This window comes from Puntigrus tetrazona, chromosome 7 (genome assembly GCF_018831695.1).
Source record: "Puntigrus tetrazona isolate hp1 chromosome 7, ASM1883169v1, whole genome shotgun sequence".
NCBI classification, from domain to species: domain Eukaryota; kingdom Metazoa; phylum Chordata; class Actinopteri; order Cypriniformes; family Cyprinidae; genus Puntigrus; species Puntigrus tetrazona.
In genome coordinates, this window is record NC_056705.1 from 22,022,479 (window position 1) to 22,154,837 (window position 132,359).

The following is a 132,359-nucleotide window of genomic DNA, read 5'->3' on the forward strand; positions in this document are numbered from 1 at the left end:
CTCATGCTGAACAATGTAGTAATAAACACATCCAAAGCGCTGTAGAGAAACAACCTGCCCTCCACCTTGACGCCCCAAATATGAATAGCAACTGTGGATCATGCATAACAGATCAGCTCTCAGGTGTATACACAGAAATATTTATATACAGAAATGGGACAAAACATAGCCAAAAATCTACAGATTTACCCAGAATCAGACTTGATGTGGAGAAAGTGCCTCTGCCCTTCATGTGGTACAAATCGAATGCAGGAAACATCCGCAAAGGACCGTAAACCTTGTTTAATCACTTGTATTTCATTTGGAGCTGTAGCAGGAGTAAACTATTAAACAGGTCATGTGACACAGATGAGATAATATCAAAAGTAGTGATCATTACTTACAGTACTGGTTGGCGATCACGTAGGGCACATAGACTAATCCATTTCTGCTTCTCTCCCATTTGCATCCACGAGCTGTGCACGGATCTGCATTCTTGAAGCCTGCTGATACGGCGATGTCTCCAAACGTGATCAAGGGCCCATGCACTTTCTGTCCTGTGTGGTGCAGTAGAATGTATGAAATCCTTATAGCTGTTGACACTGATAATATCAATTTTAAAGAAATTTGCTTTCAATTGCTAAACAGGGGATGTGCCTATAAAATCATAAAAATTTTATTCTGTTACCTGCATGTTTGTTCTTCTCAATTATAATTGACACTGCCATGTCATCTTTCTCAGTTTTGTTATCAGAGACAAAGACAGAGACTAAACAGAAACAGAGACTAAATTCAATAAATTAATAATAAATCATAAATTCAGAATAATATATAAGTTATTACATTTTTCATATCTTACCACTCTTCCCAGAGATCTTTTCAATTAAATCCTGTTTATGGATTTTAAACACAACAAAAAGATTTGAAAACTAAAAAAAAAACAACTAAAGGCTGCTCACAATAGGTAGTTGCTGCTGCTGCTGATGATTAAATTTTTACATTTCAGATCTGTTCTCACCTCAACAGGACGACTCTGTGCAGGAACAGAGCTTAGCAGAAGATAGATCAACACCACCAACAGGTACATGATGAAAGCCTTCTGAGATTCTGGTCTGGATCAAAAAGACCTGGCAGTTATATACTCTTCTCAGAGTCTTAACTTCCTTTTTCTGTGCTGCAATCCAGTTTTCATGAATCCACTGTCAAATTACAACATGGTATTAAAGCAGAGTAATTTTGATCTCTGGGGCTTATTTAGTTGTCCTGATCTCTACCACAACTCAGGACTGTAGAGGTTATCTCTAGGTACTGATCCACCATCTGAGCTGGACACAGACAGGAACAGGGTGACTGCAGTGAACATCTGATCTGGAAACAGAATGGATCTGCTGGAAACAGAAAGAAAAAGACTAATATTTGCATAGATGCCATTCTTCCTATGATGTTACAAGTACATTAAGTATTATGTGAAGTGTTCCTGGTTTCAGTCGATCTAATAATGTAGCCTAACAACCCATTAATGCATCTGAATAATAGAAATGCGTTAGTGTGTTACGCATAAGCAAGGTTAAAGAGTTGGGTTTTTAATCTAGACTTAAACTGACAGAGTGTGTCTGCCTCCTGAACAAAGAGTCCAGAGTTTGGGCATTAAATATGAAAAGCAGTAACAATACTCATCATCAAGATTTTTTATACTGACAATGCATTTCAGGCTTTGAAGATATATAGATCTGAATATCATCGGCATGAGCAGTAAGATACAGTTTCACCAATAGAGAGATACAACCACAGTCAGATGATAATAGCAGGTCGTTTGTAACGAGTTCTAACGAGAACAGTCTCAGTACTATGATCCTGACTGGAAATCATCACAGATACCATTTTTTTTAAGAAGGAACATAATTGTGAGGATACTACTTTTTCTAGTATCTTTGACAGAAAAGGTAGAGCAAAGGTTGGTCTGTATTTAATTGTTCTTTGGGTTCATAAAAGCCAGTTCGAATATTTTGGGGACATATCCTAATGACAAAGATGAATTAATAATAGTCAAAAAAGGTTTTATGACTTCTTGCAGCACCAATTGTAGGAGCTTCGAAAGAATACAGTCTAACATGTTGTTGGTTTGGATGATTTAAGAAATTACAATTCTTTCTCTTCTATATTAGAGAACACTGTAAGAAATGAAAAATTCGCTAAACTTAAAATTTCAAGGCAACTTGCTGCACAGCTTTTTTGAGTTTACTCAACTTTGGACCAAGTTGTTTACTCAACCCAAGTCAGTGAGTTAAGTTACTGATAGAATAAATTTAGAGGTCTGTGTCTAAGGTGTGTTAAAGATGTCTCTTTTCTGATCAGCTAATTATTGTTACGCCAGGCCATCAGAGGAAGCTCTCACCTCTGCTATGTCTTTGATTCTTCTACTTCCTCTCAAGTGACTTCTTGTTTGGCAGCCATATAAGTTGGGCCATGCCAAACAAAAGTCGTGAAGTATTGTTTTGCTGTTGCGCACTCTAAACTCAAGTGGTTTCCCTGTTTTGCCAAGCCGTGTTTCATATTGTTTTGACTTTATTTTGACCTTGGACTGTTGCCTTGTGTTTTTGTGAATGTTTTGTTGCCTGCCCTGACCTTCGCATGGTTACACTTCTGTCTCATCCTTGTACATTATTGTTTACTGGTATTCTGACTTTGCTTGTTTTGACCATGTTGTGTTTATATAAAGCTCGTACTTAGATCTTCAACTCTTGTCTGAGCTCTTTACATCAAAGTACAATACATAACTAACAACAATGATAAAACAACAAAAAATGTAGTCAGCAAATAGCAAAACAATAATCCTATAACAGTAACTGCATAATTAATTCATGCTGCAATGGATGCTGGGAACACATTAAGCCTTAGCATTTTAACAACATGAAATTCTTTGTTCAGACAACTGTGTTTAACTAGTTATGACTACATTTGGGGTAACTTTGTTGGACTGACAATGGTGTTTATGTAGTTTAAAGAAAATAGAATTTGAGACTAAAAAGATTTTGTTAACTGGAAAATGTGCAGTTCTTTTTTCTTTTTTTACAGTGAATGAGTGAAATTGTTCCTCAAGGGATCTGATGCAGTACTGTAGCTGACAGCTACATGGTTATAATTTTATCTCTAATAGTATCTTTCCTGGAAGTGAAGTAGTTGAGTGCTGTTGAGTAATGTCATTGCCTGTTGATGCTTTATTTTTCCTTAATTTAGCCACTTTATTGATTGAAAAACTAGGGTAATATTGATTATATATGCCCTTCTAAAAGACTTTAATTAAGTTATCAGATCAGCAGTTTATAATGCTTTTCTGTAGGACATTGTACTTTCATGCCATGCAATGCAAAATACCCACATTTTTATTCCATCAATATAAGTATGTATTGTGACGGTTTAGAATTGAAAAATCCATGGTCTGTTGCTAAAAGTTAATACTCTATCATGTTGGAAATATGCCCTAAACCAACATAATTGTGTGAAAATGACATTTTATTATTTAAAACTCAAATTAAATTGTGTTAAAACGATTAAAAGGTCTATGAGTTTTACTGCCTTTAGTGTTCATTCAATTTATTCAGAATTCAATCCGGACCCACCCACATTTTGTACTTCAAGGGCACTAATTACATTTCCTACATTGATAAACACATGTTATACCTGTAAATCATTTGTTTAATGTTTTAGATTGTTTTGGAGATTGTCTGAAATTAAAGCAAAATGAAAATTATTATGATGGTTCAGTTTAATGTGTAATGGCAAAATGATATTTCGCTTAAATTGTTTTATTAAGTTAATTTAGAAAAAACATTTTTTAACAATAACAACACACCTCAATTGCTATAGAGCCATTCTTGTCTACGTCCCTGCTCTGGCATCAAAAATGGTCGTCGAACTGTTACAGCTCACTCATGGTGGGTCTAAGATTGGCATGTCAATCATGGAAGCACCCTTCATCCATGTGACATCCAGTGATTGGAATAACAGCGTTACCAACAGCACAATTTTTTCCAGTAATAAGTAATCAAACAAATCGGTCGGCATGTGGAACCCAATCACCCCCCTGGAGCTTGTGGAAACCGTCGAGCTGGTGGATGCAGTCCAACACTGGGAGATTGGGGAGTGAGCGGTCCTGAAGGATCTGCCGGTACCGAGTTGGTCGGGCTGAAGCATTGTTGGCCATAAGTTTAAATCATAGAGAGAAAAGATGTGCAGCCTTGTTGCTGGTGGTGCCTCGCACGAAGACAGAGACCATCCTGGAGTGACACAGTGTTGGAAAGAATTTAACCAGTTACTTACCTTTTACGTCAGCCTGGATGATGAAGTTCTCTCCTCTTCCTGCAGTACTACCTACTGGGCCGGAAGTTCACCTTGGTCACCAACCACACGCCCCTGCAGTGGATGTCCCATGCCAGGAACACCAAATCCAGGGTGACCCGATGGTTCCTCATGCTCCAGGACTTCCACTTTGGTGTGCGTCAATGAACTGGAGCCGTGAATGCCTCTTGCATCTCTCTTGGATCTGGGCATCTTTTAGAGGTCTGTCAGAGCCTGCCTTCATGAGCCTGAGAATTAATGTCTCTTTTTTGTCTTTGACAGTAGCGTGTGACCTATCTGCCAACAAGGAGTACAGCATAAATCCTCTGCTCTGGAGAGGAAGAGAGCACCCACAGCACCAGAGCACCTATTCGAATTGTCACTTATTCATCATGTTGTAAATAAATCCTCTGGGGCATTTATTTTGAGCTCTCCTTGTCGTGTGATTCTTCACCCCATGACAGGATTTAAATTATGCATGCATATTTCTAAACACTATTACAGTGCAATCTCTGTGTGACATATGTAATTGTTATAATATTTGTATAATGTTTGTATTTAAGTAGAAATGGATGATAAATATGCACTTTGTATGGCATCAATTAGCAAGCACTTTTAGTGTTTTGTTTATCATTTTTATTCATATAATTTTGTTCAAAAATTAAAACCAAAAACAATACCCCGATAGCACACATACATCTAGGAGATCTCTATTTGACATTTGCATATTATTTATTTATGCTCATCTGCAAATACATCTCTTGGATGTCTCCTTTTAGATGTCATTGCCATACAGCAATGAATTGCAATGGGGAGTACTGAGGAAACTTACTTTTATAGTGTTAAAGTTACTTTTATAGTGATGTAACTCAGCTACTATCTCTGTTACTATTTGTGAGAAGTAACTAGTAACTATAACTAATTGGTTTGATTTTGAAGTCAGAGGTCAGCCAAGATGCCTGAACTTGATTTTCTCACCTACGCACATACAGCCACTTCCAGAAGTCAGTGGTTTGAGTTAGAATAAAAAAATGTTATTTTTGTTAAAAAAAAACACTGATCTGCTTTAGAAGCCGGAGGCATACAGATTAGTTTTACAACGTATATATACAATTTATGAAGCTTCAAAATAATGGCCACTATCCACCACCATTACCACTCTTGGAAGAACCAGAATACTTTTTTTAAAAAGTCAGACTGTTCATCTGAAAGAAGAAAGTCATATACACCTTGGATGGCTTGTGGATGAGCACAGTATGGGGTAATTTTCATTTTTGGGTGAACTATTAATTTTTAATTTTAATGGCATTTAGATGCATTGACACAGACACTTTAATGATACTTATTTTCATTAACAATGCAAAATTACAACTGCAAAATGTTAGAAACCTTGTATTTTATTTATTTTATTTTTATTTTTTTAAGAAATTGAGAAAAATTACATTACATTTCAAAATAAACTACCAGTAAGTGACATCATGTATCTGTCAATGAATCATTAAGTCATTCATTTCTACATTCCGATTAGATTTTTAACATGTTACGTCCCTTCTGAAATCTCTACATTGGATTCACAAAAGAATTAAATATAAAATCTTATAACTTGTTTAAATGCCAAAAACCACTGTATCTGACAAACTTACTTCACCCCTAAAACATGTAAGGATTTAAATCGTGAAACAAATACCTCCTTCAGATTCCCAAAATGCACTTGAAGACAAGGGGCAGTAGAACCTTTCAAGTGGAATCTCCCAAACCACATTAGAATGGCTTACACTTTATCTATGTTTAAATCCTCAAAACTCATTTGTTTATTTTTTTGCTTTTAACTTAAACTCTGCAGAACACTGGCCCTAGTCTAGGCCTGAGTTTGGATACCCTTACTGTAGTTGGCTGTCAGAGTTTTTAAACTGCAATTTTACCTCACAGCAGACCACAAAACTGGTTTACAAAGAGGAAGCTTTTATGTCTCTGGTTTTCTGTTAACCAGATATTGCGTCATTTAATTAACATTTTCTTCCTAAAGAGGATGTTAAAAAATTTCAAAAGACACCTTGCACAAACTATGAACCAGATGCTCCAAACGCTCAAGCAGAGTATGTTAAAACATTTTCAACTACTGTGAACTAATGCTTGTCTATTGTATATTTTTGTTATAATTATATAAATCATTTTTATATATAGCTAATGAATAAACTGATGTTTAATATCTACTATACTCTCACATTCTTCACACCAGCACAAACTTCAGTTATCTGCCACTATTTAAAAATGGAAATTTTTAAGCACTTGCAGTGCATTTCCACTGGTGTTACAAATACCGGGCAAGAACCACTAAAGATTTAAGGTTAGAAAATCTACTGGAAATTTGATTCTGGAAAGTATGGAATTCCAAAATGCAAAATGTAGGAACCCTGTATATCCAACACGGATGGTCCCGTAACTGCCGCAGTAGAATAAAACTCTGCAATTTAGTTATTTATTCTCAACCACATTCTCAAAACTATTGTTTTCAGTGACAGTTTGTCACGTATTTGGACTCGTTTGTTGCTGTTTTCACCTCCCATGTGCTCCGTGTGACCCACTTTCTGTTCCTATGTTGATTATTTTTACATTCAATTAATGTGTGTCTCATTAATTATGTCATTTACCTTCTGTTTAAAAGCCCAGTTTGTTTCTGTTTAATCGTCCGGTCGTCATCCTAGTAAGTGTGGTTATTTTGCCTGCAGCAGTATTATTTGTTCTTTTGTTAAAGTTTAAAAGTTGTTAAAGTTATTTCCTCGTCGAGTCCTCCTTCTCCCTGCACCACACCGTGACACATTTAAGCCAATACATTTTTTGCTGATGATATTCTTTTGTTTTATGCCTGCAGTAATTATGAGTGAGACATTGCATCATCATTCTTTAAAACAGTGCCTTGAGGAATAAATGTGTATTGGGTTTATTGAGTCAGATATTTAATGACTGTTGTGCTGGAAAATATACTTAATATATATATTATTTATTATTTATTTATATGTATTACACTTGTTTTCTTTCTTGTTTTTATATTGAATAGATTGTGGAATGAGAAAGTTGATGCCTATTTAAAAAAATAATAATTATGGAGAAAGAGGGTCAATTAAGACGAATAAATGAATGACATTCCAGGTCACTTAAAAACTGGAAATTTGCATTTAAGGACTAGGCTAATATAACAAGTTGAATTCATACAACGATTTTTCTACTAAGAAAAAATTACTTTAGGAAAACTAATAAGAAAGTCTAATCAATTATGTCAGTTTGGTAGTAGTCACTTAGTAAACCTCTGTTTACTAAATTTCTAAAGATTTCTCTTACATTTGCTCCATCAAATTTCACCATTTAACAGACCCTCATTTCAAAAGAGGACCTTACACAACCTTTCTGTGTAGAATAAACTAGCCTACTGTAAATGGCTCTGTGGAGATTATCAACCTTACAAACACTGGCACATAAATCATAAGACAGAGGAAGAGAAATGTTATGTATTTCTTTCATTCGGCTGTTTATTAGACATTTTATTCATCTACATGACAAGCTACCTGAAGCTAAATGACAAACTGCCCGAACAGTTGAAATCCTCACTCTAAAATTATGCTAATCGAAAACACCTAAACTGAATCTGTAGTATTGAGTATTGAGTCCTCTTTAACTACAGCCTGGAATACACTGTAAAAAATAGATTTTTGTGTAGTGTATGATGTCTAGCGTTTTAAAAATCTAGCGTTTAAAAAAGTCGTGTAGTGTACTCAAGCCTTAAGAACAGTGAAACCTCTTATCTGTGACATTCTGAGAAAAGAAACATGTCTACAGTAAAAAAAGAAAATAACAAAGAAAGACTGCAAATGCTTATCAAGGTATGAACCTGTGACAATATAATATTCTTTCAAATGAATTAATAGGAAACCGTACTACAGTAGAGCCTGTTAATACGTAGAATATCATTTGAACTCATTTTCTCAGCTTGCCCAATAGACATGCTGCTGTCAGGAATAGGGATGATGGTTGGCTGTTTGTTCTTTGAGAAGGCAAACCTGAAACCACACAAAAATACACACACATTACGTAATCAAACACATTACGGAGGCACAATTGTCACAAACTGTAGTTCTGCCAGTCCATTTTCCCAAATTGTTTTGGTGTATCCAGAGAAGACATATATTTTTGAATAAATTACAAGAAGACTTGCCTTCCGTAGTGCATCACAGAGCTGTAGTCATAAGGAGTTTCCAGGTTGTTAGTCTTGATTTTGTTAAAGTTGTACTCCAACCCTATTACAGTGAATAAAAACAATATTCATTCATATTAAAAAGCATAAACCTTAGTGACCTTTAAAAGCATTTAACAGCAGACGCTTCTCTGCCCTCATTAGGAAGATTTGCAACTATGTAAAGCACAACATGCTTAATAAATGTGTACTAATGAGATTTACCCGGAATTATGTTTTTGGACAGGATTTGGACATGATTGTCACGATCACTGCGGTTTTGTTCATGGTGAAATCCTAATGTGTGAAGCATCTCATGCTGCACTACACTCAGTGAGATGCATCCGGCACGGTCCAGAGACACCGTCTGACCTCCAATGCGACGACCCACAAAAGAGTAGCACCTGAGGATTACACATAATTGAAGGTTCAAACATACAATATAAGAATTCAGTACAGCAGGTTCAGTTGTTCTGGAGAAATATGTATTTATGTGCCTTGCTGGTGCCTCCTTGTATATGAACCAACAAAGCCTTGAGCTACAATGTAACTAGTATTCAAGTTGGCAGTAGCCATCGATTTCCACAGTATGTAAAAACAAAACAAAAGAATACTACATCTATACTATTTAAGTTAATGGGGAATAGCCAATCTTCTTTGGGGTTCAACAAAAAACGCAATTCCTACATGTTTGGAACTTGAGTGAGTAAATTTTAATATTTGGGTCATTAAAAATAAATCCCATAATTAAAACATTTATAGCAAATTTAACCCTAACGCTAGAGTTATAAATGAAATCAGATGTTTTACCCTGTATTGGGCTGTATGTTGATATAGTCCCTCTGTATTGTGTGAGGAGTGAAGCGAATGCAAGTGGATTTCTCAAAAGATCTCAAGCCTTCTAAAATGACATCCTTCTCCTCGGAGGCTGTTGGAAAGTTCAGTTATTAAAAATGGCTTAACGGGTTATGATGTAGTACAGGCTTTTGAATTAGGTAACAGCTTTCACTCACAGTATTTATCAGAGATGACGTAGGGCACAAAGACTTTTCCGTTTTTGCTTCTCTGCCATTTGCACCCATAAGCTGTGCATGGATCTGTGATGAAGCCTGTTGTTACAGCAATGTCTCCGAATACAATCGAGGGCTCATTCATTCTTTGTCCTGTGTGGTATAAAGCACAGTAATTCACTCAAAACATTAAGTCTCATTATGAGCTTGTACATATGTAGAAGTACCCGTCATCTCCATCAAGTCTATTAAATATTGTTACCGTTTATCTTTTTTACTGTTGCTAAAATAAACAAAGTCTTACCTGCATATTTGTTGGCCCTTTCAATTATAGTTGACACTGATATATCGCCTTGCTCAGCGCTCTTTTCTGAGAATCAGTGTTGGATTATTTTTTTGTGTTAAAAAACTGTAAATTATTTTAAATAAACTCAACATGGCCATTAGTTATATCACAGATCATTTCTTACCATTCTCCTCACAGCTCTTTTCCAAGATATCCTGTTTAAACATTTGAACATATGTTTGTTTAAAAACACTGAATAAAAATGAAAAATGTTCACAGTGGGAGGCTGCTATTGATATTATTCTTCATTTCAGATATTGCTGAAATGTCTGTTCTTACCTTAACAGAGCGACTCTGAGCTTGAAAAGTGCTCAGCAGAAAACAGACTGCCACCAACAGGAACATCACGAGAGCTTGCTGAGAAGCTGTTCTGGATTGAACACATATGTATGGGATTTTCATTTTCAAACTGTGCACAGTATGTTTTAATTAAGATACATCTAGAAAATGAATAAATGTATGTACACACGCACTTTAAGTTTGTTGTCTAATCACGTCACTGGTCAATCAAGCCGATAAACTGAAATTACATTAATAATCTCAATAGTTTTCCACTTCATGAAATGGTCCCTTTTTTGTGAGAATGGTGTAAGAAACTACTGTTGAGCTTCATGCTATTGTAGCATGCCCCTATAAATGTGCATAAAGATATTTAATATTTCTGTCATTTAGATAAATAAATAAATCACTTTTGTATTCTGAAATCGAAATCAAAATATTCTCGGATTCGTGCCTGTTCCAAACATGTCTGTAAATCTCACCTCTGTTGAATAAAAAATCAAAAGATAAGACACTCACCTCACACTGGTGTTAATACTCAGAATGAATCCAGCTCCTTGCTCAGTCTCTTAAGTGCTCTCCATTAAAATTTCATTCCACCACCTGTCAAATTATAATTTACAGACAATCTCAGACGATTTATGAAACCACTTAATGATTCAGAGATATACAGATACACAGTTGATGAAACAGCTTAAGGACCAAGCGTATAGCTCATGAGTATTAACTCATTCCGTCTCATGCTGCACCAAAATTATACACAATTTTCAACTTCATAAAGCCTCCACAAAAAAAGCCCCTTGGCCATGAAACTATAAATCACACTTGGGAAAAGAATTTCATGTTTTAAACATAAAATTATGAGTAAAAACATAAAATCATGAAAATACAAGATGTAAATAATAAATTATAAAATACATACTCTGCCATGACTCAAGTAGTATCAGCTCGTTCTGGGTCGAGGTGGGTCATATTCTAGTATTTATGCACTATTTCTTCTTTTCACAGACTTTGGAACAGAACCGCCTCAGGGCAGCCTTATCTGCACCGAGCACATGCAGAGGGGGTACTTTGGGGGCTCGAGCCCCATTCCCTTTTCCTAAAGTAAACAAAAGTGCCCCTTTATCAACAATATTGTTAGATAGTAAAATATAGTTATAAAGTGGTCAATAAAGCAAGATAGATAGATACACTCTCAGAAATAAAGGTACAATAGCTGTCACTGGGGCAGAATGAAGAATGAAGAATGAAGAATGAAGAATGAAGAATGAAGGTCCACAAAGGTCCTATATGTACAAACCTATATGGGACCCAGATAGTGAAAAACACATGAGACCCACATCAATTTTCAGCTCATGCCCACATGGAACCCAGGCTGCCCAGGTATAACCCGTATGGGGCCCAGATGTCAATGTTGGCTTGGACTTTTGTACCTATTAGGTTTAAATATGTACATTTTAAGGACTAATATGTACCTGTAATGTACCAAAATTCATCCTTTAGATACAAACATGCATGTTTTTTGAAAAGGCATCGCCCCAGTGGCAGCTTTTGTAACTTTATTTCTGAGAGTGCACAATATTATGACAATGTGTACAAAACAGAAGTGAATGGCTCAAAACTCAATGAAGTTTAAGTTTGCTTGTATCAGTCAGTCTGAGACATCGTTGCCATTGCGTTGCTTGGTCGTGTGCTCAAAGCGGAGCGGTATAGTCCATTTAATAATATGGCTGAAAACTATGTATCCACTGTGTGTTCATTAATTCTATGTAATGTTAATTCTAAGTTAACCATGTGATTAAACTATTGTTGTTTAAAATAAGCCTAAATTTCAACAGCCTCTTATGAAAAGAAGATCAGGTTCAAGAGCACTCAAAAGACTTGTTTTTTATGATTATGCATACATACTATATATATATATATATATATATATATATATATATATATATATATATATATATATATATATATATATATATATATATATATATAATACACTTCATATGTTCAATACAGTAGTGGTAATGTTGTAAGAGTGCGCCACCTGCAGGAGATTGGAGGAAACGCTCCCAATCAGGTGACCTATGAAGACGCGCTACCTCATCACGTGATGCACCAATGTTGCCATGTCCGCTTTTTATAGGCAACATTGTTCTTTTTTATATCTAAAATAACGTTGGCTTATGAATGCAGACAGTCGTGGTTGGCAATTATTAGCCATTGCCTTTATAATTGTTTCTAGAATAAAATCATTTATTAGGAATTACTTGGCCCATACCAGAAAGCATAACATTTGTCAATTATCCCCACATGCGGTGTGAGATGATTTCTGTTTCTGTTTATTTTTACCCATATGTTTGTGTAATAGATAGAGAGTTTTGTGATTTTAGCTAGCTAGTAATCCAGTTGTACGCTGTTTGTGAAACATTTTGTTTGTAAAATGCTCTAATAATGGAATCAGACAAACGAAATCTGGCAAATATCGGCAGCATAAAACTGAGATCCCCTATTGTTTTGTAAGGGTAATTGGTTGTTTTAGGCTTAGAGTAGTTAGGCGAATTTTATTACGGAGTTTTTAGCGAGATCTGGCAACACTGTTTTGCGCGTATTACCAACGGACCTTCTGTCAAGGAGGGGGACGTTTCGTATCGTCTTGGTAATGGCGGACACATGTGGCCAAGTCCTCTTTGGGTCTGGATTAACAATCCTTTCCCACCCTCTTATGTACATCAAGGTTTTAGTTCAGGTAGGATTTACACAATGCACGCAAAAATGAGAGCAGTAGCAAGTTGACGCCTGCACGCGCGCTGCTGTCGATTACTTTTGATAGCATGTTGATAAACGTTAGCCAGTTCGTTAATGAACAGTAACCTGCTTAATACATAAAGCCGTGTTGTCTTTTGGACACGAGCATCGTTGTGTAAAGTACATTTGTTTACAACAGTAAAGGTATCTGTGCTCATCATTGTGGGGGTAGTTAGCTGTACTAGCAGGGTTGTTGACCGCTGTCTGTCTGGTATGTGTGTTAAGGAATAGTCTAAAAGGTCAGCCTCTTAGGTCTGTCAGGTGTCATTTGTTTGGCAGTTTTTGTGCACTGACAAGTCGTACTGTGCGTTATAATGCATTATGAGCCCACTGAAACAGTGCAGACAGCATTTTTACACCAGTGTCCGCTGTCTTTCAGGGCACTGATAAAGGTTACTGTATATGCATATAAGTGTGTGTGTGTGTGTGTGTGTGTGTGTGTGTGTGTATTAATGTAGGTATGTGTGTATATATAATATAACATAACATTGATTTGTGTAGACATGAAAAGTGAATCAGCTTTACTTCTGTAAGCTAAATGTGGTTTTTACTCAGGATTTTACAGAATTTACCTCTGATGTGTTAACACCCTATAATAATAATATAACGTGTTATTTTGATTGTTTCTTTCTTCCAAGTCAGATATTGTATATAAACAGTTATTATATAAGTGCTCGATTTTTGTTTAGCACCACAATAAACTATATTGTAATTTGTCACGTTCACCTGTTTTTTTTTTTTTGTTGTTGTTGTTGTTGTTTTTTTTGGTGAACTAACACATTTGTATCTTTGCAAATATAGGTTGGACATGAACCTCTTCCTCCTACCTTAGGAAGAAATATGTTTGGTCGACAGGTGTACCAGCTTCCAGGGCTTTTTGCATATGGTAAGATCATCAAGAACCTAATTGTTTTTTTTTTGTGTGTCTGGATTCCATAGCCATTAAAAAATCTACATTTGATATTTAAAATTGTGAAAATTCTGGAAAATGCAGTTCTTAGACTTACATTTGTTTCATTTAGCCAAACACATCGACAAGATCGATGGGAAATCAGGCCTATTTAAAGGTCTCGCCCCGAGGCTTTGTGCTGGGACCATTGGCACCATTGTTCACAGTAGAGTCCTGCAGGTACAATATGAACACTGGGTCCTTCAGAGGTTATTTTGTTTTGTTTTTGTGAATTCTTGTTCTGAAACTCTGGTAGTGTGTGATCCTTAGTTGTCTGGTGTATAATGCCATGTTTTTCCTTTGTAACCATTTGCAATCAGTAAAGTGCATGTAATGTTTTTTTTTTTACTTTTAGATAGACGTTTGTTACCATGTTTTGTGCGAGGTGTTACTAGCTGTATGTTGCAGTGTTCAGACTGTTGCAGTGTGACTTTTGTGTTTATCTGGCTGGGCACTGCAAAGCAGGGGTTATTTATACTCCGTTTTAAATGGCTCTAACCTTTTGTTATAACCCACAGAAATGCCAGGAGGAAAAAATTGAGGTAGGGTATTATTTTAGTGCTTGAATCTATTTATTAAAATTTTATTATTTTTTTTTTTTTTAAAGGGGTCATGTGATGTTACTAAAAAGAACATTATTTTGTGTATTTGGCGTAATGCAATGTGTTTATGTGGTTTAAGTTTTAGTCGATTTGTACAAAGCTATCCAGTGCGCAGTGATTGGCCGAATACCTCAAGCCTTTTGGGTGGAAGTGTTATTCCCCTTATCATAACGCAGAGTCCCGGTGCTGTGACACCAAAACAATAAGGCAGGTTACAAACTAGGCATCTGTGGGGACATAATTACTGATTATCATGAGTAATTAGTACTGTTTTTTTTTTTGTTGTTGTTTTTTACGTGTTGCGTTGCATCACACCTCATAAACATCAAGTCAAGTCAGTTTTATTGTCATTTCTGCTACATGTTTGGACATACAGCGAAGTGAGATGTTGTGTCTCGCAGGACCATGGTGCTACATACTGGTTAACATAAGTAACATACAACAGTTTAAAGAAAACATAACACCATGTCTGCATTTGTGATTGAAGAAACGACATCCAGCACTAACGTTCCCTTCACAAAACAATTGTTTGAATAGTAAGTAGCAGATTATTTTAATAAGAAAACATAACTTACTTTAATTCAGAAGCGCCAGCCAGTTAGAATTGCCCTAAAGCTTCTGTGCACAGCTGGCAGAACCTGCTCCCAGTTTCAGGAAAAAGTCCTCCGTAAATGCGCTGAACACACCCTATTTGTGTTGAACTGCTCTGGAACAGTGTTGTACATGCAACTGAAACAACTGATTTCTAATTGTGTCCTCTCTTGGAAGCACAAAGAAAGTAGTTTCACAATGACACACAGTGTGTCCAGCACATGTTATTTCCAGCAATAGCTCTGCCTTCTTTCTTTGCGTGAACATTTGGGCGGTGTTATGAAAACACGCCCCCCATTTTGTGAGAGCATGTGAGGGGTTTATAAGTCATAACTTTTATAAAGAATATTTCTTTTGTTTTCAGACTTCAGTCTTTGAAAATGAAAATCTTCTTTATGCACCAAGAGCTTGTGACACTTTTAAATCGCTTCAAATTTTAAACGCATCATATGACCCCTTTAAGTTGGAGTGGCATTGCTGCAGTTAGTTACACATGTGAGATGATTATAATAGCAAATATTTAATCTCTTGATCTTTTCAGATGATGGGAAGCAGCCAGAAAGCAGAGGATGGTTCTCTGCAACATGTAATAAATGAGGTGAGACACCTAAAGCAGAAGTTTGGACTAGTTTTCATATCACCCACCATATATGTTTATATAGTCATGAGTCTAATGTGACTGACAGATACATGTAGAAAATATTTACAAACACACTTTAACATTTGCTCCAGTTATTGTTACTGAAATGTAAAATGTTTTGTGCGTTTTTGATGTTTCCTTCCCTTTTAGACCACTAAAGAGATGATTGCACGCTCATGTGCTACTGTTGTCACACACCCGTTTCATGGTAAATACAATTAATACAATAAATAAGTGGTTTTGTGATTTGAGTCTCACTTTTCTTTCAGTCTGTGAATGTCAACTGTTGTTTTTTCCCCATCCCAGTGATCACACTCAGATGCATGGTCCAGTTTATTGGTAGAGAAGCCAAATACAGGTCAGTTTTCTTTTTTGTTGTTTTTCTTCTCTGTTTTGCACATTTAATCTTTTTTTTTTGTTCTTTCCAGTGGTGTCTTTGACTCCATAGTTACCATCTACAGGGAAGAGGGAATCTTGGGGTTTTTTGCGTAAGTGTGAAGTATTTTCATTAACCTTAAATTCATTAAAAATTCTAGTAATTTCTTTGTCTTTACCTTCTGCATTTTTGTGTTTGTCGACCCACAGTGGCCTGATTCCTCGTTTACTGGGTGACGTTCTTTCCCTGTGGATCTGCAACATGCTCGCTCACTTCATAAACACATATGCTATAGACGACTCGGTACGTAAACATACAGACTTGTGTACAAACAACAGAACATCCTGACCCTAAATTTGTACAAAATTAAGTTTTATGTATGCAAGATTCTTGTAATCTTTCAGTAGTTACTAGTTCATTCTTGTATACTGTTTTGCTACAACAACAATTCTACATTTGTGTCAATTATAGTTGCATGTTATGCAGTTAATTGCCCTCTTGTTTGTCTCAGACGAGTCATACAGGAGAGATCAAAAACTGCTCTCAAGCTGTCACTGGGGTAAGTCCTTTTTCTTAAAGAAATATTAATTGATGAATAGTGTCTCAAGCACCCACCTCCAGCCTGTAATTTCTGTTTAAAATAATGCTTTTATACATTTTTATTAAAACATGGTTGCCATGTTTCAGTTATTAAGTTAATTATAAATAATTAGTTAATTATTATTGGTTTATAAAAAACTAAAAGGAGTTGGCTGATGTTTCTAGCTCATATGCTTTCAGATGATATTACAAATGTGCAGGGGTTGGTCAATGAAATTGAAACGCCTGGTTTTAGACCACAATAATTCATTAGTATGGTGTAGGGCCTCCTTTTGCAGCCAATACAGCATCAGTTGGTCTTGAGAATGACAATCCTGCACAGTGGTCAGAGGGATTTTGAGCCATTCTTCTTGCAGAATAGTGTCTAGGTCACTGCGTGATGCTGGTGGAGAAAAACGCTTTCTGATTCGCTCCTCCAAAAAACCCCAAAGTGGCTCAATAATATTTAGAGCTGGTAACTGTGGGCCATGGGAGACGTTCAACTTCACTTTCATGTTCATCAAACCGCTCTGGCACCTGTCTTGCTGTGCGTATTGGTGCGCTATCATCCTGATACATGGCACCACCTTCAGGATACAATGTTTGAAACATTGGGTGCACATGGTCCTCCGGAATGGCTTGGTAGTATTGGGTCTAGGGAATGCCATGATATTGCAGCCCAAACCATCACTGATCCAGTCTGGGTGGTGCACTTCTTTGGGGCTTCTCCACACTGTAACTCTTCCGGATGTGGGAAAGACAGTGAAGGTGAAATCATCAGAGAGCAATACATGTTTCACATTGTCCACAGACCAGGATTTTAACTGCTGGCACCAGAAATCGTCAATGAAATCGACGTTTGGCATTGGCATGAGTGACCAAAGGCTTGGCTAAATTCAAATCAAATTCAAATTCAAATTCAAATTTTATTTGTCACATACACATACATACATGGTACGACATGCAGTGAAATGTTCTTTACAACCGACCAGCATCAAAATAGAAACAAATTTAAATGTATATATAAATATAAAATATAAGAAATATATATAAAAAAGAAGTTAAAAAAGAACTATAGCAGCCCGGCCATGTATATTGAACCTGTGGAGCTCCCGATGGACAGTTTTGGTGGAAACAGGAGAGATGAGGTGCACATTTAATTCTGCAGTGATTTGGGCAGCTGTGGTTTTACGTTTTTTGGATACAATTTGGGGGAAGCACCCGGACATCCCTTTCAGACAGCTTCCTCTTGCATCCACAGTTACTCCTGTTGGATGTGGTTCATCCTTCTTGGTGGTATGCTGACATTACCCTGGATACCGTAGCTCTTGATGCATCACAAAGACTTCGCAAATGCGCAGCAAGATGTGCACCAACAATTTGTCCTCTTTTGAACTCTGATATGTCACACATAATGTTGTTTGCATTGCAATATTTTAAGCAAAACTATGCTATTACTCTGCTAAATTAAACCTTCACACTCTGCTGTGGTGGAATGTGCAGTCAATGAAGATTGGCCACCAGGCTGGTCCAATTTAGCCATGAAAACTTCAACGATGAATTGGCCAGTGTTTCAGTTTTATTGTCCAACCGATGTATGAATATTCTTAAAAATCTGTAGAGAGTAGGATTTTTCAGATGTCTTTCTACATGTCATAATTGTATTAATAAAATAGTAATATAATAGTAATAAAACTGAACAAATAAAAATAAGATAAAAAAAAAAAAAAGACAGCTATTGGTTTAGAAAGTAGCCAGAGAGAGATGTTTTGATTTTAAGTGTTCGTTTCTGACAAGTTCAATGATGGCAATGGCAAATCTATTGTTGTTTTGTTTTACCAAGTTGTGCTATTACACTCATTCTAATGTATTTTCCAATTGTATCTTTTTCATCTTTGCTTAGTTTTTTGCAAGTATGCTGACGTATCCATTTGTATTGGTTTCCAACCTGATGGCAGTAAATAACTGTGGGTAAGGGATGCTATGTGACTCTAGTGGAAACATTTTACATGAAATTGTGCTAAATAGTGAGCCAGTATTTAGATGGTGTGTTTCTAAAGTTTAAAAAAAGAAGCTTAAAATCTTAAACTTCTTCACCCCTTTAAATGATCATGTTCTTTGACTAAAGTTCATTTCTTAATTTTTTTCCTATGTAATTGACATATATTGGCATGTCGTTTTTTAGTGTTCAAGGCTAATAAAGTTATTGTTGTAAGTAATGTTTCTCTTGATCTGACCCAGGCTGGCTGGAGGTCTGCCACCTTATGCTGGCGTTTATCCCAACTGGGTCCACTGCTGGAGTCACCTGAGCCGAGAGGTAAGCAATATTTCTTGATATGCGTTATTGGCTATGGGGATTTGAATTTTGTTAGCGTTTCTTGAATGTCTTAGTTTTTCCACTGTTGAGCTTCTAATGTTAATTGGAATTTGACTAGGCTAATCGAATTAAAGAGCTAATAGAATTAAAGCAGCCCACTATTACAATAATGAGTTTACCTATGTGACTGCCTAGAACGACCTGAAAGCATTTTTATTCTTGTAATCTGGATATGTTTTTGGTAACGCTTTATTTTACTGTTACACCTATTTGCTTATTAGCATGCATGGTACTAGAATATTAACCAATTATTGGTGCTAATTAAGAACACATTAATGCCTTATTTTCTGTGACCTGATTCTACATCCCTAATCCTACCTAATACCTAAGCTTAACAACTACCACACTAACATTAGTAAGCAGCAAATTCAGAATTTGAGGCACATGTAGTTAACAGTTAAGAAGTGTTACCTGTTTTGTTTTTTCTTTTCTGTTGCTCAGTATCAATTTGCTTCTCTTGTCATCCAAACAAGTTATTGTGTTTAAATGGATGAGTGACAGAACATCTTAAGCAACAGAAGAAAAACAATTGTCTGTAACTAAGACCTTTTGTTATTAGGAATAATAAAATTATGATTCCCTCTTCTTCTTGTGTTTCTCAGGGCAACATGAGCAGAGGCAATAGTCTGTTCTTCAGAAAGCTGCCTGCAGGGAAGACGTACGCCATTGAGCAGAAGAGATTTTTTTGAATGGGAAGCTATCTGCATAGTCTAAAATTATAATAATATAACTGAGCTGGCCCACAAAGTTGGACTCCTAATTCTTCGTATGCACTTGTTTAAGATGACAAACTTTTTTTGATAATCAGTCCGCCTCAGCCTCCTGGATTATTACTGTTAATTTTATCAGTACATTGTTTTCAATACATTATGATTTGAGACATAAAGAGCTTTATTTTAATACCCAGGGATTTGTATACATAACCAAGTTAAACAAACCGCAGTATAATTTCAGTGGAGCACACGAGGGCGCTCTAGACCATCTGTGCCTGAGTCCAGTACAGGCCCCTTACATCCCTGTTTTTTGTGCTTGTCAGTAAAACTGTAATAATACACCTGCTGTTGTCTCTACTGGTTCATGCACTGACATCAAATCTCTACCATGTTAGAAGCAGACTGCTTTGTGTGTGTTCGTGTGAGAGGAAGGTTATGAAGCACCTTACACCACTGCATTGTCTGTCTGTCTGATGTCTACCAGATGTGTTTTGCATAACTTTAAGCTTTACCTCCATCCTGGTAATTTTGACCGATGCGAGCCTCTGTGGCTTCATATCAGTGAGGCAGTTAAAACAGTGTATGTTGTGGAGAGCGGTTTTCAGCTGCGTCTCTATCAGAGCTCCGGTCCAGTCAAAATCATTTGAGATTTTTACTTCTAATGACATTCTAATTGACCCAAATAAATGTGAGAATGCTTTTTTTGGTCTTTGTGTTTTAGTCGTCCATCGTCTGCACAACGGACTGGTGCTATACATGAATCGTTTCAGTAACTAGCTGCAATATAGTTTTCCGCTTTCTGTCATTGTCTAGAGATCAAAGTGAATGAAATACAGTTTAAACACAACTGCAAATAGTGTTTGTATTATTTACGTATTGTGCATGCAAGAAAGAAAGGTTATTTATTAAATAGGGATTTATTAATCACTGGATTTTTAAACGGATTTTACCAGTTTTATTTGATGCTATAAAATGTTTTTGAAAAGATAAAAAATATGCATTAAAACTATTAGTGTCAACCAAAGCGAAGTAGTTAGGCTGAATGTTTAGGTATCCTGTTTACAATTATGTAAAATTGTAATGTACGTGTACAGTATTCAGCTTTGTAATATTTAATGCCTTTGATATTACCACATTAAGCATTTATATAGTACAATAGCAGATTTAAAGGCACTCAGTATTTATTTATTTTGTTTGCGATCCTCATTTTATGTCAGTAGACCTAATTTTAAAAAAAATTTACAGTACTGTGCTATTAGATTATGGAAAGGCGGCATCCTCTCCTGCAGCATTTCTAGGAAATTAGGTTAAGTATTTTATATAAAAAGGACTATGATTCAGTGTTGACCTGGACATATATGTTCCAGAATTCAAAGTCGGCTTAAAGAAGAGGACATCTAATGGTATTTTTTACAACAGAATTATCCATTTTTTAGCCCTTAAACGGGTAGAGGAAGGCAAGTCTTCGATTCACAGTGGGCAGTCTACATCACAATATAGTTTATGAAATTCTTGTGCATTTGTGAAATTTTTGATTATGAAAAACTACTTAGAATTGTGTGAGTACCTGCACATGGGAATCCAAAGCTGATGATTCAGCAGTACAAGCAACTGAACATCCTGAAGCTGATGCTGCGCCTACTCAGAAAGACACGGGTTAAAGGGAAAAACTAAATATCTCAAAACAACAGATTTACATTAATGAATTTTAATATAATATAAACACACACTGTCAAGTAATTGGATGATTTGGTTGATGTGTTTTTGTTTTGGGGTTGTTTTACTTTAATTTTGACGCTCCTGTCCAATTGGTGGCGGTAATGCACAGCGAGCAAACACCCAAAAGTCTACAAGACGAAGAAAAAGAGCAGAAACAACATTTTCAAGATGTCGTCGCTGAATGACAGATCAGTTTGGGATGAAGTGGAGGTCTGTTTTATGTTATTATTCCGTGTTTCAATACTGTCTTCCTAAACTAGTAAATACTGTACACGTGTGCAGAAACGTGCACTAGGAGCGCGGGGTTTGAGCGGTCTTTGAGCGCCGGGTTTAGGTCTGATGGCTTTCTCGTGGAAGAGCGTAGCATGACACAGGGAATTTCACGGCGCTTCATTCATTCTCTTTAAGCCTGTGCAGTCACCCAAACGATCATTCGTCGTGGTAGATCACGACAGAACAACTTAAGATATGAATTCAGTATAAAATTACAAACAAAAATCTCAGTGCGTCTTTAGTGAAAGTGTGAATGTGACTTGCTAGGATAACGTTAGCAGGGAAAGCTAATGGTAATCATGGTAACTGAGGTTTTCTGCTGCTCGCATAAGATGTTGTTTGAGTGTAGGAAGCATACAGGATGCCTGACGTTTATGAGGTTAGGGGCTAGAAGACTTGAAAACAGACAACTTGTATTCAAACATGACTGTTATATTTTATAGGATGGCATCGGCGAAGAGGTCCTTAAGATGTCCACTGAAGAGATTGTTCAGAGGACTCGTCTTTTGGACAGTGAGATTAAGGTAGTATCCTCTGTATTTGATGTTTAGTGTGTAGCTGATTACAGTGTCTTCGTGCAGTTCTTTGCCTCATCGTGATGTTTATGATTACAGATCATGAAGAGTGAGGTTCTGCGTGTCACTCATGAGCTGCAAGCCATGAAAGACAAGATCAAGGAAAACACAGAGAAAATCAAAGTGAACAAGACTCTGCCCTACCTCGTCTCCAACGTCATAGAGGTAAAATCTAATACAAAGTGTCAGAGTGGGACACGTGAGGGGTTTTTTATTGTATGCATCTAGTATTTGTACTTATTGTGTGTTTGAATGGAAGCTGCTAGATGTAGATCCTAATGACCAAGAGGAGGATGGAGCCAATATTGATCTGGACTCGCAGAGGAAGGGCAAGTGTGCCGTCATCAAAACCTCCACGCGGCAGGTGAGTCATATATGCAGCAATGTTGTTGTGTGCCCATGAGTTTCCATCATTTCCAATCTTTCCTCAAACATGTGTGTTGTGTTTTGCTTTTTTTATGAAAACTGATTCATGTAACTTTATCTTAATGGTTTTATAATGGTTTAGTGTATAACTTAGTACTATAATTGCAGACCTATTTCTTGCCTGTGATTGGTCTGGTGGATGCTGAGAAACTGAAACCTGGGGATCTTGTGGTAAGTGAGAACTAATTTCCCTTGTCACATTATTTCAGGATATTCACAACCTTAAATAATGTTGTCATTTTCGCTTTGAAATGTGAGTTTGCATCTGCTGCTGTTTACAGGGTGTGAATAAAGACTCTTACCTGATTTTGGAGACTCTCCCCACTGAGTATGACTCTAGAGTTAAGGCCATGGAAGTGGATGAGAGGCCTACAGAGCAGTACAGTGACATCGGCGGCCTTGACAAACAGATTCAAGAGGTACAATGACCATATTGTAGACTGAATGTTAGTTGTTGTTTAGTGTTTTTTTTTCCTTTCCTCTGAGCTCAATGCTTTTATTTTATAGCTGGTGGAGGCAATTGTTCTGCCCATGAACCACAAAGAGAAGTTTGAGAATCTGGGAATCCAACCACCAAAGGGAGTTCTGATGTATGGACCACCAGGCACAGGAAAGACCCTGCTTGCCAGAGCCTGCGCAGCCCAAACCAAGGTGCAGTGTCTCTGAGCGAGCGAGCGAAACATCAGTGTTAGGGCTGCATGATTTGGGGGGGAAGGGGAGTGGGGTTAATTCAAACATTAAACAGTCAAAAACTCATTTACTTCAACTGATTTATAAGCACAAGTTTTGTTTGAAAGCACTCTGAAACATGCAATGCGCATATTGATATGAGGTTTGCTGACACATACTATTACAGTCTTTACAGAATGTTCAGTGCATGACTTTTAATTCAGATCTGCTTTTGTGCTGGTACAAATAACATTTTTAGAAAGTGGCAAAGTAAATTGCTCTTTGATTTATAGTCAGTCCTTTTTGTATTGATGCATTACACTTTATAACAAATTATTCTTTTACTGTCCTTTATCAGGCAACATTTTTGAAGTTGGCTGGGCCTCAGCTGGTGCAGATGTTTATTGGTGATGGTGCCAAACTGGTACGTGACGCATTTGCCCTTGCCAAGGAGAAAGCTCCTTCCATCATCTTCATTGACGAGCTGGACGCTATCGGCACTAAGCGTTTTGACAGTGAGAAGGCCGGAGACAGAGAGGTGCAGAGGACCATGCTGGAGCTGCTCAATCAATTAGATGGCTTCCAGCCCAACATGCAAGTGAAGGTACATACGCAAACATTTATGCTTCTACCATAATCATGGACCTATCAGCCCGGTCAAGTGTTTTATGTTTTGTTTTTTTTCCTCCCACAAGGTGATTGCTGCCACTAACAGGGTGGATATCCTTGACCCGGCTCTGCTGCGTTCAGGTCGTCTGGATCGTAAGATTGAGTTCCCCATGCCCAACGAGGAAGCTCGTGCTCGTATTATGCAGATCCACTCACGCAAGATGAATGTCTGGTATGGAACATTTGTTCTTTTATGTCTCAGCTGGTCTTGGGTGTTGCTCTGTGTTAATGTTTTACTGTTAGGTTGGGCATTTGTTTTTAAATGGTCATTTTGTATTTTTGTGCATCAACTTTCAGAGCTTATTTAATGTTTTAAAATATTGCATGATAGTCATTCATCTATTCTTTCTGGAAAACTGATTCGAATAAATTTGCAAATTTGAATAATTTTCTAACAGAAAAATAACGTTGTTCTCTCCTACCATTTATTTCATGTAATTCTTGAATTTGTGTGCTATAGTCCTGATGTGAACTATGAAGAATTGGCACGCTGTACTGATGACTTCAATGGAGCTCAATGTAAAGCAGTTTGTGTTGAAGCTGTAAGTATGATCATTGCAATTTACCTTTACTACTAGCATCTTTATTCAATCATTCAAATGATTTAATGTAAGCTGTATGATGACAAAGAGTTTTTTTTTTATTTACAAAACATTACAAAACATGAGCATTACATTCTTTAATGCTACATTTAAACACTTGGGTTTCTTTTTAATGGGAATATTCATTGCTCCAAATTGTTAATGCATGTTTTCCTAAATGTATATTGTTCATTTGTGTGATAGGGCATGATTGCTCTGCGCCGTGGGGCCACTGAACTTAACCATGAGGACTATATGGAGGGCATTCTGGAGGTGCAGGCGAAGAAGAAAGCCAATCTGCAGTACTATGCTTAACCCAGTACCCAGTAGAGGACTGTGTGTGTGTGTATGTGTGTATGGGAGAGTGAAAGTGGTCCAACTGCAGAATCGGGATCCATACTGGGATCCATTACTGTTCTGAGTAATTACCTGGTTCTGTTGGAGACAGATCAACCGAAATCAGATCGGACTGCCTCACAGTGATGACTTATGGAATATTTTTCAGTTAACCTTTGTTTCTTTCAGTTCATTAAAACACAAACCTTTTTTCCATTATTTTCTTTGAAGGTGTCAAGTGTTTTCTGCATATGTTCCTGTTTTATTAATATTGATGGGCGAAGTAGTAGTGAATAATACCCCCCCATCTAACATTGCTCATACAGTTAGTCCTGACCTAAATTCAAACCATTGGTTTTGCTAATGCTGCAGTGTCAGACTAATGGAGATCCTCAGAAAGCATAAAAAAGATGTGAGTACTATGCTCACATCTTTTGTACAACCTACATTGTTGTGTTTGAAAAAAGTATTTTTTCCTAATTTTATTTTATAAATGTACATTTATAAATACAAAAATACATCCTGAAAGTCATTGATAGGGCTAAACAGGCTCTTAAAGTTGTTACATGTAAAAAAAAAAAAAAAAAAAATTGCACATGAGGTCTAATATCATATATAATTCAAAAGTTTATAATTCAACAAAATGCCTGCACTGTGCATACAGTCTGAACTGCATCATAGTGCTGGCAGATGCAGCTCTATTTAATCTAGAACTTGAAAGCTCCTCTACATTCTTAAGGCATAATGTCATGGGAAAACCTTCACTGGATCCTGTCTGTTTATCAGTTCCCACAATATGTTGGCATCTTGTTTTCTTGAGGGGGTGAAGTTCATGCTAAATCTCAGGAATGGAAAGCATAATCTGATTCTCACAGTCCTTAAAATTTTTTCCTCAGAAACAGTTAATCTCTGTCAGAGTCTGCCAAACCTCTCTTCATTGCTCTTCTTTACTAACTGTTACTTCATGTGTCCCAGATGGTATTGGTGAACTTTTATTGCGTTCAACCTCCTCTCCTCCTTTCTGACCTCTACATTTGACCCATACGCACACAAGCAGACTGCCACAGTGCTTCCGGAAAGCCGGATCACAGCAAGCGTACAGCAGAGGGTTTAAACAGCTGTTCACGTAGCCCAGACATATGGAGTATGGATGGGCCGCCACCAACCACTGGTCAAAACTGCAGGAAAAGGGAAGAATGCCCAGTTCCACCATAGCGGAGAGTGTCTTATTGGTGTGGAAGGGAAGCCAGCAGAGGAAGAAGGCCAGCACGAGGGTGATGATGATGCGAAGAAGCCTGCGTTGCCGTGTATGATCAGGACGCGGACCTAGCCTGAAGTGCTGGGAAAGAAGTCGACCTAGCCAGCCATAGCAGAGCAGCAGCACTACAAGAGGTAACAGGAAGCCAAGGAGAGTTGATTTTAACCCCAAAGCTGCTGACCACATCAGCTCTGCCTGCTCCGAAGCTGCTGGATCCAGCTCACTTGAGATCAAGCTGGAGTAGTCCATGTCACACAAGCAGGAGGGTGCATGTTCATCCTGTCCGTCGCCCTCATCTCCTGCTTCTAAATCCACCTCCCTGACAGTCCGTAGAAGCAGAGCAGGAAGTGCCAGGATTCCAGCTGCCAGCCACACGCTACCCACAATCCACTTGGCGCGAGTGGTTGACCGCCCCTGCTTCGAGCCATTTCCACGCTTTCGTGTGATGACGCAGTAACGCTCCACGCTGAGCCCAGTCAGAGAAAACACGCTCGCATACATGTTCAGCGCCACAATGTAACTGCTCACCTGACACAGAACATGGCCAAAGGGCCAGTGGTAGTCCAGCGCTGTGTACGCCGCCCACAACGGCAGGGTCAAGACAAAGGCCAGATCAGCCAGTGCTAGACTGGCTATTAAAGACTCTGTTACTGTACGAGAAGATGTAGAGGAGGGACAAGGAGGTGCATCGGTGATCTGGGAAGATTTGGAACCGCTTCCAGTCCTCCTGCGGCCTCTCGCTCGACGATCCAGGTACACCCATAGCACTAAGCCGTTGCCCAGGGAGCCAACGATAAACACCAGGAGGTACACGCTTGGAATCAACACCCAGGTTGCAGACCATTCTCTGTAGTCACATGAGGGAAAGGGAGAGGGTGAAGGGAAGGGCAGAGACCCGGACATCTGAGAGCCACACACTCGCTCTTAGAGCAGAGAGCAAGTGGATGACATGAGCAGGAAAGATAAATGAAGAGTTGCTTTTTAAGGGCTTGAGAGGGGAAAATGGAAATTTCTTCCTGGAAATGATGATGGGAGCACTTGTCTTTTCCCTGGATTCTATATTTGGGAGATTCCCACAACAGTTGGAGGAGTCAGTGACACTTCCTTTCTCCTCTGTGCTCTTCGGTTTCTGTGGGATATCACAGAGAAAAGAAAAATGAAGCTCTGCATCAAAAACAGATGAGAAAGAAATTCTTGTGTAATTTTCTGGTTGTATCATATTCTCAACCCCCCAAATAACCAGCTTATACATTGCCTGGCCAAAAAATAGTCGCACATGCTAATATTTTGCTCGATCGCCTTCAGTTTTGATTATGCTCTGCATTCGTTGTAGCATTGTTTCAACAGTTACTTCTATTAATCTTGAGCCTGATGAATCTTGCCATTGTCATCTTACAATATGGATATGGGATATTTCTTGACATTGTTTAACAAATAAGCTACACAAGACTTTTGACGAACATGTAACATGCCAGAATTAGACGTTTTTTGGGGGGTTTTTTGCCAGTCAGAGTGTTATACTTGAACATAACTAATCCATATCAGTAAATGCATGCAGTTCCAGTAATAATTCTGCAATACAAAATTAATAAAAATAAAATAATTTTGTGTATTAATCTAGTGATGTACATACCACACATATAAGAACAAAAAATAATAAAATCTATCCCACAAAAGACATCCACCATGAACCAAATAATCTCATACCTGATTTACTTGAGGTTGCCTCTGTTTCTGTTAATAAATGTGCCTGTGTTGTCTTCTCTGTGGATAATCTCTCTTAGTTTTTAGTTGATATAAGGTGGACACAAATTAATATGTATCCATAGTTTTCTCTTGATCTCTGTCGATGACTTCTTCTCCAGAATCGAATGCTTCTTTCTGTGTCTTACCTACTGAGAAGCGTCTGCTCTTTAAAGACTATCTTTTCTTTGTGTCCATTGGCTTTTTGTTCTGTCCCCCTCCTCTCTCACAGGACCACCCCATAGCAGTTTTGTGAGATCTCAAACAGTCCCTCTGCTCTTAAACAGACTGAGTAAACTCAGAACACCTCAGGCTTGAAAGAAGCTTTGTACACATGACAATGTCTTATACTGTAGCAAACAGCATACCCCTGGTCAACACTACCTCTACATACACAAGGTTGCATTTGTAAATATAGTTTGTATTTTTTTACAAATAATGGGTTACAAACACTGGGAGATCAGGAATTCAGAGACATTATGTGTGGCCCATTGTTGTACAGACTGTTCTCTGAATAACACTACAGGGTGATTTTGAACGAGGAAGAATTAAACCTGTGCATTTGCATTTCTATATCAACACATGCCTGAAGAGTTTGAAACACTTTTACCTAAACAAAAATCCGAAGCTCTAAAGTAACAACTTATCAATCCGTTTCATGCTGCTAAGTTCAAAGAATACAATCACTATAGAATCTAGACATTTATCTTTTCTTTTTTTTAGACATTAGAAAAGTCTTATTTCTGACTTCTTCCAAAATTGGTCCGGGCAAGAGACTTTGGTATTATTTATCATCACTTTGATATTATCACTTTGGTATCATACATTGGTTCATGTTTTTGGAAAGTCTTAGATTATAATAGCTTATCTTATAAACGTTCAGTCTCACATTGGCTACATTTATGTGATCTACCTCAGTTTAACTATTAAACTGATTGTGTAGGTTGAGCTCAGCTGCATGTCTGAGGTCCTGATTGAGCTATTTGACCAGTCTGAGTCTCGTGCTGTTTAAACACTCCAGAAACTCAGGAATTCCCTATTGTGGGTTTTGTGGGGCTTTGCAAGTTGACGCTTTCAATAAGAATGAAAAAGGGAAAGTCTTTTGTCTTGAATAAAATCCTGACAGAGTCAACAGTACAGCTATTTATGATGCAACGCAATGACAGCAAATATTTAAAAATGCAACCGAGAGACTTGTTTTTCAAATGAATAGTACTGAATGTGTTTAGAATACAATAGTCAGGAGATGATGTAGATGACATTTCCTGTTTGCAACTATTTGAACTAGACTCGACCAATTATGTAATAAAACAAAAAATGAGCCAGTGGGAGTATATATATATATATGTATATATATATATATATATATATATATATATATATATATATATATATATATATATATATATATACATGTGTGTGTATGTGTGTATGTGTGTATGTAGAATATACACCTCACACTAGCCTCTCTTGTTTTCTCTCTTGTTCCCAATTGATCTCAGCTGTACAAATAGTGAGGGTCTATAAAAAGGTTGTTAGGTCATATATATGACATGAGTTAAACACACTCTGTTTCCACAGCACTGGGTCAAACTATAAATTGTACATAAGTACAACGATGTACCATCCCTTTCATCAGTGTCCAATAACTCCAAGCAGGCCATATTTACGCATTTTAGAGCTGTGCATAATTGAGACGTTTAGACTTCCATGCGGTACATGATAAGTTCTTGTTTTAAAATTTCCATACAATATAAATAATTGTGTATGCTAATTTCTTGTACTTACTTCAACCTGCTTTATAATTGCATGCCTTTAAATTCTATATGAATGCGAAAATATAAAGTTATATAAATAAATGTAATATTTGCAATGCCCACCGCTCAAATTCAGATTTTTTTATGTTTGATCATTTTTCACTATGAAAAAGCAACCACCAACCATGATAAAATGAAACATGCCCATAAAAAAACATTGTTAAAAAAATGGACATATATTTGAATTTGCAGTAACACCTATTCTTTCAAAAGAATCAAGTTTGATGAAATCTGAATGTATCAAATTTTTTTGATATATGATACCCAAAACACTATTCATATTTAACATACAGTATCCCTTTTCTTAATCACATTCATCTGCATAATTGCATCTATAGTATAAAATATATAAATATTTATTCATTTATTTAATTTTTTTTATTATCATTCATTATCAGTCTGGGCAGACATTCCAAAAATAAGGAATAAAGCAATAAAAGGAATGGCCAAAAAACATTTATTTGTGTCATATTGACAAAGAACTATTAATTATAATAATTAACTTCCAGAAGAAAAAAAATACTGAAACAAAGCACATAAATAATGGTTATAAATAACAGGGTAACATACTTGTTAGTCATGCCTGTTAAACACCCTAGGCCTATTTTTTTTTTCACTGTGGGTTTTGTCTACTGGTTGAGTACTTTGGTTAACATTAGCTGAAGAGACAACACATTTTGTTTTACAACATAAATCACATACCTCAAATTTTAAACCAGCTCCAGCTGACAGCTATATACGAGGAATCGTTGTAAATATTTAACAGAATTCTCAAACTCTTAATTTGCATAAAAGTGCATGTTCCTTTTATTGGTCACATAAAGGTTCGTAGGTAAAGGTAAGTTTCGCTGGCTATCGTGGTAACAAGAAGCTAATCAGCACACTGAAAAGACTACATGTCTACATATTGCACGCAATGTTTTTCAAGAGATTTTACGTTTTAAAAGAGACATTCGTAAACAAGGCAGTGGAAAAGCAGGCGTAAAGGGTTTTTATGAAAATGTTGATGATACATTAACCCTTTGAAAATGTCAGCATCCCTCGTAACCCACTCAGTCGTGCCCCTTTTCTGGGTAACAGGATTAGCCGCGAAAAAGTACACATAACTTACATAAAGCAGCACCGAATACTATAAATTATATTCAGATGGTTTCCCTTTCACTATTAAGTGCAAAAAATCAAAACATACAAGCTTTAGCTTATAAGCTTTAGCAGTGAGCACACGCAGTTTTAACATACAGCTGAGATTTAAGCTGTGAATGCTTCTTTGACCACTTAAATCAAGATATAGAAGATCTCTGCATTCTCTCTGCATGATACCACTGCCAGCTTTGCAAGGAACAATGCAGAAGCGTTTTAGAGAACACCCCACCAGAAGAGTGCTAGCGAGAGCAGTATTCCCACCACAGAGCGACTGGACACGGACACGGGTGCTGTGTTACACAGGTCACTGGTACAGCAGGAGAACTTGAAGCTGGAAAGTTTGGGAAATTTCTCGCCGATTACGTTGTAGTTACAATCAGAATACTTTATACACTGCCTGTACGTGTCACCGCCTAAAAGAAAAGAAAGATACGTCACGCAAAGTCAAAAGGTCATGGAAATGGTTTGTTAGAATGCAGACGTTTTCTGAGAATGAGTGAGAGCTGCCACCTCTCTCGTAGACGGACACACAGGCATCATCATAGTAGCAGTTCCGAATTTTAGAGCATGTGCCCGTGTAGTCCTTACAACTGTAACATTTGATGGCAGAGCCTTGAAAGACAAAGAGAAAGAGATAGGTTTTATTTATTTATTTAGCAAAAACAGTAATGCAAAATATACAAAAAAACACATCTTATGCATGGTGCAAACATTCTTAAAGACAATACATACCAAGCCCCACCAGAGCCAGAACGAACACCACACACACTCCAACAGAAGCTTTCATAATGCCTTCGGTTTACCAGACTAATCTTGATAAAGAAAGAGAAAGAGTAGTACAACTGAGTACAATTTGAACTTGTCTGAATGCGTCTGCATGTTCATTCAAAGTAGCAGAATCATATCAGACTGGAACCACATGATGATCAGCATTTGATAACAATGTTTTATTTTTTAAATGAACCAACAACTGTAAGAGAAAGAATTGTGGGTCATCTAGGACTAGATAGTTCTGCTAAGATACATTCAGTTTTATTATAGCTTCTACTATTATTACTCCGACCACGACCACAACTGTTATTGTTGTTTGCTTGTCATTTTCATAAAAATACAATATATATTTACAAGGTATATGTCATGACACTTGCAACAATGTGACATTTATAAATATATTAATGAATGAATATATATATATATATATATATATATATATATATATATATATATATATATATATATATATATATATATATATATATATATAATTAACAATAAAACCAAAACAATTAACCTGATGTACCACTCTTAATACACACCAGTGTTTTATTGTTTACCCAATAATTTCATTTAAATGCTAATTTAATGATAACAATAGTACTAATGGTGACAATACTATTTAAAAATAATAATAATAAAATTTAAAATATGTTTGGAGAGATAACCAATTACAAATTAATTTATTTGTCTCTGTTTCCATGACAGCTCGTCTGCCTTTCACTAAATTATGAATTAAGTGATTTTCTTTTCAGAATAGTATTCATAAAACTGAAACTAATGACTACCATAAATCATGTCACATTTTCTCATAACTTTCGACCTTTAGGTTCAACCAAAAAACTAATCAAAACAAAGCATACCTGGAAAAGTCAATATATTTAATGCTTTATAGTTTGCAAGCAAAAATGCAGTCTAAATCATCCTGGCTCACAAGCACAGAATATACTAAGCAGTACAGCAGCTACTTTTCTGTCTAGTCTTTCTAGTCTTACCCCAGTGTGAAGAAAGTATCCAACCACAGACACATCCAAACCAGTCTGAAAACTGGAGAGCTTGAGCCCCTTACGCTTTCCTAAACACGCCCACAACGCTCCTCAATAAATCTGTTGTGCTTGAACACCATTCTGCTGACCTAAAATATTTAAATGAAATATATTATCAGACATTGTGTATTGATGTTAAGACATAAAAATAAGAAATAATGTTGCTATAACAATTCACGATTAAAAGAATTGAATAATCGCATGTAATATACTGTCTTTTAGAGTCGGGGACAGTCATCCTTCAAATGTGCTATTCTGTAGTACCACATTGACAATGTAGCATTGTGGTGTTTGTAACTGTAGAAATCCCTTACTATGCCGTTCTTAGGAATGAACCTGCAGCATTTATTCAGCATCCTGTGGTTGAAAGTTGAATGCTAAAGTTTTCTATTCTTCAGCTTAATCAATATACTAAAAGCAAAAATCCAACAGTTCAACATATGTAATAATGTTTATATCTTTACGTGTATGAACAAGACACTTTACTTTCCTGTCATTCGTCTGTTTTCTTATCAATTGTTTTTAACCCATTCCTGTTGATCAGCACTCCTGACTTTATGCTAACGCACATATGCTCAGTTTGACCTTCTTTAAGATTTTTTCCTTCTTATAAAATGCTGAAGCAGTATAAAATTCATTCTTATGTATATGATGTTTTTTAAAACAACAGTTAATTTGACCACACATCTAGGTCAGGCTTCAGCAAACAGTGGTTTAATGAATGGCCTATTATTAGAAGCGGGTTCACACAAGGATTCATTCAGCTGTAGTACGAGAACAGCTGAAATATGTGAGGCTGTCTGCAACGAACGTACATGATCAAAATCACTCACGTGTAGACAAAAAGGACTATTAAACATACACTGGTGTTCAACAAATTGTGATTTTAAATGATCTGGCATGAAAAGACCACATGTCTGATGTATTGGCCCTAGTGTGGGCACTTCAAAATGGTTTGTCAAAGTACTTAAGATACATTACAGAAAGGTTGCATTTTCTCTCTTTCAGAATAGCTTAAATGAATGAGTAAAGAGATGTGTGCCAAAAAACAAAATGGCTCAACAAAGAAACATCAGTCTGACTAAAACAAGGCCTCTTCAACGTTGCCATGACAACTGCCACTATCAGGGTGGGTTAGGGTTAGGGTTTGGGTTGGAGGGACAGAAATGACTTTAAGTTTTGTGTTGTGAGAACAATAAGTGTTTTCAGAGATATTCCAGAGCATGAGACAATAGCACTGAGACGTGCTTGTGAAAAATAAATCAACGGCCTCTTTGTGCCGAGATGGCAGAGAGCATCCTGAACACAAGAACAATGTAAACAAACAATTTAGTAGTGAAACACGGTAGTGATACACCATTACCTTTTTATTTACTCCAAAAAAAACCTCACACATACAAAAAAAAAAAAAATAATAAAACAAAACAAAACAGAGGAGTTATTAACTAATGAGAGGTTCAATAGGGCTAAACAGAACATAATAGCAAACTGTTGAAAAATCTCACTGCACAGCATTATTTTACAAAGATGATAACATAATTGCAGTCATGAACAAGAAAAATCAAAATCGTACATATCTCTAGGCAAGATTAGCTCACATTCCCATTAGGAAAGGAAAGGGAAGAAAAAAGCTGAGAAATTTTTAAAGTGCCTAGATTTCATTCTGGAAAAAAAAAAAAAAACTGTACAACAAAGACATTTTTTCTGATCATTTACCGCTTGCACTGGATTTAAAGAAAAAAAAAAAAGTGTGGAAATTCACAATAATGCCATAAACGTCTCATAAAATTATCTTATTTTGTTATTCACACCAGTCTGTAACCTCCAGCCCTTAGGATAATCAGAGCTAAAAAGATGCTTTACACTACATCAGTGTGTCCTGGCAGTTTACATCCATCCAGTGTTTCTGAGAACAGGCCAAAAGCACCTCTGAACTAGTAGAGAACTAGAGCAACATGTAACTTAAAAAAAAAAAAAAAGTAGTTCAATGATTGCTTGCACGGGTTAGCTGATGTTTGAGTGAACTGGCTGGTTTGGGTCTATGTGCTTTCCCCTCCTCTTTAAATAAATCAGTTTCACTTCACAAGATCTGGGCCTCAGCCTGTCCCCAAAACCCTAAGTATAGACGACACTAGAACAAACATATATACACACACACACACACAAGCACATACACGCTACACAATACCTGAGGCCTTGTGGAGGAAATTAATGGGATCAATTTATTTCAGCCTTTCTGATACATGTTCAATCTATACATCTATAAATCTATATTATATATATATAAACACACACAGTGATACAGTGTGTGTGTACTTCTCTGCTTATAGTAGTGTCACAATTTCTCCCCATGCTCTTTAATTTTAAGGACTTAAAAGGATAGTTCAAGCAAAATTAACAATTTTATCACCATGTCGTCCCGAACCTGTATGATTGCCTTAATTCTGTTGAAGACGTTTTGAACAATAATTTTTTGGTCCATAGTGGGTTCCAAAACAACAACTGCATTTGTGTTCCACACGAGACAGAAAGACATACAGGTCTGGAACGTCATAAAGGTGAGCACATTTTCAATTTTTGGCTGAACTGTTTCTTTAGGTAAGTGGCAGGTCATTGTGAAACCCAGACAAGAAGAGCCAATCTCACAGAATCTCACACACATTCAATAAACTCCCTCACTCTCAAATCGCAAAACACACTTGCAGACTCAAACGCACGTACAATGATCTCACACGTCCACAGACGTGCACAGACACAGATATGCCACAACCAGACACATGCCCTCAGAAACCGGAGAAAACGTTCAAGAGGTGACAGGCACAAGAGCGCTGTACAATAAACAATGGATGCCTAAAAGCTCTGTTTGTCCTCCTGCTCTCCCGTTTGTGTGAGTGTGTGTGCGTCAGTATCTGTGGGCGGGTGTTGGCCGGGGGCATGTAAAAATGCATCAGACATGCCGAGGGCAGCGTCCTCCTGGGTCAGCCATGTTCATGCCACGCATTTCTCCCTCCTCGTAGTCGTCTGTGTCCGATGAGTTCTCATCATCATAAGGAGCAGACACCTCACTGACTGAGCTCTAACCGAGAGAGACAAACACAGAACGAGGGATTTAAAAATGACAAATGTGCACACATTAGCATCCCGGATATTTGTTTTTTCCTTGGACACAACAGAAAGACATAAATAGCAGCTCACCGAGCGCACCATTGATTCACGGAATGGTGGGCAAACCATGTGGAAGCGTGGGATCGAAACGTCAAACACTTCCTCTTTGTTCTTGAGCCGGTGGAATGTGTAGTGGCCTTCCATGTACTCGGAGGTGGTGGAAAACGTGGTGCAGCTGGCGTACTCGTGAACTTTACCCGGTGTCATCACTGGAAACTCACCTGCATGTACATCATACGCAAAAAAACGATGCAGGGCATTGTCACTTTGATTTATACACATACTGTCAGAGTGTCCCATCTTGATAATTCAGTTGCCAGTGCTAACCGTTCTGATTTACCCTTCTCTTACAGGGATGTGCTCTTACCCACAACACCAGGGCCACGGACCTCCTCCACATTTCCGTTTGCATTTGTGATCTTCCAGTAGCGGCTGTCTAGCTGGCAGGCATTCTCTGGCAGGGCCGACTTTGACATCTCAATCCTGATGCATAAAATGGCACAGCTTATCGTATCATCCCATGTCAAGCCTTAGTACAGATTGTTATAGCAAGTGACAGCAGAAAGCAGCTCGATCATTTTAGTAGGAACTACGTTTAACAAATTAAGCACAGAGATGTAAACGTTTCATTACTGAATGAATCCACATAGAGAACGATCAGTTTAACAAATTACGGAATTATTTAGCCATTTAAACAAATCATTTGAACGAATGACTTAACGATATAACTCATTAAGAAAGTGACTAGCTGGTAACTGGCATCTAAATTTAATTTCTTAGCTAAATATACAATTAATCACATTGCATTGTTTTTGCTATTGTAAAATGTATTCAAGCTACCTCTAAGCTGCATTAAACAGTCTGTGTAATACCATTTCAGATGCAGATTCCTTGCCACTTCTGCAGTGAAAAAATGTAAGTTGTTTACGTGGATTTCATTTGAATGGTAACATTATCTTATAATTCTAACTTTAATATATTGGTTAAATGTAACAGACTGATTAAAAAACACAAGATGCATATATTTAATAAGATTAAAAAAGGTAACAATTGCTCTGAAATCAGATTAAGGGAGCAAATATTGACACAGTTGAAAAATTTAATTTGCCATGGCTGTAAACATTTTAGACATTTCATATTTTCATATTTCATATCAAAAAAAAAAAAAAAAAAAAAAAACATGCCGAAGTAAAAAATACCACAGTGTAACTTTCATCATCATTATCATCATTATCATCATCATCAGCAAAGCTTACTTTTATCAGGCCTAGGAAAGCAGTTATACAAAGCTTAAATATTCAGATGACAAAACCAAATTAAATGTAGTACCTGATTCTGTAGGTGAAGAAAAAGTGTGGTGGATGAACTGAACTGAGCTCTGGCAGGAAGGAGGTAGAGACTGATACTGTGATGTCACCAGTGGTTGCCACACAGCGCTTGTCATGAACATACCTGAACAAACATAAAGGGGATAAAATGTAATTGGGTATTTATAATGTGCTTTTGTAGTTTTAGATGCAAACAGTTACTAAAGCCTTGTTCAGACAGTCAGTCCTATTTATTTTCTCATCCAATTATAATTTGATTTCAGGGTTTGACAGGGTTTGTACACATTGTGTATCACAAATATTCAGATAATCTTTGTGTTTCAGTTGTGCGTTTTCATGTTACTGGCGATCTCTCTATGACAATGACGTTAAAAACAAGCATAACAGCAATACAGATATAATTTTGTATTGTGACAACATATTGCTGTCGCTCTGGATTATATGCATATTATGAGGCAGCAGCAGAAATGTAGTTAGCTGGAATGTGCAGATTTATTACAATAGAAAGTCTCAAAGCTCAAAAGGTGGGTAGACCAACGTGATTTTAAATTTGACATGCACTTTGCAACAATACAGCCTTGTTCTAGAGTTTTTTTTTTGTTTTTTTACAAACATTGTCTAACGTATATAATGTTTTATGTGTTGTGAGAAAGTGACAAGCAAAAAAAGCTGTTAAATGCTCAAACTGAAACATTTCCAGAAAAGCGATTTGAATAGGATTTCAAATCACACATGAAGGGAGCTAGTAGCAGATTTGTTAAAATTGTATTTCACATTATTTTTTGTCTTTCAGATTCGCTATATATAATCAGACACAAATTGGAAATGTACAATCATATCGGATTTTGACTGACTGTCTGAACAAGGCTAAATATAGAAAATAACAACAAATGGACCACCTGAAGATCTGGTCCCGAATGATGGGGTATTCTCCTGTTACAACATTGTCAACATAGGAAGTAAACCACTCTGTAAAGTTAGAACCTGATAAAAAGAAAAGAAGAGAGAAAAAAAGTTCATTATCATTTGAAACAGCTTATTTGAAACTGAACTGCTTAATGCATTGCTTTTGCACTTTGTTACCCGTAATGAACATGTCAATCGCAGAGGGATCTTGTGCCAGTTGATCCTGTGAAGAAAAGACATTAATGAGAGCTAGCAACACACAAAAAGATAAGACCACCTCCTACTGGTCAAAGTGCAACAATGCAAGAACAATCTCTCTTTTATCTAGTGCTGAAGATCCCCTCGTGCACAAGCAGAGTTGTACTTGATGTGGTAAAATGATTGATCACCTGTCAGCTACGACACAAATGAGAGGCCTTTTTAAAAAGGAATTAAATTTAAATGACTGTACTTATTTCCCCCCCGATTGACACACGGTTAACGTTTTTGTTCGAAAATCCAACACTACAATACTTGTACTTTACTGAAGCCATGGTTTAAAGTTAAAAACCATCTAAAAGATAGGTTTGATCATTGCAAACAGTAACAGATGGATTTCTGTGATTGCTGTGATGTTTGTAATCAGCTGATTAAACTTATTCTGACAGCATCCTTCAACTGCACAGCATGCATTAATGAACAAGTGATATAATGTTTAATTTCTCATAATCTGTTTTGATGAGGAAACAAACGTATCTACATCATAGATGACCTGAAACGGAGTAAATGTTGAGCAAACTTTTACATTTTGGGTAAACTATTCCTTTTACATCACCTTTTAGTCTCCAGCTACTATATGGTTTTCATCAGAATTTCACTTTTCATAATTGTTCGCTAAGCTCTACATAAATGCATTTTTCTGCATGTTAGATTGTTTTGGTCTGAGGGTGGCGATCTAACCGGGCACTGATAGAAGATCTCACTGCGTGTTCGCCCCTCTGTGCTCTCCAAGGCCATGTACTGGCTGAGGCCGGTGTGGAAGCAAAATGTGAGCGGAAGACACTGCCTCATTCCCTTCCTCTGCTGAAATCCCCCTGCTGCTGTCTCAATATCCAGCAGGTCCTCTGAGCGATAGTGATTGGACAAAGCCATGCTGCCCATCAGCCTGTGGAGGGGACGTAGTGCAAAGATCAGTTCTGATAATATTAAAAGTCTGTTAACATTTTAACACCATGTCAGCTTCCTTGGTTATTTTCAGGTTTGATTCAGGGTTGCATCTGTTATATCTCTTGGCAGTAGACGCTGTACTTGCATAAAACAAAATGTTCTTACCATGTAACTAAGTTTGGAACAGTTTGTATTGACTTTATACAACGTAATTATAATTTCGAGTACACAGAGATAGGGTACTTAAAATAAAGTGTATCAAGATTGTGTATCTATACTGTGCATCTTATATAGCTGCACCTTAGTTTGATTTAAGCCATTAGTACACAAATACATGTAATACTTTTCTTATTATATTAAAAATGACAGAATATTACACAAGCATAGATATTTAAAATAAAGTGCATCAAGATCGTACTTGTAAGCAGCCGTGTAATAAGCTCATATGTGTAACATTAGCTGTTCATAATTACAAACTCTAATTAAAGGCTGTTTTATAACTTAATTACATGATAAGTACATTTTATTTCATGTAAGTACAATGGCTACTGCTAAGTACCTAATTAAGTAATCACCCTGTATTATGACACACCTGATAAGATTTTTATATCAGAGGCTGACGACGGTAAATTAAATTTGTCCGCTTGTGTACAATTTATGTTGTTCAATCATTTTAAAAATTACCTTAATTTCCCAATCATGTTGTAATAATTGACAAGTAAATTACGAGGGAAAAATAAAGGAAATAAAATGTTCAATCTTCAACACCGTATTCTCAGAAGTCTTACCCAGGGACCACTAGTTTCTGTCCATTGTGTATCCTATAGGAGCAACGGTAGTCATTAGGGAGTTTGCAGCCAATCTGGGCCTCGATGGTGTCTAGCTCCTCCTCTCTCACGCCCTCTTCAAGAAAAAGCAAGCAAAGCATTCACTGGACAACATTCATATTATTAAAAAAACACCCACAGGTTTTTAAAATGTGGTTGAACGACTAACACGGTGAACAGACCTTTAAGTGAAGCTATCATTCGGGGACACTTCTGGTTCAGATAGTTCTTCAGGTCATCCCAGGCTTTCTTGAGAGTACTGTAATAGTCAATGTAACGGCCGAGATCAGCATAATATTCCCGAAACAGCTCCTTCCACGCCAAGCCTCTGTGGGCTTTGTCTGCCCTGAAAACAAACAAACAACATGTCACCAACATCAAATAAAAAAAAATGCAACAGAAAAAAAAAACCATTTGCCATAAATGAAAAGTTCTAAGGGCATGAGCTTACTCTGTAAGGAGCCAGTGCTTCTGACAAAGCCTCTTCCATAGGGGGTTATGGCCTGTCAGCTCATTCAGGCGACGGCTGACAAAACTGCAGCTGAGAAAAGAACAAGCCAGATCAACTACTTCTGATGCTGGAAACATAAGATATTCATGCAGGGCTTCATCTGTTAAATAATAAATATCCGATCATGGCCATATTTAACCTTCAAGTTGGTTTTTGTATAATGTGGTACAAAGTGTAATTGTGATGGACTTAGTATTCTCAAACTATTAAGAAAAAACTTAAAGTTAAAGGGACAGAGGAAAAAAAGTTATTATATTTTGGTTTGCAGTTCAAAGTTAAGTACATTTTAAGTACATTTTACATGGCAAGGAGACCTTGAGTGCAACGGAAGTTACATTGGATTAAAGTATCAACCAAATACATAACTGTAGACCTAATAATGCATCCTTTAAAAAGATGACAGGATGTAGTCTTTACTGGTAGCTGCTTTAAACAGCGAGGGAAACTTAGTAGCAGTGTCAAACAAAATGCCAGCTGAGCAGCGTCACGTGAACATCACTGCCCATTTCTGACACCGAAATATTTATCAAAGCAAAGCTCAATTGATGATTCCCAGAGAACAAACAGTTGCCTTCACCGTGCGACTGCAGCCGAAATAAAGCTTTTGTGTTATGGCTTGTCGCACTACACAGTCAACTTACATGAAGTCATGCACTTCTATCTTCAAACATACGATGCAGGAGATAGTTTAACAGTTAAAACACAGATGCGTCTTTTCACAGTAACCGAAAATGAACAATATCCCAACCTTTTCGTATGTGTCTATCAACAGTACCTGCCTGAGTAACATCTTAAGCTATGCCGTTAGCATTGCCAGCTAACTGTGCAGCGAATATTATTTTTCAAGATAGTTCAAAAAGCAGACACGCGTGTTTATTATCGCAAGGACTGAAAGAATGGCTCGAGCTGAATGTCTACCTTATCAGATCTCGGAAGTCCAGAAATGACAGCACCAGCAGTAAGGGATCAGACGGTAAGTTATCCAGGCTGAGCGCTATGGACGTTGCCATCTTTGTAGCGAATGCAGAACCGAAGCCCCGCCCCTTCACTGAGATGACAAGAGGGCGTGCCCGCACGCTGCTCTGTTATCAAATATTGCGCACATGTCGCTGCACAACGATTATCCGAGGGGAAATGTACGTTGATACGATGGTAACAGTAAGATATTTCGATATTTTGTCTTGCAAATTCACTTAATGGTCCTGGCTCCTGCCTTTTTTTTCTGTATATATATATATTTTTTCTGTAGGCCTACATACTATATATATATATATATATATATATATATATATATATATATATATATATATATATATATACACACACACACACACACACACACACACACATAAACACAAACACATAATATAACAAAACTGGGGAATATTCCTAAGAGGACTAATACATCAGTAATTCGCTAAAACGAATCAGACACTGCTAGCTGCATCTTCAATAGTTATGTTGCTAACTATTGTATTTATGTTGTAGTTTGTAGAAATATTGTAGTTTAACGATTGTTAACACAGCCGAACGTAACTCATTCAGTTCTGGTATTATCATTAAGGAGGAACCGCTCCTTCATAATAACCCACAGAATCCTACATACAGCCGTACAGTGGGGTGGCCTTTCATCGGATGTGGCCGTTATATGAAGACAACTTTGACATTCATTCAGGCAGCTCATCAGTCTGAAATAAGGTGTTTACCTTTTATATCACCTGAAGATGGCGTCACAGGTCCATTTTCTGTCTGTCGTTCTCAAGGTCAAAACCACAGTTCAGCGTTTTTAAAGGAGTTACAAACCTTTAAAATATTACCAAAGCAGTATATATATATATATATATATATATATATATATATATATATATATATATATATATATATATATATATATATATATATATAAAGCTACGTGATCAAATAATCTACAACCATAGTCATTATTAGTCCATCTCTGTTGGCTATACGAAAACTCTAATCTCACTTTCTTTACCTATGCTTTTATTAAAACAAATACCTAGACATCTGTCCAAATCTGTTCTTGTAATAAAATCAGTGAAAAGTAATTTTGTGTTTTAAGTCACAAAATGTGTAGGAAGTGTAAAACAAATAAATGTGTCAGGAAGAAAGTGAGATTATTTTATTTATTTATTTTTTTACCATATGCACTATTGGCACACAAAAAAAGTGAGTGAAGTGTATGACCTAAAAATGACAAAACTTAGTCCCAGATATCAGAAATTTAAATATAATAATAACAACCATACTTCTAAAATCTAACTCTGTGTTTAATGTTGTCTAACTTTTTAGCTAAAACAGCAAGGCATGGTGCTAGTGACACCAAGGTCATGGAGTCCCAGCAAATGCAAGAACCGATAAAGTGCAGCGTAAGTCGCATCGGTTAAAAGCGTCAACCAAATGCGTAAATAAAACAGTCGCTCCTCATAATGACACTCCTGCACTTTGTATCTCATTATTTAAGGAGTCTTTCTATACGGTGAGTGTATATAAGAAGAATCTGTTACAGCACACCCAGTGTGTGAAGGTGAGTTCATGCAGCTCTGACGTAAAGGCTGACGTCCAGCCACTGTGGTGATGAAGGGGGTGGGCTGCAGTCACAGACTCCTCTTTATTGAGGAGGGGTTGCCAGCCATCTAAGCTCCTCCCCTTTGATTACCTCCGTTCTGTCTAGGTCTGTCTCGTTCCTGCTCTCTCTCTCTCTCCCTTTCTCTCTGTCTGCCAGGCTGAGTTGGTTTCAGACAGTGCATCATACACACACACACACACACACACACATACACGTGCCACTCTATGTCTCTAGTAGCTCTCCACTCATCTCCTCTCTCCTCCTCCTCCTCCTCCTCCTCTCTCACCATGGAGTCACATCACTGAAGAGTGGATTGTTCCTGTTTTCTCCTCTTCTCTCCTCTGCACTTCATTCGGTGTGTTTGGGTGTCTGTTTCAAGGTGGGAATGCTGGTGTCTGCGACAGCGCTGTTGGGGGCTACACTGGGCACCGTGTCTGGAGTGTTGACGCTGTGTGGTCTCTCCCTGCTTTGCAAGAGCTGTAAGAAGGGGAAACTTGAAAGAGGGGACGAGACTGACCCGGAGAAAGCCAAACCCAGTATCCTGCATACTCTGACACAGGTAAGACCAATACTCATGCACCGACAACCAGGTTTGGCTTTAAATATAGACAAAGACAAGAGCTTGTAAAAGAACAAACAGAGAACGCAGGCTGGGATATGCAGCGAGCGAAATGTTCTGACTCACCTGAGTGGAAGGATAGAGCGGCACTTACATAACACAGGTTTGCTCACTGAGGCAGAAACACTGTACAAAAAATGTCTTGCCATGCATCTGAAAACTCTTTACTGGATGACATTATTCCTGCTCATAATATAACATTATTATATATATGTTCTGAAAAAGATGTTCTCTATGATTGCATAGCAAATTGTAAATTAAATTTAATGACTACTATAGTTGCCTATATCACCATATTTCATATTCTTGGTATTACCGGTGCAAGGGTTTAGCAAGAGCAGAAAAACCGTGTCATGACAATTTGAATATATTTCAAGCTGGTGGTCTCATTCAAACCTTTTTGTATGATTTGATCTCTTGATATATATATATATATATATATATATATATATATATATATATATATACACACACACATAGATAGACAGATAGACAGATAGATAGTTCACAATAAATCTTACTATATAATTTCTGTCTCTGTGTGGTATAAATATTGATATCAGTCCTGAAAATCAAAAAAGAGTGATCAAAATGAGCCATCTGTGTTTTCCAGTCAGATTAGCTCTCTCACAGTACTCTGATTGCTTCAAAGAACATTGAGTTCAACCAGTAACAGGCAATTTAAGAATGGTGAGGAACAAGTGTGTTATTATTAGAATCTTCTCCAGAGTGCTTTTATAAGAGGTAATTAGTTTAGAAATGATTTATCTGTCTGTGTTTTTTGTGTATGTGCACACATCCTCACACTCTGGTGTTTGGCATCTGCTGAGCTTTCCTTGAAACAGTCTAAAGTCACGACTCACATAGCTGCACACACACACACACACACACACAATTGTTTCCCTCTCATGACTTCTGTTATGTCTTTCTGTTGATCTGTATTGTTTATCTTGAGCTAATGATATTTCCTATCCACTGCCTGTAAATGTAAAGCTTACTGAAACATTTTTGCATTTTAACATTTTATGGGTTTTTTCATGTTTAGTAAGCTGTTTTTCTCACAGGTTCATAGACTGTTGCTAAGAATGGAGGACATCTTTATTAAAAGTAACACAAGATTGACATTTGTGAAAAACTTTTGTGATACTAAATTTAACTCATTAATGAGAATGCAATAATTTAGAGCACAAAAGTGCTCTAAGAAATATGTTTCATTGTTTTTTTTTATATTTTATTATTTTAATGTTTTATAATTTAATACAAATGTATTAATTATTTAAAATGTTATTCACATTTATTTCTATAGGGCTTTACAATACAAATATCATTTTAATGTTGAAAACACCACAGGGGTCATATGTGTTTGAGGGTGTGGGTAGGTTAAATTAAATTGTGCTATTCATTCACACAGAGACACAGAACATACAAACAAATTTAAATAGCTTTTATAGGTTTATTTAATATTCACGGACACTTGTCTATATGTGATTAAGTGCACAGCCATGCTGTGATTTTTCATATTATACAGTAAATTACATTTTTATGACTGGAATCTGTGAAATAAACAATCTCTACAGTCTCACAATCATCCTGTGTAGATTTCGCTCTTAAATATTTTAGCTTTCTTTGATATGCCCACTTAAAATGTAATCTGAGGCAGACTTGAGCACAAACTGATTAAAATTCATTTGCTGATTTTATCTAAAAAGACCACAATGACAGAGCTGTGTCTGTATCTAGAGAATTATGTGATTGTGTGTGCATGTCTGTCAGTATACCTTAAAGTCAATCTCATATTGTATTTTAAAGTAGGCAAGCGCTGTCTCACTGCACCAGTATTTATTATTAATAAAGAGCGGGGGGATGAGAAGTGTATAAGAATATCCTCTCTCGCTTCTTTCTCTGTGCACTATTTCAGCATGATAACTGCCCACCTGAGGGAAATGGAGTGCTCTGGTATTGATTTTTCATTCATGCTTTCCTGTTTTTTTCAGACCTCAATGAAACATACAGCTATAGGAAAGCCCATGTTTCATTTCAAAGTGGTTAAAATTAACGCAGAGTACAGAATATGCCTGTCTGAATATGAAGGAATGAATGGATTTGACTATTTTCTGAGTTTTGGTTCCTCTGGGAATTTATTTATGCTGAGCTAATATTACATCTTCATATTTATTTTGATTGGGCCTAGTCTACTTTTATTGAATATATTATTTGCTAAACTTCTACTGGAATGATATTACCTGGCATAATCAATGTTTTTTAAATATCCCTTTATAATTTCTATGCAGGTTGAAGACCTGACGGTTCGAGTGAAGTAACCTTTTTTTTATTCTCATAACCAATCATCATGTTTATTTTTCTTTTTTCTTTATCTACGTTTTAGTTCAGCGTGCAGAAATGCACAGAACCCATTCAGCCTCAAGCATCTTTGAAGTTTCCTAAAATCTACCGCCCCAAACCTTCTGTCACTTCTCAAGAGGTAGTAAACTACAAAGAACATGGAGCTGCCAACGACACGTCTGCCGCTGAGCTCGACACCTGTAACCAGGCAACCGAACGTGAGGAGGTCTTTTCCCTCCCGCGGCAAGGTAAGGAAATGACAGCTAAAATCTAATGGAATTTAATGGAGGAGGCTGTCTGTGTGTGTGTGTGTGTGTGTGTGTGTGTGTGTGTGTGTGTGTGTGTGTGTGTGTGTGTGTGTGTGTGTGTGTGACCAGCTTTCCTACGCATTCCAGCCAGAGGGTGAGACCCGCTAATTTCAGCCAATCTGAATTCAGGAAAATCTGAGCTGACTAGTGATGGGGCTGAAAAATTCTAATTGTGAACTATCTGTGCAGATGTGCCCCAGAGGTGACTGTCAACTTTTCACAATAATGCAGTGAAACCTGCTACCATAATCATCATGACTGTTAGTTGACATACATTGATCTGACTCACAGTTTGTATCACGTCATGCAAAGGTTACATACAATATAATAATTCATGATCAAGGCCTTCCTTTTTGAACAAGACTTAAAGCTTGTCCACCCACTAGCAGATGTAGAGAAAGAAAGATAAAAAAAATGTAACAGCATCTGTACTGTTTTTCTCAATTTTGTGTTGCGTTGACAGACCAGTAGTGTGATTTCACAGAAAATCTCTTACATAGAAACATTTTAGATGCATTATTGTCTGTTTTTGATGCTATGTGTCCTCAAACAGCAAATAAATGAATCCTAAATTAATTAGTGTTAATGACTGATAATTACTTTTCTCCACCTATTGACATATTGACATAAGCTGAAAAAAAGAAGCAGAAAGAAAATCTTCTACTGTTATTAAAATAGTGTACTGCAATTAAAATAGTATAGTTTTTAGTGTAATAGCAAAATTAGAAAAATGTTTGGTTTTTGTTCGTTATACATAAGTTTGTTTTTTAACGTAACGACCAAGCAGCCTGCAGCAGACAGTGAGCTGATCATAAACTATGATTCATCAGTTTAGCCTTCTCAAATCATCACAACTTATAAAATCTACAGACATGCTAAAACAGTTGAAGCACACTGTAACAATGTTTAAACATGCGCTATAAGAATAAATGTGCGATATGATTGGTTTGTGCAGAGAGTGGATGCTAAACATGGAGCCAGCACAATCACTTTCATTTTATAGCCTTCACTGATAAGGGTAAGAGTAATACATCAGTCGGAGCTGTATAAGGTCTACTTTTATTTATGTGCACTGACAATATCAACAAAATGTGATTTTATAAAATAAAGAAAACGCTTCCTGCTTTCTAGAAGCAACCACAGAACCAAAACTCATAAATATATATACAAGGCACTGAATGTTGGATGTCTAACATATAAAAAAAAGCAGAAGCCTTAACAGGCCTGAACTTAAATGCAGGGCTCTAGTCTGTAATGCTTTTCTGGTTTAAGGAATCCAAAAGATTTTAATGAGAAAGTGTGCCCATAAAAAAATCTTTATTTTGGAGTTGAATCTCACTTTGTCACTTATTAATTTTCTTCATTTAGCTTCCACAGATGAAACGCCCTGCACATCTGAGCAAACCGGTGCCATGACGACAAGTAGCTCCATCCTATATCCCAAATTGCACTTCTCCATCAGCCTGCACAAAGAACATGGAGAACTACACATTAGCATTGTAGAAGGTAATAGTCATTCATCTACTCTGATCCTTCTAGAAAGAATTTAAGCAACTGTACTGCAAATCAGGGCAAAATATAAGAGCAAAAGCCTTAAAGGAACACGCCACTTAAAAAAAAATACATTAGCGTCACACAAAAAAATTGGAAAATTTGTCTATTTTTTTTTAACCAAGAGGAGTGTTCCTTTAACAAACACATCAGATGACAGACACAAGCAATTCTGCACCCAACCCCTAGCTGTGCTCTTGGAGAATTTTTCAGTATGTGCAGAGGTCATCAGAAGGTCACACAACAGGAGCAGATATCTGTAAAAAAGCAGGCTTTGTTTGTGCTTGTAATTCTTTTATGGCTCAGCCAGGTGTGTTGTGTTTGTGGGATAGAGGTGTCACTGTACAGTAGCTTTGCTCGGCTTTCAAGGCTGGAACAGAGGGGGGTTTTGATATTCAAACTCTCTGTGATTAAACCAATGTTTGAGAGAAATAAAAGCCTCTTTCAAGCAGCTTAAAGCCTCTTAATTACAGAATTACCATTTCAATAGTAGCAGCCGTGATTGATACGCATCATTATCGTTAATGAGCGTAAATCTCAAAACCTCTATTCTGTTCATACAAACAGGAAAGGGGGAGAGGATCAGTCATGCTGGCTGAGATGTAGAAAGGAATGAAAAGTGAGGAGTCATAAAAACTGAAAATAAGTGACGTTTGGTGCCTTTGGTGGCTTGGAACAGCTTCATGTGGCCCAGTTTGTCATCCTGCTGCTTGTTATAATATGACTCATATTCTCTTTTTCTTCCACAGCGGAGAATATATCAGTGGAGGCCGGATGTGAGGGATATATATCAGGGTGTGTGAGCGTCTCTGAAGAGCAGAAGCATGCTCACACAGCCGTCCACAAGCTAGCAGGGCATGTGCAGTGGGGAGAGCAGCTGGTGTTCGCTCTCCCTTTGCAGGGCACAGAAGACACAGACAGTCTGGATGGAGAGGTGGCCCTCTCACTTCACTGCTGTGATCGATTCTCCCATAACTCCACTCTGGGCACGATGCGCTTTAAACTGGCTGATATAAGCATGATGTTGGATGCTGATTGCTGGGTTGACTTGCAGCCACCCAAACAGGTGAGGAACATTGAATTAATAGAATAAAAGGCCACGACTGGAGGATTCATTTGCACATTCATCATTATTAATGTCAGCTGAGTGTTACAGCTGGTCATTATCACAAAACTTCATTAGTGTTATATTTAATGATCCTCATTTTGGAGTTTACTGTGTGCTGATAAAAATCTAAATAGGAAATACTGATTTGAGGGAAGTAAACAAAAATATTGTTAAACATAATTTATAGCCTGAAAATAACTCTTATGTGTGTTTAAAATCTTACATTGTTGCATTTAGTATACAGATTTTGGTTATATATGAAATCTCTCAAACTGAATTAAATAAAAAATGTTACCCTTAATAGCGCACAAAATGTTCACACTACAGAATATGCATATGCAGACATTTTATGATTAATTGGTAGGCCTATTTAAAGTTTTATTGCAAAATAGAGAGGCATCACTTGACACTGCAAATGAACCAAACTGCACCCACTGAATGTCATTGGACCAATCAGAATAAAGTGTTCCAGTAATAAATAGGAATTTGACTTAGTTGAATGGGATAATAAAATCACATTGGTATGGACAATGCCTATGAATATACTGGCATATGTAGCTAAATATATCACTGCACTGTTCGTGGGTAAATCATACAGTTTGAACTATATATTTATTGGACTTTAAACAGTGTTCAGCCTGACCAAGACCCCGTGTGCATGAGTATGACCTTTAAATGTGTATTTTCAGGTTAGAGAGGTGGAAAAGTCAGCCAGTGAATCATGCTGGTGTTTTGCGTCAGACTGTTACTGATGCACCCACGCAAACACATTCATTTTTATGTTTTATAGGAGTAATGGTTTCTATTATGTACAAACTGTGTAATTTGTACATTTTCAGAATTTTATATATTGTACATATAATGCTTTAAAAAGATATTCATATTGTGTGTTGCAATGCACTATATCTTTTCATAAAAAATTATTAACAAAATGAAAATGCATTAGAATATTTGAAAGTTTGTTTTAAAGGTGTAGCAGTGCTACATTGTATTATAACTGTAATTACAATTATTAATTAGATAATACAACGCATGCAATGATGCAATATTCAAGCATTGAAACTACTTTTAAACTGCATTATATATAAGTACGTTTATTAATACTAAGTGCAAAATCTTACTATTTTAACATACTGTAAATAGTATCTGTTGCTATTTGCATTCATTCTTAGTCTCCACAAGGTCAAAGTGCACATATTGACCGTTTAGATATTTCTTTTGGTCATCCTCATATGTGCAGGTCATTACTCATAAGAGGTGGTGGGAGAATAGATATAAGACTTTTATTTTAAGAGACTACATCGTATTAGAATAAATCTATCTTTGGGTCCCAAACCATGCTTGTGCACACACATGCAGTCCACCCCCACTGCCGTGTGATCTGTTGATGATGTCATAAACCTCTAGAGCAGGAGATCTTTATCTGCGTCATCACACCTCCCCGAGGAGATCCGGTTCTAACAGACACACACACAGACATGCCAGGAATTACTAACTACCATTGGACTGTAGAGAGGGAGAGAAAAAGAGATGGAAGTAATGCCTGAGCGGGCATAGAGGTATTTGGTGTGTGTGTCTTGCATGGACTGTACGTAATGGTCCAGGCCTGTGATGAAAGGATGACGCAGGTTGAACAGGATTGTATAAGCACCATTAAAAATGTATTATTTGTTCACATACTCTTTATCCTTTGAGTGCCCCTATTTACCATATAATTCATGTTTGATTATTCAGGATAGGGCGTTTTGCTCACAAAGACCTTTAACTCTTTTATTTTCTATGTTCTAATTTTATTCTTGCAACTGAAAATCACTAATGAATAAGACAGAAACGTACGTACTGTAGTATTTAGGCAGATTTATCCGAATGCACCGAATGTGATTTAAATTTACAAGATTTTATCAGTTTGAATATTACAGTGCTAATTTGACTTAATGACAAGAATTGTAATCAAATTAATCATTGCATTTACCCTAAAGCTTTCATTATTGTTCGTTTGAATAATATTTATCAGTAATGTTTGACGTGTGTGACAAATACAATCTAGTCAAAGCTAATTCAAAAGCACCAGATTATATTTCAGTAAATATGTGAAAGAAAATGTCATGTTCTGCTCGTGCAGCCGATTATGGGGTGGACTAAAGGCAGAGGAAGATAAGTATAAGGTCATGATGCTAATGAAATCCCATCATTTAGAGTTTAGTGTGAGGACTGTGCTGACAAAATAACAATTTCAAATCAGCATCTTTTACCCTGAGGGAGGAGCTGGCCACATTCAGTCTGCCTCACAAATTATCAGAATATTTGCATGAAGTGATTCTTTATGCAGTCAAAAGCCAAGCTCATTAATCCTGCAGAAAGATCTTTATGAATATGCAAATTTTAAAAGCCACATTTATGTGAACACAGAGTTAAAAAGCAAAGTACAATTTTTTAGGTCAGTGTTTTTATTAAAATACTTTAACCCAAAGTTCATCTGTTTGCACCCTCCAACAGGAAGTGGCATCATCAGCTGGAGAGCTACTATTGTCACTCAGTTATCTGCCAGCGGCCAATAGACTTGGGGTGGTGGTAATGAAGGCTAGAGGACTTCAGTCCGACAAACTGAAAGACAACATAGGTATTTACCACCAACATTTAAATGTGAATATTAAAACTAATCCCAACACAACTGTTACCATCTGTTTTATTCAGCTGTTATCACCTGTTTTATCTATATTCTGAGATGAAAACCCACTGGAGATTTAGCAGCTCAATGCAATGCATTTAGAAATTAAATTAAATATGTTACCAGTCACGTTTTTTTTTTTCTTATGCACATCCAGGTTGCATTTATTTGATAAATAGTTAGAAATATTATTAAATTTAAAACAGCTGTTTTGTATCTGAATATATTTTAAAATGTAACTTTCAGTAAAGACTGGGGTAATGGCTGCTGAAAATTCAACTTGGGCATCACGGAAATAAATTAAATATTGAAATATAAAGCAGTTAATTTAAAACTGAAATAATAGTTGACAATATTACTGTAAATGCAGCCTGGGTAAGCATAGGGGATATCTTTCAAAAAGACAAAAGTCTTTATAATGGTTTTATCCATCCCCCACTTTTCAAACCAGTAGTCATAAATAAATTAAATGCAATACATACAATATTAATGTCCGGTGGAGTAATAAAGAGAACACTGTTTCCTGTTTTCCGATAGATTTATCGGTAAAGCTGACCTTGAAACATCAAAATGCCAAGCTGAAAAAGAAGCAGACTCGTCGAGTGAAACACAAGATGAATCCGGTATGGAACGAGATGATGATGCTGGAGCTGCCCAGTGAGCTGCTGGCTAAATCCAGCGTGGAGTTGGAGGTACTGAACCTGGCCTGTCCCGGGACCCTGCTCCCTCTGGGCCACTGCATGCTGGGGCTCCACACCTCCGGCACCGGCCTGCAGCACTGGAAACAGATGCTAGATAACCCGCGCAAGCAAATTGCAATGTGGCATCCACTTTACACCTAAGAATACAGGTTAATATTCTACAAAACCCCACGTACACGCAATGATCGGTTAAACACACGGTTGGAGTTTTATGATAGTACTCTATTCCTGTGTAAAAATATGTAGTACTCCGATATAGTAAATATATCCCTAGATATAATGAGTAAATCCAGTTGTTATCGTTACGTATTATGAAGCTATTTTCTCTGAAGGTAAAAGCCGTGGAAGACAGTCACATACAGTACTAATATTGTTACACAGTAGTTTAGAGTATTTTAATGTAAGAAGTGCAGCATTTACCTTCGGTGTTGTTCTTAATGTGTCTTCAAATTGCTCAATGCTATTTTACACTGGTCCGACTTGGAGCCATCCTCATCTCTTAACACATGCCAGATATAAATATGACCGAACAGCCCACTCGGTCAGTATCATGATGGATGGGAGAGAGAGGCAAACGGCTGTAAAGCCTGCCAGGATCAGATCAGAAGAAAGGTTAAACTACTGTATCTAACCAGCTTCGGCAGATGTCCCTATTAACAATCACAACAAATATTAGGGTAAAACAATCTTTGTTAGATGAAGCCCTTATATGAGCAGGCTGAGTGCTTGGGAACATTTACAGAGTTAGAAAAAACATTCAAATATAAATAATGTTTATGGTTACTAGCAAGCTGTTTTGGTTTTCCTGCTATGAAGGCTTATGGGTCCTTTTAGTCACACCATCACAGCTGGAAAGATGGAGCGCTGCTCACTGTAGATTGTGGATATACTTTTACACCAGTAACAAACTAACAAGTAAATATACAGGGTCTTAATAGGGCAGCTTTACTCTTCTCAAGATGCATGTATACAGAAGAAAAATGTAAATCAACCATTGTCTTTTAATTAAAAAATGTAAATGTATATAAACAGCAGGATATATATGTTGTATATGTGTATTAGCAGGATGAAGGATCTCAACAGGTACTGCTTAGTGCCGTGAAAGTTACTATGAGCAGCTACTTTATCATCAGCTACACACTTGAGTGCAAAGGAGGACAATACTCTGTCATTATTGTACTCAGTTTGGAGACATTAAAACAGTTAATTGCTAATTTCATGATCTTTGTATCTTGCAATTCTGTTTTTTTTTTCATATTAATTTCAAAAATCTGAATTATGAACAAAAACTACAGACACAGAACTGTGAGATATAAAAACTATTGCAAGACATTAATTTTTAATTCGGAAATTTTCTGAATGAAAAGAGGTTTTTGTTAGATATCGTTGGTAAAAACTTACAATTCTTGCCATTATAAGTTGACATTTTTTCTACATTCTATATATATATATATATATTAAAAAATCAGATGTACGAGAAAAAAATTGTATTTGTTAATTCGGTGGGAAAAATACTCTCTCTCTCTTTATTTCTCTCTGGCTCCATGTAAGAGTTATGGACTTTTTAACCTAAAAATATGTACTTCAACCTAAGTTATATGCTTCCTTCTCAATTTTCAATTCCAAGTCAAGTTGTAGCCAAACCAGCAATGATTTATTCCAAAAATGTATTTGTGTTTCTCGAGGAGTACACATTAGTTGACATGCCAGATGCCACTCAAATCAAATATTGTTCATCTATCTGGGAAAGAATGCATATTTTGTGCAATAACCAATAATAGTCATTCAGCCCAATGTCAAATTTAATCAATCAGCAAATATTTAGCTGAGTCACACAATATATTTGCTGAAGTATTTGTCGTGTGTATTTAGTGTTCATCTGTTATGTGTGACCTGATTACAATAAAATCTACAAATAGATCCTAAATTATTCTTCAGACTTTATTTTCATTATTTTTATTTTTTAATATCATCAAATAGATTTCAGTGTTGTAATTACTAATAATTCCCATTAATAATGAAATCATAAAGTGATATATTTATGTCACATATGTGTGACATAACTGTTTTGATCAATTTGCTTTAAATACATTTGTAGAGGTTCCTTGGGTAGTAGTGAAATCCCCCGTCTTGTGGGAAACTACATTAGACAACAATCTAAGTGTGCCCTTCAGTCCCTTTCGAATATTTACGCTGCAGTGGTTATTGAATGAACATAATTTCTGTGCCTGATACTTTTTCAGAGAGGGATGACGAGTGGAATGTTAATCACTGCAATCTGATCCATCTATAGCCTGTGAGTTACAGCATAACAGTCTCGATTTCGTACTGACAGAAATTTATTTTTAGCCCACGGATATGCTTGAAACCAATAGCTGTGTGTTGGTGTGAAATAAAAATTCCTTTCTCAGACGTGTTATTTCTCCCATGTGTTTGTTTGATGTCAGAGATTCGACCGGTCTATTTATAGAATTGGTCAGACTTGACAGATGACACGCAGATGAGCAATATCAGGAAGTGACAGATATCCAGACCAACAGGACCTCCCACAATCAGCAGCAAATGAACACACACCAAGAAATACAGCAGAGACAGCCAGAGAACAAGAATGGAAAACAAAATGGATCACAGTATATTGAAGTCATCTTTCTTTTACCTTGTGCATCTCCCCCTCATCTTCAAAATAAGTAGTGTATTTTTGCATAACGTGTGACATAGTAATGTGTTCTGTCTGGGTTTTGGAGCAGGGCATTGCAGGACACAGTACGTGGTCTTATTATAGTTTCGTGTAATCTGAATGTATGAGTCTGTCTGCTCGGCAGCCTTGAAAATGGCACAGGATATCAGCGAACTGCAATGCATCACTGATGAGCTTCTTACATAATCCTGCTGATAAAAAAAAAAAAAAACCCTCCCACCTGCTAGATATTGTCCTGCCAGATCTAAATATTATTTTGCTGGCTCGCTCTTCCCGGAGGAGCTGTGTTAGTGCGTGTGTGTCTGTGTGAATGAATTGGAGAATACACTAGATGTCACATGACACTTTTGTCTGTTTCTGTCCTTATTTCAGCAGGATTGAATAAGTATAACCGATCTCTCTGATAGCAGGCTTATTGATCAGGCTTAAATAAATGGAAAGAATGACCTGCAGTGGAATGGATTTTCATCACTCTTCCTAGTTACACACACATATTTAAATGCACACAGAGATAGAGAGAGAGAGAGAAAGAGAGAGCGCTCATTAAAGCACTCATTATGGTTTTCTGTGTGAAAACCACAAAATTACACCTCATTACTTTCTTTTCCCAGCACAGACAGCATTAAAAACTCTGGCCTCATTCACACTGAACATAACACTGCTTTGAAGAAACCCGTCTGAAATCCCCCGTCACACTGGGAGGAGTTCTTCCCAAAGAAACAACACATGAAATATAGATAGAGGCAAAAGCTGCCCTAGAAAATGTTTCTTTCTGATGCTGAGCTGAGTGAAACTGAGCTGAATGCTGAGTGAAATTTTGCTCTCAGACAAAACAAGGAGAGAAAAAGCTCCTGCATGGAGCAACTTGTACGGCTTTGTATAATCTCTTCTGTATTTTTCTCTCCTCTGCGTTGTCTCTGTGTAATATTTCTGAATCACTGTGCTATCTGTCCGTACAAACAGAAACAGAGGAAGAGGAGCAGAACATCTTGAACCCACGCAAGCACTCTTAACTCACCATGTACAGTGAGATTGATTGAAATTCAGGGATTCAAAATCTAATTTATCTTATTTCTTATATCTTATTTATCTTATTTAATCTTATGTTGTAAAATGAAGAAGAATATCTAGGATTTTTTTCCTGAAAATTGATTGTCTGAGCGCCGACATGCCAGAACTGGGAGTTCACACTGTTTCCATCACTCTGTGTGTTCCTGACAGACTGTCCCTCTGTCCTTTAGTGGGGGCCATTTTTTCAGTGACTCAGTGACATTATGTTTGGCCAAAAAGTGGCCTATTTTTATGAGTGAGTCATTGAAACATTCATTCAACCAATTAATTCAAAACCAATAAGTGTGCCAAAGAATAGTATGTCAAATAGTAGTTATTAATAATATCTATATAAACATGAATGAATATATAAACATAAATGTTTTTCTTAAATATATATATATATATATACTGTATATATATATATATATATATATATATATATATATATATATATATGCGTGGGAGTGTATTTATATATACGTAATAAAAAAAGGTTTTACATTGAATTTTGACAACACACACACTCACACATATACACATAAATATACATATATATACATATACACATCAATACGTATATACATGAATGACCAACTTCTCCTGCAGTGACTAAAACTAAAGAATACAAGTTTATCCCTCACAGCCTTGGTTTGTTTTATGTAGTAAATTCAACATAGCATCTAATTTAATTAAGGTCATCTTCATCTTCAGCAATATAAAGATGCAAAAACCACAATAGCAAAAGAGATACATTCAACATTTAAACTACTAAAGGCATTCGTGTTATCAGTGATTGACACACAACTCTAGCCCATTAATTAACAAATCCACCATTAAGGCATTTTAACCTTAACCCATTGTTTCTGGCCCAAATACCACTATGCATTGGTGAGTTAGTGATGTATTGCTACATTTATTCACATTTCAATAAAGAAACATCTTGGATGTCCTGAGGGTGAGAACATTTTCATATTGAGCTAAACTATTCCTTTAATAGCATGTCCATAACTTAATCTTGATTCACGACATGAATGCAGCTCTATTCAGACGATACTGAAGTCTGAATAACAAAATCAGGCGCACACCCTTTCTCCTTCCTAAATGTAAAGAAAGAGGTGGTGCTGATTTAGGAGAATTTAGCCACCATAACACCTGCGACTAAAGGTTGCTACATGTGTTTTACACATCCCTGCTTGAAGCGCCCGGGTCATGTGTGCGTGTGTGTGCATGCGCTGCATCCAATCTGCCCTCTGAGCCTCTCCTGGCTTAGACTGCTCCATGTTGCCACGGTGACGTGAAAAGGCTGAGTGATTGAGATCCTTTCTGCATTCATCACGAGGGCTGGTTGATAATTTAGAGAGGAATGACTGCTGAACAACATCATGGTTTAGAAACATAAATTCAGACCATCTCCTCAACAATCGATTCAGAACTAACAGACTCAAAATGTACAAGTCCTTAAACAGTAGCAATTCAACAACCAATTTTACCAGAGTAGAGAGATCAATAACTGGGACAAAGAGGCAGACATAAGAGGATAACAGGATATGGGGAATGTAACAGAACTAATGAAGAAGAGGAAAACAGAAACAGATTGATCTTGGAAATCAAGACTGATAGAATTTGAATGCAGAAACAGGAAGTGAGTGGAGAATTAGCAGCTTAAGACATTCACTGCGATTGGATTTGACTTATAAGCTGTTCTATAAGCTTTGATGGCTAATATGGTCATAAACATTAAAACAAACACACACACACACACACACACACACATCAAAGTGTGATAACTTGCAGCTCTTTTAAAATTAAAAGAAGAGCTCCCCCCTAAGAGAAGGTTCCCCAACAAGTTTAGAAACTACGAATAGCTTTAGGCTTTGCACAGAACTGCACTTTTATCAAGAGATCTATTATAAGTCAAATGTTTCTTTATGCCAAAAATCTTTTTTTATTTGCACATCAGACAAAAAATAAACCCTCAAGCCGATTTCCATTGTGTCATATAAGTGCCGCTGCTAGCTGCTGTGATTAGAGCCAGCCATTAAACTGACCTTTACCAATCACACTGAAACATCTGTTTCAGGCAGCATAGCAAAATTGATATTTAACCCATGGGACAAACTCATTCAGGGACATTAGACTACTGTAGCATATATTTCTGCATTAGGCTGCTCCTCTGCTCAGCTCTCTCCATTACAGAATTACTCTACGTTCATAACAGACAAGGCCAGTTCACACAATCTATTACTTTCAGTTCACTTGAAACTTTTAAAATGCACCACAAAAGTATAAAATAGCAAAATAATCTGTAATTGCCTCTTTGATGTAGCAATATTCCAAACAAACACTATAATCTCAGACTGAAGTACGGGGAAGTAGATGAAGAAAAATAACTACACTTCTTTATTAAAATGAAAAGATGTATGCATGTATGTACACAAACCAGCCAAAAGATCAGAAGAACAGTAAGGGTCTTTAATGCTTAAAGAAAAACAATCTTCTGCTCACCAAGCCGGTTTCTTAAAAATAGAATGAAATACATAGAAATTTTAGAAGAACAGAATTCAATTCAACAGAATCAATCTTTTGTAACAATATAAATGTTTTTTTTTTCATCTTTTAAACAATTTAATGTGTCCTTGCTAAATGAAAGTGTTAGTCTTAGACTAAAATGTAAATGTGAGTCGTTTCAGTTTATAGAAACTTATAGCACTGACTGATCTTAAAACATGTCAGTGCCTTTGTTTTGTCTCAAGATGCACACCACACATGTAAAAAAAATTATGGTTCAATTAGATAATAATCTGGGCCAAGCCCTGTCTATGAAGCTGGGCTTAGAATAATAAAGCTTTAAATCTATAGTGATCTGATGTTTTGTATTTGCACTGAAATTGTGGGCAAACTGAAAACATTTAAAATACAAACACTATATCAGAACGTGGTGGTGTTTATCCTTTGAGTATACTTTTATCCATTTTTTGTCAAAACGTCCACAAAACTTCTGTACCCTGTGCTCAAGCTGTACTTGACCGACTGCCGGCGTGCCTCTAGCGCCACCTTGTGCTAGAAAGTTTCTGCATTTAAGATAGTTTTACAAGCCTGTTTACGTAACATTTTAAAATATTGAAACTTTAAGTTTATTATTTATACTATTGGTTTAACATCTACGATTAAAATGTAGCTCAGGAAAAGACCCTTAAGGATCTGAAATAAGAGTTGGTTCTCCTAGTTTAGTAAGAAGTCAAGGGACATCTATATATCTGTATATACGAAACTTGCTATAAAAAACATATGCTAAAAACCTTTATTTATGAACATCTAATTTTACATACATTCCAAACTAGAATGACTTTCAGCTCTCTTTGGTGAGGGTGAGCGCATCAGTAGCTGTTTCTAGAGGGAACTATTTCTCTGTAACAGTTTCTCTGTACCTGACTTCCGGTCGACGCACCGGTGGCTGGCGAACGATAATTTTCCCGGAGTTTTGGATGGATAAACAAGACCGTCGTGTGGCCAACGCGCAGAGGAAATATAGCCCTGAGTTGGTTGAAAGTGTTTATGCTCATGCTTATATATTTTTTAGAATCAACCTATTGCTTACTAGATGAACGCTGTTTTTAGCACAACACGCCTCTATGAAAAAGCTTTAAAGATACACAGCAAAAGCGATATTTATAGGATATAGGACAATGCGCTTTTCCCCATAATGTTTAATTTCACTTACAAAAGATGCACTGGACAATGGTATTCATCTTCGAATATATCCTGTAATTATCTGTTAGCGCATCTGTCCCATAATACCTTCTAGTTTACTCACTGCACATTGATTTATAAACTTACAAACAGAATTATCACGTTAAAGGATACAAAAGTCTTAAATTTACCATATTGCTCTAAAATGGTCTAAAAAATTAAGAACTGCATTAATTCGGGCTGCATCTAACCATGACATTAACAGAACTACATTTATTTACTCTACTACCATTGTTGTTATTACTACAAAACCATAATAAATCAATAATGACTTTCCTTCAAACAGTTAGAAATAAGAAACCATATAGAAATAAATCTGATGTACCTGAGAAAAAAAAAAACGAAAGAAAGTTAATGTAATTAAAAATGAACAAATTTCAATCATTCATCAATAATGAGTAGAGTTTGTTTCATAAGTGCTGTCCATATATATTTGCTTTTAATTTGATACATTTTTAGATCTGCAGTTTTCATGATGAAAGTGTGTGAGTACCACCAGTCTAATTGTGGTGTTTTATCTAGTGGCTACAGGCACCGAGAGGGACAATGGCTCTGGGAACATGAAAGACTCCATCCACAGCGCGCTGAGATCAGTGCCACGAGGGCTGACCCTGGGTCCTTCTCTAGCCAAAGATGGACAGCTGGGTCTTTGGTGTGTTGGGCGAGTGCTAGAAAAAGGCACTCTGCTAGGTCTGGAGCAACCTGACAAAATAAACAGGAAGGAAAAAGCTGAGGTATGCATATTAGTGTTTTTCAAATTTCTTTTTGCACCATACAGATAGACAAAGATTTGTTTGTTTAGTACTGCAAATGACAATAGCAGACTTTACATCTACTTCTCACCTTATACAACAAATACTTTATGTTATCAGAAGCAGAAGTTCAACTGGCTCCACAAGAACAGTGTGGACATTTAAGAAGTTGTTGCTCCTTTTAACTGTGTTTAACTTTAGTTGAATAATAGGCATAAGTAAAAGTAAATGCTTGTTTTAATTATCCAGGGGATTCGACATACATGCCAGAATGAAATCTCAGATGAAATCTACTGGATGAGGTAAGTTTGCCCAGAATTCATTAATTATTAGCAGAAATATTAAGATATTTACATTTGTTTAATTGCCTTGACAGGTTTGCCTGCGGTGCTCAAAGTGAGGAAGAGAGCAATGTCAATATGCTCGAGGTGGATGGAAAGTTAGGCCTCAGTGTCTGTCGGGACATTCAACCAGGAACAGAACTGCTCCTCTGGAAAGAACAAGAACAAGTGGCCCTTCTTGAAAAAGAATTCTGTGAAAATAGTATTACTCCAAGCAGAGAAGAAAAACATTCTTCAGAGGCCATCGCATTAGATCACCTCTCAGGCTGTGCAGGTGAGTTCATACATAATATCTGCACTGTATAAGAGGTCCATGAAATGATCGAAAATTATATGTGGAAACGTTTGTAATTTGACAGATCAAATTAAAAGCACCACACAAAGGTATATAAAACCTCCAATCAAAGAGAAAAATCTTGTGCGGGAGTCTAGAGAATGTAATTCCAGTGTCCTGGAGCAGAATGGAACAGACGAGGCACACGGGGAAGGTGAAGGTCAGCAAAGTGATGAACGTCCTTCTAGAGATAAGATCCAGAACATCAGTGATAGTACACCACAATCCCAGAGTTCATCAGAACATGTGAAGCCAGAGAGAAGCCTGAGAGCCAGCTCTCGTCTTGCTGCTAAACCTCGAAAAGTGCACTCATCAACCATCCGCGTCTACAAACGACAAGATCCAAAAAACAGGTCAGACAGCAGCAGCACGAAGAAGCTCTCAGATAACAAAGACGACATGATGCAGACACTGTATGCTAATGAGGATTCCAACGCAGAGCAAAACAAGCAGGACTTTACTCATTTTGTTATCCGAGAGAGGAAGTACAAATGTGACGAGTGTGGCAAGAGCTTCTTTCAGCTGTGCCATCTGAAGAAACACAGATTCACGCATCAAAATCAGAAGCCTTACATGTGCACGGAATGTGGCAAAACATACAGTTCGCAGGAGAGCTTCCAAGCCCACCTGCTGATGCATCGCGGTCAGAGGCCCTTTCAGTGCCAGCACTGTGACAAAAGCTACGGCTTGAAACGCGACCTCAAGGAGCACCAGGTTCTTCACTCAGGTGAGAAACCGTTCATCTGTGACATCTGTGGAAAAGCTTTCGCTCGCCGGCCCTCACTGCGCGTCCACAGGGAAGTCCATCGGGCAAAAGAGCCGGACTACCAGGCTCCCAAAGTCAAGTGTCCCGAGTGCAATAAAGAACTGGCCAATTCTGGTTCCTTGAGGAACCACATGCGCCTGCACACCGGAGAACGGCCGTACGTGTGCCAGCACTGCAACAAGAGATTCCGCCAGCGGGGCAATCTGCTGGGACACATGCGCATCCACACGGGAGAGAAACCCTACAAGTGTGACCATTGCGAACTGCGCTTCTCCCAAGTTCCTGAACTGCGCCGGCATCTGATCTCACACACTGGTGAGGTGTATTTGTGTCCAGTGTGTGGTAAGGCCCTACGGGACCCTCACACGCTGCGGGCCCACGAGCGTCTGCATTCGGGAGACAGGCCTTATAAATGCGCACAATGTGGGAAAGGGTACACGATGGCAACGAAGCTACGGCGCCACATGAAGTCTCACTTAGAGGTGGAGCCACATGTTTGCCAGGTGTGCGGAGCCAAATACACAATGATGCAGAGTCTACAGCGGCATCTGCAGTCCCACAAACATCACGCAGACTCTGGCCATGCGCTACCAACACGAGGGCGACCCAAAAGGTCGGGCCAGAAGGCAGAGGATGAACAGGGTCGGACTGAATGCAGTAATTTGGAGGAGGGACAAGCTGTGGCATACGTTCAAGCCTCAGAAGATTTCACTATGGTGTCTCATCCAGAAGCTGTCATTTTGGATTCGGGAGTGTACCACGGTGGCACAATTGTTTTGGAAAAAGGAGTGGAGAAGGGGCTTGAACGCATTGAGCTCAGTGAGGATATGATTGAGATTATTGTCTCGGATGAAAATACCAAGTGTATAGTAGTGCAAGAACAGCCTACCAAGTGCATAGAGCTTCAGGAACAGGAAGCAAATGCTAAATGTTTAGTTGTGCAGGAAAATGATGCAGGTAGTGGCTGTATTGTAGTTCCCGAACAGGATGCTAATAGTTGTTTAGTCATTTTACAAGGTCCAGATGGTTTAAGCTCAGTGGCACAGACTGTAGAAATAGAGACAGGGCTGTGACACTGAAGCGTCTTCATATTATGTTTCACACCAAAGGAAAAACCTTTGTGAAATAAATGTATAAGCTCTGTTGAATTTAAGTATTGCTGCTCTTTGATTTTTAGGAGTGTTTGTGGTACATATCAGTAAATATTGACTCCTGCGCGCAGTGGACCTTGTTTCATCACTGTTTATACAGACATTGTACAAGTACATCAGCAAAACACAGCTGTTTTGGGAAATTAGCTAATACAAAAGGGAGTTTTATGATATATCTGTTGCATTGAAGTTAAAATTATCACATAATTCTTGCGTTAACAGTAAAAATGAAATGCCATGTTTGTACAAGAAGAACATGCATTACTGATAAATGAAAGGATAAGCAGGACACTAACAGAGCTCTTCAGCTACATAGATAAGGTCATCGTCATTTCATGATGAAAGCTGTTTCCGATAGCTTGTAAAAAATTGCATCTACATTTAATTATTACATAAAGAACTACATTTAATAATAAAATATATTTAAAGAAATCACAGTGTAAAATATTTAACTTGCTTTGTGATTTTTTTTTTTAATTACGAAGAGCTGTCCTCAATCATAAATACAAATAGTTTGGAGATAGGAAACTTATCATCTTGTTTTCATTCAGTATATCTGTGTTTAATGTTCCTTAGAAAGCAAAGAATGTTCCACATTGATGTAATGGAGACTGATACAGAAGCGTTGCTTTTTTTTGTGTGAAACGAGTGAAGACACTTTGTTCACTTTGAACTCTGGTAGTTCAATATTAACTTGGCGACTCCAGTATCTGCAGCTGTGGGCTTTCTGACTGAGTGGGTGATTATACTCGTTGAGATGCTCCAAGTTTTTTCAGGATTACAAGCTCGGACATCCTCAAGAATGGGAGCACAACTAGCACCTTTCTTACTGCTTCTACTATTTGGACAAGTACTCCATCTCACATTGTGTAATGACGGTAAGCATTAACAGATTTTTGATTTCTGTCTTTTTTGCTAATTAGGCTAAAAACAACATTATAATGTAGAGATTGAACATATAGTATGCTTTTGGAGAAATATTGACTTTTGTGCTTCAGTGTTTATCGACAACAAGAAAGCCTCTCAGATCATTCGAGCAAAGAGGGCTAACTCTTTTATGGAGGAGTTTAAACAAGGGAATTTGGAGAGAGAGTGTGTGGAAGAGATTTGTGTCCACGAGGAAGCCCGAGAAGTGTTTGAGAAAGTTGATGAAACGGTGAGAAATAACCTTGTGAACAGATTAGCTACAGTCAAAAATAAATGGAAATATCTCTAGAATTGCCGATATTTGAAGTGTGGTATAATTCATTTTATGTAGTATTTTATGTTGATGATTTTTTTCTTCCATTGTTTTACAGGAGATTTTTTGGAAGAAATATTTGGGTAAGAATATATATATTACATATCAATGAAAGCTTCAGTGTAAACAGTGACAACGTTTTGTGCAAACAGTTTCCATTGAACCAGGGACAAAGTGCATTTTCACCGACCTTTCTCTACTCAATTTACAAATTAGAAAAATTTGTATTAAGTTAAAACAGTAGCAATTATAAACAAATCTTAAGAATGATAGCTTGTGAACTAATATTGATGGGAGTGGTAATCTTTTATTTTTGAGCTATTTCTAAAAATTAGCTGTTTATAACTTTAATAAATTGTTCACATTGTTAAGTTTTTTTCAATCTTCTTTTCACAGGGTGTGGGGGAACAACATTATCCAGAACACCAGAAAAAATCAACCTTTTGAGAACATGTGTGAAAAAAGAGGGTAAGAGTGAAGCAAACTTAACACAGAATATGTCTATAAAAGTTAAAATTTTTGGTAAAAGTTTTAGTTTCTATGTTGTGATATAACCCTATAAGTTGGATGTGTGATTGACAGAGAACTGTTACGTTAAGACTGGTGAAACGTACGCTGGTAAAGTGTCTGTCACCAAATCTGGAAGACCATGTCAGTACTGGCAAAGCAACTTCCCTCACAAGATTGAGTATGTATTTCTGGTATTTTTCCTGTTGATTGATTCATTAGAAATCACAAATGCTTTTAGTAAAGGAAAATAAAGTTGTTTTGGTTTCACGTATTTAGCTTTACAATCCTTCAGTGATGTTAAAACCGTGTTTTTTTCCCCCCTAGCGAATTCAATGTGACACAGCTGAAGCTACCGAAGAACTTGTGCAGAAACCCAGATAAGAGTGAAGGCCCTTGGTGTTTTACAAGAGACCCAACAGTCAGGAGGGAGTACTGCAGTGTGCCAAAATGCGGTAGAGAAGATCCCTAAAACATTATAGTAACCTGTGGTGCAACAACTGCAGCTTTGTGCTGGCAACCAAAAAGTTGAGCCATCACTGTTGCGCCATTGTACCAGGTTGTTTAGAAGAAATTATTGCTGTAAAAAGTATACTAAATGTTTTTTTGATCTGCTAAGTGACCAAAACATGCCTATTACCGTATTTGATAGCAACTGACACATATTTATGCCCACAATTTATACTTCTGTGTAAGTATGATTCATTATATCAATTTATGCTGGCCTACCAACACTGATCATCTCATACTTTTCTCCTCAGGTGAGGCTGCTCTTCCCCCTCCTCCACCACCACCTACTGTGAAACCTGAAGAGCGTTACCGAAAGACTCAAGACTGTCTGGATGGAAATGGGGAGACTTACACAGGGAATATGTCTGTGTCTCTGGGAGGACGCTCATGTCTGCTGTGGAGCGCAGCAGAAGTGCAGGCCTTAATAACAGGGAAAAGTTTGCTGCCTCAAGTTCAGCTGGTGAAGAACCATTGCAGAAACCCAGATGGAGATTTGGAGGGCCCCTGGTGCTATGTAAAAGGAGCTGGTGGAAACATTACCATTGATTACTGTGACTTGGAGTTGTGCGGTGAATGATTAATGTTTAAATACTTTAAATGTCAACGTTAAGTACTGTAAATGTCATAATTTCTTTTGAAGTTTTTTGTGAACACTCCCTTTAGCAACAATATTATCAATGTTACTTCTTCCCCTGAGCTCAAAAAGTGACACCTGAAACTACATATTTATATTAGTATTAAATGTCCCTTTCAAATGTTAAGAAAGGCTTAGACATAAGTCTTAAACACACCACTGAGCCCACACTGAATATCATTCTGTTTTTGTCATTCATGTCAGATGCTCCCTTGGACAAGTTTGTCGATGAGTTAGGTGGTCGAGAGAGAACAACTCTCGAAGACAAAAGGAAAGCTTTCTTTAATCCCCGTAGCTTTGGCAATGGAGAGCAAGGTAAACATCTGATACCTTCGCCATCTCTTTTGTGGATGTTGTCACTAGAGGTTTGAGTCCTTGTATAATCAACTAGCAATTGATGATTGAACTGTTTGTCATCAGAGTGTGGAGTCCGTCCCATGTTTGAGAAGGTCAGCAAAGAAGATAAGAATGAGCTGGAGCTACTGAAGTCATACACTGGAAGCAGAATAGTGAAAGGAGATGAGGCTGAAGTGGGCAGTGCTCCATGGTAAATACAACACAGGATTAAAAAAAAAAAAAATAATCAATCTTGGCATGATTGATCCTGTTGAATGCTAATGCTTTGTTTTTAATGATGCGTTTCATTCGCAGGCAGGTGATGCTGTATAAGCGTAGTCCCCAAGAGCTGCTGTGTGGAGCCAGTCTGATCAGTGATGAATGGATTCTCACGGCCGCCCACTGCATTCTCTACCCACCGTGGAACAAGAACTTCACGATCAATGATATCATCGTCCGCCTTGGAAAACACTCTCGAACCAAGTGAGGCCATTACAGAATACTAGAAAACGCCCTTTATTTTTGTTCACTATTCATGCTAAGTCATTTAGAAGTGTTAGTTTACAGTGGCTTTAAACCCTCGTCTGTTTGTCTCAGGTATGAGAGGGGCACTGAGAAGATCGTGGCCATTGATGAAATCATTGTCCACCCAAAATATAACTGGAAGGAAAACCTAAACCGAGACATTGCTCTTTTGCACATGAAGAAGCCTGTCGTTTTTACGAATGAGATCCACCCTATTTGTCTGCCCACGAAAAACATTGCAAAGACGTAAGACAATACGACACATTAATATAGATGTATTTTATTGCATTGAGCAAATCAAAATGAACAGATTACTGGGAAAGAAAATCATGTCCTCAAATCAAGAGAATCGTGTCATCAGTTTTTAATTGAATTGAGGTATATCTGAATGTGCGTTTGCAGTCAATTGTAAGAAACAGATGCAGTTTCAGCAGACTAAGCAATTTGAGAAATCTGTTGAATGAAAGATTAATAACATGCATTTAGAAAACAGATTTCATGCCGATTTCGAAAACGTACCTAACAACTTGGAGAGGTTTCTTGTTGTACAATGATGTATCTTAAAATTACTTTAAGAACAAACTGACAGTATGCATAGCTGTACTTCACAGATTTTCTCTCTGTAGTTTGATGTTTGCAGATTACAAGGGCCGTGTGACTGGCTGGGGAAACCTCAGGGAATCGTGGACCTCAAACCCAGCCAATCTTCCATCAGTGCTTCAACAGATTCACTTGCCTATTGTGGATCAGGCCATCTGTCGAAATTCCACCTCGGTCATCATCACCGATAACATGTTCTGTGCCGGTAATACACTTCCTATTCTTCACGGTCTTTTGACTGTGACAGTTTCTGAGAGCTTGTGGGATGTTTTACACTCAAGTGTCACAACAAGGTTGTCTTTTTTTCTGTAGGCTACCAACCACAAGATAGTCAAAGAGGTGATGCTTGTGAAGGAGACAGTGGCGGACCTTTCGTGATGAAGGTATGGTAATCTTTTCTCTCCTAAAGCAAGTTTGACCTATCGGTGACCTATAAATGTACTCACACTACTTTTTTAAAAACCTATTACTGCCCACAGAGTCCTACAGATAAACGCTGGTATCAGATTGGCATTGTGTCGTGGGGTGAGGGCTGTGACCGCGATGGCAAATATGGATTCTACACACACTTATTCCGTATGCGCCGCTGGATGAAGAAAGTCATTGACAAAACAGGCTCAGCAGATGACGAATGATCTTCCAAGCTGCTACACAATAAATAATCACTTTGATAAAATGTGATCAAACCTGCAACTGGATAAATAAATTTGAATGAGTTTCTTTTTGTTTACTGAGAGTGAGAATGAGCATACTTTTTTGTTTATAATGAAGCAGATGGTTTCAGGTTTTTGCCATAGAGAACTAAGAAACAGTGACTTGACTGGTAAATGTTTTGAGGGCAATTACAACACACCAAAGATGCTCTTATTATTATTTTTTCACACGTGTCAAAATCTACAGTATTTTTGTTTAGATGCTTTAAAAGAATAAAAATTAAAGGTTTAAAGATTTAAAGGTAATAGAATTTTCAATTAGTATGTTTATATGGAAATGCAGACAAAATTATTAAGATAATTTATTAGATAAAAAATTCTGATGCTGTGCAACTGATCATTAAATGCTCTCATCAATGAATTTCTGTAGGCTGTTTTCACTAAAATGTGCAATGCAATGCTAAAACAAATGCAGTGTAATCGTCTCAGCTGAACACTTAATAGGCCTATAATACACACAAATCAAACTCATTTAAACTAATACATTCCTTCTAAGGTTATATAATGTTATTGTAATTCATTAGGGGTTTTGCTCAGATACAATGATCCCTAAACGAAGGGATACTGACAGAGAGGGAGCGCTCAGGACGTGTATGGCTCTTGACAGAACATAAATGTGTACGATAAATAATTTTTATGTTGTGCATTTTATATGTTGTTCAACCGATCGTTATGACAACAGCACATCATCGGGGGCGTGGTCACGCGTTCTCCTGCATCCGGGCCGTTCACGTCGAACTACACGGATAGCAAACCGGAAGTGCTGCGCGAAATTTGCAAGATTGGCAGAGTTGTGAAGACTTCAATAGGGAGCGCTGAAAATTAGGTAAATTCATTTCTCAATATTTGATCCATAACAGCTGTACTTTCCTTGTTCAGCATTTTGCTCACCGATCCGCACAAACCTCTATTCATACGGCAGGGCAACGCTTGCTAAAATTTCCGTTCTGTTAAGTCAAGATGAAACAGGTTTACAGCTAGTTAGCTTAGCTGACTATCGACTGGTCATAATCAGCAAATATATGCGGTTTCTGGCTTTTTGGTTTAACGCCATGACTGAGACTTACTCCACTGCGTCTTATTTAAATCGCACGCTTGAATGTTGACTCTGTTCTTGCTGGCTAAACGCACGGTTGCGTATCCAGATGTTGCGTTTCCCTAGAAACGCGGGGGAATCCGTCACTATCTCTCATGGGCAGGAGACTGGACGTGTAGCAACACAAGACAATGAAAAAGAAAGTAAACGTTTGCCATTTTACTAAAATACATGAGCGATTATGCAGTCAGACAGAAGATTACGGTCCTGCCACGGACAAATCGCACATAGACTACCATATGTATTGGCAGAAACCAGACTCTCCGTGCATTTTAAATAACCATGGTTATTTAAAATGCACGGAGTTACTTACTCGATGTCACAAAAATGGGCTTTGGGGTTCTTGACTGCAGTGCATTTTATATCTAAAACCATTCGTTTATTATTATTATTATTATTATTATTATTATTGTGCATGCGGTTTTATGACCTCTTATTGAGAGACCTGCATTTAATATTTATATATATATTAAAAAAAAAAAAAAAACATTTGTTTCCGTGTAGAATGGTTTCTCATATCCCTCCTACGTCACAATTTATTAAGTACCTTTTCTACAAATTGTCTTATTGCAGTCATTCTACCCATTTGCTAATGCGCTCATCAGAGGCATGCAGAGATCATTTAAGTTTTTCTCCCGACACTGCAGAGAGATTAGCAGAATCACATGACACCCTTGATCTCTAGTCCACCACACACTTTCATCTGCTTCATTCTGCAGATGATTCTGTGGCATCTCACTGTGTTCGTCAGCTGAGCACATCTGAACCATCTGGCTCTACTTGAAACAGAACTGATGATTATCACGTTTGCATTTTAAAATTTTATTTTTTATTTTTTAAATGAGGAATGCTACAGCTGGTATGAGCGATGTCTGGCACTCAGAATTACTGACCAGCCACAGATAAACTACCATGTGCATGGACAGAATATTGTTCACAATATAGTAAATGACTAAAATCTTGATTGAACCTTGTTTGTTAATAACTGTAAGCTCTTATTACACGAGAAAAGCACTAGCTATTGTTTTTATCCAGGTGATTATTGCTTTTTATTGTGGATTTCTTTATTTTAGAAAACGTGTAGTTTTTCACTTTGGTGGTTTCTTTAGATCTCTTGTTTTTAAAATCTCTTTAGGTTCTTTGTTTCTGTCTGAAGTGCTGATTGATTCACTGAGCGCAGCCTTGAAACAACTGTGAATGAGGCGCATTGTTTTTGCTGATGATCTTTTGAACAGGGCAATGAATTAGATGGCACTCTGGAGTTGAACAGGACAGATGCAGTTTGGTTAGAACCAAAAGATGTGTGATCGAGTATTGACATTTATCGTAGCCTAACTAGCGATCTAAGAATGACGAAAGCTTCATTACGATTTCTTTCACTATAAGCGATCTATAGCAAGATTGCTGTCAGCAGCAAGGCTAGATAACAGAGATGTTTTTAATCAGAGCGACGGTTAAGTGATCTGGTTTACTTCACACGAAAGCTGTTATCACATTATTTATAGATATGGACGTGAATGTCATAGCAGAATTAAGGCTGTCACACATGTTAGAAAATGTGAAACTGGCTCTTCTGGGGTTGAGGATATAAATAAGTGCAAAGGGTAAAACTGAGAACTCTTGTCAGTATACGGCTGGACGGCCACATTGCCGCGCGGCACCAAAGCGAAGGACTGTCACAGCAGATCACTGTCTGAGCCCTACTGACGCCTGCACTAGTAGCCCTGTGGCTACACACACACACACACACACACAGATGAAAAAATATGGCACATTCACTATGCCACGGAAATTTTTATACTAAAAGGTGAAGTACACAATGTAGCATAAGAAATAATAATATTATTAAGAATTTAGTTCTACAAAGCTGGACCCTTCTGACAGAACGTCTAAAAGGTTTTGCTGAGGGGATTGATATCGCAGCCATTGTGGTTATCCAGATTTAATTTATTTACATAGATACCTAATGACTGATACACGTACATAGGGCGCAACATAACCATGGAAGCACAAGCATTCAAACTGTCCCTTTAATGCGAGGCTAGTGAGGCTGTGTTTTTGCTGCTTCGTTGGTCCACTACATGATTTTCTCAATGAAACCTACTGGCAAGCTTTCAAATGAATGCATTATGTACTGTCTGGTAATTAATTGTTAGAGGTAGTTTGTTTACGGTGGATGAGCAGCTAGAGATTATGTGATCTGCAAAATTAATAATTCTGAATCATGCTTTTTTTTTAAAAAATAGACCCAGATTTCTAATTTAAAAGATTTTAATGCAACAATTTACCGGTTTTTGAATGTGATATTTTTGGAATGAAGACTTTCCCCTTAATTCTGCATTTGCTTCCTAGTCTATTAGCTATGTTATTTATGAATACAAATTTATCCTGAAAAATACATATATTATTCTTTTAAATCCCTGTAACACAAGAATTAAATAATTTTGCACTCCTTTATTTGCATCATTTTAAATGTAAACTACGAACTGTATCTAAGCCAGAAAACAAAGCTAATATTAGCCAGTTTCTAGTGACGTGTTATGTAAGTACTGTGCTGTATCATGAAATTTACTTCTGTTAAAGCGTTTTCAGCAGATTCATAGTTACCAAGACTGAGTTAGGAAACAAACTCAAACGACCTGTTCAGCATTTGTCATTGTGGCCGCTCATGTGAGTCAGTCATTCACTGAACATGCAAGTGTGCACGTGTGAAAATGCTACGTTTACCCAGGCTTCTGCTTTCACAGATCTTGGTAACATTGTGTGGTATTGTAATGTGCTGTTTTGTGTCTACCCGTTGTGCGTGAACTGTGTCGTTTTAGAGGACCATCATGTCCTCTGACCTGCTGGTGGACCTTCACGATGATCTGGGAGGAGACGACTCTCCTAGCGCTGCCCTGGACCAGCTCAAACTGGTACAGGACAAACAGTGGCCACCGGATGACCCTGTTAGCTTGAGCAAATCTGGTGAGTGCGTGGTGGTGGGAATTGTGCGTGGTTGTCTAACAGGATAATAGCGATTTTGAAATCTAGTTTAATTTAGCAAAATTATACTGATCTTTCCAAAGAATAAAGCAGTGCAAGAAAAAGGAAGTTGCTGTCAAGAACTCGACCATTTTATCATGAATACGATCATACGCTTGCTGTATTTTTAGAAGCAAGTGAAGCCAAAGCCTTCCCGTTGACATAATTGTCACGGCCTATTTAAGAGGCAGCAGAGAACTCAAGGAGTCATGCAGCATTACTCATACAGTACACACACACACACACACACACACACACACACACACACACATTCATGCTTACGACACAGGCATACACCCAGACACATTAGCAGAGCCTTACAGAGGATGACTGTGATTGGGCGGTGTGGTTGACGTCCAGTGTAATTGATTCATCACCTGCAGAGTTTAAAATCCACTTTATTAGGTTACTGGTCATTCAGAATTTCTGCTAGTTGCAACAAAAATATCAGAAATAAAGCAGGTGATCAAAATCATTGCTTATATTTGAAAACAATAAATAAGCCTGATTCCGAATCACTGAATAGCTTTCATGATATCCCTTTTTTTCTCTTTGAATGGCAAATTTACAGTCGGTCATTGTTTGTGATTACCATTAAAATGTATTTATTACACAAAATAATTAAAAACATAAAATATGAATAAATGGCGTATTCTGAGTGACTTTTGTTAATAAAATGGTATTTTGTTGTAATTTCCAAATACAGCTCACTTAAACTAATGATTAGTGTTGAAGATTAGCAGACTGTCCGTTTTCATCACAAAAAGTCAGCAAACTGAGTTTATCCCTCCATTGACATCTATAAAAAAATAAATAAATAAAAAGAAAAAAGTAAGAATGGTTCAGAAAAAAAGTGTTTTTGTTTAATCACACACTGGACAAGAAGTTTATGGCAGCAGTCCAAACAGTGAATACAATCACTTATATACAGGCAAAGGTCATCATTGACTTTGAATTCAGGTAAAAAGAGAAAGTATTATCTGTATTAATATTTTTAATATAAGGCATATACATTATTCAAGCCTGAAAACTGGCACCAGTGTATATACACCGTTCTTTTTGAGGGTCTAGCCCTCTTCATGCATTGTTTTGATGTTAAAGACTTATGTTTGAAGGACATGATATTTGTTACCAACCCCGGCTGATTTTACCTGCATTTGTTGGGTTAGTGGGTGTTCATTTCAAAACCTGATCATCTGGTTGAGCTAGGGCTGAGAGGAACGAGAGGATGACTTTTCTCAACCTATAGCCATATACTCTATATCTTTTGTTTGGGATATTTATATTTTTCCCCCTTTCCTGCAGCTTCAGATATTAAAAGCCTTGGTGGCACTTCACATCTGTCCTGGGACGACCCCTTCTACGACATTGCCAGACATCAGATTGTGGAGGTGGCAGGTATGGCAAGTGTTATGAAATGCACAAGCATCACTAGCTAGTGTTAATTCTGTTTCTAAAGTTTTCTGATGTATCTCTTTGTAGGCGATGATAACTTTGGTCGGAAGGTCATTGTTTTTAACGCTTGCCGTATGCCTCCCCAACATCAGCTGGACCACCATAAACTTCTCATGTAGGCATCGCTGCTCTTTTTTCATTTATGTGGTTCATTAGTAAATATATTAAGCTGGGTTCAATGCATCAGCTATGTTTTTTTTATAATTCTGCATTGCCTTTTTCCTGAATATGGGTGGTTGATTTGACTTGGTTTATTATTTGTTGAGATTATCACATGGAGATAAGCACAAGGCACTTGTGTCAAGTGCAGGGAACAAAATAAACATTAATAACTATCCCAGGAAAGAAATTGCAACACCCTATAAACCTTGGGCTTCCATAAACATTTCCCTTTAATTTTTGTCTATTCATACAGAGAAAACAGTTCATAAATAATTTAAATAATCTAATAATCATATGACTGACTAATGATTATAAAATTATTGCGTAAATAAATGATTATTATAAATTAATTGAAAAAACAAACATAAGTGACACAGTTTGCATGTGAGGATCCTTCACATCCTAATTTTTTTTTTTCAGTTCAGTGTTAAAATGAACAAGCTTATTTTTTTTATGATACGTTTTTTGACACTTCCAGAGATTGACTCAGTTTCTAGACTTTGTTTTAAAATGCAAAAAAAAGCATTGTACTGTGAGAAATATATTATTAACCGTATTATTTTCTTTTCATGTTCTCGTGGTTTTCCTTCCTCATTATTTTTACTTGAATGCTAACCACTTATATGCTGAGTTATAAACGAATCTCGTGTTCAATGAGTCAAAGCACCATAAGACAGTGTCCTAAGACAATAGTTTTTAATGAAGTGAAATCAAGGCTTAGTTTAGTTATCTGTTGTGATCTTCAAGCGTTGTAATGAAATCTAGAACAAATGTCTAGACTGAATTTCAAAATTACTCTGAAGGCAATAAATAAATTCCATCTAATGTGAACTGTCATGAGAGAAAAAGTTTTGAATTGATATGCATTTATTGTTATATGTGTGCAGGTATTTGAAGCAGACTCTTGATAAGTATGTGGAGAGTGATTATACCCTTATCTACTTCCATCATGGTCTGACCAGCGAGAACAAGCCCTCTTTAAGCTGGCTTCGAGATGCCTATCGAGAGTTCGACAGGAAGTAAGCGACGCTGTTGTTTAGTAGAGGCTCCTAAAATGCACGCGCAAGCAAACCTCATTGGTTGTCAAGCTTCATTATCGCTGTGTCTGTTGCAGGTATAAGAAAAATATCAAGGCGCTGTACATTGTCCATCCCACCATGTTTATCAGAACCATCCTTATTCTCTTCAAACCCATCATCAGGTCAGTGTCTCACTGTACTCAGTGTCATTTTATTCTTGCACTGATTGTGACCAAATGTGCTTATGTTCTCTTCACAGCTTTAAGTTCGGCCGTAAGATTAACTACATAAATTATTTGAGTGAGCTGGAAGAGATTGTGAAATGTGATCAGCTGGTGATCCCCAATAGAGTCAGAGAGTAAGAAATTCTATATATATATATGTAATCACACTGTTATTTGTTAGCCCAGATAAACAGTTCTTTAGAGCTGCATTCAAGAGATTCTTTGTGTAGGTATGATGATAAGATCCGTCTGTCCCTGAAGCCGTCTGTCGTCCCTGGACCGATCTCTCCCCCTCGCAGTCCTCCTCTTCCTTTCCAGCAGTTTGGGGTCCCACTGTCAGAGTAAGTTTCCATAACAGTTCCTCTCGAAGCTCGCACCGCTGCAGTATGGTTTTGACTGAAAGCATGGAAGTAATACTCATTGTATTTACACTTTATGATTTAGAGAAAATCTTGTGCATTTTTGGTTGTTTGTAATCAGATTGAGACACAGGGCGGCAGACACGGAGGGGATTCCACTAGTCATGCGTGATACTATTGGATTCCTGCAAGAGAATGGTAGGTCTTTGGGTCAAGTAAGATTTATAGCTCAGTCTAACTTCTACTTGCCTCTTAAAGTGAATGTATTGTATGTATTCACATAAGGTTGTATGCGCTAATAGTAGCATGTTTTTATTATAGAATAGTGTAAATGTATTTATTAGTCCTGTCAAACAATGAATAACCGTTAACTGCATTCAAAATCAAATTGTTTGTGTACTATGTTAATGATGTATACTGTATATAAATACACACATGCATGCGTGTATTTCATAGAAATATTAGGTTTATTAAATAATTGTAATATTAAATACAACAATTATACACATTACATACATGTACATATCTTCAAAATATGCTGCGTGTATATACATGGGTCAAAGACGAAAAAGGGTTTACACAAATAAAAGTGTAATACTGCTTTTTAAAAAAAGTTAGTTAATTAAATAAAAGTTAATTGCAATTTAGTTTTTTCTTCTTTGAGCCACAAATATTTCCCTGATTTACTTAATTTACCCACTAAAAGGTCATTCAGTGTAACAATCTTATGCATTTTTACAACAAAAATGTATTTGATACATTAAAAGACTTTTCACCCCAATTACTAATCAGTTGTAATTTAGTTTATTTAAAATTTTTTACACTATCCTAGGTTTTACCCATTTGTCAATAAGACTTTTTTTTACTAATTTAAAATACAATAAAATTTAATATTCTTCCTTATTCTTATTATATATTTTAATATGCAAAAAGTCAGATTAAGCATGTCGTTTGAATATTTCCGTAAGTATTGTGTTACACTGAATGGCAATGTAACACTATTTCAACCAAATTTTAGACATTTTAGTCTACAAAAACCTATTAGAAATTGTAAAAGTAGACACTCTTCTTACATTTAATGTGCTTTCTATGGGCATTTTTTTGATGCAAACATCTTAACGTCTTTGAACCACATACATAATAAATATACAAGTGTGTACACACACACACACACACACACACATATATATATATATATATATATATATATATATATATATATATATATATATATATATATATATATATATATATATATATATATATATATATATATATATATATAACGTAAACAAGAACTTTTTTTTTGGATGCAATTAATCATTTGACAATGCTATTTATTTGCTTCTTTAAATGGAGATTGTGAATTGTACTCCTGTCTTCATCGTAGGTCTTAAGACAGAGGGAATATTCCGGCGCTCTGCTAATGTTTCTTTGGTTAAGGAAGTTAAGCAGAAATATAACTCAGGTAATTTTGTGTGATGCTCTGAATACAGAAGAATTCTCACACATTTCCTGTTCGCAAGAATGATCGGCATCAGTCCTTAGAATGCTATGTATGTCTGTGTGCGTCTGTAGGAGAGGAAGTGAGTTTCTATCAGCTGGACGATGTCCACTTGGCAGCTGTGATCTTAAAGATGTTCCTCAGAGAACTGCCAGAGCCACTGCTCACCTATCAGCTCTACAACGACATTGTCAACTTCCACAGTGAGAACACAAAACACAGCGCACTCACATAGCAATACCAGCAGCTTCCAGAAAGCTCACACACACACACACACGTCTGTCCACACGCTGCACTGACATTTGTTAATCTATTGTTAAAACCACATTTTTTGCATGTAGACTGTTTACAATGAGCCTTGAAAGTGACATGACCACACACACATGCACACCGACTTTGTTTGCATTCGTTTTGTGTTATCAGATGTTGACACGGAGTCACAGGCAGAAAGGATTCAGAACATGCTGATGTCACTTCCTGAGGAGAACTATGCATCTCTGCGCTTCCTCATACAGTTTCTTGCTCAGGTAATACTAAACGTAACTGGCAATTTTTGTTTAGTTATTTTTAGTAACTATTCATATATGTGTGTGTATATATATATATATATATATATATATATATATATATATATATATATATATATATATATATATATATATATATATATATATATGTGTACAATTATTACACACATATATGTATATAATTATACATATATGTTAATTGTGGCCAATGTGTATTGAAAAAAAACATTTAATTTATTTATTATTAATAAATAAATGAATTTGAATGATTTCTGAAGGATTGGGTGATACTGAAGACTGGAATATTTTGAATTGTGTTAAAAAAAGAAAACTGTTATTACATTTTACTAAATTATTATATACAAGCCTTGATGAGTATTGAGACTTACTGATCCTAAACGTTTTATACATCTCTATACACTTTAATTTTGAATGTAAATTGTTATTGTTGAATTTTTATATTTTATGGAAAAAATGAAACACATTTCACACATATTTATTTCATTTTTTTATTTACAAAGAAAGAAATAATAGCTGATAATTATTCAAGAAACCTCAGGGCAGCCATAAATAGCCCTCCTAATAGCTGAATATTTCCTTCCTTCTTTTCCTTCAAGCCCTTAAGTATTTCTCCTTTTTTTTATTGATGTGCAGGTGTCTGCTGAGAGTGAAGTCAATAAGATGACCAATGCCAACCTGGCGGTGGTGTTTGGGCCCAACTTGCTGTGGGGGCAGGATGCTTCCATGACACTCAGCGCGATCGGACCAATCAACAACTTCACCCGCATCCTGCTCGACCTGCATCAGGAGGTCTTTATCCAGTGAGGAGTGGGAGAACTTTTGACGATGACTCCTCTCTGGTTATTGTCCCTCCCCGTCCCATAGCCTTGCTCCTCTGTTGCTGTGTCCCGTCCTTCGTGTCTCCCTCAGTATTGCCAAATGCATGAGTATTTTAACTGGGTGAAGCAATGAAAAAAAAAGGATACTGGAGGGCACAGAGTGGTCAAGCTGTCACAAACGTTTAGGCTGTGATCAAATTCTGACAATCGTCTTCTTTTCTCTCCCGCGGAAGTCATGTAGCTGTTGTCAGACGTAATGGTACTGCACAGGCACAAGAGTTTTTTTATGGTCTGTTGGCAGAGGCCTATATCAATAAACCAACAAAGTGTACAGCTAGCTGCTTTAGCTTGTATGTTTTGGTGGCTCATCAGCTTGGTTTGGATATTGTTTGACTTGACCGAATCCATTTCAGCTCTTTTTTTTTTCTAAGAAGTAAAATTCGACTACATGCACATGTCCTCATTTTTGTAAGCCAGGTTTGGCACAAGCTAGTATAAAGCACTACTCAAACTTGAAACACTTATTTTAAACATGCTTATTTCTTATTACATAAAATATATATTATGTATTATCTCAAAGAACTTTCATTCAGTCTTCATTCATATTATTATATCATTATATTAATTTTTTTTTTTCTGTAATCTTTTGTGGAGTCTCAGTGAACAGGGCAGGTGCTTGTGGCCAGCAACAAATTTCCTGATGCTGAAACAGAAAAAGAAAAGTTATTTTTCGATCAAAATCTGTATGCGTGGAGTTGTGTGTAATTTGTGGTCTGTTCAGTAATTCCGTTGTATTGTTCTTCCCCAGACATATTTATTTTGGCCAAAGATTATATGGTTAAAATGTTTGTGTGATCAATTAATATATTTGTCTGTCGGGGACGGTGCCATTACATGTGAGGGCGCATTTGAAACGAAAGCCCAAATCAAAACATAAATAGCAAAGAACAATTAGATGTCATTTTGTCCTCTTAGTAAAATTGTGCTTTTATCTATGAGGAAACATATCATAGTGCAATGCGTTATTGCTGGAGTGCATAAAATCCAAGTACAGCAACATTGTAGTTGTATCACAGGGCTCTGTACGTGGTGGCTTTAATTTTATGATTAATGAATTTGAATCGTACGGATTTCCCACAATTGGTTTCGTGGGTCTTAAGAACCATAAAACAGGTACTTGGGCACTGTTTATTTAGCACTAATGAGTTAAGTGTCATATGCCTTGATATTGAATTGTAACTGTTTACTGTGTCATGTTAACGTCCTATTCATGTCAATACATCCGAGCATTGACATGTGGACCAGTGGCTTAAATAGTTTTAGACAAGCGCCCTCAAACCCAAGTGTCTGTGTGCCTTAATAGAGTGAACTGGCGATGATCTTAGCTGTTAAAATACCTTTTCTCTGGACAGATCTGTGAACTTTGTGCCATTTTGTTGTACCTGTATCCAAACATCTACCCGTTTACCTGTACTATGTAGACTGTGTATTTCTGGTTTCCAGGTGGAACTTTGCATCACTTCTTTTGTGAAGGTTCTTCCATTTTGGCTGTTAAAGTGTATTCTGTGCTTTTGAAATCTTTACTTTTGTATATCATGTTGTGATTTCAGAGTAATAAATTGTTAGAGATGGTGTACTATTTTATCCCCCCCCCTGGAATGTTCCCTGGATGTGGTGAACAAATGAAAACACTTTTACCACAGTATCTTAACAAAGCAGATATCTAATTTACGTATTTGTCACCAAAATACGTACCCTGTGAGTATAAAAAAAAACTAACTAATTACAAACACTGGTAATTACATCTTATTTTGGAACATGATCATTGCAAAACAACCTCATCTAGAAAGTGCAGAAATTGTATATAAACTAATACATGATTACAAAGGTCACACATGCTGTTTTTTGTTCAATTTATGTATTAAAAATATACATGTTTGAGGTAGGCTTCATATAAAATGGATGCGTTACACTGGATGGAATTGTGTTACTTGAAGTTAGAAAAACAGGCAGTGCCCTGCTTATAAATGCGCCTGTGTGTGTATTTGGCAGAGCAGAGATGTAGGTAATGGTAATTCATGTGCATGCCTGTAATGTGAAAGGGATTGCGTGATTATGTGTATGCACTGTTCCTGTAGGGAGGAGATTCTCTGGCTCCTCACACCCAGCTGAAGCTCAGTTTCAGGGGCAGTAGAGCTGACCAGAGGATACAGAGCCTTGCTGACCTACAGGGAACACAAAAGTTCATTTAACTTACATGCAGTACTTCCACATACTCAGTGCAGTGGTATTTACCTGCTCCAGGCCGCTGAAGGCCACCCCAAGGTTCACTCCATTCCGGAAGAACGTCAGCGTCCCAGCGCTCAAGTCCAGCAAAACCCCGATGACGGTATTCGTTTCATAAAACGGCTCTGTGTATTTACGACTTCTCCCATCATGCCAGATGAAGCCTTTGTATGACAGACCCCAACTCTCACTGTCGATGCCTTTGAAGCAAGAAACAGGTCTATCAGAACAACGGTTTTATTGATTCAAAGAAAAAAAACTTTGTGTGCTTTTTCTGGGCCCTGGTCGTTCTGTACTTTTCCTCCCTTGTTTACCTAGGAGGTGTTGATGGGACAAAAATTCACCACAGATAATTAGATGATGTAATTCGCTTTTAGGTTGTCGAGTACAATCAGCCCGAGGGAGAATATGTCTGTTCTGAGTGGAGCTGGGCTGGGCTGATTTGGTTAAAGATGAAAAGGAGTACTCCCAGGAGGAACACATGGAAGCCCGTTTCCGTCACATAAGAACAAATCGTGCTTTAAAAAGATAAAAAGGCGGAATTATGACATAGTAAGTCTTTCTAAATTAAAAGTCAGAGTTGAATTTAAGCATTTTCTTAGGGTAGAACGTGATGTCGTAATTTCGACTTAATATATAATAATTTCGATATGTTGTCGTAAAAATTATGACTCAATTACATTTTGACTTTTTAAGGCATTTTTTTTTCTTAGTGGCGCAAATGGGCTTTTCAAGTGGAACATGACTCACCTATGAGGTTAACAAACTTTTGATCCCCTGTGTGAAGAAGTGCATTTTGGGTACCGATCCCCACCATCACAGAGCTCCCATACGGAGGCTCAAGGAACTCTATCTCCCAGTAATGCTCACCATGAGTGAAACCTTTACACGGAAATACGTTATTCTTATCAGAATAAAATAATATCACAAAACATGATACTTTTGAACGCTATCATAAAATATATCACAGCGCATGACATTTATCCTCAGGCCAAGAAGCAATACTCTACTAGAGCATAATAAAAGCCTTACTAACGTTACACTTGCTCGTTAAATATTAACTTGAACCAGGCTCGACGGGAAGGAAACTAGTACTTAATGTTCAACTACTTATCACTGAACGTCTATACTCCTAAAACAGTATGGTATCAGCCTGATGAAATGTAACGCTTTAATAACACAACTACCGGCTTTAGAAGAACAAAAACAGCGCTGGTCCGTTCACTCACTAGTCTCACCTTTGGTGCCTCTGACTCCAGCAGTACCTTGACTGTCCAGCAGAGAGCTGACATGAAAATAAACGGCTTGTCGACACAGAGAAAGATGAGCATCAGGAGATTTACTGTCCGGATCCCATTCCCAACTCTCCCGGGTGTGACCTCGAAAAGAGCGCAACATTTGCTACAACACACAGCGTACATGCCTATCAATGTCTGTACAGTAAAAAAACAAACACTTATACACCCAATGTACCCGTTACCAAAAGCAAAAACAGTTTACTGTAATTCGAACATTTCTAAATTAATATACACAAGTAATTATTGCATACAGACAACGAGTGTACTATGCGGCAATATCTAGCCAATTTTATAAATTTTTTTTCAGACAAGCGAGCACATCACGTATACCATGGAGAAAAATACGTGACTTACCAAGTGTACACCAAGTTATGTAATCCGAAGTGTAACGAAGAAGAAACTTGAACTTTCTTTTAGGCACTTAAAAAGACGCTTTTAAAATAAGAGTAAAGGCTACACGGTCAGGTTTCCTATGGGTGTTCAGCAGCTGGACGATAGAAAAACATTTCACAACTGCTGTCAAAACACCACTGGATTTCTCCAAATATGGAAGAAGGCGTGTATTTTGGGGCTCATGAATTTTAAACAGCCTCTGCTGACGTTGCTAGGTAGCCTTCCAATAACGCGCCCTAATTAATATTCATAAGACAAACCTTCGCCATTCCCATTGGTCGAACGTCGAGCTAGCGAATATTCATTAGCTTGTGAACGCCCAGGTTTGCCCGCGCGAGACGCGATGTTTTCGAGCAGTTCAAAAACAAAAACGGGTCTGTTTGAAATAAATCAGTTTATTACACAACATTTACATGCCATATTAACAAAGTGAGGAGAGAAAGAAGACACTTAAAATAATAAAAGAAGGTCCAGCTCCTAATGACTTGCCAACATAAGCTTTAAAAAAAAAATGCATTCCTCACGGTTTAAGAACTGTCCCTAATAATAAAAAGAAAAAAAAGAAAAAGAAAAGTTATGGTAAAATGCCTTTACGTGAAGCAGGTAAGCAGACAGACTCACAATTCACTGTTGTCAGTGTTCACTGTAGTGTTGTTCATGTTTAATCCTATAAAGCAAAATTTATTCACATACATATTCTCAGATTATTCATGTTTTCCCTTGAAATAACATAGATAGAGAATTCAGACGGTGCCAGTGGTACAATGAGAGAAATCTGCTTCGGTGACTAGTCAGTGAACTGCATTTGGTGTTGTGATGAGCAAAACAAAAATAAAGGCTGGTACAGGTTTATACATTCATTACAGTGAGCTTTACTTACACAGTTCTGCTATTTTAATAAATACAAGGGTTGGAAATTTAATGTTGCTCTGTTCCTGTAACAGATGCTGCTCTCCTCATACCTCAGTTCACTATTTTTCTTGTATGATGATTCTCTTCATAGCTCATTGCACAAGGAAAAAACTGACACAAAACATGGTTAATGCAGACATCCAATGAGGGATGCTTCAGTGAAGGAAGCAAGAAGAGTAAAGAAGTTGTGAAGGATGCAATCTCTGGTTTATTGTAGCGTGTCCACAAATGCATCAAACTCGTCGATGTTCTTCTCATAAACGGCCAGTTTCTCTGGAAGAGAGTCCTGCAAAAACGCATGTTCACTGTATCAAACATCTAATAATGAACACATCACATTACTATACACTATGTCATGTGTCATATACGTCATGAATGTGAATAAGTCACCCAAAGTATAATTTATATACAGATTCTGTTTTGAGAGAGCTACATATAAACAGAACTTGCAATTATTTTAATGGCTCTTGATTTGAAACATCCACAAAATAAATCTTTTTATTTAAGACTTTAACACCAACCCTGATTTGGTGCAATGTAATCTGCAATGTAATCCTACCTACAGTACATGAATACTCTCCTCTGTCTCTACTCTATATGTTCGCATGCCTTTCATGCTTTAAAAGGATAGTTCACCCAAAAATAAACATTTTATATTCATCTGCTTCCCCCCAGGGCATCCGAGATGTGGGTGGCTTTGTTTGTTCAGTAGAACGCAAATTAAGATTTTTAACTCAAATGTAAAAGAGTCAGACATGGCGCTATATCAAATAAATTATATCTGTATCTTGCACAAACGACTGTTTGGTGTGTCAATGTATCACTAAAGAGTTTAATTTGGATTTGTCTGCATAATTTTATTTTTATTTTTATAGATTGTGAGCCCACTGACTTGATTTATACATTGTGTTTTACTAAAGAAACAAAGTCACCTACATCTTGGAAGCCCTGGGGTCGGCAGATAAACATCAAATTTTCATTTTTGAGTTAACTATCCTTTTAAAGGTCAACCTGTCCCATATAGACAGCAAAAATGTTCGGTATGTGCTTTGACAAGAATTTGTTTGTTTCTTACCAAATCTTCAGCCATAGACTGGGCGCTGACATCAATGGACAGGCTTGCGAGTTGAGGAGGGTTTTGAAACTCTCTATAGAAAGTTCCCAGATCCATTGGCAGAAGGTCATCCTTAGAGAATGCTGGTTTCTGCTTGGCACACAAACAAATACTTAGAACAATATCTGGTCCTGGAGTCACTGGTATGTAGAGTTTAGCTGCCACTTAAATTTTGAAGATTTAAGTTTTTTTTTTCATAAGAGCTAGTCTTTTCTTGTTTTGACTTTTCTAGTAACATTTGTATTGATTTTAGCCCAGCAGTCTAGAGCTCTGATCAACACCAGAACAGTGCTGCTCTTTCATGCAGAAAAAGACTTAAAAATATAACACGATCGAGCAGGTCTCTTGGGGCCTCTCTTAAGCAACATCAACTCACTAGCTTCAAAGACTTCCAATTGGTGTGGGATGCTGCATCATTCAGCATAGTGTATTCATGAAATAAAAATAAAGGAGAGTCAGGTCGTCTTCAGATATATTAAACATCAAGCATATGCAGCTATCTCTCAGGTCAGAGTCTAAGTTTCTTTTCTTTTCTTTTTTTTAATGAATAATTGACTAGACGCTCTGTCAAGGGCTTGATAAAAGTGTATTGATAATTCTATTTTTATTATTATATATTGGTGCACTTACAAATTCAACCATGACAAAGTCGTCTTGCGGTTGGCCCCCACTTTGGCTCGAGTTGTTTGAGTGCAGGCTGCCTTGCAAGGGAGATGAAGGAGCCGGGGAAAGAGGAGGGTGCACCTGCAAGCAGAGAAAAATACTTCTAAATCACACACACAAAAAGGCCATTTGCAAGGCAGTGGGTTTTCTTAATTTGAAATGCATAGAAAGTATGGGTGTTTTCCGTTTTCAATACCATTGGGTCATTCTCCTCTAGATCATAGGCTCTTGGAGCGAATGCAGCAAAAGGAAGATCCAAACTGGTTGTTGTCACCTGAGTTACACACACATACACAACATCAGAACACATTTTTACACCCCAATGAACATGACAGTGACTTTACAGTAATACTTATCAGTAATATTTCTTGTATTATTTATTTATTACTAGTCTGGACTGAATATTATTACCAAATCCAAGCTTAATATATACACTATCCTGAAAAAAAGAATGCATTAAACTGAAAAGTCACAGTTACAACAATTACATTTGAAAATGTAACAAAATATTTCTATTTCAATTAAACGCTGTTATTTTGATCATAAAATTCATTAATATTCTGTTTTGCCTTCACAAGAATTTCACAACACATCAAAACAGAAAATGTTTCTTTTAATTTTCAGTTTACTGTTTAATTTATTACATTTAATTTAGCGAGCATATAAAACTCTTTTCAAAAACATTTAAAAATTTAATGCAGATTCATGTAGAATCTTCATGCAGATTTTCATGAGAATGTATGCTATTAGCAACTTTTTCAAAGTAATTTTTATTTTCCAAGTTATTATATTATATATTATTAATGTATTCTAACCTGAGTGGTAGCTTTGTTGACAAAAGCCCCAACTTTCCTGGTGAAGGTGGTCTCTAGAGCATCAGAGGGGGACGCCGTCTTCACCTCACTACCACACACATACACAAACATGGAATCAAAAAAAAAAAAAAAAAAAAATCAGCATTGAACATTCTGAATCTCCTCACACTCTTACCTACTACAGGATGCGGGTGGTGCCAGCTGAGGGGATTGTCCAGTGGGGCATGAAGGGATACGACCATGCTCGGCCGCAGTGCCATGATTAGGCTGAGCCGGCACCTGTGGTACTCCACCTTCTTTGCTGGGCACAACCATCTGATTAGGAACACACACGCACATACACACACACACACACTTCTGTAAACAGGCGAAAATAATTCCAAGCAGCTATTCTACATCAGAAGGGATGAGAGGAATGAAGTTATGATAGGGAAAGTGGTTCTTTTGCACTGGCGTGATGTGTCCGTACCTGGTGAGGATGTGCAGGAGCAGCACAAGCTGTAGGATGACACAAATCCACAGTTCCCAGGGCAGGAGTCTGATAGGACAGGCGAGAGCTGTACAGCTGAGAGACAGAGAGAGATTCATATCACAATAAGAGTCAAATGTCGGATCAAGATGTCTTTTTAAGTCTGGTCCTGTATAACGCTCACTGCAGAGCAGAGAGCAAGAAGGATCAGAGTAGTTATCAGAGCAAACACACGGATGCTTCAAGTGAAACAGCAGGCAGGTCAGCTCAAGGAGAAGGCAGCAGTGATTGTGTGCGTTTGCCTGAGCAGTGCTCAAACAATCTCTTGTGTGAGTGATACTGTATAATCCTCTTCATTAAAGGGTTATACAAGGTTATGAAGGGTAAGCAGTGGAGTATAGGTTACTGGGGCAGGGCACACACTTGTTTTTTACTTTAATTAATCTATCAGCTGCATGCGTGTACACACACTTCTCTCTCACACACACTGGACTCACTTGCTGTGAGATGCCAAGCCCCATGAGGGGAACCTTCAGTGTGGCCATCAGAGTCGGCTTAGGTGTCTTAAAATGTGCCTGACTTACTGTACACACACACTACATGCACACAGAAAGAAAGAAAGAAAGAAAGAAAGAAAGAAAGAAAGAAAGAAAGAAACAAGGGCAACAACAGAAATGAAAGCACTACCACAGAAAGAGAAAATAGCTAGAGATAGAAACTGATTCCATGGTCGCATACAGTAAAAGATTTTAAAGTTAGTTTTCTGCACCCTCAATTTTGGCACTGAAGCAAGTACACCAAGACCAGTATTATTTTAGTATTATTTCTATACTATTTAAATATATATATATTTTTTTTTTTTTTCATTTTGCCTTTGTTTATTTTAGCTTTATGTCAATTAGCGAATTTAGATAACAAAAGCAACACTGATCAAGACAGCAGACTAACCAAAAAAAAAAAAAAAAAAAAATTACACAGTATAGGGAGGATATATATACCATACTTAGCAGCAATCTCAAATTATAGTCATGGCTATAATCACATTTAAAGACATGTTCATCGGGGAACTGCTGAAAGAAACTCATGAATGAAAACAGCTTATCCATTGTGAGAGGCTGACAGTTAATCTCTTAATGACAGGCTGGACTGCACCTGTACTGAAGCCAGGCTTCTACAAGAAAGGTGGTGAAGGGTTGTTTTTAATGGGAGAGATGGAAAGGTGATAAAGATGGCATTACCTGTGATGGTGGGGAGGTGGAAAAGGACGTGGTGCACACTTCCTGAGAGTCTTCTATTCCTGCATACGTCCCTCCCTCATCTTCTCCAGGTGCTCTAAAAGAAAAAAAGAAAAGAGCTGGTTAGAGGTCAGAGGTTTGAAAGATTTTTTAAATGTTGTGGACATTAGTCTCTTGTGCTCTGTGTAATTAACCAAAATTACAGTTAAAACAGTAATAATGTGACATATTTTAACAACTTAAACCATCTTAATATATGTTACAATGTAATTTATTTCTGTGATGATAAAGCTGAATTTTCAGTTGCCATTCCTTCAGAAACTATTCTGATATGCCCATTTGTTGCCAATCTGCCAATTATGAATGTTGAAAGCCGTTCAGTACTTTTTGTATATTGTATGTTTTTTTTTACAAAATTGTTTGATTTCAAAATAGAACTGTTTTGCAACAATGCAAAAATATTCATTTTCAGTTTGATCAGTATTTGTCTTAGTGAATAAAAGTATTCATTTAAAAGTATTTGAAAAAAAAAACAAAACCTCTGAACAGCAGATTATTTTTACGCACCTGTAACTGCAGGGATGCATGTGTGCCATATTAGTGAAGGGGCGCTCCACAAAATGATCAATGATGATACCCATGATAGGGCCTGTCCTCTCAAATTGCCTGAGAGACACACAACAACAATATTTTGTACAACACTTCTATAAAACTACCTAAAATATTCAAATACTTAACTCAAATGTAAACACCATCATCTTAATCACAATCCAAAACAAAGAAGGGTTGCAAGTTTTTGATTTAAAATGCAGCAATATAGCATTTCCCTAGTTACAACTCTAAACAAAGCAGCGCTGCAGTTGAAACTATTTTAATATGCCTTAAACGGGCCATACGAAAAGAAAATACCATCTAATCTATTCTGAAGCCAGTCAATTTGCCTCTCCAAACGTCCCCTCTCTCAATTCAGCACAATTTTCTTCACATGGTGAACATGGTGCTCTGTCTTTTCTCCTCTTTGTATAGTGACCTCTGCCAGGTATGATAAGCAATCATCATTATTCTTTCATTTTTATTCAGCCTTTATTCTGGCATTAAAAGGATTACCCACATCTCTTTGATCACAGTATACATTTTAGATACATTTACCCACCTAGTGGGTTCGTCATAAGAGGCAAGGCTTATAAGCGCATATGATCAAAGCCACTTTGATATGATTGACATTATGAGCAGCGAATGAGCTTCCTCTGAGTCAGAACAGCAGTCGGGGAAGAGAAAACACAGACAGACAGACAGACAGAGCTTAACGCAGGGTCAAGGCTTGAAGTGATACAGCATTAGCTACCGGAAACATTGTTTTTGCATTATTGTAAGGGGTAGGGTTTAGGGTTAAAGTAGATCTAATATGTAGAACATTTAATTTAGTGTAATTTAAAGGAAAATGTATAAAAATGAATACATATTTAGAAATATGAAGTAGACGTGTAAATACATCAATACTATATATTAAAAAGTGCACTTTTAGACATTAAGCCCTAATGGATGCAGTTCAGTGAAGATGTGTGGACACAAATAATCTGCAGTAGATGTGACTGAATATGTTTTTTTAATACTGTTAATCCAATTACTGTTACTGCAACTGTGTTTTATCGTAATGGTGGTCCAATATCGAAGCTGGAGTCTTTAATCTTTATAATGATAAACAGTTTGTCCAGATCAAGTAGTTTTAATGTGCTGTGAATGTAGGTCAATCTGAGGTTTGCGTTGACACCTGCACAACGAGTTACGGTCGACTCTCAATTCACGATGCTGTCAACGTTGCTTAGGCACTTGTAACGATACATGTTTTTTAATTAAGTCATACCAGTTATGTAATTTAAAACTGTTTATTGCCCAGCACTTGCATACAGGAAAATGTAATACATACCTTGAAGACATAAGGGCCAAATTAGTGCGATATGCACAGGATAAAGTGATGGTGCCTATAGGAGTGCCTACAATACCCACTCGCACTGTCTGGAACCCTGCAGAGAGAAGCGAAAAGATACTACAGAACATCTACATAGCCTTTATCAGTACTATGAAGAGAGCTCTTCAAACTATTACCTTCCCCGAGACCTGTCAGCTGGACGTCTCCAAAATAGATCCTATCAAAGAGATACTAATAAACTCTGACTGTACATAACATCCTTTTTCAGTGTAGAAGAAAGTGTATTGAGTACCTGTAGAGTATGACATAGTCATGCCCTTGTTTACGTGAAAGCTTGTAAGCAGGTGTCACCCTTGTGATGGCCAGCAAAGACTTGAGCAGCAGAGACAGCCGATTATAAACTGTATAGGACACTTTAATGTCCTTATCACACCTGGAAGAAAATGTAAACCCGAGTTATGCCCCAGTATAATAAATATTGATACATTACCATACATTACCAATCTCAACATAGAGCAGTTCGCAGTGTATGGTGAACTGTGAGCTTACTTTTCATTCATTTCCAAACACCACGTCTCCAGCTCCATGGAGTCCCCCTGCACGAGTAAACACAACTTCTTAATACTCAAGTAAATCTATTTGTATTAAGTTGGGCATTTCTCTTTTTTCATTTTTTTTTATATTGATGGAGAACTAAAAGAAAAACTAGACCTCTGAGGTTTTGAGGGAGATCTCCACACACATGGATCGGCCGATGCCAGGTAGCTGTCCAGCAAGAGCTTTTTTTGCTTCATGAGTCACCTCTGGGATGTCTTTTATTGCCAGATTAAACTAAATAAAAACAAGAAAACAACCAGGCATGTGGTCTAATGTTAGTTATGATGTAAATAAAACAGGACGATTGTATTTGAAGTGTCCAGTATGTTTCTTACCCAGTCTGATCCTGTCGGTGACGAAGATGAGCAAGTGCTGATCTTCTCTCCAAGCCGGGCTTGAACTATAACTTGCACTGTCTGAAAGTCACACATAAAGCAAAGAATGTCATCATCCTGTCACCTGGGATACCAGATTTCATGCATGATAATATACCCTTAGCATTTAGCCTTAAAATACGCTGTGACATTTAACGCAATCACCTTCAAGGCAAAGAATTTGATGAATTTATCCAAGTCTTTCTTGTCCTGTGGGCTCAGATCGCTATCCATTGTCGCACGCACCTAAGAAATACACATTACAGACCGTTTCCTCAGTGCACAGTGAAAAAGCCAATATAAGTAGCCCAATATTTGAAAAAGCACATCATGCATATAACAAAAAATCAGACGATGTAGTAAGGAAAGAATGAGTCTATTATTATTCTTTTTTCTCCATAGATGTAAAACCTTACATTTACATTTAGTCATTTAGCAGACACTTTTATCCAAAGTGACTTACAATTTGGGAAAAACTTGGTTCACAAATTCCTAATCAACAAATAGACACAATATATTTGATATTCAACATAATGCAATGTCATAGATCACTATTTTCCAAAGACACAAAATTAGGTAAGTTAACCCCTTTCGGCTCGATATTCAACGAGTATTCTTTAACCTTACACTTTGTGAGATTGTGTGCCTTTTATAGTCTAGAGGGAAAAATAAGGCGTGAGGATCATCTTGCACCATCCTACTCCAATAATAGTAATAATTAACGAATTTACTTGTGTCCAACTGTCAGTTATACTGTCACGACTTTACGGCAACATTTAAACATGTTCTGAATAGAAAACAACAATACAGCACTAATAAGTTACACAACACAGCACTAAAATACCTTTATAGCAATCAATGTCAATTGACAGCTGCCAGTTCATCTGACTCGAGATCTGGAAACTGCAGACCTGCCATTTCTTTCCCACAGCAAAACATCTCAAATTGTTACTTATTATCTGTGCAGTCAATGCTAACCCCTTAGCAAAACATGCGCATATACTTACAGCTCATCACAGAGCGGAGATTCAACAGAAACACGCAGAATATGACGTTAAGTGTGCAATACACCGTGGCCGATAGCGTGAAATGATAAAATACAGCATAAACGACTCTATATTTTCAATTAATCACATCGTAGCACCACAACGTCGCACACTGACAGGCGCCCCATTTCTTGTTTATTTTGCTTGTTTGGCTAGGTCAGGAATGACGTGTTGCCTGTACCGATTCAACCACGCCATTTTCGTTGTTTTTAAAATTTGAATGAAGGAGTGTATGCAATTATGGCATGATAAAATGCTATCCACATTTGTGTTGCATTTTGATGTGCGCTTAATACGGTCTGCTGTAAATTTTTTCTTAAAAACAACTAATACAAATAACGAAAGTGCAGCCCCTGAACAAGAAGATTGTTGTGTGAATGACGTCAGATTTCAATGCCGGCGTACACAAACAACCGCCAGTGCAGGTAACAATGAAGTCATTTTCAGTCGATCTGACTGTTTTTGCTACTGTTTTTTTAATTGAATACATAAATAATTTGCTTATTATGAGATAATTTAATTCAAGAGTTGGTTACGTTGGGTTGGTTAGGTTCAGTTTCTGTTGTGTGAAACATACTCATATAACCAGCTCAGTCGATGTTGTTAATTGAGGTAAATGCTGTATTTAATTATGTGATTAGGCCAAATAGGGTTTGTGAAATCAATGCAGCAGTGCATGCATAAACATTTAGCATAAATATATATATATATATATATATATATATATATATATATATATATATATATATATATATATATATATATATACACATATACACATATAGTGTGTGTGTGTGTGTGTGTGTGTGTGTGTGTGTGTGTGTGTGTGTGTGTGTGTGTGTTATTTTTGGACACTGACACAGTTTTCAGAATTTTTGGCTCTGCATGCCACCAGAAGAAAATTAAATCAAAGATGCAATCGAAGTGCAGATTTCAAGCTTTACTTCAAGGGGTTGAAAAATTATAACATAACAACCATTTTATTAGATAGACTTGCAGAATATTCCAGTGCATTCTTTTCTTCGCAGAATTCCATAACTGTTGATTTGACCACTGCTAGTTATCTGCTATCTCTCTGATGGATTTGTTTTGTTTTTGAAGCCTAAGAATTGTCTGTTTCATCTGCATGGAGAGCTCTTTTGACTGGATGAGGTGGATTCACAGCAACAGCTTCCAAATGCAAATGGCATACTTAGAATCAGCTCCAGATTAACTGATGTGTATATAACAAAGGAATAGCCCATATCGGAAATCTCCATGGAATTGCTTCTGAGTCAGCTGTCTAATTACTTATGGTCCCTTGAAAAAGGGGAGGTACATATTAAAGAACACTAATTCATTAACCTTACCTGAGAATACCCTCAAATTAAACTCAGATTGTGCTAAAGTAGTAAAAATTGTGCTTGTGTTTATATATATATATATATATATATATATATATATATATATATATATATATAAATGGACCTAACTGTATAAGGAAATGTAAAAAATATATATATTTGTTGTAGTTTTCATCCACCACTATATAATTTTGCCCAACTATAATGATGTTATGTTTTAGTTATTGACATGGCATTACATGACAGTAGCTGACATTGACATGTGCCATTTGCCCACAGGTCCTCCTGAGTATGTGGAATGGCAATCTCTATTGCAGTCCTAGACTGTGACCTGCTGCTGCATGGCCGTGGGCACAAAACACTTGATCGATTTGATATTGAGACGGTTTCAGATGAATTTCTGCTGACAACATTCGGCTTCCCACGTGAGTTCATTTATTACCTGGTGGAACTGCTAAAAGACAGTTTGTTGAGACGCACACAGAGGTCCAGAGCCATCAGCCCAGATGTTCAGATACTCGCAGCCTTGGGATTCTACTCAACCGGGTCGTTCCAGAGTAAGATGGGAGATGCGATCGGCATCAGCCAGGCCTCCATGAGCCGTTGTGTATCTAACGTCACTAAAGCTCTGATTGAGAAAGCACCAGAGTTTATCGGATTCACCAGGGATGAGGCCACCAGGCAGCAGTCTAAAGAGGAGTTTTACAGAATAGCAGGAATTCCTAATGTCTTGGGAGTAGTGGACTGCGCACATATAGCCATTAAAGCTCCCAATGCAGATGACTCTTCGTATGTCAATAAAAAAGGATTTCACTCAATCAATTGCCAGTTAGTGTGTGATGCCAGAGGACTTCTGCTGAGCGCTGAGACACATTGGCCAGGTAGTCTGACAGATAGAACCGTCTTCAAGCAATCCAGTGTGGCAAAGCTGTTTGAAGAGCAAGAAATTGATGAAGGTTGGCTTTTAGGTGGGACACATAGTTTGGCTGCTGTCTTGACTTTTCTTTTTTACATTGCCGAAGAGTCCTGTGAAAATTTCATCTTGTTTTCTGTCTCTCGCCTCCAGGTGACAATCGGTACCCTCTAAAAAAGTGGCTGATGACTCCAGTGCAGAATCCAGAGTCCCCTGCTGACTACCGCTATAACCTGGCTCACACAACGACGCACGAGATTGTGGACCGCACATTCAGAGCCATTCAGACACGTTTCCGGTGCCTGGATGGGGCAAAAGGTTATCTGCAGTATTCCCCAGAGAAATGCTCACATATCATCCAGGCCTGCTGTGTGCTACATAACATTTCTCTGCAGTCTGGCCTTGATGCCTGGACTTTTGAGAGGACTGAGGCCACAGACCAATCAGGGGAGGATATTGATCCCACTGACACTGTCGACTCAGAGGCTCTCAGAGTTCAGCAGGAGCTCATCCAAAATCATTTCAGCTAGGATGGATTTTTTTTGAGATATACATGCTAATGGTCTTCCTTTATGCTAACACGTTGTTAAGAAATATTGCACAAAAATTGCTTAATCATAATTTGATCATTTACTCAACCTCAAGTCATTCTCAGAAGACCCAGACGGCTATATTTCCTCTGTGGAAAAGATCGTACTTTAAAGAATATTTTGGACACCACCGATTTCATTGTAAAGTAAATAAATTAATAAATAAAATCAATTAGATGTTTTTCTCAAAATATATTTGTTCCACAGAAAAAAAAGGTTTAAAATGACTAAGTGAATAATGATGGTGATTTATATTTGTGTGAATTTGATGTTTGTCGCTATTTATTGGTCATTTACTGCATTAACATTTACTTTAGAAAAATAGTTTAGGAATTAAATTTGAAAATAGACAGGGTCTTTTATTACAAGTTACTGTCATTTTAATTTCGTTTTTTAAAAGTGTTTTACTGAAAACTGATAGACCTGTGAAATTATTTAATCAATAAATCACACCTGAAAATGAGTTGTCTTTGTCTCTGCTAAGTGCGTTATTTCCTTCAAATCTTGAGTTCGACAACAACTGACTTTCCAAACGAGACAAACCTCTTGCTAGTTATTTATTCATTTCTTTCGCATTGTTAATTTAGTTCACATAATCATTAACACTTACCTACTAGGAGTTTCTTTCTCGCAGTTCTCCACTGGTGCCCTGTAATCTGAGTAAAAGATATATCAGGGCGAAAAATATAAAGCTTTAATTTTAGCCCGGGTTAATTAATGGTTCTGTTGGCAGAAAGAACGAGTGGTCTGTCTCTGCTGCTCCGGAGGCTCGACTGTCAAAGGCGATAAATCAGCTGGTTGTTTAATGAGTCTCTCAGTCGAGCCCGGTGATGAATGTGTGGAATAAGAAGAGAGACCACGCTGAACAATGACGTGCTGTCCGCAGCGTGTGTGTGTGTGCGCGCGCGCGCGCTCGCGCTATTTCTAATGTCATTACTAAAAGCAGACGGACGGAGAGCGCAGAAGCGAGCGGCAGAATCCGCAGCATATGAACTCCACGAGAGTCTCCACTGGAACACAGTGATATAGAGTCGAGCACCGTTCGCACTTTTAACAACTTTGGGGAGCAAAGTAAGTATTTCTGAGGAGCTGTGTTTCATTTTTAACACAGCGTCTTGCATTTGAACTTTGTGTTAGGCTCTGAGGTGCATCTCATCTCTGCCGCATTTATCTGTCATCTTTATCGTAGCGGAAGCGTACTTGAGCTTAACCCGAGAAAAAAAAACGGTCATTTATTTGGCCTGTTTCTAACAGTAATATTATATTCAGTCGTTATATTATCCCCAGTGATCATGTCGGAATCTGTGCGGAAGATGTTGAGGGCGAAGCTCGTGGTGCTGGGAAGAGACAACTGTGGGAAGACAGGTAACGCTGCTGTGTTTTTGGGGAGGTTTAATGACTTTTGGTCAGTCTTTGTGGCTCTAACTGATCTCTTTTTCTCTTTTGAACTCCAGCTATGTGTGTCAGATTTATCACCAGACGTTTCATTGGAGAGTACGAACATAAAAGAGGTAATATCACTGATGCTGTAAAGCTGTTTTCTGCATTGTAGTCATGCAATCTGCATCATATGACATGCCATACCATACTTTTTTGTGTGTCTCTTAGAGGTCACCTACAGGTGTCAGAAAATTGTGGACAAGGAGGCGATTGAGCTGGAGATTTTAGACACTGTTAATAAGGTACAGAGTGATCCAAACTGTAAGATAAGGTCTTACAGTATGTTGTTGTGCATCTGCTGCTGTGCAGTCATATTTATCCACAGACTCAAAGAAAGACAGCAGGATGATCTTCGTTGTCAAACAGCTGATGAGACGCAGGGCTCTCTGAACCATTCCATTCCTTTCATGTCTGCTGTGCTGAATCTCAGGCTGGTGGAGAAGCTTTAACAGCCCGCCTGCCATTGATCATGTTACACAGTAGAGCAGCACTTGTTAATTCATAGGATTAGGCTGAAGCTTTACCATCTGTGTGAACGCAGTAGAGTAGCAGTTCTGATGTTTCGGATGACTTTGATACACCCAGTGTAGGTTTAGTAGCCCGTACTAATGCACTGATGATATAAAGCACGTGTGTTAAAGGGAGAGCTCACCAAAATATTTCAATTCTGTCATCTTCACGCCGTTCCAAATCAAACACATTTTTTGTCAACACATTGAAAAATGTCATAGAATGTTTATACAAGTTCATTTTTGGGAAAAACTAAATAATGGAGACCAAAATGTGTAGCGTGCAGCTCGACCTGGATTTTGAACCGCTGCATTTGTGAAGCAGCGGGTTGTGGATCTGTGGATTTAATTTACATCCTTTTGTGCTCCAGAATTGCCTTAGGAACCACATCTTTGAAAGTCCAGATGTGCATCAGCTCTGTCCTCACAGATCTGTTTGTTTTTAGGAAAGTATAGGTTCTGCGGCGTCCTCTCTGGAGAGCTCCATTAAATGGGGTGATGGGTTTCTCATTATGTACTCTGTGACGGATCGCAGCAGTTTTGAGGCTGTGTCGCGCCTGAAGAGACTGATTGACCACGTTAAACAAACCCTCGGTAAGGCTAAGACTCGAACAGGCTGTTCTGCTATTAGTGCTACTGCGTGTAGTCATGTTTATGTATATGGACCCTCCAACTAGCGAATAGCGCTGTTATCCATCAGTGTGACTCAGCCTGCCTTAATTGGTCTCAGTTCAGAGATTTCACCTCAGGCATGAACTCTTAATATAGTACACTGCAGCCTGCGAGTGTAGGTTTGTAAATGACAGATAGATATGTGGAAAGAGATAAAGAGAGAGAGAAAGCATCACAACACTGCAGTCTTTTATTATGCCATACATCTCCAGGTACTGTCATTTTAATGGCAGTCTGTTCTTCTTCAGAGCCACTGCGTCTATTACATCATTCTGTGTCTGTGTGTGTGTGCGTCTCCCAGGTATTCCAACGGTCATCATTGCCAACAAATGTGACATGGAGAATGGCCGAGTAGTGAGGACAGAAGAGGGGCAGGCTTTAGCCTCAGACCTGAGGTCGGCACACTTTGCTCTTATTGATAACTGCACAGTTTTAAGGGATAGTACGAAGTAATGTAGGTTCACTTAACAGATTTTTTAAACCCTAGAATGCATAAACAAGGTCAAATTTACCCAGTACTTTTTAAAATATTTTTTCCTTTGCAGTGTTAATTAATATTATTTAGAATACTATTATTAATCAAATAAAAAAAACATCAATAATGAAATATCACTAATACTATAATATTATGAAACTGTAAAGTATTTAATAATATTAATAACAAAATTAAATCAATATAAATAATAATAGCTTTCTGTTTCCTTGAATGTTAGAAAATAGAGTTTTTATTTTGGCAGTAAAAACCACAGAGAAGCATCTCTTTTTAAATGTTTTTCTTTTTTTGACAACAGATTTATAATCCATTCTCATTGCAAACTTTAAACTTTGGAAGATCTTATTTTAAGCTCAACTCAATGTATTCATATATGTATATATATGTATGTATGTGTATATATATATATATATATATATATATATATATATATACACACATATATACTGGTATTGTAGGTGCAGTTTCTTCGAGCTGTCTGTGGCAGAGGACGCTTCAGCAGTGGAGGCCGCGTTTGGGCAGCTGGTGCGTGAAGTGCGTCAGGAGTTTCAGCGCCACCTGCTGGCCATGGACAAGCGCTCACGGATGCTGCAGATGAGACATGCACTCAAAAACAAGCTCACACGAAGTAAAACCATGCAGTGGTGACCAGAAAGACTAAACGCACTTCAGACATTGCTACCATAGTGCTGTATCTTTGCGTGACAAGCTTTCAGAGAACAAGTGCCTTATGCATTTCCAAATATTGTCATGGACATAGTTATGCGCGTGTTTATGACAGACAGCATAAAGCAGCTTGTTTTAGGCACACTGGAAGTGGCTCCCTTGAAATACTCCTTCCATTGTTTGGACAAACAGGTGGTCTCACCTCAAACTTTTGCGACTGACCGAACCAGAAGCTGACATGATGGACCAACAAGCAGAACAACGTTGAGATTATACAGTAAGCCAACTTCTCTGTGCGTTAAACTATAAAGTATTTCAACATTTAAAATGGATGTTTGACCACTTGAGATCACATACCTCTACTTTTGCATGGTAAATGATGTCATTCCAATGATGTAATTCAATTCTTTATTTAAACTGAAATTTATGTGTGAAATTTCCTAAATGCTTATTTATAGGCACCCAATTTATTCCAATAGACTGAGCTTGTCTAGTATGATTAAGTCATGCTTAAAATGGCAGATGAAGCACCATGTGGTAGATGATCTGTCTTCTGACTTGGTATTTTGATGCTCTTTTGATCCAATTTCATTCTCATCTGCCTCTATCAGATTGAAATGTCACGAGGGAACAGAACCAATTATACGGTGTTTTTCTATTTTACATAGCTGTTTTTAGACTTACTACATCCTGACAATGTGTAAAATCCACTCTGTGGAGTGAAATGTTTCCAAAATGGGTTACAGGACAATGTATCATAATGCTGAATTTGTATTTTTTGACCGTTCATGTAATGTTTAAATGGTTAATAGTATGCACGTGTTAATATTCATTTGCTGCTTCAAAATGTAAAAGAGATCTAGAGAGAGAGAGAGAGAAAAAACCCAGACTACTTAAATTTACAATTTTATTTAGCAAAAATGGTAAAAATAAATAAATACAAATTGATCAAATGCTCCAGTAATATCCAGCCTCCTCAACAGAAAGAATCGATGAAGTTATATATTCAAATAACTTACACATGGACTTCTATGAGAAAAGGTAAACAGACATCAGGCAACACACAAGATTAAGAAACAAAACATACAAAAATGTAAAAAAAGTAAAATGAAACAAAAGAGCAATACACGTCCCTTTTTAAAAACTATTATGAAAGAATCTAGACACTTTTTATACAACAAATCGATGTAAATTGGTTTCTTAATTTTATAGTTAAGGACATCAGATTAAGCACTGATATTTTCACGTTGCAATAATCTATCCTTGATTTTACTTGAGGGTTTCATCAACCTGAATGAGGTAACAGCATGAGGTGTAAGGATGTGAATCTTCATAAGCATTACTATGCGCATCTCGAAAACATGAACAAAAGCCTGAGCTCTCGGTAAACACTATTAATATCTGAGGAGATCAGATTTCACACACTTCAGGACACAATACCCAATTCTCATGTGTAAGGAACATGAATGAGGAGACACAGTAGATTCCCATCTATCTCATCAGAGAACATCTGTCACAGAAGCACTGTCAGTCCTACTAACCACATCTGGCCCCAGGATTCTTGGCCCTAAAGGACGAGAGATGACATTTGCAAATGTCACATCTGATGAGCGTTTATGTAAGGGCTCTCTTCTTCCCTTTTTTTTTTTCTTTAAAACACTAGAAAACCTGACATACCTTTAAACCACCAAACAGAACGCAGCTTCTCTACATGTCACTTTGGAATAGTTTTTTTTCCCGCAAATTGTGATTAAACGTTTTTGTATCATTAGCTTCAATCAGACAAAAAGTGTGAATACTTCGGTGATTGCCGAAAACCTTCGAAAGCGCAGATGCGATATGAGGGGGCAGGATACCCAGATCATCGGACTGGGATGGAATCCATTAACTAAAAAGTAAAGATTTTTCATAAACTGCTTCATAAAAAGGTGAACGGACATACCAGCGGTTAATTTCGTGTTTTGATAGAAGACGTAAGCACTTTAGAGTTCTTATGTGTAGTGGTCAGATTCACTATAGGCAGCGCAGGCACTGTCCTCACTAACACAACCTGAATGATCACACACTAGATGACAAAGTAGGTTCTGTTTCCGAAAAGGGAAAAATACACACTCTTTTTGCTGACAACTGACTCTAAGACACCGACAAGTCATAACACTACGATGAAACAGCCTAACATAGTCTATAGAACTTAAGGCAACCGATACACAGAGGCTACAGCAGGCCAGAGCTGCATGTTTAGCATTGAAAACACTCACGAACCTGAAATGAAGATATAAACACTGTAGATATTTCTGTCTTTTATCAAAAGCGTGTTTGACACCACCGTGTTTCTGGATTATTTCTTGTGCTTTTTTTTTTCTCTCCATTTTTTCTTTTTTTTTTTTTTTTAAACACTATGGAAGTGTCGTCTTGGCACATGATACAGTGTTAAAGCTACCGCGGCTGTATCTCAGGTGTTAGAACTGGTCTGGTGTGTTCGTCTGTGCTTGTTTGTGTGCAGAGAGCTCCGATATGATAAATAAAGCGATAACAGAAGAGCTCCTAGGAGACACCGGTCAAAGTAGTCGCGCTAGGCACGTATAACGTCTACCGCGTTGTGCTTTTGGACGGGTTTACAGTGAACAGTGTAGTAAAGTGTGTTAAAACGATACGGAACAGAAGCCCTTAAATTGGCCCATAAGCATAACGTTTACTGGCATAGCGGTTTCGTGGGATATTTCTGACTGCATGATTCCTCCCAAGTCGTTGGACAAGGCATGAGACCCCTGCTACAGTCTGGGTAAATAAAACAAAATCCTCTGGATGTGGAAATGGAGCGAGAGCCATGCTTCAGACATCTCAGATCATTCCCTTCTGTGACGGCGCCTGAACCGCGCTCTCAGTAAATCACATCTGTTCAGTAGATAAGGCATGGTCAGAATTTACCTCACAGACACTTCAGGACTGACACTACAAATACTACTCTACTACTCTTAAATATCTATTTAATGTTCAGAGTAACGTAAAAGAAGAGTTCCCTGTGGCATCGATTATTTGGCAGAACAGAACTACGGAATATTTTTGTAAGAAAGAAGAAAATTATAAATAAGGTCATGTGTAAAAAATAGCAAAACATATTTACAGAAATGTTTCGGGTTTTTTTTAAAAACACCACAAAATAGACGAATGCAAATGATACGAGTTAAACCTCCAGAAGAACGCCTGGAAGACCTGTATTTCTGTCAGTGTGTGATAAAGAACCTGTGTTTGCGCTCCAAGCTCCGTCCTGGAGACGCCACAACTGAAAACTGGACAAAAACAACTGCACCTCGGTTGCGTTTCACAGACAAAGCGGACGCTGAACTCCTCAACACGCCATATCTTATGTCTTAGATCAGAGCTACAGGACCTGATAGGAAGCTGCACTACTCATCTAGCAGGACGAGACCTTCACCCGATCCAGCCTTCAGGAGCTTTCCCACTCAGAGGTGCTATGGCAACTGTATCAGGCACACAATGGTGTGATATCTTTAAATTTTATTACTCTTTTCTATATCATTATTCTTTGTAGAAATCTTTTCGGTGTGCATGCGTGAACATACACATTGCTGGTACTTTAGGAACCTCCTTCCTGCATGTAGTAAATGGCACTATGGATTTTCTTTCCCTCATAGATACAAGAGATGAAACGACAACACGAAACAACAACACTGTTAACTGGCACGCTTCCGGGTAGTCGATGCTATTTCACCCCCTCTGTCACTTCTGTAAGGGGCACGATTGAGCCGAGGAGGGCCTGTGGGATGACGCTGAGGTCACTGTTGTTTTTGTGTTTTTTTGTATTCTCCTCCCCGGCAGACACGGTTCCGTTGGTACCGAGAACCGCCTGGTTGCTGCTGTTATTGCTGAAGGCTGCGGCGTTTGCATTTGTGGGTTCGCTCTTGATCCTGGATGGGCTGTTGATCTGTGCGCTCTCCTCATCGCTCTTCGCACCGGCGGTCTCTGGGTTGTTATTTGTGGCGATCTGCTTTAAGCCGTCGCTCGTGTTTGTGAGGGTGCTTATTATCACCGTAGCTTCCGAGGAGCTTGTTGGGGCATTTGTGTTGTTGTTTGTGTCTGTGGTGACCGCACTGGAGCTGCTGGGTTTGGAAGCTCCGTTGTGGGAGGTTTCTCCGTTAGCCATGGCTCCAGGGCAGATGAAGGGAGACAACTGGATCCCTCTGATCAGACGCACCAGCCCTCTCATTTTCTCAAGCGAAGCCTCCATCTCTCTCTGCTGGTCCAGTACGCTGTTCTTGCTGTCCATACATCTCTGTGCGGGCAGAGAGGACACACTGCTGCTGACTCATGCAACCAAAATCTCATCATTATATAGTTATGAAAACTTCTGAAGGTATGGGATAATGAATAAATGCATCAGTTGGATTTGTAATTTCAGTGGTATGACTCATGGCGCAGAGCAAAAGTGGATATGAATTTAAGATTTCTCTTACTGTTATAGAGTTGCTGAGTTGTCCGATTCTGTGCTCCAGCGTCTCTCTCTCCTGCCGCAGCTCTGAGCTCCATCTCTTCAGACGATCTTTCTCTCCCTCTTTAGCTGTAGGGAAGTTAGCGGATGTTTAAATTTTCCTCACAGAGAAATTGATTTTTAACAATTCTGTAGAACTCTTTGAAACAGATCTACATAAGAGCAGAGGTTATTGAGCAATTGTGAATTCTTCTGTTGAAACCAACAGTCGGCGCAGTTAGGGTTAGGGATCTTTTTCACACATTTGTCGATCTTGGTTAATGTGAATATATAAATATACTCTTCTCCATTTTCAGATAATGCTAATTCTTAAAGGAACACTCCACAATTTTCCAACTCCCTTAGAGTAAAACAGGTAAGTTTTACCGTTTTGTGTCCGTTTACAGTCTTCTGTAAAAAGTTTTAAACAGGAAGAATACAGAAACTCTTTGGTCAGTTTTGTGTGTGATGCTAATGGTTTAATCCGATTCAATGGTCTATGCTAAGCTTCAGCTAAAAGTGCTATTGGCAGAACCGGAACGTCACCATTCACTTCCATAGTATTTTTATCCTACTGTGGAAGTCAATGGTGACCCAAAACAGCCTGGTTACAAACTTTTATCAAATTATCTTTCTTTGTTTTTGGCAGAACAAAGAAATTTATACAGGTTTGGCACTACTCGAGGGTGAGTAAATGATGACAGGATTTTCAGTTTTGGGTGAACTATTCCTTTAAAGCATTAGTTATATGTGAAACTCTTCACCTGCTTTATAGGAGATGTAGGAATGGACAATAGCAAGAGTCCCTGGCCACTCAATGGCATCTTCCTTCTGCAGAATCTGAAGAAAACATTTAACTGAATGACACTGAAATACACAACTGTTTGCGGTTTGCATTCAAAATAATACACTAAAACATAAACACTCAAAATGAACATGAAAATGAATTCTTAGTAGTGAAAACAAATGAAGTGGAAAGAAATTAGGCTACTTAAACTTACAAAGTTTTGAGCAGTCTTGATGTAAAATTCTGGTTTGCAGTATTCTGAATAAATATTAGGCCCAGCATCAATTTCTTTCTACTTCAGAGGTCTTAAGAAGCTCATGCCTTTGGTTTTGGTGTTTTAGGCAGAGCCGCGTGACGCCCAGTTGATTAGCAAGTATCGCATACGAGATGCTGCCTGCTTGCAGCCACTAAATACTGACTCCTCAATCAAAACCTTACAGTCTCTATTCCAATCTAAACTGCACTAGTTTACATTGCCGGTTGGTATGAATAAGAGAGCAGCCTCTAGATCTTCTCCATATTATCTTCTCATATATCTCTACATTTTTCTCCAATTTTGCAATGAAATTACAACAGAATTCATATTAAAAGTATCTACATTCAAAGAACGTAACCCGTAAGAGTTAAGATAACTCCATGAAGACTGTCTACTTTGTAAGACCAGTGACAAAAGTGAAACGTGACATGGCACAAAAAAATGAAATGATTTACGAGTGCGAGCGTGAACGGCAATGAATCTCTGTTACCTGAGACTTAATTCACCCCTGCTACCACTAGGTGTCGCTAGTGAGCACAGTGAACATTGGGATAGGGAAGTCTGAATTGTGCCTCAGTAACTGTAGTGGACTATCACAGCTACTTACATCCCCTGCTGAGCTGGGGCTGGGTGAGGGTGAATGTGATGGAAGGGTGAGTGAAAGGGCAGGGGAGAATGGGCTGCCCGCGGTGGGCCGCTGTAGGTCTGGGGAGGTAGAATGATGGCTGCTGGTGGTTGGGGGGAGGGGCCCCCGCTCCACAATACTGCAGTTTTTAGAAAGGCGACCTGGGTGAGATGAAACAAAGGACAAACAAAACACAAAAAGAAAAGAAAAAGAAAAAAAGAAAGGAAAAAGGAAGACGAAACATTGGTGTAGCATACCTCTGACAAGCTGTCCTCATTGGCTAGGGTAGCAGGAAGGAGCGGGTGGGGGTGGTGTGATGGAGTTTGGGAGGGAGAGAGCAACGTTAGATCACAAAAGGAAGCATTGCATGCTGGGTAACAACACATTCTGCAAAAGCTGGCCTCAAATCAGCTGATAAAGGCAGAAGGCATTACATTTAGGCAGATGGGGATAAGAAATGCCAATAACAAAGAGGGATCAGAGGGCAATCATTCAAAGAAGCTTATCAGGCATCAAGAAGCTTATTTTCATCTACAGCTAACACAGATGCTGTCAAATGTTAAGGCGAGCCTTTAAGTGAATATGCAGCATCATATTTCAACAGATATTGCACATTATCGCAGTGAGCATTAACTGAACAAATATGGTTGTCCTTTATCAACAAGTAGTAAAAGTACTATTACATTATTACTATTATTATTATTATTTATTTATTTTTTTTTACACGTCAAGAGCTAAATTTAACTAAATAATACAACTTATAATATTAGTTGGCAAGAGACTTGGTCCCAGTTCAAGTGGGTTCAGTTAAGTTCAAAACGCAAATATTTTCTTTAGATTCTCAACAAATCACAGAAAATTTACTGGAGAGGTCGGGCTTTTAACCAACCTTCCAACAAATTAACTGAGATCAAGAAGCAAAAAAAAAAAAAAAAAAAAAAAAAAGCATAAGTTTGGCAATTATTCTTATTCTGTCTTTGATCACATTAATACTCACACACTCCACTTTCTGACAGATACATATATCTCAAGCCACTTAAAGCTTTGGTTCTTTCAGAATACACTTAGGGGGATAGTTTACCATGAGATGAAAGCTCTGTCATCTTTTACTCATCATCTAGTAAAAATAAAAAAAATTGGAAAATGGCTCTGGGTTTTTTTTTGTCCATACATTGAAGGTCAGGAGGGCCAATGTCGTTTAAGGCATTTCTGACTTTTCACCATATAGACAAAAACAGCTGAAATATTCTTCAAAATATCTGTGTTCCACTGAAGAAAGAAAGTCATACATGTTTGGAACAACATGAGGGTAAGAGTAAGTATATAATGGCTATTTTCATTTCTGGGTGAGCACTTCAGATTGGCCATAATAAAAGTATTAAAATACAACTTTGGTTAAATGTTATGTTGCATTTTAAGGTTTTGTACTCAAGTCTGTCCAATACAAGTACTAATGGTACACTAACGATGCAGGATTGTCACACCTTTAGGAGGTGCACAACTCTCCTAATTGTAAATCTATAAAGTAGGCTGTGAACATTGTCTGAGTCTTTTACTAATGTATACACTTTTACAGCAGCCTGAAGACAGTCATTATCCCACTTAACACACTGCAGGGTCATTTCTTTCTGCCTCACACTCCAGGGCCACTCCACAGCAGAGTGCCTGTAAGCACATTACATAATCAAACAGTCATTACTGCTGAATGTGTGCTTGTGTGAGACAGAGACTGACTGATGGGAGAAAAGCAGAGTGGATCAGTTCAGGATGAGAGGTGTAGAAAAGGGGCTTAAAGCACTGAATAATAACTGGCTAGTGATTTTAGAGCAATAAAACTAGATATAATTCATTGTGGATCTTAAGTCACTTCGCATTTATTTTTCAACCTCAAACATTAAAAATGGGATGTTTTTATTTATTGATGACATTTTCTCTTTTTTTGACCTTGTAATGGTTCAAAACGAATGCTGTAATTAGTTTTTTTTTTTTTTTTTTCAGTGAAACAACAGACCTCTTGTATAAACTCTTTCTTACAATCAGCTCTGCCTCCAATCCTATCAACGATCAATAGAACCAAGTCTCCACCTTTTTATTTTCAATAAGCCATTATACTTGGATGTTTGTTAAAATATGGAAGAAAAACTTTGTTGCTTCATCAGTTAAATAGTGACTATTAAGGGGATAGTTCACCCAAAAAAATGAACACTTTGTCATGAATGCGTTGTGGTACTGTTGTGAGTGCTCATGTAAGTTTGACATAGAAGAGAAGAAATTGTTGCAAACATTTTTTCTTTGTTTTATTTGCACACCAAAAATAATTCTTGTAGCGTGATAAAATTACGGTTGAACCATTGATGTCAAATGGACTATTTTAACAATATCCTTACTACTACATTTATATGTCAGAAAGCCCTCAAATTTGATCCAAAATAACTTAATTTGTGTTCCGAAGATGAACAAACGTCTTACAGTTTTGGAATGCCAATAAGTAACCCATGAAACTTAATTTTTCCGTGTATAGCACAAATAGTGGAGAACAATTTAAATCCCCAAAGTATGAGCAAAAGCAACAGTGATGCTTGCCTTAGCAAACACCTCTAACAACCTGTAATGTCTATGCTTGGATTTTTGCAAGCAGAGAATCTAATATAGGCACAGAAAGCTCACCTCTCTTCCTGCTGGACTGGTTTATGGAACTCAGATACGACACTGAGCTCTTCTTCCGCTGAAACACACAGAAGCATGGATATGTAAAGGTAATAATGGTTCGTTTCAATGGATACGTCTGATCGGTTTGCACACAACTGCTCTTGTTGCATGAGTATGTTTGTTACCTCTGGTTCAAACATAGCTCCGCTATATATTGGATTTGCTGTTGTTCGTCTCTTGCGTTCCTGACGCCTGCTTTGTATCTCTACAAAAACAAAGCACGGAAGGTCAATACACACGCATACACACAAACAAACCCACACGCAGAGTAATTTCTTTCTCCTGACCTTCTAAATAGTCACGCGTGACCAGTCCCAAAGACAACATGAAGGCCAGTTTCTGTGGAAAGAATGAGTGCGATTACAATCATCATCATAATTTACATGACCATACTTATCATTATCGTCATTATAAACTGTGATGTAAACATAAGTGTATTTTACCAGAGGGCTCTCCTGATGTTTGGAGGAAGGAGTGTGTGTGTTGGTGGGGGCAGGTGAAGATGGTGCATCTAAAGACAGTGGAGGTGAAGTTTGTGTAGGCGTGTCTGGAGAGATGAGCAATGAAGTCTTTGGCTCTGTCCCATATTCCACTGCGGGTATCTGAAGCAGAAATAAAGATGTATTAATACACTACAGTTTATTTAACAGTTTGTGGTCAGTAAAGTTGGCTTAAATGGTTAATGGCTTAAAACATTTTATGTACTAATGAATGTTTTAGAGTACACCTGAATACGTTTCCCTCACCGTGTTGTCAGAGCTTGGGCTGTTGTGAGGTAATTGCTGTGTGTATGTCTGTGCTGATGGCAGCGTGTGTGTAGATGGGGAGATCAGGATGCTTGTGCTGTTAGAGCTGTTGGGGCAGGGCAGGCCATTGAGGATTCGCATCTGCTGGACGTGACCAGAGGAAGGAAGGGCAGTGCTCAGTAACACCGGTGACTGTAAGGTGTGCACGGAAACCTGACCAGCAGCTGGAGACAAAGATGCTGGGGGTTTTGGCCTGACCTGCTCTCACACACACACACACGAAAAAGAGAAGAATTATTTCTGGAATGGCTGGAGAAAACAAAATGTAGACCTAAGCAGTGGAAAAATGACTGAGGTATCGGAAAAGCGATGCTTAACTCAGCAGTTTAACACAGCGGATCTTTCACATCTACATTTCAGTTTACAGAAAGATACTACACTACAATATAATTGAAAGTTAAAGTCAATAATATTTTTTATGTTTTTCAAAATAAGTCTCTTCTGCTCACCAAGCCTGCATTTAAATGATCCAAAGTACAGCAAAAACAGTAACATTTTAACATATTTTGTCCATTTAAAATAACTGTTTAACACTGTTTACTGCATTTGCTTTATTTTGGATCAAATAATGAAGGCTTGGTGAGCAGATGAGAATTCTTTGGAAAAAAAAAAATCATACTGTTCAAAAACGTTTGACTTGCAGTGTATATATCCTACTAAAATTATAATTATATAAGTGACATATCTTAGTGACCACCTAATATCTGAGGTCAGTAAGGTATTTTAAATGTATACTTTTAAAGATATTATATGTTAAAACGATTTTTGTTTAAAAAAATTGATAATATTCTTTCGAACAATTTATAAAAAAGTAAAATGTTTTTATTTATTTTTGATCAAATAAACGCATCTTTACAGCAAACCTTACCAACTCCAAACTTGTATACCACTGTGTCATATAAAATCATGCATTACAGAGTAATTTTATACCAGCCAAGCCTAGCAATATATGCACAGGCGCACACACACATATACACACACAACAGACAACAAAACAGCACGGTATACAGCTGGAAAGAGATCAGGGTTAAGGATCAATTTACTGTAGGGTCAAAAGCAACAGCCAAAGCAGGGATTGCAAATGTCACCACTATGCAAGCACAAAGAAATTAAATCCAGAGCAGGAAAACAAGGTGGAGCATGAGGAAAATATCACACATAAAAGTAACACCTGCAGTTGAAAAAAAAACCAAGACATATAGATGCACACTAACACTCAGCAGTGAGGGGTTTTCACTAGTCCAGCCAGGCAGTAGGGTGTGAAGGGTTTCTATGGAAACAAACCTGCGGTAGAGGGGCTGGCCGTGTTGTCTGTCTGGTTGGTGGGACAAACTGAGGAACTTTGATTGGTTGGGAGGCAGCTTGCACCTGTGACAAGACCGCCCATTTAGAAACCCTTACTCCACTAACCGTCTACAACAAATAACTAGCTAACTATTTAAGACAGATGCATTGGAATAATTGTGTCTAAAATCTAAAAGTACCAACTCCTTAGCTCATGTGATCTAAATTAAATTGCCTCCCAACTCACAGGCAGTTTGCAAATCAAGCGGGAATAAGAACACTCTTCTTGTTCTATAAAGAGAGTCAAAACAACCGAAGAAATACTTACGACAACGGTGCTATTGGGTATGACTCGCACTGGCTCTGCACCCTGATTGGTCGTTTGGATGACCGGTTGGAAGTTTACTGGGGACTTTTGAGGATCTGAGCTAGGAGGGCTTGCCAGGAGTGTGCTGCCAAGGGTTGTAACCACGGTGATAGTAGGTGCTGGTGTCATGATGATAGGTGAGGTGGGTGCGGCAGCTCTCAGCACCAGAGGTAGAGTCTTTGAAGCAATGACAGGGGCCACAGAGCTCTACAGGGTCACAAACACATACACGGTTGAAAACGTTGAAAACAAACAAACAAAAAAAGTAATTGCAACTTTCTCTTCACAGTCTTTTTTCTCAGAATTGAGAGAACTTGCAATTACCTGTTATAAAAGACAGAATCACAAGATATACACTCACAATTCTGCCTTTTTTTAATATCTGGTCATAACTTGCAATTCTTAAAAAAAAAAAAAAAAAAAAATCTGAATTGTGAGATAAAAAGACTTAATTGGCGGAATGGGCTTCCATAAGTCTTCTTACTAAACATAATGGTCTGCAGAATATTCTGGTCATTCTTATTATAATTGAAGCGAAAAGCCACTGATAGACTGTTACCACAGCTAAAGTGAATGTAACTGCCATTATCTAAAAAGAATGCATTGTTTTAGCAAATACCTAAATATGTAAATATTCAGTCTCCTCTAATGACCAGGTCATAAGGTGTAAATAAGCACACACACATTCCTAAGATATAAGCTGTGTATGTGCACAAAGTATAAAAAAACCAAAAAAAAAAAACCCAGTTGTAATTATTTGAGGTACTTACAAGAAGTTGTTTAGTCCAATGAGCAATTAATGCAATTACTTGGATGTGTAAACGTAGCTATCAAGTCCCAAAAGCAAGATCAGTTTGATTCATAAATAAATCATTCCTCAAAACACCCAATTCTTCTTTCATTGACTTTCATGAATATGCCAAAGAGAATTAGGGCAGATATCAAGCGGATAACAAAATTAAACTTTAAACCCATTCTTCACACAAAGCTACACGGACCACTTTTAGGTGCCCCTGCTTAGCCCAGCTGCATGGAAAAAGACATCACTCCAAAATTTCTCAGCATAATATTTCTATGGACCTTTTTTACTTCAATACTTCTATTGTGCATCTTTGTAATTTTGGAGCTTGCTGGCAAAGATCTTCATTCCTTTTTTTGTTCACAAATACAAAGTCAGACATATAGGTTTGGAACGACATGAAAGCATGCAACTAATGCCAGAATTTGTTGTGTGAACTAATCCTTGTTCAGCAAAGACAAGTCTATGTCTTTAGAGGGGTCGTGTATGGAGTCCTACTGTACCCGACGGAGTGAAGTATTGCTTCTTGTGTTATGTGTGGGTACCTGTGGAGTAGTGAGGCTGGCAGCGGGCAGAGGCGTCTGTGTCTGTGTGATGAGCAAGGTAGACGTTTGCCCATCGGCTTGTAGTGTCTGCAGCTTCATATCTTCCTGTTTCACCAGTAGATCCCTCCTTAACTGCTCCACCACCTTTTTCTGGAGGAGAAAGAGAGAACAAGCGCCTGTTCATTTTTTTGTGTGTTCTGTCATTCGTACCTACAATGAAGTCTCTCTCACTCACACCCTCTCTTTCTGCCTGTTGTTGATAAGAGAGTTTGTGATGTTGGATTTGGGCCCATTTGCACTGACAGCAAGAGGGAACATGGAGTCCCTACAGCTGAACATCACTCTCTTTGTCTCTCTCTCTCTCAGGCAGGGGGCCAACAGTATTCTGCCTTCAAAAACATCTTAAAAGTGATTTAAAAAAATTAAGGATTATGGCGTAACAGGAACATTTAGCAGTAATATATTACCATTAGCATCAGTTGACTATGTGACTATGAACTATGTCCAGTACATAGCTGAAAGGAGTGCTTCTCAGTAATTAGGGGAAGATATACTAAGAATTAACGTAAAAACTGTGTGTGTGTGTGTGTGTGTATGAAATGGATAATTGACATCAACATTTAAATTGTGTCACCATTTACTCTATTTTAAACATGTATGGCTTTGTTTCACTGTGTGTTTTTTTAAATGAAAGTCAATGAGTTTAATTGGTTTGGGCGTTATTTAGTTTGCATTAATTATACGAACAAAAACAGCTGAAACACTCTTTGAAATATCTTTGTTGTCTCCACAAGAAAGCATTTTATAAATCTTTAGAATTGATCAAAGTTTGGGGGACTTTCACAGTATAAACAATGACAAGTGGACAAATGTTTGGTTGACACCATTTCTATTTGGTACTGCTAGTAGAACATAAATTCATCATTAAAAGGTTAAAATCTTCATTTGTTCATATTTATGACATCAAATCCTTTTCTATTTTAGAAAGATTCCCACATAATAAGAACTAGACCATTAGCATTTACAAGGACACGCTGAGCCCTGGATTTGCATAATAAGCTTAAAACACTTATGAAAAACATTTTCAAAATAGACATGCTTTAGTGACATCTGTGGTAGGTTCTTTACAGATTACCGACCATCTTACAAATGAACAAGACAGAAATGGAAGTCATACGAAGAAGAATGAAAAACAAACAATCTGCATACTTACATACTTATAGAGCTCAGTTATAACTGTGCAACAACAAAAAAAATCAACTGAGGAAAAAAAAGATTGTGATTCTAAATGGTGAACATGATCATTCCTCACGTACTCCAAATGCAATTTATTTGAAGCCATCAACTGTCAGTGTTACAGTCTGGCATCAAAAAAACTTGCACATACACACATACGCATGAGCATGTGTACACAAAGCAACATTAAAAGAGTATGGATCCATAGCAATCATACAGTGAGGAAAGAAGGAGGGAGAAATCAAAACTTTCAGATGGCTGTAAGGGTGCCCGGCTTTACTCAATGCAGGCTACAAATGTGCAATACAGCTTGTTTGTGTTCAGCTGAGTATGTGTTGATTCTGTAACCAGTGAAGACAGAGTGACAGATACATTAATGAATATGAACACAACCCCCCCCCCAGCACAGTCCTCTCACTGATTACAGCTTTAACAGGCTCCCTCCACCATCTGTTAGACTCACACACACACTCCTAGATCTGGGAGAATTCCACCGGACACCGAATGTGTGCGAGTGAGGATAGAAGGCAGGGCACTTTATTAAACAGTGCTGCAGGCTGGTGCATTTCTGAATGCCGAAGCTTTAAGACAGTCACAGCGATTACGGAGCTGACCTTGTGTTACTCTTCTTCCTTTTTTCTCTGCAGAATGATTTCAGGTGTGTGTTTTTCTCCTGTTGATGGCAGCCTCTCTGTTCTGTTACTTTAAAAAGCTTTGAGAAACTAATTAAAATTCCTCTCTGCCGCCTGCAGTCTTTTCTCCATCTCCTCCACAGAACTTTGGGTTCTGTACAGTAAGCTCAAGCAAAGGACAGCACGCCACGTAATCATCCCCAGACATTAATCATCAGTTATTGAAATGTCAAATAAAAGGGGGGAGAATAGATTTGTGCATGTGCATGTGTGTGTTGGCAAATGGTTCATTTGGCAACACAAAACCACAGCGCACAAATCACACCACGAATGTTCAGCACAATACGACACAAAAACAATACCATGATGCAACACAGGGTTCATAACCTAACAAGATCCCCCTCGTTTTCTCGGGACACACGAGGACTTTCAGACCCCAAGTAATTGAACTGATCAAGACACACGTGTAGCTCATAGAGAACACTGATACGGCAGCAGGTGTTCTCTCAGAGAGCAGCTCTCACCTGCCGCTCACTCAGCGCTGTGATCTTGGCCTGCAGGTCACGGAGCTGCAGCTTCAGATCTGCATTCTGTACAAAGAACACACACACTCCTCCCTGATACACTAGTCCAGCGGCCGGTATATGAGAGCGTATCGCTCAAACAGTAACGGAAACGTTCAGTGAGGGAGACGCACCTGTGGATCTTGCTTCATCTGGCTCACGAGTTTCTGCGAGGAAAAGAGAGAGAGAGAAAGTTTTAGCATTCTCATGAGTGGGGAGAACATGCCGATGCAGTGACCTCTAGAGGACGGCGAGGGTACTGCAGTCGCAACAATTACACTCTTCATCCATATGGTGTGAGAGGAGGGCTTTGGGGATACCTGATGGATCTGGATTTCCACTTTGAGTGCTTCCTGTAAATTTTGCAGTTCCATCATCGATCTCTTCTTCCCAAAACCCAACACAGCTGCCTGGCACATAAGAGGAAGAGAGCAAATATTCTTTCATTAATTTAGATGTTATTGAATGGCTACGAATGAAAAAAAAAAGAAAAAAAAAAGTAGCAAGAGAGCTTTTTAGGTCTGACAGCGTTCATGACTATGCCATGACATATCTGTTAGTGTGCTAGTGCGAGTGTGCGTAAATCTGCTCAGTGTGAGTAGGATACATCTCTGTGTACTGATTCAATCAGAACTACTCTCATCAAATCCTGCCTGAACACCATGGATCAAACTGAACAGCGCTCTTTTGCACATACACAATCCTGTTCTCTCCCTCTGTCATTCTTCTTTGGGGGGAAATGATGCTGATGCATGCATTAACTGTTTCCGTCTCTCGCGGCCTCTGAGAGTCTGTTGTAAAGTAATCTGTTTCTACGCCGCTGTTTTGAGTATTAATTACACCGGATAGTTTAGGAAAACATTTGAGGTAATTAGCTAGCCAATGAAACGCCGTAAAGCTGACCGTCACAGTTGTGTCAGAATGCGTGCACCCCCCTCAGGACAATGGTTAATTCTATACCTTCCCAACGTCTGCCGTCTTGAACACCATCCAACTGGCAGAGTGGGGGGTGGAGCTGGAATAGACAAGAGAGGATGGTAAGGAGCACACACACATTTACACACAGCAGCGCTCTGTGAGTGACAAATCTACATCAGAACAATATTGAAGAAGAAATATCAGCAGGAACGCATAAAGTGGAAGCTTTGTAGGGGGAAAAAAAAGGTTTAGGCTGCCGGCAAAGGTTGAGGATTCGATCCTAAATTGGTACGAAACAGAAATTGGAGGCTTACTGGAAAATAAAACAATGCTTCTTCATTTGCTGAAGTTACTTAAAGGGATAGTTGCGCCCAAAAATAAATATTCTGTCATCATTACCCTTATGCTGTTCTAAACCTGTGTGTCTTTTTCAGACAGACAGGGCTTTTTTAAAATAGTGTTTTCATTTTTGAGAGAACTGTTCCTTTCAATCAAGGTTTCTAAAATGGAACTACAAATCGCTTCTGTGAAAAACTGTCCTCTAAAAACACGCATCTAAAGGCTGGAATACACCACATGACTTTTAAAATCGGAGCAGGTTTAAAATACAGAGCATCATGTACTTACTGACTTTGTAATAATCGCAGAGGAAAAACTGTCCATCATAAACTAAACGACTCTCATTACCAGACTTTGAAGTCTTTTGCACTGTTGCTCGGAGAAGCTATCAAATGAAAACAATTTGCATTCTAAAACTGTCTCAAAATATCAAACATTTCTGACTGAATGGATTCAACCGAAATATATATTTTTTTCTTCATACACTACACAATTTTCTACAGAGTCTGTCAACTTACATCTGCAGACTGGCTCTGCGTTAAATTCTCCAGACTGTAAATCAGGGCAAAATATACAATATCAGCATATTTACAGAGATGCAACCTAGTCTCTTGAAGACAAGAAAGTTGCCATATTGGTAACACCACTTATTACCAGCTTTATTATCTTGTACTGGGAAAGACCGAAATCTATATTTTAATGACATAATTCAAATCAGGAATATAATCATAAATTGTGCTAACTCACTAATAAGGGTATTTTTCAGCCAATAACAATCACAAACAGGTAGTTTTGCCTCAATCAAAAGTTGTAATGCAAGACTATAGCCAGGAACTATATATTGAACATCGTAATTTCACCATATTCATAGATGCACAAGTGGGCTGTCTCCATCTTATGTGTCTTTGGAGTTAGATTAATGATGCAAGTTGAAATTACTTCCTGCTTTCTCTGGTTTGTTTGAGCTGGTATTTTTTGTTCTTGGTACTTATGTGTCACAGAATCAGTCTCTGTCTCTGTGTCTCTGCCACAGATCATCACTCTCTTCTCATCGGAATGAAAGCAGAGACTACCAGATGGGCACTCCACACACTAAGAGCTTCTCACTCGTCTATAGAGTGGCACCCTCTATCTGTAGTTGCACCAGTCACTGATGTATCTGCCTCAGGGCAGTATTTAAGCAAAGGAATATAAAAATGTATATAAAGAACCTTACAAACCCACAGAAGTGTATTACATTTTTCCTATGAAGAAAATCAGATACAGCATTGTAAGTGTCCATAGCAGAACAGCAGAGCAAAAGAGGGCAATTTTCTGGGACTTCTGTATTCAGTAAGGGCAAACAGCCAAAGTGATCATAACACACACACACACACACACACACACACACTACTGCCTGATCAGACTGGCGCACCAAACCCTCACCTGTTGGCTCAATAAACAGACTAAAACACAACTAATACAGAACTACTCCTTAGAGAAAAGGAACACGATACACCATTTCTCATTCTCTGCCCTATGCTTGCGCTCGGACCTAATCAAATTTAACCAAACTTTCTAAGCTTGCATTCAAATCAGTGTTCTTTCACGTATGGCATTGCTTAATTAACACTTAATTCACTCATATATGCACAGCAGGCTGTGTGTTTAATTTTTTCAGTTCACATATTGTATAATCCTCTGTGATGATGAAGGTGACCGAATTGCTTTATATTTTTTTCTGGAATACTTAATATAATCGTATATATGTGTAAATAAAGTGCTGAAGGAAGGATTTTGTAGCCCAGGACCTTGATACAAGTTCCAGTTCAGTCCAGTAAGTAAATGTTTTTGTTTTGTTTTATATTAAATGCCTGTAGTAAGTTCTGTGGTTGACACTCAAGACATTTTCTCATTTTATTTTACAACAAAATACATCAGTAATAGCCCCTTAATGATTTTTTTCTAAATACTTAAGTATGTTGAAAAAGCGATTGCTAAATGGGACTACAAAGGTTGTCTGGGAACTTAAATGGCATAACATTTAACTTTTTTTTAGCTTCATAGCCTATTTTTAGCGTTTACTGCAGCCAATTATATTTAGGCTTCAAAACTCATAAATCTTGCTTTATTTATAAGGAACTTTTGTTGTTAGCAGAGCTTATTTTTTTAAGCAATCCGAGGGCCAACAGAAAAATAATATTGGGTTTTTGTCAAGGGAACCAGGTCGATGCTAACTTCCAGAATTGGCTACGAAAATACACTATAACGGCAGGACTCTATTAATACAGGGCAGAAATATTCAAAACAAAATGGAAATAAGGTGAAAGAGAGGTGTAGGGTTCGCCAAATTGTCAAAAACTGACAGGTTTGGAATTTAATGATGTCTTTGTAACCTTTGCGTCACTCTATCAATTAGTCTATCTGTTTAGAAGCCAACTCTTCAAAACATCCTTTTTCCATGGACGCTGGAGCCTATCCCAGTAACTTAAGACACTGCAATAACATTTGAGTACTAACATCCAATCATAATAATTCCAGATTTTAGGTCATAATTTTAGCAATAAACATTTACTCTAAAATAACATGCATTAATGTGTATATTATATTGGACACTGTCACTGTACAGCTGAGAGCATGAGCATATTTTTTATACAACCCAATACATCTTGTGAGTATCTATGACATGTTTAATCCTTAAATGGGTTCTGTTTCCTGGGGGAAACCGACATTTGAGAGGTTGGGGGGAGGGCAGTGAATGTGTGGGCCTTATGTCTGAGAAAAAAAAAAAAAATACTGAAAAGGGGGCCCTAAAACCACTCAGGTCAAGTGACTTGGTACAACAACAAAACAAAAAAAAACCTCTGCCATCCACTCACCATCTTTACGTTAAAGTACCACGACGGCAACATGCAATGAGAAGAGAACTAACACTGCCGTAAACACTGATATTTTACGTTATTGACACAACGTATACAACTGGCTACGCACATATAACTGTAAAACCAAACATAAAAGCAATATTTCAAACAAAAGCGTCAAATGTGATTATTTAAAAATGCATACATAAGTTCATTGCACATTAAGGGCGAAACGTCAAGTAATGCAAGTATTGTACAGCAAGAATTCATCGCAGAAAAAAAGCAGGTGGAGAGAAGAAAAAAATGGCTGTACACTACAGTCAACATAGTTGATAATGGAAGAGCACAGCTACACATGCATAAAACATGGCAAAACTGAAGAGAAGAGAATCCTGTATTCTTTAATAACTTGGTACAGGTAGCCATTTCAAGCTGGAACAAAAAAAATATCAAAAACAGGGTGTGATTTTGATGAGAAACAACCATACGGCTATTCAGTACCAGCTGAGCTAATCACAAAAACAGCACTCGTACAAAAAAAGAGACGCAAAATCCCCGGGAAACACACTGAGAGAGTGAGAAAGCAGCTCTTGACGGCCCGGTCGTTAAAGCGGACCGAGCGCCATCTGAAAGCTTGAGAAGGTCATCATCCTCATCCTCACCATCAGCATCATTAGCGTTCCAGCGCATCCACACCGGAAACAGCACCATCACTTTATATACTCGCACAATCACACATCAAACTCACTACACGGGGCCTACAAGTTTCCTCGCGGATTTGAGAGAGCGGATTTGAGGAGACTTTATTACAGCGAGCTCGCGTTTGTGCCGATATGTCAAGGCGTGGTGCCGAGAACACGAACTGGGGGAAAAAAAATCTTTCACGATCACACGTCTTGTCGCCCTAGCGGCTCTTAACAATAATAGAAGCTCAACACCGCGAGAGCTGCTCGAGCTCAACACATCAAGTGTACACATACGCACACTTCATCGGGTTTATTGTTCGAGATCGCGTCCCTGGCTCTCGTGAACGTGAATGCAAGCGCAAAGTGCATTTATAATGGCATCCCGTGACTGTTTGACGGCATGGTGTGAAAACTACGGCACGCGCCGGAATCGCATTTTCATCCATTTTAGTGCAGTTCTGCTAAGCAAGTGTCGTTTAAACGGCGTTTCGGTGCCGTTCGAAGCGTTATTGTGTAACGGCTGCAAGTTATAACGTTTCGTTGACTGCAGCTGCACTCTCTCTCCCGCAACTCCTACAATAAAGAGAAATGAACAAAACCCCCCTGCGCTGGCTCTGCGCTTTCACATCCACTCAAATCACTAGCAACATAATCACATAAAGAACGCGAAAAGAGTTCCGAGACACCGCTCCCAAAAGTTCACAAAATGAAGATGAAAAAAACCGAGGTGCACTTACCCTTGTACACACTCCTCCAGCAGTCAAACCCCGATCTTCATACACTTACACACACTCACCAATTATTTAAATATATATCTACAAACAGCCGAGCATTTCGCCGCTAAAACCCTATCCCGCTGGCGAATTTACTCCCTTTGGCGCCCTAAAGTTTTGTGCGGTGTAACGGAAAGGATCTTCGCTTTGTTCGCGTGATTTTGAACCAAAAATACATAAAAAGACAGAAACTGATATACAAAACAAGAACTCTTCTTCCATCCCATTCACCCCCAGCTTGTGCGCTCGGCGTATCAATGCGCGCAGGAGAAAGATAATGGGACAGCAAAACCGTGCCGTGTAACGCACAAAATAACTCGTCCAACAGATCACATTATTCGTCACGTTGGAATTTAATTTAATATTGTCGCAAACCGGGGCGAAATGATTGTTGCCGAGCGCGAAAGAACACTTAGAAGAAGAGAACTAGTTTATGTAACGGTGCGGCGAATTTATTTCACTTTGCCTAAGGAACGGTCGTAGTGCGCCCCCCATTGCCTAGGGAAAAGCCCCGGATGTAAACTCAGTGAAACTCATGTTGAGTGAAGTTACAATAATGTGCATCCAGCGTGGGCCAGAGATATCGGTAGAACATCAGGAAAGAGATACGCTCGCGTATTTAATAAATGACGGTGTTTTTATATTTTTTCCGTGATAATTTAGGCCAACCTATTATATCGTCGCAGAGCTTTTTAGACGCTTCCAAACACAACGTTCACATTGCGATAAACACAAAAGTGTTCCCTTTATTTATTTCTAAAGCATTTTAGTTTCTAGCATATCGCATCACATCGTGTATTTTGGATTTCCTTCTGGTGATTTAGTCAAGTTATTGTCTTGTGCAAAAAAAATATGCATTACACAATATATGCCCAATTACATAAATTTTCACGGCCTACTTCCTGTTAGTCAGTGCGGAGTATGTGCACGCCGTGAAATTGTTCTCTTTGTTGTCGTTTTGCACAAAGAGCGATTAGTGAATACAAACTAATTCAGACGCAATTACTTTTGTTTCTTTATTTGTTTGCCAATACTGCCGAAAACGTCGTGGCCGGTTTTCTGGTGGCATCCATCATGTGCAGTGAACGGTAGGGGGAGACAGAGAGCTGTGTTTGTGAGCGATCGATCCTGCTCCCAGCACCGTTTTCTTTTCTAGGCCTTTGCCTCCTAAACTGGTCCACACACTCTCTGTCATCAGCACCACTGAGTCATCGCAGTTCGCTTTGAATTATCACTCCACATAAAAAGAACAAGAAGTACAAGCCTCAACATTTTTACATCCATTTAATAATGAAACACAGAAGAGTGACATCATCGTCGAGACCGTGCAAACGTAACACGCCGAAGCAGTTGAAATGAATGTATCAGATGAGAGAAGAACTTTTTCAAAGACAAAACGTGATGATTGACAACGCAAACAAAGAGAGCGGAGCGTAATGGCAAACAAGCGATCGATGCGTAAATGAATGTAACCATATCATCGCTTTTCGTGTGTGTTTAATTACAGAGCTCTGTTTTTTTTTTTCCGTAGCACTCTTGGTTTGGAGGCACGGAGAGTTGAGGACGTCTGGGTAGCATCGATCTTATATAAAACACAACATTTCCAGGAGTGGGGTCAGTGAAAGTAGTTGTTTACTATTTTGGGATATGCATACTGACTGATTGCATTTACTTTACACAGACATTCCTAGAAGACTTTCTTAGCAACGTAAGCACAAGCAGAGCGCACGATGCTTGCTAAGGTCCTTGACCCTACTATCCACTGCACAGCAGTGCGTGATGGCAGCCATCAGACTCTTCAGACGTTTCTGCTGTTTATCTTTTTTTTTTTTTTTTTTTACATTTCATCTAACACTATGAAAGATCCGCTGGTAGTGAGTGACTCATCCTCTTCAGCTCTTGTGTCATTGGACCTCATTGAGCTGTTTCCTCTGTGGCTGATTGCGATTGGCTGTGATCTTTGTGAAAGACATTGATAAAGTATAAAAATGGATTTCTGCACTGCACCTCCAGACTAATCCGAGGTGACTGAACTAATCAAGGCTCCATTTATCCGGAAGTCCCACGCTGCCAGAGACTGAGTCAGACATTCTTTTTGTCAACATGTGTTTACATAAAGTAAAGAGCAAAGGAGACTGTCAGAGTTAATGAAAGGGGCGCGTGATAAGGTGCTTAGCATCTCGTTCCCAAACGGTGTATTTTACAGTCATTATGCAGTTGACGCATGACACCCTAACAAACAAAATACTGAAACTCATGATCAATAGAAGGTCAGTCACAACCAAGACATTACAATTAAACAAGTTTTTTTTAATAGCTATCATTTGTAGTCGTCTAAAGTTTGATTGCTGTTATACACTTTATAGCATTAGTATTGTGTATTTTAGTTTATTATAAAATTATGTTCTATATTGAGGTGAGAAAGATTTAATTACTTTTCTTCAGCGAAGATGCATGTTGTAAGACAGTAAAGACGTTTATATTGTTACAAAAGATTTTATATCAAATAAAATAGTCATCAAAGAATACTAATCTAAACCACAAAAGTTTCAACAATAATAAGAATGTTTTCTTGAGCACCAAACCAGCATATATATGTATATATGTGTGTGTGTGTGTGTGTGTGTGTGTGTGTATATATATATATATATATATATATATATATATATATATATATTATTTTTTATTTTTATTTTATTTTTTTATAAATCTCATGATATTATTGGTTGAACTGTATTTTTTTTAATCAAATGTAGCCTTTGTAAGCCTCAGAGATTTTCAAAAGAACAAATCTTGTAATTAAAAAATGATTACCTACCCCGAAGACTATAAAATAGAATATAAAAAGCTAAATATTTACAAGTTAAATAGTTAACTAGTATTAAATTAGTGAAATTAGTGCAATTTTTTTCTCTATAGCAAAATCTCACTTGGTCAAAGACAGAGATTTACCTTTCCAAAATCATTAAAATATTGGTGTCCAGGACACTGTATAAGTAAGATCTTCGTCCCTGTTCCTGGAGAGCTACCTTCCTGCAGACTTGATTCCAACACACCTGCTTGCAATTATCAAGAAACAATGAACATCTTGATTAGCTGGTTCTGATGTGTTTGATTGTGGCTCGAGCTGAAATCTGCAGGATGGTGTCACTCGAACAGGGATGGATGGACCCTGCGTTTAAAAGTTTGCTATCCAGTTTTTTTCTGAAGTAAGTCTAAGAGTGAGGCTTCCAGTCTATTAGACACTATAGGTAAATAACAAGGAAAATAAATGGTAAACGGTAAAACTGTTTGCAATACAAACCAGTGTTATCATAATTAAGATACGTTAAAATAACATAAGACGCACCAATTTTCGATAAAGCTCCAAAACAAGCTGTTTTGTACAGCTAAAAGTAGCTAGACGCAGATGAGACCGGAAGCTATACCCATAGAATTTGCAAATGGCGGCACCCATTTTTATGCCAGGAAAAAGGTGGATAAACGCATGATGCTCATAAACAGCTGTTGAGTTAGTATTTGAAACAGTTCGACTTAACATGCAGATACACATTTTCTTCTGACAGATAGACTGCAATAGTGAGAGAGGTATAATGTTTGGTGTTAGTTTGAGTGGCACAGAGTAAGCAAACCTGTGTTCAGCTGTGGAGAGTGCTGTGATCTGACATCGATGCTGAAGCTACTATACTATATAGCTGACCACTGCTGCCTTAAACCTCTCATCAGCACGACCACATCCTTCACTCTGAACTCCATTCACTGACCCAAACCCTCTGACCTTACTACACACAGAGAGATAGAATTAGGAAAAGAGATGGTTTCCTTCCATCTTTCTTACCACAGGGCCCTTTTAGCATACTGTATGTTTCTGTCTCTTATATACCCAGTAATCACCGTCTGCCTGCTTGCTGGCTTTCTTTCTTTCTTTTTTATATGTTCATTCTCTTTTTAATTGAAGTATGATTTGTAATGTATTTTGTCATGATTGCTGGACAAGAAATAAAACTGTAACAGTTAGGAAAGTAAAAAAGAAAACAAGAATGAATGCACTGTAAAACGAAAAAAAAAAACCCCAGCTTGCTTAGCTTTATTGAGTTGAATTATTCTATTTAATTATCCCAAGCAAATGTATTATTTAAACATAAAATGTTATGCAAAAACCTGTTTAAAACATTTTTTTTAAGAATTCTAGAAAAATTCCATTATTTGTGTAGTTTTAAAACTCATTAATGTGCTTCACCACACATTTTCTTTATAAAATATATATGGAGATTGAAGTATTTACTGTTTAAAGGCAGAATAGGTAATTTGGTTAAAAAAACATTTTTTTGTTATGCTGGTTAAGTGTATTTTTATGCATTTATTTCATCTGTGGAAGGCATGATTTGTCAAATCATTTTTGGTTGCAACAAAGTGGTTGTCGAGCAAGAAAAATGGATGTATGTGTGTAGAATAATTTTCAGCTTCAATAAACCGCTTCAAACGCAGCTTTTTTTTATTTTTATTTTTTTACCAGGTTTCACCCCCCAAAATATTTATTAGATCTAAGAATTATTTTTACAGTAGTCTAGCCTGTGGATTATTACACTAAATCAGTGGTCTCAAACTCACTTCCTGGAGGTCTACAGCTCTGCAGAGTTTCACACCTGCTTGGAAGTTTTTGGCTGCGATCCAATCCGTTTTCTTATGCCCTTCACTCGCAAACATCCCTCCATCTTGTTCACTTGGATGTACGTCATTGATTACTTTGCATGAGTACACACTTCTCGCAGCACACTTGCGATTGCCTGAATTAGAATGACCTAAGCCCTTGGTCACTAAATTTGGCTAAAAATTTGGTTTATTTACATTTTTCCCCTGGCGAATTTGTTTGGAGCAGCATTCTATATATATATATATATATATATATATATATATATATATATATATATATATATATATATATATATATAGGTATGGTTAGGTTGTTATAAAAGTAAAAAGAAAACCTAAAACATTATATATTAATGCACTTTTTGGGGTAGGGATACATTAAACACGATCTGCCAAGATGTCATGATCGTGTTGCATTGTGGTCTATAGAGTGGCCTGAAGTTTACATATAAAGCAGACTTGCTGCCTCCATCAAAATCATCCATATAAACTTCCCTCGTCCACTTCGCTGAATTAGTTGAATGCACTTGAAAATGGTGCCAGGGATTCCCTCGAGGGGAAGTGCTTAGGGAATTTCGCGAGTGCGCGTCTAAAGTGCAGTGGAACGCAGCCATAGATCCTGAAGACCTTGATTAGCTAAATCAGGTGCGTTTGATTAGGGTTGCAGCAAAACTGTGCAGAGCTGTGGCCCTCCAAGAACTTCGAGTTTGAGACCAGTGCACTAAACGGTTGAAAAATGGAAACAGTTCTGCATAAACTGTACTATGCCAACGCAAGAATTAGCCTCCCACAGAACATTTTTAAAACTGTAGCCGACAGGATTCTTAAAAGCGCCAGTGCCAGCAATTCCCCAGAGATTTTCCAGTGTGAATTGTGTGAATTTTAGAGCGCAGTTAAATTGCTCATATTTCATCCTTAATGTTTGCAACAGACTTAATGAATAGAAATCTCAATAGCAGAACTCTTTACAAGCTGCATGTTTGAAACTCAAATAGGAAAGGCTGTTGTGAAGTGGTTTTTGAATAACACACACGAAAACCCCAGAATATGAAATCATTTGGATGATTCACATGGAAACAGACACAATACTCGTTGCATGTTTCTGCTAACAAAAATGCAACCCTTCTCCACATTCAGTTATTAGCCCTTTTCTTTTTTTCTGTCTTTTTCCAGTAGTGCTTGTATGTACATGTCTAGTTGTCTGTGTGTGTTTGTAGTATGCTTGGTACAGATGTTTGGGTCCTAGTCTCTGCCTAAATAATGCTTGTATAGTTGACCCTACTTAACACCTCTGTATGCGTTCTGCATGAGAAAATGAAACAACTTATTACTTTGCAGTGATTCTAAAAAATGTAATTTTGAGTCCTTTTGATTTCTGAATACAATTACCATAATAAGAGCAGTGAGGCAGTCCTGATGACTTGGACAGAGCTCTAGGCACCCCTGAGGAATATACAGGGAGACTTCCTTAGTACAGCCAGGGATGTCTCTTGTGGGAGTAATTTCTGACTCATTTTACAGTGGTGACACATTGAATCATGTCGGTGTGCGCTAACATACAGAATGGTCTTCTGGTATAGATTGTGTGTGTGTGTGTAGGTGTATGTGCATGCGTGTTGTTAACAGTCACACATTGTGAGTGATGCTCATCTGTCTATCCTGGGAGTGATCAACACAGCCTCACACAAATGGCACTGTAGCATACCGCGCTGAAAAGAAGAGGGAAAGTCTGAATCATAACATTGCAGAATAGTCAGGTACATCTGTGCAGTTTGTGTGTGTGTGTGTGTGTGTGTGTGTGTAAAGAGAGCTGATAGCTTTATTACTAGTCATCTCTCCATCTGTTCCTAAATGTTGCCCAGACTCGTGCTGAGTTCATCTACATTTGTTTGCGGCACACTGATGAAGAAACCAGATCAGACAAGACCAGACTTCAAATAAAAGTCTCCAGACCCCACGCACCATACGCAGAGGAGTTTATTTGTCATAATAGATGAATTGGAGTGTTTCCTCACAGCACATTGCAATGTTACACATGTTATCGGACGCTTCTGGCAAGCTAAATAGCATTAGCTGCTGGCCATCATGTGGTCCGATTGGTGTGCAGGGAAAAGAGGTATAAACCAAGCTGTTGTATATTTTTTACCATTATAAAATTGGAAAACAGCCTTGACTAAAAGCGGAAATCTTTTTTGGTTGAAAGTAATTTCGATCTTATGTTGTTTGAATATTTAATGCATTGCAATGAGAGATCGGAAGTTTGAATAATGGTGATATGTTGGCTTTTATGTTGGGATTTTGAGCAGGCATTTTTAAAAAGGGATTAAATGTTTGACAACAGTTAAATTCTGTCATATTACGCTGTACTGTAACTAGTGTTGTCCAGTAAATCTAGACAGAAACCTAATTTAGGTTACCAGAATCCAGACACCACTTTCCTCACGCTGAGAAATGAAGGGAAAAAACTATCACTGAACTAAAAGAGGAATGGAACACAATGCCTTGATTAAAAAGGGAGCTGTAGCTTTATTATTTTAAGCATTATTCTCATGGTTTGGTGGACGGTGTGGTTCGTGAATCACTTAGGAAAATGACAGAGCTCAGAGTGAAGTGGACTGCTTCTCAGTCAGTGTGCAGTGCTGCTTCTGTGGGGGTTTCAGTCTCCTCCTGGCATCCACCTCATGCAGACCAGCCCCCCGGTCCTCTGCTATTACCCCCTCCCAACACACACACACACACACACACACGCACCACATCAGAACAGTGCGGCCGTGTGCTCTGTTCTCCACCCTCAGAAGAGTGTGCGGTAGCATTGCTGCTGAACAGGACTGTGGGAGCAGAGAGTAGACACACCCTTCTCTCTTTCTCTCAGACAGGCAGACACACTGACCCCATGGATTGATATAAATATCCTTCTTATTGCTGGCTGCTTCTGGGGTTGCTGCCTAAAGCATCTCATTTTGGCTTTTGACCGAAATAACCCGTAAACCTCAGAGAATAAAAGACACAGAGAGCGAGTGAGAGAAGGAGAGGGTATGTAAGGTGTGCATCTGAGACAATAAAGAATTTGGACAGAAGAGGGAATTCAGTTTAGCTGAGATTACACACATCTACAACTCTGTCTATATCTATCTATCTATCTATCTATCTATCTATCTATACTTATGATATTGCCGTTCAAATGTGCATGGGATCAGTAGGATTTTTTAAAAGGAGGTCTCTTCTGCTCACCAAGGCTGAATTTATTTGATCAAAAACACAGAATATATTGTAAATATTGCTGCAATGTAAAATAAGTTTTCTATTTTAATATACTTTAAAATACAATATTTCCTGTCCTGAATTTTCACCATCATTTATTTATTATAAATGTTGCAAACAGTTGTGCATTTATGATGACTAAGAAGTTAAAAAGAACAGCATTTGTTTCATAATAATTAGTTTTTTATTTTGTTTAAAATAAAAAAAAAGTCTTTACTATCACTCGATGAATTAAAATATTCATTTCTTTAAAAAGAATAAGAAAAATCACTGAGCTCAGACTTTTGAACAGTAGTGTCTATTTTTACCAAAACAATATTAAGTCGCACAACTGTTTCCTACATTGATAATAAATCAGCATATTAAAATTGAAATTGCTGAAGACTGGAGTAATGCTGAAAATTCAGCTCTGCATCACAGAAATAAATCATATTTTAAATTATAAGTCATATTATATTTAATTGTAATATAGATACTTCTTTATAAAACATAAACACGCCTGTAGCGTACATGGTGACGCTTGTTTTAATTGCTATTAATTAACTATATATACATACATCCACACATACTTTGTTATTGGTGAGGTGATAGGAAGGTACCTCAAGTGTTTTTAACGTATGATGTTTCAGTCCCGGAGGTCTGTAAGATGAGTCATCTCTCTCATTGGTTCTGGGATATATCCCACCCACTCCAACAACAAAGTCACATTATAATATTCCATGTTGTTTATGTGAGAATCTTTTAGATCTGCCTCGGTCGGTGCGTGTGTGTTTATCAAACTGCACAGTTCTCACAGGCGTCATAGGAAAATGTCAGGATCACAGACATCCACACACGCATGAAAAGGTCACCCCCTCACTGCGCATTCAATGACCTCTGAGTCTGATCTGGCTCTGCCCTGCCGATGATTACATTTAAATTAGCATACTGAACACACACACACATGCGCTGTAACTTAACTCAGACTCCTAACTGACGTATCAAATGCAGTTTTCTCTCGCTTTATTGAAAGCAAAACAGTTCCAATATTTTGCTGAACTATTCATACACAAACACACATTCGTCTGTCTTCTGTCGCTCTTCTTCTGGCTCTGTCTCACTCTGCTCCTGATGAATCAAACACGATAAGTTCCCACACAGTCACAGTAGGCACTGTAGGTGGCAAACAGCTCAGTGTTACTCTAACGCACACTAAATATGGCCAACACTAATTCTGCCATCCTTAATTTAGTGCTTACATTTTTCTCAATACACACAACACTGTAGGTACACAGCAGTCGTACAACATATACAACAAACAGATTCAGTTAGAGGTTGCAAGCGTTTAATTTAATATGGTAATATATATTCTTATATATTACAATCAACATACCATAACATTTCCACACAGCAAAACAAACCTTTCAACGCAAGATAACTAGCACTGGGCAAGGAAAACGCATAACACATATACATGTACATTTTTTTTCAATTTATAAAGCTTCACATTGTGAAAAGAGAGACATCAGCAGGATATTGCTGTTCTGAACTGAATCGGGAGGCAAAGAGAAGAGATGGGAGAAAATGATGTTTGCAGTTTTCTATGGCGTCTCTGTACGAATGTGATTATGTGCAAATATCTCCAGGCTCCTAAAAGGAATGCAGGAAATCTCAGGTCACTGTGCATTACCCTCTGGGAATACATGTTTAGATGCACTGAAATTAAACTGCGTCTAGGTCGCAGCATAATGTTGTTTAAACGCTACAATATTCCAAGTATCTGGCTTAGGGCATGTACAATGCTGTCATCTCCATTATTCTTTCCCTGTCTCTCTCTCTCTCTTTTTCTTTTTTAAATAATACACATCATTTTCTTTTCTCACTCATTTTGTCACAGCACCCCCTGCATGTGCGTACAAATACACAAACATCCATCTCTTTATGAAACTACATTTGTAGAGATGTCGTATTATTCTCAGTTTGTCTGTGATAAGAGTGCTTGTCTGAAACAAGAACCTTCCAGAACAATGTTTTACCCGAAAAAAAAAAAAAAAAAAAACTCTCCCCGGTGATGACTAACGCACTGACTCACTGTTGTGCACACACTGCAACCCAACTAAAAGATGCATAAATCAGAGGCAGCAGAACAGAGTATGTTCTTTCCCCTTCGCAGATTGATAGCCTATTTTTAAACAAGTGATGCAGTGTTTAGCCGTATCACTTGAGGATAGCAGTGTAATCGATTTACTGCATTAGTTTTCAACTGGTTTTGACCAAGATTCAGCCAGTCACCCAGAACCAGCGATGTTTATCATAAAGTTAGCAAAATGTCCTTTAAACCAAACTGAAATGTGCATAACATAACATCTACCAAGAAATGTACAAATCTGAGAATTTAGCACTCTTAGATTTGTTTTGTAAAAATTATTTACAATTTACAATAATTAAAATTATTTATAATGTACGATATCTGCTATTGTCTGATTATTTTTAATAATGATTTTCATTACTGTAATGTGTAATTGTTTTTATTTGTACACTAGAAATGTTTAGCATATCAACATTTATGTGCTCAAAATAAAACAGTATTGACATTTTATTAAAATTGTAAAACAACTGTTTTGCATTAGATTTTAATTGTGCAATTTATTCCTGTGATAATAATGTTGAATTATCAGTTGCTCCAGTCTTCAGTGGCACATGATTCTGTTGTCAATTTTGAAAACAGTCAAACCAACTTTGAACCATTTTTTTTTTTAATTATTTTTCAATATTTTAAGTTTTTTTTTTTTGAGTTTTTCAACATATGTCTATACTATGTTGAGAAAACTCAATATAATGTAAAAAATAGTGTGCTTGATATTTTTGTATTACACAGGTTTGGTGGTATGGGTAGGTTGTGGGTTAAGGTAAGGATTAGTCAACAGTGTAATTATAAATGTACTTACAGAAATGAGTTAAAGATGTAATTACATGCAGGTATTTTTAAAAACGTTTTATGAAGTGCCGCTAACTGATTCCTCTTTACACACTGTAACAAATTATGTTAATCTCCTGAGCACTTGTTGATTAAGATCTTTTGTGAGTCAGATCCTTTCTGTTGTTCTGTCTTCCACTTTATTTCATCCTCTCTTTCCTTCTCTCTCTCTGTGTTTTTTTTCTCCTCCTTTCATGCTCGAATGTTCATTCATCAATCCTGCTCTAGCTGTTGTCATAGTACCACTGGCTCTTCTTACACCGGACTGCTTCATAAACTACTAGCGTACGGTCACGACATCATGACTCAGGTACGGTCAGTGTGTTACCTGCTTCCAGACGTCACGGAAACACCGATGATCACTGCAGCGTACGTTAAACGCATGTTTGACATGAACAAAATATTTTCTTTTGTTTTCATCCCCTCTGTCGGTCTTTTACTCGACCGCTCTTGTTTCTGTGCAGTTGACTGCTCTGCAGTTTGTCTGACCCTCGCGGTACAAACAGATCCCGTGTTCTTTAATGCGAGCATGGTTGTCATGGATACAGTAGCTAGTTAGAATGTCATGGATTTTGAACACGGCTCGGAATCTCAGAACGGCACCTCAGAGGCAAGATCATACCAGTGCAGCTATTAACAGCACACCTGTTAGGTCTCATTAACTCTGACTGAGTCCTGTGTAATGCAACGCTGCTTTTGCCAAAGGATTCAGTCCCTATCCTCGACAGACTTTCACTAAATCCAAGCCAGAAGAATCACATTGAGTTCATATGAAATGTGCGGTTGGGCTGTCAAAATTTAGTGCTATCCTCGTTCGGTTTAATCTGAAATCCTGTGAAACTGAAATATTTGAGGACCGTTTTGATCTAAGCCACACCTGCCCTGTGTTGTAGGACATTTTTTTTTTTCTTTCTGTCTGAATGAGCCACTCACACCCGACTCACTGAAATATTGAACTACATTGATGGCTATCGGCCCTGCTTGTTTCAGCAAGAAAGGCTGGGTTTCACAGGCTTGCTTTGTCAGAGGGCCCGGAGCTGTGATAGGCAGTATAGAAGGATTGTTCTCGGAGGCTGCTCGCTGATTGTGTGTCCTGACCTTCCTGTCTTCGGTACCCAGGCTCAGTTATCCAGTTTCATTGGGTATATGGAAACTCCTTCACCTGTGGCTATGATGTTACCTCACATACAGTAAAGAATGGAGAGACTGAAAGAGGATTTTACTCAGTGTTTATCTGAACGTGTGACACTGGGGCATTCAGATTGCATAAGTGTTTTTGTTTTGAGTGTGTGAAAGATTTGCGCTTCTGTTATTTTAGGGTGTACGCTTGACATTTAGCATGTGAGAGATACGCAGCACCTGAGCAGGCCAATCAGGGGCTTTAAAACCTACTGCAGCTACAGCGACAGAAATGACAGTTTTGCTTTGAAGGAATGATATGTGCCTGCTTGAAATGAATTTTAGTTTTTCTTGAAGCTTGGAGATGTTGTCACAGTTTTTTCTGTTTCTTCTTTTCATTCCAGACAGACTGGATGGTGACGAGATCAGATCTCTTCCCTACTGCAATACAGATAGAAATAACGGACTTAAAACCAATTTTAGCTGATAAAAATACTAGTATTCTAATTATTTTGCCCTTCATTGTAAACCTGAAGGAAAACATTTTTAACATTTACTTACTGTACATACTTGTGTATACTGTGCATATTTATTGTGTGTGTATATATACACAAAAACACATACATGTATATATTTTTAAAAAAAAAAAGTTATGTTTGTATTATTATTTCAAATGATTAATCGCTATGAATCGCATTTAAAATAAAAGTTTTTGAATTCTGTTACTGTGTATATTTATTATCTACATATAAATACAAGCACATGTATATAGAATAATGTAATATATAATATAAATGATATAAATATGTGCAAGTAAATACATGCAAATATTTTCAGAATATATGTATTTGGATGTGTTTGACAGCAGTAGTTTATATAAAAATATATAATGAAATATAAAAATATATATAAATGTATTTACATGTAAATACTTTTAAAAAATATATACTGTATATGTGTGTTTTAATACATAATAAATAAACACAGCACAATCGCATATATTATGTAATTATTAATGTGATTAATTGTGATTAATCATTTGGCAGAACTAATAATAATATAGGACAATATTTTATAATCAACTTTGATAGCCCTTGAATGAGCTTGTGCATTTGTCACTTTGGTTTAATCTGCAGAAAGAGTCCAAGATAAACTTGATGTGGTGTTTTTATAAAACTTATGCATGGTGTCCACGAAGGGAAGATTTGGAAAACATCATTTCAGTGCTGT

At 37.6% G+C, this 132,359-nt stretch overlaps 16 protein-coding genes across 31 annotated transcripts in view; 8 read left to right on the plus strand and 8 right to left on the minus strand.

Moving 5' to 3' along the window:
- Positions 1 to 1,123, minus strand: part of LOC122348456 (low choriolytic enzyme-like) — a 5,095-nt gene extending 3,972 nt beyond the window's left edge. Inside the window, exons 1-6 of one of the 2 annotated variants that reach the window (XM_043243908.1) lie at positions 998 to 1,123; positions 839 to 869; positions 668 to 748; positions 384 to 536; positions 190 to 307; positions 1 to 91 (exon numbers count right to left, since the gene is read on the minus strand). The exon at positions 1 to 91 is cut by the window's left edge and continues 88 nt beyond it. In XM_043243908.1, the coding sequence (XP_043099843.1) occupies positions 1 to 91; positions 190 to 307; positions 384 to 536; positions 668 to 748; positions 839 to 869; positions 998 to 1,066 (543 nt within the window). In that variant the 5' untranslated portion in view covers positions 1,067 to 1,123. The remainder of the gene's footprint in view (positions 92 to 189; positions 308 to 383; positions 537 to 667; positions 749 to 838; positions 870 to 997) is intronic. The other variant, XM_043243909.1, reaches the window with a different exon arrangement.
- Positions 1,124 to 7,842: 6,719 nt separating this feature from the next.
- On the minus strand, positions 7,843 to 15,659 carry c6ast1 (six-cysteine containing astacin protease 1). Its single transcript, XM_043243911.1, has 11 exons — positions 15,112 to 15,659; positions 11,103 to 11,279; positions 10,700 to 10,783; positions 10,181 to 10,271; positions 10,026 to 10,056; positions 9,860 to 9,925; positions 9,559 to 9,708; positions 9,356 to 9,473; positions 8,771 to 8,949; positions 8,528 to 8,609; positions 7,843 to 8,372 (listed from the first exon to the last, which is right to left on the minus strand). Exons 4-11 carry the CDS (start codon positions 10,244 to 10,246, stop codon positions 8,234 to 8,236), a joined length of 831 nt encoding a protein of 276 aa, XP_043099846.1. The 5' UTR covers positions 10,247 to 10,271; positions 10,700 to 10,783; positions 11,103 to 11,279; positions 15,112 to 15,659; the 3' UTR covers positions 7,843 to 8,233.
- On the plus strand, positions 12,779 to 20,514 carry mtch2 (mitochondrial carrier homolog 2). Its single transcript, XM_043243907.1, has 13 exons — positions 12,779 to 12,926; positions 13,787 to 13,871; positions 14,008 to 14,114; positions 14,453 to 14,476; positions 15,669 to 15,725; positions 15,918 to 15,975; positions 16,074 to 16,125; positions 16,196 to 16,255; positions 16,353 to 16,446; positions 16,655 to 16,702; positions 18,626 to 18,693; positions 18,964 to 19,039; positions 19,702 to 20,514. The coding sequence occupies exons 1-13, from the start codon at positions 12,840 to 12,842 to the stop codon at positions 19,786 to 19,788; spliced, it is 903 nt and encodes a 300-aa protein (XP_043099842.1). The 5' UTR covers positions 12,779 to 12,839; the 3' UTR covers positions 19,789 to 20,514.
- A 1,119-nt stretch (positions 20,515 to 21,633) lies between these two features.
- psmc3 (proteasome 26S subunit, ATPase 3) lies at positions 21,634 to 25,279 on the plus strand. The gene is made up of 11 exons (XM_043245771.1): positions 21,634 to 21,741; positions 22,248 to 22,328; positions 22,419 to 22,544; positions 22,639 to 22,743; positions 22,914 to 22,976; positions 23,087 to 23,224; positions 23,313 to 23,456; positions 23,833 to 24,078; positions 24,170 to 24,315; positions 24,604 to 24,685; positions 24,929 to 25,279. The coding sequence occupies exons 1-11, from the start codon at positions 21,700 to 21,702 to the stop codon at positions 25,037 to 25,039; spliced, it is 1,284 nt and encodes a 427-aa protein (XP_043101706.1). The 5' UTR covers positions 21,634 to 21,699; the 3' UTR covers positions 25,040 to 25,279.
- Positions 25,280 to 25,423: 144 nt separating this feature from the next.
- On the minus strand, positions 25,424 to 28,162 carry aplnr2 (apelin receptor 2). The gene is made up of 2 exons (XM_043245772.1): positions 28,026 to 28,162; positions 25,424 to 27,447 (listed from the first exon to the last, which is right to left on the minus strand). The coding sequence occupies exon 2, from the start codon at positions 27,219 to 27,221 to the stop codon at positions 25,995 to 25,997; it is 1,227 nt and encodes a 408-aa protein (XP_043101707.1). The 5' UTR covers positions 27,222 to 27,447; positions 28,026 to 28,162; the 3' UTR covers positions 25,424 to 25,994.
- Positions 28,163 to 30,318: 2,156 nt separating this feature from the next.
- On the minus strand, positions 30,319 to 32,902 carry LOC122349297 (CD59 molecule (CD59 blood group)). Of its 3 annotated transcripts, none has more exons than XM_043245281.1 (4): positions 32,791 to 32,902; positions 31,754 to 31,833; positions 31,532 to 31,633; positions 30,319 to 31,434 (listed from the first exon to the last, which is right to left on the minus strand). In XM_043245281.1, exons 2-4 carry the CDS (start codon positions 31,806 to 31,808, stop codon positions 31,235 to 31,237), a joined length of 357 nt encoding a protein of 118 aa, XP_043101216.1. In that variant the 5' UTR covers positions 31,809 to 31,833; positions 32,791 to 32,902; the 3' UTR covers positions 30,319 to 31,234. The 3 variants fall into 3 exon arrangements, with proteins under 3 accessions (XP_043101216.1, XP_043101217.1, XP_043101218.1); XM_043245282.1 differs by having other exon boundaries at positions 31,754 to 31,828; positions 32,791 to 32,861; XM_043245283.1 differs by lacking the exon at positions 32,791 to 32,902 and adding an exon at positions 32,659 to 32,785.
- An 803-nt stretch (positions 32,903 to 33,705) lies between these two features.
- fbxo3 (F-box protein 3) lies at positions 33,706 to 41,760 on the minus strand. 2 transcript variants are annotated; one of them, XM_043245280.1, is made up of 11 exons: positions 41,643 to 41,760; positions 40,665 to 40,754; positions 40,396 to 40,559; positions 40,175 to 40,289; positions 39,180 to 39,384; positions 38,418 to 38,463; positions 38,234 to 38,318; positions 37,336 to 37,458; positions 36,374 to 36,489; positions 36,046 to 36,227; positions 33,706 to 35,917 (listed from the first exon to the last, which is right to left on the minus strand). In XM_043245280.1, the coding sequence occupies exons 1-11, from the start codon at positions 41,732 to 41,734 to the stop codon at positions 35,789 to 35,791; spliced, it is 1,347 nt and encodes a 448-aa protein (XP_043101215.1). In that variant the 5' UTR covers positions 41,735 to 41,760; the 3' UTR covers positions 33,706 to 35,788. The 2 variants fall into 2 exon arrangements, with proteins under 2 accessions (XP_043101215.1, XP_043101214.1); XM_043245279.1 differs by having other exon boundaries at positions 36,037 to 36,227.
- Positions 41,761 to 43,237: 1,477 nt separating this feature from the next.
- Positions 43,238 to 54,536, plus strand: syt13 (synaptotagmin XIII). Its single transcript, XM_043245470.1, has 6 exons — positions 43,238 to 43,870; positions 46,317 to 46,521; positions 47,950 to 48,087; positions 48,882 to 49,198; positions 51,737 to 51,860; positions 52,446 to 54,536. The coding sequence occupies exons 1-6, from the start codon at positions 43,697 to 43,699 to the stop codon at positions 52,748 to 52,750; spliced, it is 1,263 nt and encodes a 420-aa protein (XP_043101405.1). The 5' UTR covers positions 43,238 to 43,696; the 3' UTR covers positions 52,751 to 54,536.
- A 5,262-nt stretch (positions 54,537 to 59,798) lies between these two features.
- Positions 59,799 to 63,997, plus strand: znf408 (zinc finger protein 408). Its single transcript, XM_043243277.1, has 5 exons — positions 59,799 to 59,898; positions 60,633 to 60,844; positions 61,112 to 61,164; positions 61,239 to 61,477; positions 61,563 to 63,997. Coding segments are annotated over exons 1-5 (2,319 nt in total). The 5' UTR covers positions 59,799 to 59,897; the 3' UTR covers positions 63,377 to 63,997.
- A 199-nt stretch (positions 63,998 to 64,196) lies between these two features.
- On the plus strand, positions 64,197 to 68,542 carry f2 (coagulation factor II (thrombin)). Its single transcript, XM_043243278.1, has 14 exons — positions 64,197 to 64,332; positions 64,453 to 64,610; positions 64,753 to 64,777; positions 65,091 to 65,162; positions 65,277 to 65,382; positions 65,529 to 65,656; positions 65,963 to 66,280; positions 66,550 to 66,660; positions 66,766 to 66,892; positions 66,997 to 67,164; positions 67,279 to 67,452; positions 67,833 to 68,011; positions 68,119 to 68,189; positions 68,286 to 68,542. Exons 1-14 carry the CDS (start codon positions 64,212 to 64,214, stop codon positions 68,439 to 68,441), a joined length of 1,914 nt encoding a protein of 637 aa, XP_043099213.1. The 5' UTR covers positions 64,197 to 64,211; the 3' UTR covers positions 68,442 to 68,542.
- Positions 68,543 to 69,199: 657 nt separating this feature from the next.
- On the plus strand, positions 69,200 to 80,364 carry arhgap1 (Rho GTPase activating protein 1). Its single transcript, XM_043243279.1, has 13 exons — positions 69,200 to 69,345; positions 72,438 to 72,582; positions 73,945 to 74,037; positions 74,122 to 74,209; positions 75,144 to 75,275; positions 75,371 to 75,457; positions 75,535 to 75,633; positions 75,730 to 75,840; positions 75,980 to 76,056; positions 77,249 to 77,326; positions 77,437 to 77,565; positions 77,786 to 77,889; positions 78,544 to 80,364. Exons 2-13 carry the CDS (start codon positions 72,447 to 72,449, stop codon positions 78,712 to 78,714), a joined length of 1,305 nt encoding a protein of 434 aa, XP_043099214.1. The 5' UTR covers positions 69,200 to 69,345; positions 72,438 to 72,446; the 3' UTR covers positions 78,715 to 80,364.
- A 71-nt stretch (positions 80,365 to 80,435) lies between these two features.
- si:dkey-23n7.10 (SPRY domain-containing SOCS box protein 3) lies at positions 80,436 to 82,851 on the minus strand. Of its 3 annotated transcripts, XR_006251257.1 has the most exons (6): positions 82,667 to 82,851; positions 82,253 to 82,415; positions 81,765 to 81,896; positions 81,329 to 81,532; positions 81,024 to 81,214; positions 80,436 to 80,953 (listed from the first exon to the last, which is right to left on the minus strand). XR_006251257.1 is itself a non-coding variant. In XM_043243280.1 (5 exons), the coding sequence occupies exons 2-5, from the start codon at positions 82,410 to 82,412 to the stop codon at positions 80,750 to 80,752; spliced, it is 696 nt and encodes a 231-aa protein (XP_043099215.1). In that variant the 5' UTR covers positions 82,413 to 82,415; positions 82,667 to 82,849; the 3' UTR covers positions 80,436 to 80,749. The 3 variants fall into 3 exon arrangements, 2 of the variants coding, with proteins under 2 accessions (XP_043099215.1, XP_043099216.1); XM_043243280.1 differs by lacking the exon at positions 81,329 to 81,532 and having other exon boundaries at positions 82,244 to 82,415; positions 82,667 to 82,849; XM_043243281.1 differs by lacking the exon at positions 81,329 to 81,532 and having other exon boundaries at positions 82,667 to 82,847.
- A 231-nt stretch (positions 82,852 to 83,082) lies between these two features.
- atg13 (ATG13 autophagy related 13 homolog (S. cerevisiae)) lies at positions 83,083 to 92,023 on the minus strand. Of its 3 annotated transcripts, none has more exons than XM_043244645.1 (18): positions 91,822 to 92,023; positions 90,980 to 91,060; positions 90,776 to 90,856; positions 90,555 to 90,674; positions 90,393 to 90,439; positions 90,136 to 90,276; positions 90,020 to 90,060; positions 89,841 to 89,937; positions 88,481 to 88,579; positions 87,917 to 88,010; positions 87,176 to 87,274; positions 86,679 to 86,774; positions 86,385 to 86,524; positions 86,210 to 86,297; positions 85,591 to 85,668; positions 85,362 to 85,475; positions 84,693 to 84,821; positions 83,083 to 83,903 (listed from the first exon to the last, which is right to left on the minus strand). In XM_043244645.1, exons 2-18 carry the CDS (start codon positions 91,046 to 91,048, stop codon positions 83,826 to 83,828), a joined length of 1,611 nt encoding a protein of 536 aa, XP_043100580.1. In that variant the 5' UTR covers positions 91,049 to 91,060; positions 91,822 to 92,023; the 3' UTR covers positions 83,083 to 83,825. The 3 variants fall into 3 exon arrangements, with proteins under 3 accessions (XP_043100580.1, XP_043100581.1, XP_043100582.1); XM_043244647.1 differs by lacking the exon at positions 83,083 to 83,903 and adding an exon at positions 85,108 to 85,139 and having other exon boundaries at positions 84,692 to 84,821; XM_043244646.1 differs by lacking the exon at positions 87,176 to 87,274 and having other exon boundaries at positions 91,822 to 92,022.
- A 162-nt stretch (positions 92,024 to 92,185) lies between these two features.
- harbi1 (harbinger transposase derived 1) lies at positions 92,186 to 95,169 on the plus strand. 3 transcript variants are annotated; one of them, XM_043244648.1, is made up of 3 exons: positions 92,186 to 92,285; positions 93,483 to 94,171; positions 94,270 to 95,169. In XM_043244648.1, exons 2-3 carry the CDS (start codon positions 93,502 to 93,504, stop codon positions 94,644 to 94,646), a joined length of 1,047 nt encoding a protein of 348 aa, XP_043100583.1. In that variant the 5' UTR covers positions 92,186 to 92,285; positions 93,483 to 93,501; the 3' UTR covers positions 94,647 to 95,169. The 3 variants fall into 3 exon arrangements, with proteins under 3 accessions (XP_043100583.1, XP_043100585.1, XP_043100584.1); XM_043244650.1 differs by having other exon boundaries at positions 93,483 to 94,159; XM_043244649.1 differs by lacking the exon at positions 92,186 to 92,285 and adding an exon at positions 92,750 to 93,174.
- A 203-nt stretch (positions 95,170 to 95,372) lies between these two features.
- Positions 95,373 to 99,300, plus strand: zgc:110699 (uncharacterized protein LOC325371 homolog). The gene is made up of 7 exons (XM_043245604.1): positions 95,373 to 95,777; positions 95,994 to 96,071; positions 96,161 to 96,217; positions 96,315 to 96,388; positions 97,102 to 97,249; positions 97,629 to 97,722; positions 98,279 to 99,300. Coding segments are annotated over exons 1-7 (642 nt in total). The 5' UTR covers positions 95,373 to 95,776; the 3' UTR covers positions 98,469 to 99,300.
- A 79-nt stretch (positions 99,301 to 99,379) lies between these two features.
- On the minus strand, positions 99,380 to 119,376 carry phf21aa (PHD finger protein 21Aa). 6 transcript variants are annotated; one of them, XM_043245597.1, is made up of 17 exons: positions 119,105 to 119,376; positions 114,545 to 114,599; positions 113,905 to 113,994; positions 113,719 to 113,751; positions 113,546 to 113,611; positions 111,154 to 111,303; positions 109,771 to 110,016; positions 109,443 to 109,526; positions 108,099 to 108,356; positions 107,796 to 107,954; positions 107,640 to 107,691; positions 107,478 to 107,557; positions 107,311 to 107,368; positions 104,901 to 104,923; positions 103,740 to 103,815; positions 102,962 to 103,065; positions 99,380 to 102,780 (listed from the first exon to the last, which is right to left on the minus strand). In XM_043245597.1, exons 2-17 carry the CDS (start codon positions 114,572 to 114,574, stop codon positions 102,211 to 102,213), a joined length of 2,079 nt encoding a protein of 692 aa, XP_043101532.1. In that variant the 5' UTR covers positions 114,575 to 114,599; positions 119,105 to 119,376; the 3' UTR covers positions 99,380 to 102,210. The 6 variants fall into 6 exon arrangements, with proteins under 6 accessions (XP_043101532.1, XP_043101533.1, XP_043101535.1 ...); XM_043245598.1 differs by lacking the exon at positions 114,545 to 114,599; XM_043245600.1 differs by lacking the exon at positions 113,546 to 113,611.
- Positions 119,377 to 132,359: the final 12,983 nt, after the last annotated feature.

Bases quoted from the DNA above. Each gene is read 5' to 3' on its own strand.
- f2 (XM_043243278.1), top strand. From the start codon at position 64,212: ATGCTCCAAGTTTTTTCAGGATTACAAGCTCGGACATCCTCAAGAATG. The intron at 67,165-67,278 runs GTGAGGCCATTA...TGTTTGTCTCAG, and splicing joins GGAAAACACTCTCGAACCAA to GTATGAGAGGGGCACTGAGA. The intron at 68,190-68,285 runs GTATGGTAATCT...TACTGCCCACAG, and splicing joins GCGGACCTTTCGTGATGAAG to AGTCCTACAGATAAACGCTG.
- fbxo3 (XM_043245279.1), bottom strand. From the start codon at position 41,734: ATGGCAACGTCCATAGCGCTCAGCCTGGATAACTTACCGTCTGATCCC. The intron at 38,319-38,417 runs GTAACAAAGTGC...TCTTTTTATCAG, and splicing joins GATTGACATGTTCATTACGG to GTTCTAACTTTACAGAGTGG. The intron at 36,490-37,335 runs GTACTACATTTA...TTTATGCATCAG, and splicing joins TTCTTCACCTACAGAATCAG to GATTGAGATGTCAAAGTCGG.
- znf408 (XM_043243277.1), top strand. The intron at 61,165-61,238 runs GTAAGTTTGCCC...TTGCCTTGACAG, and splicing joins GATGAAATCTACTGGATGAG to GTTTGCCTGCGGTGCTCAAA. The intron at 61,478-61,562 runs GTGAGTTCATAC...GTAATTTGACAG, and splicing joins TCACCTCTCAGGCTGTGCAG to ATCAAATTAAAAGCACCACA.
- phf21aa (XM_043245597.1), bottom strand. From the start codon at position 114,574: ATGGTGTTCAAGACGGCAGACGTTGGGAAG. The intron at 107,955-108,098 runs GTGAGGGAAACG...TTTCTGCTTCAG, and splicing joins GCCCAAGCTCTGACAACACG to ATACCCGCAGTGGAATATGG. The intron at 107,369-107,477 runs GTAACAAACATA...TGTGTGTTTCAG, and splicing joins GAGCTATGTTTGAACCAGAG to CGGAAGAAGAGCTCAGTGTC.
- zgc:110699 (XM_043245604.1), top strand. The intron at 96,072-96,160 runs GTAACGCTGCTG...TTTGAACTCCAG, and splicing joins AGACAACTGTGGGAAGACAG to CTATGTGTGTCAGATTTATC. The intron at 97,723-98,278 runs GTCGGCACACTT...CTGGTATTGTAG, and splicing joins GCTTTAGCCTCAGACCTGAG to GTGCAGTTTCTTCGAGCTGT.
- mtch2 (XM_043243907.1), top strand. From the start codon at position 12,840: ATGGCGGACACATGTGGCCAAGTCCTCTTTGGGTCTGGATTAACAATC. The intron at 12,927-13,786 runs GTAGGATTTACA...TTGCAAATATAG, and splicing joins ACATCAAGGTTTTAGTTCAG to GTTGGACATGAACCTCTTCC. The intron at 16,126-16,195 runs GTCAGTTTTCTT...TGTTCTTTCCAG, and splicing joins GGTAGAGAAGCCAAATACAG to TGGTGTCTTTGACTCCATAG.
- c6ast1 (XM_043243911.1), bottom strand. From the start codon at position 10,246: ATGTTCCTGTTGGTGGCAGTCTGTTTTCTGCTGAGCACTTTTCAAGCT. The intron at 8,610-8,770 runs GTAAATCTCATT...TCACTGTAATAG, and splicing joins GTCCAAAAACATAATTCCGG to GGTTGGAGTACAACTTTAAC. The intron at 8,373-8,527 runs GCAAGTCTTCTT...GTGTGGTTTCAG, and splicing joins TCTGTGATGCACTACGGAAG to GTTTGCCTTCTCAAAGAACA.
- psmc3 (XM_043245771.1), top strand. From the start codon at position 21,700: ATGTCGTCGCTGAATGACAGATCAGTTTGGGATGAAGTGGAG. The intron at 21,742-22,247 runs GTCTGTTTTATG...TATATTTTATAG, and splicing joins CAGTTTGGGATGAAGTGGAG to GATGGCATCGGCGAAGAGGT. The intron at 22,329-22,418 runs GTAGTATCCTCT...TTATGATTACAG, and splicing joins TTTTGGACAGTGAGATTAAG to ATCATGAAGAGTGAGGTTCT.
- arhgap1 (XM_043243279.1), top strand. From the start codon at position 72,447: ATGTCCTCTGACCTGCTGGTGGACCTTCACGATGATCTGGGAGGAGAC. The intron at 76,057-77,248 runs GTAGGTCTTTGG...TCTTCATCGTAG, and splicing joins TGGATTCCTGCAAGAGAATG to GTCTTAAGACAGAGGGAATA. The intron at 77,327-77,436 runs GTAATTTTGTGT...GTGCGTCTGTAG, and splicing joins TAAGCAGAAATATAACTCAG to GAGAGGAAGTGAGTTTCTAT.
- syt13 (XM_043245470.1), top strand. From the start codon at position 43,697: ATGCTGGTGTCTGCGACAGCGCTGTTGGGGGCTACACTGGGCACCGTG. The intron at 43,871-46,316 runs GTAAGACCAATA...TCTACGTTTTAG, and splicing joins TCCTGCATACTCTGACACAG to TTCAGCGTGCAGAAATGCAC. The intron at 49,199-51,736 runs GTGAGGAACATT...ACCCTCCAACAG, and splicing joins ACTTGCAGCCACCCAAACAG to GAAGTGGCATCATCAGCTGG.
- atg13 (XM_043244645.1), bottom strand. From the start codon at position 91,048: ATGGATAGCGATCTGAGCCCACAGGACAAGAAAGACTTGGATAAATTC. The intron at 90,675-90,775 runs GTAAGAAACATA...GTTTTTATTTAG, and splicing joins CACCGACAGGATCAGACTGG to TTTAATCTGGCAATAAAAGA. The intron at 88,580-89,840 runs GTATGTATTACA...TGTGTCTCTCAG, and splicing joins TTGGCCCTTATGTCTTCAAG to GCAATTTGAGAGGACAGGCC.
- aplnr2 (XM_043245772.1), bottom strand. From the start codon at position 27,221: ATGTCCGGGTCTCTGCCCTTCCCTTCACCCTCTCCCTTTCCCTCATGT.
- LOC122349297 (XM_043245281.1), bottom strand. From the start codon at position 31,808: ATGAAAGCTTCTGTTGGAGTGTGTGTGGTGTTCGTTCTGGCTCTGGTG. The intron at 31,634-31,753 runs GTATGTATTGTC...TTGTCTTTCAAG, and splicing joins TCTGGCTCTGGTGGGGCTTG to GCTCTGCCATCAAATGTTAC. The intron at 31,435-31,531 runs GTGGCAGCTCTC...CTTTTCTTTTAG, and splicing joins TGTGTCCGTCTACGAGAGAG to GCGGTGACACGTACAGGCAG.
- si:dkey-23n7.10 (XM_043243280.1), bottom strand. From the start codon at position 82,412: ATGTTGCGCTCTTTTCGAGGTCACACCCGGGAGAGTTGGGAATGGGAT. The intron at 81,897-82,243 runs GTGAGTGAACGG...TTCCGTGTAAAG, and splicing joins AGGCACCAAAGGTGAGACTA to GTTTCACTCATGGTGAGCAT. The intron at 80,954-81,023 runs GTAAATACCACT...TGTTCCCTGTAG, and splicing joins CCTTCAGCGGCCTGGAGCAG to GTCAGCAAGGCTCTGTATCC.
- harbi1 (XM_043244648.1), top strand. From the start codon at position 93,502: ATGGCAATCTCTATTGCAGTCCTAGACTGTGACCTGCTGCTGCATGGC. The intron at 94,172-94,269 runs GTGGGACACATA...TCTCGCCTCCAG, and splicing joins TGATGAAGGTTGGCTTTTAG to GTGACAATCGGTACCCTCTA.